Source organism: Pseudophryne corroboree, chromosome 4 (assembly GCF_028390025.1).
Source record: "Pseudophryne corroboree isolate aPseCor3 chromosome 4, aPseCor3.hap2, whole genome shotgun sequence".
NCBI classification, from domain to species: Eukaryota; Metazoa; Chordata; class Amphibia; order Anura; family Myobatrachidae; genus Pseudophryne; species Pseudophryne corroboree.
In genome coordinates, this window is record NC_086447.1 from 28066263 (window position 1) to 28210441 (window position 144179).

Sequence of the window (144179 nt, forward strand, 5' to 3'; positions counted from 1 at the left end):
TGAAACTCTACAATACCCTCGTCATCCAATTAGATTTTTTTCTCAACTCTCCAGTCATTAATCATTCTCCTTTCTCCTCCTAAACCTCACTCATCTACTTCCCTCACTCTACTCCACTCCCTACATGTAGAATGTAAACTCTTGCAAGAATGTCACCTATCCACTTTATATTCTCCAAGTAGTTTTAGAATCTCAACCCTGTATTTTTTCTACCTATGCATACTGTTGTTTTTTACTGTATATATATATGTATCCAAACAAACAGTCCCGGCACTCCCTGCTCGTGATAATAACAGGCTGCGGTGCCCTCCTGGGGAAGATGAAAAACTCTCCCAATGTAGACAGAAGGTAACAATAGGCGGCACTCAGCAGGCTTGTAATTGAAGAAAAGTGGTTAGTTTATTCCTAAAAAAACTAACCACTTTTCTTCAATTACAAGCCTGCTGAGTGCCGCCTATTGTTACCTTCTATATATATATATATATATATATATATATAGGATATGCAAAGGCTCGGCACTCACTTGTGGGTAACTCACTTGTGGGTAATAAATACTTGCTGCGGTGCCATCCAGATCAATGATGATGGCACGTATGCTGGCTACACGTCACTGCCTGATGGCTAAACATAGTGTAGCCAGCATACGTGCCATCATCATTGATCATGTACCCCCATTACATAGAGGGGGTGATCGTAATAAGATCCTTATGCAGAGGGAGAGTCGCTGGATTTATGAATTAAATACAATCTCCCCTGGTGGCCTAAATGAGACCTTAGGTCTCCAATGTTTTCTGTGAATACCCCCATAAACACCATATTAGTTTGTCATTATATTAAACAGGGTCTAATTACACTTTACCCTGCCAACAGTGGGCTAATGAGTTGATACATATATTTTTTGGATGCTTTCTTTGAGAGATTTATTGATATAATAGGTTATATAATGACCGCTACATAAATGTGTAGGATATACCTGTTTAAAAATATCTAGTGTTATTAACATGGTAATGATATTTAGAAATAACCTCCAGTGGAATTAATTCCTTTCCATCTTCATTTTAATTGTAGTATATTATGTTGTTAGTGTCGGTTAGGGTTTCGTTTTTATTCTGCACGTGTCTTTTTAAAAAAACTGCATCTCGTCTTGTTATTGTATACAGGAGATGCTTAGCAACACCCGCACTGATCGTTCTTAGTGGTTCTCGCTGTCCGGCGCTGACCGCTGACGTCATCCATAGGAGACCCGCACGAGCAGCGGCCAGACGCGGCGGGAATGGCAGCGCCGGACAGGTGAGAAGTGTTTTTTCATTATGAGCACTGTTTTAGCATTGTTTAGGTGGGTATATAAGTAGTCCTTGTTTGCACTTGTATATGTACTGTTTGTCCCTGAAGACGGGGTTTCCCTGCACTCCCATGAATGATATTCTTTGCTCTGGTACCCTCCATGATGTAATGGGCATGAAGAAGAAAGGAAACAGCGGCCACTCGGAGTCTTGATATAAATTACTTTTATTGAAAATACATCCAACAGCCACCAACGTTTCAGGATTCAACACGCCCTTTTGTCAAGGTAAATAGATGAAAATACAAAAAAGTCACTTACATATATAGTAAGAAAGCTCACCACCTGTGTGTGTAGCCAGCCAGAAAACACGAGGGGAGCAGCGCCAGACTGGTGCAGGGAGATGACGTCAGCGCGGCCGGGAAGATGGTTATCCATGGCAACGGCGGCGTGAGTGTCCAGTTGCCTTGGCAACTCCTCAAGCCCACCAAGCACTCCACTGAGCGTTTCTGCAAGAAAAAGAAACATAGATAATGATAGCAAATACTAGACTGTGGTGTTTAATAAACAATGCACCCATGAACAAATAAAAACAGTGATACCATCTGCAGTAGTATATAGTAATCAATGCATGGCCACTGTATCGCATTAGTAGGATGGCAATAGCAAAGGGATGTAAACAAAGTTTCCAAGGAAAAGGATAAGTCCTGCCGTACAGCTAGTGTTAATGAACAAATATTAGTGGGAATCAATATAATCGCATCGTGAACAATAATTAAACTAGATGAGTGGTGGAGGGGTTGTTTTGAAGATTCAAGATATGGGGGAGCAAGGAATGATAGTATGGCCCATGTAGTAGGTGGATACCCCAGCCTATCGGTCACTAGAAAAATAGCGACATGGATGGTAAACTATATGTTGACAAAGAAACTATGCACAATGCATTATAGAAATAGTGCGTGAGCCCAGTAAGAAATACTATGTATATACTTTTAACTGGAGATTAGTACAATGACCATACAAGATACGTTAAGCTAAGGATCCCATAACTAGACTCTAGAGGACCTTTCCTGTCTACACCATACAGAGTGAAGTCAGCCAAGCACACTCCAAGGCATGTTTTCATTCATTCCATGCGAGTAGACTGTGTTCAGGTTATATATCCACTTTGCTTCCAGACGGAGCAATTGGCCAGCCCTGTCTCCACCACGTAGCGACTTGGGAATGTGATCTATGATGATGTGTTTTAAATCTACAAGGAAATGCCCCATTGCAGCGAAGTATCGTGCCACTGGTTGATCTGACGAGGAGGAGGACAGTGCCACTTTGATTGCCGAACTGTGTAAAGCCATGCGCTCTCTTACACTCCTGGTGTTTTTGCCGACATAGTGTAGATCGTATGGGCACTTGATCAGGTAAATAACAAAGGTTAATGTAGAAATTATGACTTGGTTAATCTTTAGCATCTTATCTGAGTGCGGGTGTTTAAAGGAAGAGCCTATGAGCCTGTGATTGCACATTGTGCAACCTAGGCACCTGTAGCACCCTGCTTTCTTTGCTAAAAATGTTACTGGTTTAATGTCAGCCTTGGTCATGTCTGTAATGTCTGTTCGCACAAGATAGTCCTTCAGATTCCGTCCTCTTCTGTAACAAGGCGACCTGGTGGCTCTTGGAAGTACTGGGCTCGCAGTGGTGTATGTGCTGGTCCAGCGGAACACCTTGCTCACATTACTGAGCTTTGATTGTAATAAGGACATACGGTCCATCCCCATTACCTGTTCTTTTGGGGTTTTGAACAGCTTTAAGTCGTAGCCTCTGGCCTTAATCTTTGTCGACATATATTTTACCATCCACATCACTAATTTTCTAGTGACCGATAAGCTAGGGTATCCACCTACTACAAGGACCATACTCCTATCCCTTTCTGACCCATATCATGTAGCTTCAATACAATCCCTCCACCACTCAGCTAGTTTAATCATTGTTCACGATGCAATTTTTATTGTTTCCCACTAATATTTGTTCATTAACACTAGCTCTCTGACAGGACTTTGCTACTGCCATCCTACTAATGCGATACAGTAGCCATACAATGATTAATATACACTACAGTATATTTTTAATTGTTCATGGGTGCATTGTTTATTAAACACTGCAGTCTAGCGGTATTTGCTATCATTATCTAGGTTTCTTTTCCTTGCAGAGAAGTGCAGTGGAGCACTTGGCGGGCGTGTGGAGTTGCGTAGGCAACTGGACACTCGTGCTGCTATTGCCATGGCAAACTGTCTTCCCGGCAGCACTGACGTAATCTCCCTGCACCAGTTCCTTTTTGGCTATACACACAGGTGGCGGGCTTTCTTACTACTGTATATAGGTAAGTGACTTTTTGTATATTCATCTATTCACCTTGACAAATGGGTGTGTTGCTGATAATAATAATAATAATAATTAGAGATGAGCGGATTCGGTTTTACTCGGTTTTACTCGGTTCTCAAAACCGAATCTTATTGGCTATCCAAAACACGTGACATCCGTGAGCCAATAAGATTCGGTTTTGAGAACCGAGTAAAACCGAGTAAAACCGAATCCGCTCATCTCTAATAATAATACGTAATCATCATCATAATCATCAGTATCCAGATGGTATTTTGACAGTTAAAATGTTGACAGTCAGTAGGTCAACACGAAATGTTCAACATGCATATCGACTTTTGACAAGGTCAAAATGTCAAAATTACGAGGTCAACATGAGTTTTTTTAGTTTTTTTCATGTTTTCAACTCTTTTTATACATTACCATCAATGCGGTTTACGATAGGAAATAACAACCTAGCCCAAAGCATGGTGAGTGAAGCAAACCATGTGAGGAGACGCAGTACACTAATTGGGGTTTCACATGCTGAAAAGGAAAATTTGACACCCAAAAAATATAAAAAACATCATGTTGACACTTTGATGTGTCGTCCATTTCTGTGTTGACCTTTTGACCACATTGACCTTGGGAATGTCGACCACTTGGTATCGACCTAGATACTGTCAACCTTTTGACTGTTGACCTAATACACCAAAACCGTCATCATCATTATTTATTATTTGAGTTATTATTTATGATTGACACGATCATTTCCTTTCTCAAGTAGATGTTTTTTTGTGTTTAGTTCTGGTCTCCACAGGATAATGTAACATTTTGGGAAATATATACAACATAAAAGTCCAGCACATGAAGCTAGTATTGCAAAGATCTCCACAGCCACCATGTATTTCCCTTTGGCGCTGAGATAGGCCGGGATCATGGTGATCCAGACACTGCAGAACACCAGCATGCTGAAGGTGATGTATTTTGCCTCATTAAAACTGTCCGGTAATGTCCTGGCCAAGAAAGCTGTAATAAAGCTAATGGCTGCCAGGATTCCCATATATCCCAGGACAGAATAAAACCCAATAAGAGAACCTTCATTACACTGAACAATGATCTTTCCCTTATAAGAATGAGTGTCCAGCTCCTGGAAAGGTGGAGAGATAGTCACCCAACTCATACAGATTATCACTTGGATGGAAGAGCACGACAACACCAAACAATTAGACAGCTTCGTGTTGATCCAGCTTTTCCATGAACTTCCGGGTTTATTGGCTTTAAAAACAATATAGACCATGATAGTTTTACCTAGGACACAAGATATGGCTCCTGAAAAGAGAATTCCAAAAGAGATCTGACGCAACATGCAGGTGGCATCTACAGGACGTCCGAGGAATAGGAATACAGAGAGAATGCTCAGCATGATGGAGACCAGGAGCAGGAAGCTCAGATTCTTGTTGTTGGCTTTCACCAGAGGCGTGTCTTGGTACAAAATAAATATTTTAAGTATCAGAAAAGTTAAAGAAAAAAGCACAAATGTTGTTATTAAGATTAAAACAACTATTGTATCATTTGTGTAGGACAGAAACTCCAGCACTTTGGGAGCACACTGAGTCTTCATCTCATTGGGCCACTCATGGTCAGCACACTTCAGACAATTTTCACTGTCTGGAAGAATAAAACAACAAATAGAATATCTGTTTATTAGCAGGACAGAAAACATAGGTACCACAATAACAATAATTGATGCTCCTCATTTAGGTCCTAATTCGTGTTTGTAAACAATGCCGATGAGTGATTTTGAGCAGACTGAACATGTGCCAAGGTACCTTTGTGATCGCACTGGCACTGACAATTTATATGCAGAGTGATTGACAGGAAGGGACCTTTTGAGGATTTAACATGGGAGTTGTGGCAAAAACGCAGGAGTGTCATGGCTATTTTTGAGGTGTATATCTGCCTTCAGCAGCGATCATGTACATAGAGATACATGGTGCCAGCATTGCTACTACTACGGCCAGTCTGCCTAGCCATAGGTCAACCCTAGGAGTTGATGTTTCTCATTATTGTGTCGGTGCATCATATAGGATTCAACAGCTTAGGACTTTGTAATAGTTCCAGTGGGCAGCTGCGTACGCATCTGTGCGCAAACATGAATTAGTACCTTAGAATCTGCGAAGTACTCTCTATTTTGCATGTAGAACACAAATACTGGGCAGTTTTATTCATATACTGAGATTACTAAGATTTATGGGTACCTTTTCTAAGGATTCAGTTGTCAAAGCTGCAGTATATAGGGGGCTTTGGCAGATTTATAATGGCAATATACATAAATACTAAATATACCATTTGTAGCATTTAATCATGTTGCTGTTTAAAAACTATTTTTTAAAGCTGAAGACCATATCACTATGATGGAATAATACTAATAATACTAATAATAATAATAATCTGTTTAAAAAGAATGAATATAAATCAAAAAAACAAATACAAAATAAAGTTTGGGTTTACAAATATCACAAATGTCAAACTTAAATATTTACTATAAACAATTCATACACATATCTCAATTGATATATCAAAGAGCAAATAATGTAAACCTAAATCATAGTAACAAACCACATCTCCTAAACAAATGACACCAATATGTGTCTCTAACACTCCTTTTTTACGGTTGCTTGTTACAGCTTTCTGGGTTCACTATGCTAGACGAGGTCCCGGTCATTTCCAGGCATCCGGCATGCTGTGTCTTTTCTTGCTGCCTGGTCTGATGGCCTCTGCTCGGTGCCTAGCAACAACCAATGGCACCTGTTGGGAGCCACGGGGTGACCGGCAACTGGAATGCTGGCGCACATGGCGTTCCTGATTGCTAGGTAATGCCTACAGATATCCTCCAGCCAGGATAAGTGGACATGTAGCAGTGCAGCTGCATATCATTACTATTCACTGCTCCCTTCTCACTGCAAACTTGCAGATTGAAAAGAAAAAAAAATAAGAAATATTTTATGGCAGAGACCGGTTTGTTTGGGTGCACTCTAACCCCTTCATGAATCTAAATCTATAATGTTTTTTAAGTTTTATTAATTTCTTGTTAGATAAATCTTTTTGAAACATGAAATACCAATACCCACATGAAATATAATCCTACTTACATAATCTCCCATGCGGTATTATGATGGTCTAAATACTAGACCATACAAAGCGAAATATTAAAATAATTTTTGGATAAAAATAGAAAAACGTGAAAAGAAAAAACTTTTATTAGACAGATTTCTGTCTTGTGTATAAAAATAAAATTTGTTAAAACCAAATCGTGTGCCGCCTATTATTTCTTATATATCTATTGCACTTTTATGATGAGTGTGAGTGTTCTACGCTCCAAATATTTATATGTGTTTCTAATAAATGTTGATATATAATTCTAATAGCCAAGTATTTTTGTACATAGTGATTGTCATTTATTATACCTATTGAGATAAACCTTGGTGATTTTGACATATTGACAAGCCTTACATTTACCACAAATGTGGCATATTAAAATTCTTTTAATATTTCGCTTTGTATGGTCTAGTATTTTGGCCATAATAATATCGCATGGGAGATTATGTAAGTAGGATTATATTCCATGTGGGTATTGGTATTTCATGTTTCAAAAAGATTTATCTAACAAGAAATTAATAAAACGTAAAAAACATTATAGATTTAGATTCATGAAGGGGTTAGAGTGCAGCCAAACAAACTGATCTCTACCATAAAATTTTTCTTAATTTTTTTTCTTTTCTGTATGTAATTTAGATCAGTGGGTAGCACCTACGTTTGAATTTATCTGAATTTGTGTAAATTGAAATCTAACGTACAACCCTTTATATCAAAGTCCATCACTTCTAGTTCTGGTGTGGGATACTTTCTCTCAAACTTGCAGATTGGTCAGAATACCCTGTAAATATCCTCCTGGCCACTCCTTTCTGGTTATAGTTTTGCTCTTTGCTGTGTATACCGCTGGTCCCTATATTTATTTTGGTTATTGTTCTGTGGATAATTTGCCGGATTTCCTGTCTGTCAGTGCCCAGTATCCTGCTTTGCCTAGAAACATAGAAACATAGAAACATAGAATTTGTCGGCAGATAAGAACCACTTGGCCCATCTAGTCTGCCCCCTTTTTTTTTTTACATTATTTTTATCTCTAACCTTATTTGATCCTTATTTCTTTGTAAGGATATCCTTATGTCTATCCCATGCATGTTTAAATTGCTCTACTGTCTTATCCTCTACCACCTCTGATGGGAGGCTATTCCACTTGTCCACTACCCTTTCTGTGAAGTAATTTTTCCGCAAATTTCCCCTGAACCTCCCCCCCTCCAGTGTCAGTGCATGTCCTTGTGTCCTATTGCTTCTCTTCATTTGGAGAATGTTTCCCTCCTGGACTTTGTTAAAACCCTTGATATATGTGAAAGTTTCTATCATGTCCCCCCTTTCCCTTCTCTGCTCCAAACTATACATATTGAGATTTCTTAGTCTTTCTGGGTATGTTTTGTGATGTAGGCCATGCACCATTTTAGTTGCCCTCCTTTGTACAGTTTCTAATGTATTAATATCCTTTTGAAGATATGGCCTCCAGAACTGAATACAGTATTCTAGATGAGGCCATACCAATGACCTATACAGTGGCATTATTACTTCTTTCTTTCTGCTGCTGATTTCTCTCCCAATGCAGCCAAGCATCTGACTAGCTTTCCTCATTGCCTTGTTACATTGCTTACCTGCCTTTAAGTCATCTGAAATAGTGACTCCTAGATCCCTTTCCTCCTCAGTAGTTTCCAGTATAGTGCCATTAATACTATATTTAGCTTTAGGATTTTTGAGACCCAAGTGCATGATTTTGCATTTTTTGGCATTAAACTGTAATTGCCAGACTCTTGACCATTCCTCTAGTCTCCCTAGATCCTCAATCATTTGTTTTACCCCACCTGGTGTGTCTACCCTGTTGCATACCTTTGTGTCATCTGCAAAAAGGCATGCTTTCCCTTTAATGCCATCTGCAATGTCACCATTAAAGATATTAAAAAGCACTGGTCCAAGTACAGATCCGTGGGGTACTCCACTGGTAACATTTCCCTCCTGTGAATGCACTCCATTTACCACAACTCTCTGTTTTCTATCCTTCAACCAAGATCTTATCCATTCAATAATCCTAATATCCAATCCCAAACTTTCAAGTTTATTTAGCAGTCTGCGATGTGGAACAGTGTCAAAAGCCTTACTAAAGTCTAGATAAGCTATATCCACGGCTCCACCTTTATCCATCACTTTAGTCACACAATCAAAAAAGTCAATAAGATTTGTTTGACATGATCTCCCCCCAGTGAATCCATGCTGTTTGGGATCCTGTAAATTGCCGGATTTGAGATAATCTACAACTCTTTCTTTTAAGAGAGTTTCCATCAATTTCCCTACTACTGATGTAAGACTCACTGGTCTGTAGTTGTTTGCCTCTTCCTTGCTTCCACTTTTCTGCAGTGGGACTACGTTTGCTCTTTTCCAGTCCTCTGGAATTACTCCTGTAGCAAATGACTGGTTGAATAATTCTGTCAATGGTGCTACCAGCACCTCCTTAAGTTCTTTTAGTATCCTTGGATGTATCCCATCTGGCCCCATAGATTTGTCCACTTCCAGCTTTGAGAGTTCTGTTAGGACCTTCTCCTCTGTAAATGTACTAGTTTCATTTTCTGAATATCCCTGCAACTTAACTGTGTCCCCTTCCCCTCTCTTTCAGTAGTAAATACTGAGCAAAAATAATCATTAAGATGATCTGCTATTAAATTGTCTCCTTCAACAAAACTCCCAGTGTCCGTCTTTAGTTTTATAATTCCGCCTTTTGTTTTTCTCCTTTCGCTTATATACCTAAAAAAAGTTTTGCCTCCTTTACCCACTGACTGGGCCATTTTCTCCTCAGCTTGTGCCTTTGCACATCTGATTACCTTCTTAGTCTCCTGCTGTCTAACAAGATATATCTCTTTGTCTTCATTATTTTGTGTCTGCTTATATTTCCTAAAAGCCATCTTTTTTTGGTCTCACAATATTTGCTACTTCTTTTGCAAACCACACTGGCTTCCTTTTCCTTGTGTTTTTCCTAACAGTTTTGATACAAAGGTCTGTTGCCTTCAATATTGCACATTTTAATGTTTCCCACCTCTCCTGCACTGCTTCCAAGTTCCTCCACTCTGCCAAAGAATCGCTTACACATTTTCCCATCCCTTCAAAATCAGCCTTCCTAAAATCCAACACCTTTGTTTTTGTATGGGACGAGTCAGTCTCTGTCTTAATGCTGAACCATACTGCTTGATGATTACTGGATCCCAGGTTTTCACCCACTTTTACGTCCGATAATCTGTCTCCATTTGTAAGTATTAAGTCTAATATTGCGTCTTTCCGAGTGGGCTCCCTCACTAATTGGTGGAGGGATGCTCCCTGAAGGGAATTTAAAATGTTCCAACTACTAGTGGAACTAGCAACAGAGTCCTCCCAGTTTACATCAGGAAGATTAAAGTCTCCCATGATTATTACCTCTCCTTTTAATGCCATTTTAGTTATGTCCTGCAATAGGTTCTTGTCGAGTTCCTCTTCCTGACCTGGTGGCCTGTATATCACGCCAATACGAATAATCAACTTTTCCCCGGTTTCTATGGTCACCCAAAGGGCCTCAGTTTTTTCTTCAATACTTTGTATTAATGTAGTATTTATGGTATTTTTTACATACATTGCTACCCCTCCTCCGATTTTTCCAATTCTGTCCTTCCTAAATAAAGTATATCCCGGTATAGCTATGTCCCAGTCATGATTTTCATTGTACCATGACTCTGTAATTGCCACAATGTCTAGATCATCCCTTGTCATTATTGCAGTTAGTTCTGGGATTTTATTTCCTAAGCTCCTAGCATTTGCACACATAGCTTTTAGAGTTTTGTTTGTGCTTTTTCTGTTCCTAGCTATGTTCTTCTCTCTGCCTATTTTTATTTGGTTTTGATCTGAATTATCTTCTGTTGCTGTGGATATGCTTCCTATTCCCTTTGCCTGCAGAAACAATACCTCTGTGTTGGGGGAGCAGATTTCTTTATTCTTGTATGGTTCACTGCCCCCTTTTGTTAGTTTAAATAGTTCTTGATGAAGCATCCAAACTGTTCAGTTAGTATTCTTGTTCCCCTTGAAGATGGGTGCAGGCCGTCACTTTTGTATAAGCTACTATCTTGCCAGATGGTGTGACTGTGGCTTATAAATCCAAATCTCTCCTCATTGCACCATGTCCTTAGCCAAACATTGAAGTTTCTGATGCAATGAGTTCTGTCTTCCCCTCTGTGTACTGGCAATACTTCTGAAAAAGATACAGTGGTTGCCACCTGCTTCAGAGCAGTCCCTAACTTCCTAAATTCATCTTTTACGGCCATGAGTTCAGCATTTGCCAGGTCATTTGTCCCTAGGTGGACAATGACATCCACCTCCCCATCTTTTCTTGCAGCCTTTACAATTCTTAGCATGCGCTCTTTATCCCTTGGAGCTGTGGCTCCAGGTAAGCACCTTACTTCTTTCTTTACTTCATTTGCATTTCCCAGATGTATTCCTCTAATAATGGAATCTCCAAAGAGAAGTGCAGTCCTTTTTGGAGATGCAATTTTCCTGTTCCATTTCCTGTGCCTATAGTTGGTAGAAGTCCCCATATCCTCCTGTTCTGTAGTGCCTCTATTAGTTGTATCTTCCAGCTCTGCAAGAGTAGCATACGAGTTTTGCAGTTTCACCGCTTGCGGGAGGTGTCTGTGTCCCTCTGGAAATCTCTGCCCTTGAGAGCCCACAGTAGTCCAGGCAGAATGCCTGCTTAACCCAAGTCTGGGGAGGCATTACCATCTGCCGACCACAGCTCCCCGGCTGGGAGTTTACATACCATCTGCACCATTAAACACCTGCCTAGATGGAGGCTGATCTAGCTCATTCCTCATACCTCAGCAGTTGTGTGACTCATTCTTACCAGACATTCAGTACTACTCAGGTTTTTAGACTATTGGGTGAGCTCCTACTGCTGGGTGGTGTTAAGTCCAGACAGCCCCCTAAGTACCGGTGTACATGTCCAGTACTCAGGGAACAGCGGGGGGTAGTTATTGGTGGAAGACCCTCTTGAGGGCTCTAGAAGTTTCACCACAATAGTTTGGAGTTCCGTGCAACATCCTGCAAGTCCAAGCATCAGTATACTCATCAAGTCCAAGTGTTTCCTCACTCATCAAGTCCAAAACCAAAATTCTAAACAAGTCCAAGAGTCTCAACACCAAATGAGTCGATGGTTTTTAACAGTATAACCAGCCACAAAACTGGTGATGGGAGGTGATGGAGCTGATGCAGAAAAATGCCACTCAAATTTTTGCTAATTAGATCCAGGTTCTCATCCAACAGCTACAGGATCTTACCCACTGTGATAACTCTAAAGAGGAGGTTGGGAGATCCAATGTTTCCCCACAGGCAGTGGTGAAGGAATCTAAGCTCAACCTCCCTGACTAGTTCTCTAGAGACCAAAAGCAGTTTCTGAACTGCCTAGAGATTTGCAGAGTTTATTTTAATTCCATATCTCATTCTTCTGGATCTGAGACTACTAGTCTTCACACCATTCATGCTTTCTTTGCAGTCCTGGGAGTGCTTTATGATGACCCAGATAAGGCAGCATCCGCAGAGGTGTACCTGTGCTCATTAAAGAATTTTGCAGAGGTTTACTGCACTGAGTTTTGATACTGAGTTAATGACTGTGGCTGGAACGATCCAGCTCTCCGGAGTCAGTACCAGCTAGGCCTCACAGAACAAACAAAGGATCATTTGGTGCAGTATCCAACGCTCAGAACACTTGTCACCCTCATGCAGCTGGTGATCAGGATAGACAGAATTATACAGGAACACAGGATAGATAAGATAATGCCCTTGCCATCATCCCATTGGTCCTTGCTAGAGTCCTCTAAAAATGGTGTGGAGCTAATGCAAATTGTGGCTTTCTACTTGACGTCGCAGGAGAAGGCCAGGCGACGCAACCTTGGCCTATGCAAAGGACATTTGATGAGTACCTGTCCAAAGAAGCCGCAAAACAAAAAGGGAAAAGAAGGAAGAGTTTTCTCAGGTCTTTTTCTTCCATCACTCTGAATAACTGTATACTAAATTCCATTAAGATAAACCAAGAAGTGGTGATTGAAGTCCAGGCCTTTTTGGATTGTGATGCCCCAGGGATATTCATGGATCTTGAGTTTGCCTGTTCCGGGGGTATCTCCAAAGAAGCTCTGTGTATGGTCTGGATGGAAATCCATTACATAATGGTAGAGTGAGGTTTCGGACACCAGTCTGTTCCTGAGGGATGCCTGTCCAATATCATTCCTATGCAGATATCTTCTCCATACAGCAGGCTGACTCCGTGCCTCCAACCAGCCTTATGACTGTGCTGTCAACCTTATGCCCAGTGCTAAACTCCCAAAGTGTTGGCTCTATACTCTGTCTTTGCCCGATACCAAGGCTATGGAGGACTTTATTCAAGAGAATCTTAAGAAAGGATTAATTCATCCTTTTAAAATCACCTGTGGGGGTGGGGTTTCTCTTTGTTGAAAAAATGAGTTTCCTTGACCATTCATCGATTATAGAGGCCTGAATTAGGTTACAATCAATAATTTGTATCCACTACCTCTCTTCTTAGTACTGTTTGATCAGGTAACGGAGGCCATAATTTTTTCCAAAATTGATTTGTGTGGAGCATATACTCATCAAGATAAAGCAGGGGGATGAATGAAAGAATGCCTTCAACACCCATTCTGGCCATTATAATACCTGTTAATGTCACTCGGTCTTTCAAAGGCCCCAGCAGTATTCCAGAAACTCATTTATAATGCTCTTTAGGAATTCTTTGGTAGATTCATTGTGTTTACATGGATGATATTTTGATTTATTCTAAATTCCTTTAGGAACATCAAGCTCATGTCAAGGCAGCCCTCCAAAAGCTCAAAGAACATCATCTGAATGCAAAAGTGGAGAAATGCAAGTTTGAAGTGGAGATTTCCTACTCTAGGTATATTATCACTCCTCAATTGTTTTCTATGGACCCCAATAAGCTCCAAGTGGTTCTTGATTGGGTCCATCCTACTAATTTAAAGGCTGTGCAATGTTTTCTGAGCTTCACCAACTATTATAGGAGATTTATTTACTCTTTCTCCACCATCATGGCACCTATTGTGGAACTAAGAAAGGTGCAGACCCCACCTGTTTATCTCCGCAGGCATTACAGGCATTTTAAAATTTTAAGAAGGCTTTCTTCTCAGCTCCGTTCCTTTTCCATCATTATCCAGATCTGCTTTTTATAGTAGAATCGATGTTTCTGAGGTCGGAGTAGGAGCTATACTCTCTAAGAAAGATCTGGTTGATTCCAAACTCCATCCTTGTTCCTTTCTCTCACTGAAGTTTTCTCCAGCATCAGCCAATTATGATGTGGGGAATCATGAGCTCTTGGCGGTCAAGTGGGCCCTGGAGGAATGGAGACATTGGCTTCAGGGTGCCAGACTTGTGGTTACAGTATTCACCAATCACAAGTACTTGCTGTACATTGAGTCTGCAAAAAGATGGTCTCCAAATCATTGGTGCCAATCATTTCTCAAAAGTGTTTCCTATCCAGTCTTACTGTAGGATATGCTTCACGCATCCAGTCACTACAAACACAACTCCCGTCAAGGACACCATCTGGACTCCTTGAATTTCACCCTCTGTACATTTATTGCCTTTGTCAGTGCCCTCCAGACCATATACCCATCTGTCCATAGATTTCATTGTGGATCTTCCGAAATCTTCCAAGTGTTCTGTCATCTGGATCATACTTGATTGCTTCAGTAAAATGTCTCACTTCATTCCACTGATAAAGGTTCCTAGTGCCAAGGATCTTGCCACTCTGTTCATTTAGCATATTTTCAGAATTCATGGATTACCCCATGACATTGTCTCAGATGTGCTCAATTCATTGCATGCTTCTGGATATCTTTTTGTTTCAATTTGGGAATTAATCTTAGTCTTTCTTCTGGGTACCATCCATAATCCAATGGGCAAATGGAACACGTGAATCAATCCCTTGAACAGTATCTGCGGTGTTATATTTCCAAGTGTCAAAATTATTGGAATGACCATCTATCTTTTGCTGAATTTGCATATAATAATTCTGGACATTCCTCTACTTCCATGTCACTGTTCTTTTGTGCTTCTAGTTTTAATTCCAAGTCAAATGCCTTCACTCCTTTTCAAAAGCCTGACCCATCAGTTACTCCTGTTTCCCAACTCAGGAAAATTTGGAGGAAGGTACATCAAGCTTTGAAAGCTCTTCGGTTCATTCAAAGAAATTTGCTGACAAGTCACGACACCATGTACTTTCAAAGTGGTATGGTTGTCTGCTCAAAATATTAAGCTTCAACAACCATCTCAAAAATTGGGACACAATTACATTGGGCCTTTTAAATCCATCAGCGAGTCAATACTGTTGCCTTTCATCTTCAGTTTCCCATATCTTTGAAAATCAAAAGATTCAAGGTCGGTGGCTCTAGGAGATCTACCCTAGTTATGGTTCAAGTTCATGAGGAGTACTGAATGTAGTTGAGAAGACCTTGGACTTTCAAGTATGTATGTGGCTGAGTACATTTCTTTGTCCATTGGAAGGGTTATGGCCCCAAGAGGGCATGGATTCATGAAATATTTCTTCAAACTCCTGGACTCAAGAAGTCCTTTTAAAGAGAGTTCCCTCTTAAACCGGGGTCTAGGTGTTCTGTTACAGTTCGCCGGGTGGAATGTGCTGTATGCAGGTCTTGGTCATTGCCAGGTGACCAGGTTGCTGCGTATCTTACGGCTACCTAGCTTGACAGCCCCTGTCCAGCACCTAGCAATGTGGTAGCCTTAATGCCTGTTGGGAGCAGCCAGGTGCCCGGAAACTGGGACACCGGGCGCAGATGGAATTCCTGGTTGCTAGGTACCAGCTCTCAGCCGGGATAAGTGGATGTGCAGCAGTGCAGCTGCACAGTCATTACTAAATACTGCTCCCTCATCACTGCCTGCTTGCAGATTGCTCAGAATACCCTTTATATATCCTCCTGTTCACTACTTCCTTGCTTGTTATAGTTAACCCTTTGCTGTGTAAACCGCTGGTCCCTATATCTGTTTTATTCATTGTCCTGTGGATACTCTGTCAAAATGTCTGTCTGTCAGTATCCAGTATCCAGCTCTGCCTGCTGAACCCAGGTCTGGTGAGATGTTTCCAGCTGCTGACTGTAGCGCCCCGGCTGTGAGTTTACATACCATCTGTACTGTTAAAAAAGAGGCTAATCCAACTTGTACCTCATACCTTAGCAGTTGTGTGACTCATTCTTAGCAGTCAGTCAGTACTACTCTGGGTTTTCAGACTATTGGGTGAGCTTCTATTGCTGAGGTATGCGCCCAGTACTAAGGGAACAGCAGGGGGTTGTTATTAGCAGAAGACCCTCTTGAGGGCTCTAGAAGTTTCACCACAATAGTTACAGAGCTCCATGCAACATCCTATAAGTTTAAGCATCAGCACACTCATCAAGTCCAAGTGTTTCCTCACTCAAGTCCAAAACCACAATTCTAAGCAAGTCCAATAGTTTCAATGCCAAGTGAGTCCAAGGGTCCTAACATTCCTAAAAACCTGGGTTATTGCCATTATTACTCGGGAGCAGTGACCTGGGAATCCAGCCTGGCTAGCATGCAGGGTTGGTCATGAGAAGGACCCGGGTTGCGGTGCAGTGTAAATGGGTAAGCTGGGTTGATGCAAACCAGCTCCGTGGTACAGTATGGGAAGATCATGCACTGGTCACATGTCCAGTGATGTTGCCAACTCGGCAGTAAGACAAGTACAGCTGCCACACTGAAATGGGTCTCAGCAGGGTCGCACCAAGGTTGGACTCAGCATTTCAGTGTAAAAGCAGTATAAGATACATACTGTATAGCTAAAAGTGCTTAGTATGAGATATTTCATGAGATGCTCTAAATGCCCATGTGCCCTACACTAAATTACCCCTATTCTGATCCATCCCATTGTGAGACACTACATATTGATACTTATGTACTATACATAATAGCTGCTGTAATGTGGTGCTCAGCACATTGTCAGTAATTCTCTGCTACACTGGAGATTTCTCTACTTCTCAGATAATCTTTAGCTTTAGCACAAGTGGATGAGTAAAGATGGACTGGTGCACTAAAATAGCCCTGTAAGTCCAGTGGCTGTGTGTGCATGAGAAGAGGGCATGACCATGACTTACGGGGGTGTGTCTCTGTATGCCGAAAAGCTGATCAAAATGACGGGAGCTAGAGCTGCTTGGTAAACACCTATCTCTTTGTTTTCCATCCAGCCATGCAGGTTTTCAGGGTGGACCAGCCAGTAGGTGCAGGCAGGACCAGCCAGTAGTGCTGGATCGGTCCTGCCTGCACCTGCAACCTGATTGATATCATGGAACGGCTAGATATCTGTCCTATCTTACAGAAAAAGTCACTGAATAGTTTAGTAGGACTTCGGGGTAAATTCAGTAAATGGTGGTTTTGCAAAATGATGGGCATCACTGCAGATTGATGGGAACCTGCAATCGATCCCAACCAGTTTCTAAACCCCTGTAACAGCACTATCCTTCTCTGCTGTACATGCACTGTGTATGCTTCAGTAGAACACTGCTACTGCATCACTGTAACAGCACTATCCTTCTCTGCTGTACATGCACTGTGTATGCTTCAGTAGAACACTTCTACTGCAACACTGTAATAGAAAATGTGCAAAGCTAAAAATAAAGGCATCCCCCCAATCTATAACCACTGCTGGGCAGTTAAACCAAGACTGATAGTGAATAAATTTGGGTAACAAAAAGCCTAGAGTCGCACAACATTCCATTATTCAGCATTTGGCTTTATCAGCCTTGGTTTGTGAAGCTTTAGAGGGGGATCTGCAGTGCATTTTTTCCTCCACCATGAATACATCCAGACCCTGGCCATTTGACACCATGGATGGGTTCCCTAGAGGGATCAGGCCCACAAAAATTGTGTGAGGCCCCCTTATAGGTATTGCCAGCACCAAGGCTTAATCCTTAGCAGTGTCAAGGTTAGTTTGGGGTAATAGTGTAAAAAAATGGAATAAATGAAATTGGTGTACTGCTGGTGCCAGTGATCCCAGGTTCCATGGAATGTTTCTAAATGGACCAGAATGTTCTAGCAGCCATTTTTGGGCACTGGCCATTGCTGGTACTGTACCTGTAAGGATAAAATCCACTTACGTAATACCCACATTTGCATGGGTACTGGATGAACCCTAGTGCTATTAGTACTAGAGTTGGGTACACCTAGCATTGGGACCCACTCTTGGCATGCCAGGTCCTGCGAGACTCTGCTAGCATTGGGCGTCTTTTTTGCATTTTTTTTGCTGAAAATGAATCTTACTGTAGCCATACTGTAATGTGACAAGGACGCACCAAGAGTCTGCATTGACTTATTTGTTATGTGACTAAGGCTCTGAATCAGCATACAAACTGCTATGATGTAGTGGATGTGGCTTTTTCCATCCCAAGTTCTGTTGTGCTTCCTATACAGATGCATTTGCACGCAGATATACAAGTGTTTCATATCAAATTAATCATCACAGTCTCCTGGTGCATCCAAAGGCCCAGAGCTAGCAAAGTTGTAGAGGACCAGTCAGCTCACTCACGTCAGGCATCTCCCACTGCATGGTCTATCATACCTCCCAACATGACCCATTCCAAGAGGAACAAAATTATCTATTCCAGGACTTCCCTCTTAATCTATGACTGCAATCGCCCGTGGTGAAACACCTTTCTTATCCATTAACTATTTCAACATGGATGATAGTATGATAAATTAATAGGAATCCCAGGAACAGAGCATTTTGTCCCTCCTGAAAAGGATCATGTTGGGAGGTATGGAGTATTGAGGCGAAATGTATGAGGACACATATGTAGTTGAATGCATGGTGTAGAACACTCCAACACTGTGAATTTCTGCTCTATTATTCTCCAAGCCTTTGATACTTAATGGGAAATTGGGGAACTCTGTGCTCTTTGACTTTCAAATTTATCTACAGAACTAACATCTTAGGCATAAAGGCCAAAGGTTGATTTTCAATTTTAGAAGGTAGTACTGTTCTCTGTAGAGACTTCTGCCAACATGCCTGCTAAAAGCAGGTTACATTTTTTAGAGGGTTAGTTGGAAGGATTGCAGTGGTATTGCTGCAAGTTTTGAACCTACTGCTTAGTATATCCGTGGTTTGTTGGTTGGATTAATATGGTATTGAGCTTAGTATTTTGCTGCTTTTTCAAACCTTCTACTTATTCCTTTAATGAGGGTAACTTAGCACTAGGGCAGGAGTTCTCAATCCACTCCTCAAGTTCCACAAACAGGTCATGTTTGTTAATGTCTGTAATCGTATACATGTCTGGTAGTCTATTCTTACTTAATCAATAATTATCCCACCTGCTCCCACAAACAGAAATCCTTATAACATGACCTGTTGGGAAAACATGAAGGTTGAGGTTAAGACTTACTTGCCTACCTGACCTTCTCCATGAGGGAGAAAATGCTCTGTTCCTGGACTTTCCTGGTAATGTATGATTGTCATCACCTGTGGTGAGCTAGTTAGTTGATAAGAAAGGTGTTTCACCACAGGTGATGGCAATCATACATTACCAGGAAAGTCCAGGAACAGAGCATTTTCTCCTGCATGGAGAGGGTCAGGTAGGCAAGTATGGGTTAAGAACCACTATCCTAGAAGCCTCAGTGAATTGATCTAATAGAACATAACAATAAACATAAGGAACATACAGTATATTTTCAGTTAGTACTTACAATTCAGTAGATGCTTGAAGGATAATAATACAGGTCATTATACAAGATAATACATATATAATTCTAAGTCATACCTGTCACGTTGGATATTTCGCCCTCAGAGCACTGGACACAGTAATAGCAGCAGGAATATAGATCAGACATCAGCACTTTCATGGTCCCTGGCTTACAGTTCTCTGAGCACTGAGACTTCGGGATCTAGAAATAAGAAAATTATCCATGTAAATATGCACATTCCTAGGACAGGTGTAGTATGGTATGCCGGCGGCCGGGGTCCTGGCGACCAGCATACCGGCGCTGGGAGCCCGACCGCCGGCATACCAACAGCGTAGCGAGCACAAATGAGCCCCTTGCAGGCTCGCTGTGCTTGCAATGCTGCGGGCACGCCACGCTATTTATTCTCCCTCCAGGGGGGTCATGGATCCCCATGAGGGAGAATACCTGTCGGTATGCCGGGTGTCGGGATTCCGGCACCGGAATACTGTGCACCGGGATCCCGACATTCGGCATACTGAAGACCACCCCTTAGGACTGAGCATGTGCAAACTGCAGTTACCAGAAAGGAATCCTTAGGCAGGGGTGCCAAGAGGAAGGAGGGTACTCTTTACCCGGGACTGGTGATGGCCTGGATCAGTCGCTGAGGTAGTCATTGTTCACTATTGCAGCATTGCTGGGCTGGACAAATGTTACCTTTACAGTGTGCAGTAGGGTATGTTAAATTACATGGTTTTCCAAAATTGTGTGTCTGGCAAAATGTTCTACCCCTAGGTGTCATTCTAGCCCCAATGTCCTGTCTTACTAGCTCAATATCTTGGGGTCCCATTACTGGCTCAAAGTTTTGAAATTTTACTTACACAATCCTGCAGTGCACGCTATCACCGGGGCAAGGACTGATGATGCGAGGACCAGATGGACTAAGATTGCAACATAAACATGGCTGAAGACCAATACAAGCTAAAAATCGTATCTTTGGTGTGTGATAAACTTAGAAAATGTGATTAATTTTCCATTGATTTTGTGATTTTTTTTTTTTAAATATAACATGCAGTTTTGTTTTTTTCTCCATTGGACCAAAATCAGAGTCCCCTTTTGACACATTATGGCAGGCAGAACTACCTTTTTACACATTACAGCAGCAGAGTCCCCTTTTTACACATTATGGCAGGTAGAGCACATTATACACATCATGCCTAGTAGAGCACATTATACATATTACGCAAGGTAGATCCTCCTTAATATATATATATATATATATATATATAGAGAGAGAGAGAGAGAAAAGGTGGTGTGTTCGGCACTCAAAACCTAAACACTGTAGTGGCTGCGGGGCCCTCCTCGTGGGGTATGGTGACTCCACAATGCAGCAATAGAGGTGTATAGGCGGCACTCAGCAGACTTGAAGCAGAAGATTGTGCAAAGGTCCTTTTAATAACCACAAGCCGCCATGTTTTGGAGACTGCTCCCCATCCTCAGGGACCTGAGGATGGAGAGCACTGCATATACCCCTGAAAAAAGCATCCTGCGAGGCGCTGAAATGTCGGCAAGATATGCCTTTCATTATTGCTTTTTGATTTGAGAATACACTTTACCTGATTTCACAAGTCCCTGGAGTGCCGCCTGGTTTTTACTGATTGGGAGTGGGCCATTGCTAAGCCCTCTCTAGAAGACCACCGATTCCTATACAGCATAAGGAGGGCACCGGGGCAGTTGTTCTATTGAAAGGGAGTGCCAACCATTACAGTTTGCTATATATACATGTATATATATATATATATATATATATATATAGAAAAGTTTGTTGGCAGGTGAGCTTTAAACCAGGTAAGCACATTTTCTCCCATTGGATAGCAGTTGCCAGGCTTCCAATAATTCTATGTGAAAAATCTGCTGTATGTGACAGAGTAGGATTTGCAGTGAAGTGGGGTCCCGTGATGTGGGCTGCAAGCTTCAATGCATTGTACAATTCATGAACGTAAACCCTATTATTTATCTAGTTATGTATTAAAGTTTTTAAGTGAATGAGGTTACTGTGGAGAGTGGAAGGTTCTCTGTGTGTGTATATATATATATATATATATATATATGCACATATATATATACATATCATTAGTATCTGCACCACACATTGCATTCTTCACTAGCACACAGCTCCCTCCCTCCTCCTCCTCTTCCCCCCATGCACACGAGTAGTGGCTGGTGAATCTTGATGAGTGGCTGTTCCCTGCAGCGCCCTATCCCCCCACACCTCCCCCTCCCTTGTAACTTACTTTGTGATGTTGCATGTGTATACAGTCTGGAGTGGATGGTAATGCACTTCACGATCTCTACTGGGTTTCTCTCCTGCTCTCTGGATGGGATGTGAGGGGATGTAGTTATGTGACCGGTGGTCAGGAGACTGACGGTCACAATACTGGCACCTACATCCCGCCACCTCACAATCCCGACAGTTGGCATGCCGAATAACAGGGACTATTCTCACTCGTGGGTGTCCATGACACCCATAGAGGGGTGAGTAGAACATGTGGCAAGCACAGCACGCCACCGAGCCCTCAAGGGACTTTGTTGTGCTCACTCCTCCCCCTCTGTGCATCTCAATGCCGGGATCCCAGCAGCGGGATGCTGACCGGTGGTCAAGCGATACACACCCGGGAATTCTCACACGCAGCACAACTTCACAAGACAGTGCACTCAGACTGCAGAGCCATAGAGCAGAGCTGTGCATTCAAGAGTCGGAGCAGGCATCCAGCAGCAGTCACACTTAAACAATGTGCTGACAGTTTGCCGGGGCATGGAGTTAAAAATAGGTTCTGTTAAAGAGCTCTGCATGTGGGTGGTAAATCTACTACTGGCAGTGTGGAGTGTGTTGCTAGATGGTGCGCCCTCAGTGCATTTGTGCTGTGGGCAGGGCACCATTGGCACACACCTAGAAACACTAAGGCAGAGTTTCTCTTAGTGCAAATGAACGCTAATCTGCAATGAAACTGCAGTATAATTGCTTCTAGCGCTAGTTTGCATAGCTTTCAGGGTGACTGCTCTTTTGTGTATTTGGATTTTTCCTGTTAGTTTGCACTGTGGGCGTGTATTGTTTTTTGTGTGCAGATTTGCATCCACTTTGCAATTGATTGCAACTACAGTATGCTTTTGCTAGTACATTTGTATTCAACCTTGAATTAGGCCCATAGGCTACAATGGCTGCATTTTCTAGGATTACTGCAATTCCTATTTCACCAGCTCCTGTAGTAACCAGAGGGACCACAGAAGGCATCTCCCATATCTGCTGCTGTCACCCCTTCTTACATTTAGGGGATACTATATTTTTATGGGTGGCTTTAGAAAATGTCTGAGGCTATTTCAAAAATAGTGGTAATAAATACGCGCCTTAGTGTTTCATTCAGTATTAGGGGCAAAGCACACTAGGTGCAAACTAGAGAGTGCGGTGGGCACTTTTCGTGTTTTGTGTTTTGGTTTTTGTTCTGGTTCCATCCTCGTGTTTTGGATCTGGATTGGTTTTGCCAAAACCACCCTTTGGTGTTTTGGTTTTGGTTTTGAATGTGGATAATTTTTGAAAAAAATACATATAAACAGCTAAAATCACAGAATTTTGGGGTAATTTTGATCCAACGGTATTACTAACCTTAATAACATTAATTTCCGCTCATTTCCAGTCTATTCTGAACACCTCACACCTCACAATATTGTTTTTAGGCCAAAAGGTTGCACCGAAGTGGCTGTATGACTAAGCTAAGCAACACAAGTATGCGGCACAAACACCTGGTCCATCTAGGAGTGGCACTGCAGTACAACTGCACTAATGGTGGATAATGAGTGCATGTCTAACACGAACATAGTTGTCAAGGCCTCAGTTTGCCACTTTGCAACAGGATGACTGCTGTCATATTTCATCTTCCTCGCAAAGGACTGTTGGACAGTCTTTTGCTTAGTTGAAGTAGTACAAGTGGTCTTCCGACTTGCCATCTGGTATGACGATCGACTCCAAGCAACAACAACAGCAGCAGCAGCAGTTGGAGGAAGTGGTTCTTGATCTTTCCCTATTTTATCCTCCAAATTTTTGTTCTCCGTTATTTTTCTGGAGTTATATAACAAAATGCAGCACAGGAGAGCGTATCTCTACACCACACAGGGCAAACCCTGTAAAAAATATTTGGATTAAATATTAATAACCCCTTTATTTGGAGTAAATAATATACAGTACAGTACAGCACCACTGAACTTATATGGCAGCACCACTGGACTGTACTTATATGGCAGTACCACTGGACTGGATTTATATGCCTGTACCACTGGATTTATTTGGCAGTACCACTGGACATATACGGAAGTATTACTGAAATTATATGGCAGTACCACTAAACATATACGGCAGTATCACTGGATTTATAAGGCAGTACCACTGGACATATACAGCAGTATCACTGGACTTATACGCCAGTATAACTGGACTTATATGGCAGTACCACTGGATTTATACGGCAGTACCACTGGACTTATATGGCAGTACCACTGGACTTATACGGCAGTAATACTGGATTTTTTTGGCAGCACAGGGACACCACCACTGGACTGATGCAGCACAACACATCACCACTTGACTGGACTTATACAGCAGCACTTGAAATATGGCAGCAGAGGACACCACCACTGTGACTGGACTGATGGAGCATAAGACACTACACTGGACTGAGCAGCACAAGACAGCACTAGAATTGCCACCCCACTTTCCCTGCCGCACAGACACTGAGGACGGAGACACATCCTCTTGCTACACTCTCCAATTCCGCAGTGAAAATGGCGGCTACGTGCGGCTCCTTATACGGAATCCAAAAACCCACAAGATTCCGACAGCGGAATGATGAAGTTTTGCCTCGTTCTGGTTTCCTAGTCTGGCAGGAAAACCCGAGCCGGGCTCAGGACGTGAAGTCTGGTAGGGTTCAGTTCTCAGGGAATCGAACCCGCTCATTTCTACTGCAAACTAGTACAAACTCTGTTTCTGACTCTGAGTCACACGCATGTAATGAGAACATACCTCTAAAGAATACAGATTTCAACAGGACTATACAGCTTTATCCTGGGAAGGAGGGAGATTAAGGGGGGCACTCTGTTTCCTAAACCATCTGCATTTGGACCTTGATTTACCTCTGTTGCATTGATAGAGATGCAAATAAGTGTTTTATATTTTGTGCAGAGAACATGTTGACGTCCTTTGCATGTAGCACAATACAGGGCAGCATTATGTGTATACTGATTTTCAGTGGTGACACTTTTAATTCTATATCTGTTTGCATATATTATGTTCAATATGGCTTCTCCAAGGTGCAGCTTTCTTTTGCTTTGACCCTAACTGAAATGAGACCCTTAATGTATCATAATGCAGTTAATTGAAATTAGATTTTACTGTAGCTCTAATATGAGTTATTAGCATAAAAACAACCTAACCATGAACAGATAATGTCAGAGGCAGCGTATCACTTTGTTATTTAGGAATGTTGTATCTCTCACCTCATAACACTGCTCCAACAGTGAGAACTACAGTAGAGGAACACAAAGAATAAATTTTTGGGCACCTGAAAGAGTGGGTGAATCTAATGCATCCTGTCCATGGGCCTAATTCAGACCTGATCATAGATATGCTAAATTTAGCACATCTACGATCAGTCTCCAGACATGTGGGGGGGCGCCCAGCAGAGGGCTAGTCCGCCCCATATGTCAGGCCCGACCCCCCTGCATAAGTACAAAATCATCGCACAGAAGGTTCTTAAATATGCTAAGTGGCCACTATTTGTCTCAATTAATTGCAGAGCCTTCTAAAAACAGTCCAATACTGGACCTAGAATTAAATATAAATAATAATGTGGAGATAATATCAAATACTAAAGTAGGGGAGACATTGGGTAACTGCGATCACAATATGGTCACATTCAATATTGGTTTTAAAAAATACCACTATAAGGGTTCAACCAAAGACTTTTAACTTCAGAAAAGCAACTTTCGACAGTCTCAAACAAGCACTGAAGGACATTTGTTCAATGGTTAGAACACCGCTGAAATGTGGGATGCTTTTAAATGGTTGCTCGATTACTATACTCGTAAACTCATTCCCATGTGCAGCAAACAAAAAAGTTCAAAATGCAGACCTATGTGGCTTAATAATAAGGTTAAGGAAGAAATGGATAAAAAGAGATGCGCTTTCAAAGCTTTCAAATCAAATGGGAAGGTGGGGTCACTCCATTACTACAAGGAATGTAACAAGAAATTAAAAAAAGCAAATAGCTAAAGAGAGCAAAACTAACTCAAAAAAGTTTTTTAAGTATATAAACAGAAAAAGCTTAAAAAGGGAAAATATTGGAGCAATACATGGAGAATCAGGAGTATTGACAACAGATGACAAACTATAAGCAGAAATATTAAACAATATTTTTCATCAGTGTTTACAAGAGAGGAACAGATGTTAAAAGAAAGGACTAACATTAGTAATGATAACGTACTGTTGCTTAACACTTATTTGTAGTAGTACAGATGGAGCCCTTCTCATCTATCCCTTTAATAGGATTAACTGCTGTAATCCTATTATCCTGCTGTAATGACTTAATCCCCTGCTGTATTGTTCTCTCTGTATTGTATTGCAGCTGAGAACAATAGATGAAAGGCTTATGCTAATAAATCTTGGGGCAACTAGGCGCAGCAGAGAAGCCTAGATGAGCAAGGCTCCATCTGTACGTGAGTGACTAAAGAAAATTAAGATTAATAAATCACCGGTTCCAGATGGACTTCACCCAAGGGTTCTTATGGAACTTCACTCAGAATTAGCAAGGCCTCTGTATTTGATTTCTTATGACTCCTTTAAAACAGGCATGATACCAAAGGACAGGTTTATACAGTAGCAGAGGTAATGCCTATATTTAAAAAGGAAGGCAAATCTGATCTCGATAACTATAAACCGATTAGTTTAACATCAGTAGTGGGAAACATTTTGGTGGGAATATTAAAGGATAGCATAAAGGAGTATTTGGATATCTCCAATGTCATTACTAGGAACTAGCTTAGTTTTGTGAGGGACAGATCATGCCAAACTAACTTAATTACTGTAGCTTCTACAAAAAAGTGAGCGATAATATTGACCGGGGCAATGCAGTAGATGTGGTCTATTTAGATTTTGCGAAAGCCTTTGATACAGTGCCTCACAAGAGGTTGATTTTCAAACTAAAAGAGCTCAGCATAGGAAACACCATATGTACTTGCGTAAGTAATTGGCTGGATAACAGGGAAGATGAGTTATAGTTAATTTGGATGTTCTCCAACTGGGCCACTGTATTCAGTGGAATACTTCAAGGGTCAATACTCGGGCACATGTGCAACATTTGGAATTTGTTTCCTCATGTCTGGATAACCCAGCAGTGTTGTGATGGTCCCATCACTTTTTGTGAGAAATGGAAAAGTTGTAACATTGTAAAACCATACTCCTCCTCAACAACCTCCTTTTTTCCCACAAGGTTCTATTTAGCCAATTTAAAAGCTTTTGGACAGTAACAACAGTGAATTCTTTACCACAGAGATAAGGTTGTATTTTTTTTTAAGACCCAGACTATGGCTAGACAGTCCTTCTCGATAGTGGCATAGGCTATCTCTCGGTTAGCTATCTTATGAGATAGACACATGGGGGGTAATTCCGAGTTGATCGCAGCAGCAAAATTTTTAGCAGTTGGGCAAAACAATGTGCACTGCAGGGAGGTGGTGGGGGGCAGATATAACATTTGCAGAGACAGTTAGATTTGGGTGGGTTATTTTGTTTCTGTGCAGGGAAATACTGGCTGCTTTATTTTTATACTGCAATTTAGATTTCAGTTTGAACACACCCCACCCAAATCTAACTCTCTCTGCACATGTTATATCTGCCACACCTGCAGTTCAAATGGTTTTGTCCAGCTGCTAACAAATTTGCTGCTGCGATCAACTCGGAATTACCGCCCTGATTGGGTGTTTCCTACCATCTTCTCACACCTGGCAAAAGTCCACACCACAAAGCGTCTATCTGCACAATAAACCTTCTATTGTAGTCAGAGGCAGCCAACTCTGGGGCACAAGTCAGCGTGTCTTTTAAGATGGTGAAGGCATACTCACACTCAATGATCCATTCAATCTTCTGAGCATACTGAATCTCTTATTGTTCAAGTCCATTAGAGCCTTGGCCATGGTGCTGTAATGTGGTATGAATTTTCTGTAATAGCCTGCAACTCCAATGGAGGCCCGCACTTGCTTTTGGTTGATAGGTTGGGGCCACTTGATAATAAACTCCACCTTTTCTGGATCTGATCTAATGGAGCCTCCTCCAACCCAATGTCCTATGTGATGAACATCAGCCATCCCCATCTCACATTTATCTGTGCTTATGGTGAGCCCAGCCTGTTTGATCCTTTTGAGCACTTCTGACACATGAGTCAAATGGTCCTCCCAGGTATGGCTGAAGATGGAGATAGGATTGGGCAAAGTCTTGACACCCCTCCAGTATGTTATTTACCATTTGCTGGAATGTGGTAGGGGTGTTATTCATCATGAAAGGCATGGTAATAAACTCAAAGAGTCCTATGGGCATGATGAAGGCAGAACACCCCTGGGCTTCATTAGCAAGTGGTATATGCCAGTAACCCTTGCTTAAGTCCTGCATCGAGACAAACTTGGCCCCTCCACTCCGGTCCAGTAGCATGTCGACACAAGGCATAGAGTAAGCGTCAGGTGTGGTCAATTTGTGATAGTCCACGCAAAACCTGTAATCCAATCATTCTTAGGAAATAATATGACTACAGAGGCCTATGGGCTTTTAGATGGCACAATGAACCCCAGAGCAAGCATCTCCCTGATCTCAGTCTTTACCTGTCTCATAACATTTAGGGTCATTCAGTAAGCGACTTGTCGGATGGCTTACTGCTCCCAGTGTCCACATGGTGCGTGGTCAGGTGAATTCAACCAGGTTGACAAGAAAACTGGGCTTGTTCAGCCTCAAAGATCCTATGAATCTCTTGCTGCTTGGCCATATCCAATTGTTGTCCCACCTGGACTGATTCCACTCCTTGATTCTCTTTAGCAGCTCCCAAAAGGTCAGGTAACAAATCAGTTTGTGGTTCTCCATCAGAGTGCAACATACCATCATAGCTGCAACTTGGTGATCTTGATAAGCTTTGTGTTAGGATCTCCTGCTCTGTGCTGCCACGTCGCCATGGCAACCGGGAGGCAAGTGTTAGCGAAGTAACCTGAGCGCATCTGATACTCTGGTCCGGGTTTTTACTGTGTAGTGGTTACAGGCTCTGTGCACGGCAGGGAATCCGGCGCTGGTTTTGTGCTCACAGTCTGTGAGGTCTGAGTGGGGCGTGGACAGCACCTGCTATATAAACCATCCTCCCAGGCTAGGCAAATGCTGCTGAATCTTTGTTTTGTTAGTCAGTTCCAGAGAGTTAGCTAGTACTGTGTGACTTTGTATTTACTTGTTGCTTACTGCGAATAGGCCTTGGGATTCGGTACTTCATTCTGCCAATCCGGACCTAGCAGTAAGACTGGAGTCAGTTGTTTGACCTGCAGGTTTGCGGCTGTACTCTCAGACCTGCTTGCTTAATCCTCCCTCACTGTGCAGGGCGTCCAGGTGTCAGTTTAGTGGCAGTAAGCTGAACCTGTGCCCTGCAAGTGGGGGTTAGGATTGTGGATACTCTCCTTGTGTCTATATTTCTATCTCTGACCAAGGAGTTTATTCCCACACCCGTTGGTAACCCTTTGGGGTTTTTTCTGTTGCTCTTAGCAACATCATTTCAGGTGCTCCACATGTTAAATCACTACACATCGCTTAATTGTCCGCTCTATTAGATCTGAGCATTCCTGACACTAGGGAGACACCCAATTCCTGAGCCTTTGGGCTTCTCCGTTCACTTTGTGTTTATTAGTTATTCCATCACCTCCTGTGTATGTTATGTTATACTGTCTGTGAGTTCGTTTGCTTCGCTTCACTCTCTGTTCATACACCGGTATACTCCTGTTAGCACTGGTGTGCGTAACATATTCAGCAGCCCTACTCCTGTTGAAATTTTGTGGGAATATGGAGCATACCCCTCAAAATACGTTGCAACAGGTGGTCGATCAGGTGCAGGTCCTGACTCGACAATTTAATGATTTGTCCATTAAAATGCACACCTCCCAGGCTGCTGGCGGAGCTCCCGCAGCAGCAGCACCTGCAGGGGTTAAGGAGCCGAAAGTAAATCTCCCGGATCGTTTTTCTGGAGATCGCTCGCAGTTCTTTTGTTTCAAGGAGAGCTGCAAGCTATATTTCCGGCTTAGGCCTCAGTCTTCTGGGTCGGAGATTCAGCGGGTGGGCATAGTGATTTCCTTGCTACAAGGAGACCCACAGGTCTGGGCATATGGGTTGCAGCCTGACTGTCCGTCGCTTAAAAGTGTTGATGCTTTTTTTACGGCACTGGGCATGTTGTATGATGACCCTGACAAGACGGCCTCAGCCGAGGCTCAGATTTCGATCCTTAAGCAAGGGCGAAGGCCAGTTGAGGTTTACTGTACGGAGTTTCGGAGGTTGGCCCATGATACCCAGTGGAATGACCCAGCCCTGAGACACCAGTACCGAAGAGGTCTTTCTAACCAGATAAAGGACCAACTGGTACAATATCCCTTGCCTGATAGCTTGGATCAGCTCATGCAGTTATCCATCCGGGTGGATAGACGGCTGAGAGAGCGTAGGCTTGAAAGGGAGACTGAGATTTCCTTCCTTCCCAAGGGAACCTCAGACTCTGAGGAATTTTCCGAGGAGCCTATGCAGATTGGGGCTACTCGCCTCTCTTCGCGTGAGAAGACGCGGAGGAGACAGCAGGGGTTGTGTTTGTACTGTGGGAATAAAGGTCATGTGGTAGTATCATGCCCAGAAAAGCCGGAAAACTTCAGGGCCTGAGGGTGATGGGAAATATCCTGTCAGGCCAGAAGTCAGAATTTCCCAAGAAGACTTTTATCATTCCGGTGACCTTGAAGATCCTCGGTCAAACTGTCAAGACTGAGGCCTTTGTGGACAGTGGGGCCGACGGGGTTTTTATGGACCGCCAATTCGCCCTGAAACACTCTGTTCCCTTAGTACCCTTGGCATCGGAAATTGAGATTTGTGGGTTAAACGGGGAACCATTATCCCAAGGTAAAATTACCTCTTGCACTAGCCAGATTTCTTTGTTTATTGGAGCCACACACTCTGAAAAATTGTCCTTTTATGTGACTGTCTGTACTTTTGCCCCATTGGTGTTGGGGTTACCCTGGTTAAGGGCCCACAATCCTCAATTTGACTGGGTCTCTGGGGAGATTCTTAGTTGGGGTACTGATTGTTTCAGGAGTTGCTTGAGCCTTCCAGTCAGGCTCTCGCAGCTAAGTTTGCCAGGATTGCCAGGGTGTTATGCAGATTTTGCGGACGTGTTCTCCAAAAAAGTTGCAGAGGTACTACCTCCCCATCGCCCCTATGACTGTGCCATTGATTTGTTGCCAAATGCTAAGCTTCCCAAGAGCAGGTTGTACTCCCTGTCACGTCCTGAGACTCAGGCTATGGCAGAGTACATTCAGGAGAACTTGGCTAAGGGATTTATCAGACCTTCACAGTCTCCAGTTGGGTCGGGGTTCTTCTTCGTGGGTAAAAAGGACGGTTCGTTGCGACCCTGCATCGACTTCAGGGAATTGAACCATATCACGATTAAAAACTCATACCCACTGCCTCTCATTTCGGTCTTGTTTGACCAGCTTCGTACTGCCACCATTTTTTCTAAGATTGACCTACGCGGTGCGTACAATCTAATCCGAATAAGAGAGGGGGATGAATGGAAGACTGCCTTTAATACCCACTCAGGGCATTATGAATATTTGGTGATGCCTTTTGGGCTCTGTAATGCCCCGGCAGTCTTCCAGGATTTCATGAATGATGTGCTCAGGGAATATTTGGATAGATTCTTAGTTGTATACTTAGATGACATCCTAATCTTCTCCCATTCCCTGGAGGAACATCGGAAGTATGTACGCTTAGTCCTCCAGAAACTCAGAGACCACCGGCTTGGGGCGAAGCTGGAGAAGTGCGAATTTGAAGTTCAGCAAATCGCATTTCTAGGATATATTATCTCCCCAGAAGGTTTCCAAATGGAGGGTTCCAAGGTACAGGCAGTCCTGGATTGGGTGCAGCCCACTAGTTTGAAGGCGCTTTAGCGTTTCCTGGGCTTTGCGAATTTTTATAGACGATTTATCGCTGGATTTTCGTCTATAGTGGCGCCCTTGGTGGCACTCACTAAGAAAGGGGCGGATGTTGCTCACTGGTCTTGTGAGGCTAAAGCGGCTTTTGCCCGTCTCAAAAGGGCATTTGTTTCGGCCAAGGTGCTGCGACACCCAGATCCAGAGCGTCCTTTTGTGGTGGAGGTGGATGCCTCTGAGATGGGTATTGGGGCAGTGCTTTCTCAGATGGGAGTGTCTGATAATCGCCTTCATCCCTGTGCTTACTTTTCCCGTAAATTTTCGCCTGCCGAGATGAATTATGACGTGGGTAACCGGGAATTGTTGGCTATTAAGGATGCACTCGAGGAGTGGAGACACTGGCTTGAGGGGGCTAAGTTTGTGGTCTCAATTCTCACTGACCATAAGAATCTGGCATATTTAGAGTCAGCGAAGCGTCTCAATGCCAGGCAGGCACGATGGGCTTTGTTTTTTGCTCGCTTTAATTTTTTGATAACATATCGCCCTGGGTCAAAAAACATCAAGGCTGATGCGCTCTCGCGGAGTTTTGCTCCAATCCAGGAGACCACCGAGGAGCCGTTTCCCATTGTTTCCCCATCATGTATTAAAGTGGGCATTACCCAGGACCTCTTATCATTAGTCCTTAGAGCACAGGAGCAGGCTCCTCCAGACCTTCCGGTAGGTCTTTTGTTTGTGCCTCCTAGGTTAAGACAGCGAGTGTTCCTGGAATTCCATGCCAAGAAGTCTGCAGGTCACCCGGGTATTGCCAGAACTCGGGAGTTGCTATCTAGGGCGGTGTGGTGGCCCTCGGTGGCTAAGGATGTGGATCAGTGGGTTCGGGCATGTGACATCTGTGCCCGAAATAAGACTCCTAGAGGGGTTCCTGTTGGCCCATTACATCCACTCTCTATCCCATCTAAGCCATGGACCCACATTTCAATGGATTTTGTGGTGGACTTGCCCAAATCCTCGGGGATGACAGCCATCTGGGTTGTCGTTGACAGGTTTTCGAAGATGGCGCACTTCGTTCCAGTGGTTGGGCTGCCATCGGCCAGACGCCTGTCTGAATTATTTATGCTGCATGTTGTGCGTCTCCACGGGTTGCCACTTGATGTGGTCTCTGACCGCGGATCCCAGTTTGTGGCTAAATTCTGGAGGGCATTTTGTTCCGATCTCCAGATTTCTGTCAGCTTGTCGTCGGGCTACCATCCGCAGTCTAATGGGCAGACTGAAAGGGTGAACCAGTCCTTGGAGCAGTTCCTCAGGTGTTATGTCTCCAAGTGTCAGACTGACTGGGTTGCTCATCTGTCCATGGCGGAGTTTGCCTATAACAACGCGGCTCACTCTGCTACAGGGATCTCTCCCTTTCTTTGTGTGTATGGGCATCATCCTAAGGCCAATTCTTTTGACCCCCTGGACTCCACGCCTGGTGGTTCCTCTGTGGTTTCGGTCCTTAGAGGTATTTGGCAGAAAGTGAAGAAAGCCCTTGTGTCTGTGTCATTAGTGACCAAAACGGTTTTTGATAAGCGGAAAAGACCCTGCAGCTTCAAATTAGGAGACTTCGTCTGGTTGTCTACCAAGAATTTGAAGTTGAGACAGCCATCTCATAAGTTAGGCCCCCGGTTCATCGGCCCTTATAAGATCACCAGGGTTATCAATCCGGTGGCATTTCAGTTAGATCTGCCCCGTTCTTTGGGTATCAATAAAACATTTCATTGTTCCCTTTTAAAACGGGCGATTAGTAATCCTTCTTCCAGTGGAAGACCTTCCCCTCTTCTGATACGTGGCCAGAGGGAGTTTGTTGTTGAAAGGATTCTTGACTCCAAGGTGGTTCGGGGTCGGCTGTCATTTTTGGTGCACTGGAAGGGGTATGACCCGGAGGAGCGGTCGTGGGTGCGCAGTTGTGATCTTCATGCCCCCAGACTGATACGCTCTTTCTTCTCGCAGTTCCCCGATAAACCCGGTGGTAGGGGTTCTTTGACCCCTCGTCAGAGGGGGGGTACTGTTAGGGTCTCCTGCCCTGTGCTGCCACGTCGTCATGGCAACCGGGAGACAAGTGCTAGCGGAGTGACCTGAGCGCAGCTGATACTCCGGTTCGGGTCTTTTGCTGTGCAGTGGTTATAGGCTCTGTGCATGGCAGGGGATCCGGTGCTGGTTTTTGTGCTCACAGTCTGTGAGGTCTGAGTGGGGCGTGGACAGCACCTGCTTTATAAGGCCTCTTCTCAGGGTAAGCAGATGCTGCTGAATCTTTGTTGGTTAGTCAGTTTCTGAAAGTTAGCCAGTACTGTGTAGCTTTGTATTTGTTTGTTGCTTACTGCAATTAGGCCTGGGGATTTGGTATTACACTCTGCCAATCCAGACCTAGCAGTAAGACTGGAGTCAGTCGTTTAGCTTGCTGGGGTTCTGTTACTACTCTGTGAACTTAGCAAGTTTGCGGCTGTATTCTAAGACTTGCCTGTCTAATCCTGTCTCACTGTGCTAGGTGTCAGGGGTCAGTTTAGTGGCAGTAAGCTGAACCTGTGCACTGCAAGTGAGAATTAGGATTGTGGAGACTCTCCTTGTGTCTATCATTCCATCTCTGACCAAGGAGTTTACTGCCACACCCGTTGGTAACCCTTTAGGGTTTTGCTGTTGCCCTTAGCAACAGCATTTCGGGTTCTCTACGTATTAAAACACAACATCTTGCTTTTCCCATCTGAGCAGTTCTAATACAAGGGAGATACCCAGTTCCTTAGCCTCTGGGCTTCTCTGTTCACTTTGTGTGTATTTTGTTACCCTATCACCTTCTGTGTACGTTATGTCATATTCCCCAGTCTGTCTGTAAGTCCATTTGTTTTGCATAACAGTTCAAACACCAGTACATTCCTGCAGGCACTGGAGTGCATAACAGTCCTGACACCAGTACTTTCCTGCAGGCACTGGTGTGCATAACATATTCAGCAGCCTAATACTCCTGTTGAAATTTTGTGGGAATATGGAGCATACCCCTCAAAATACGTTGCAACAGGTGGTCGATCAGGTGCAGGTCCTGACTCGACAATTTAATGATTTGTCCATTAAAATGCACACCTCCCAGGCTGCTGGCGGAGCTCCCGCAGCAGCAGCACCTGCAGGGGTTAAGGAGCCGAAAGTAAATCTCCCGGATCGTTTTTCTGGAGATCGCTCGCAGTTCTTTTGTTTCAAGGAGAGCTGCAAGCTATATTTCCGGCTTAGGCCTCAGTCTTCTGGGTCGGAGATTCAGCGGGTGGGCATAGTGATTTCCTTGCTACAAGGAGACCCACAGGTCTGGGCATATGGGTTGCAGCCTGACTGTCCATCGCTTAAAAGTGTTGATGCTTTTTTTACGGCACTGGGCATGTTGTATGATGACCCTGACAAGACGGCCTCAGCCGAGGCTCAGATTTCGATCCTTAAGCAAGGGCGAAGGCCAGTTGAGGTTTACTGTACGGAGTTTCGGAGGTTGGCCCATGATACCCAGTGGAATGACCCAGCCCTGAGACACCAGTACCGAAGAGGTCTTTCTAACCAGATAAAGGACCAACTGGTACAATATCCCTTGCCTGATAGCTTGGATCAGCTCATGCAGTTATCCATCCGGGTGGATAGACGGCTGAGAGAGCGTAGGCTTGAAAGGGAGACTGAGATTTCCTTCCTTCCCAAGGGAACCTCAGACTCTGAGGAATTTTCCGAGGAGCCTATGCAGATTGGGGCTACTCGCCTCTCTTCGCGTGAGAAGACGCGGAGGAGACAGCAGGGGTTGTGTTTGTACTGTGGGAATAAAGGTCATGTGGTAGTATCATGCCCAGAAAAGCCGGAAAACTTCAGGGCCTGAGGGTGATGGGAAATATCCTGTCAGGCCAGAAGTCAGAATTTCCCAAGAAGACTTTTATCATTCCGGTGACCTTGAAGATCCTCGGTCAAACTGTCAAGACTGAGGCCTTTGTGGACAGTGGGGCCGACGGGGTTTTTATGGACCGCCAATTCGCCCTGAAACACTCTGTTCCCTTAGTACCCTTGGCATCGGAAATTGAGATTTGTGGGTTAAACGGGGAACCATTATCCCAAGGTAAAATTACCTCTTGCACTAGCCAGATTTCTTTGTTTATTGGAGCCACACACTCTGAAAAATTGTCCTTTTATGTGACTGTCTGTACTTTTGCCCCATTGGTGTTGGGGTTACCCTGGTTAAGGGCCCACAATCCTCAATTTGACTGGGTCTCTGGGGAGATTCTTAGTTGGGGTACTGATTGTTTCAGGAGTTGCTTGAGCCTTCCAGTCAGGCTCTCGCAGCTAAGTTTGCCAGGATTGCCAGGGTGTTATGCAGATTTTGCGGACGTGTTCTCCAAAAAAGTTGCAGAGGTACTACCTCCCCATCGCCCCTATGACTGTGCCATTGATTTGTTGCCAAATGCTAAGCTTCCCAAGAGCAGGTTGTACTCCCTGTCACGTCCTGAGACTCAGGCTATAGCAGAGTACATTCAGGAGAACTTGGCTAAGGGATTTATCAGACCTTCACAGTCTCCAGTTGGGTCGGGGTTCTTCTTCGTGGGTAAAAAGGACGGTTCGTTGCGACCCTGCATCGACTTCAGGGAATTGAACCATATCACGATTAAAAACTCATACCCACTGCCTCTCATTTCGATCTTGTTTGACCAGCTTCGTACTGCCACCATTTTTTCTAAGATTGACCTACGCGGTGCGTACAATCTAATCCGAATAAGAGAGGGGGATGAATGGAAGACTGCCTTTAATACCCACTCAGGGCATTATGAATATTTGGTGATGCCTTTTGGGCTCTGTAATGCCCCGGCAGTCTTCCAGGATTTCATGAATGATGTGCTCAGGGAATATTTGGATAGATTCTTAGTTGTATACTTAGATGACATCCTAATCTTCTCCCATTCCCTGGAGGAACATCGGAAGCATGTACGCTTAGTCCTCCAGAAACTCAGAGACCACCGGCTTGGGGCGAAGCTGGAGAAGTGCGAATTTGAAGTTCAGCAAATCGCATTTCTAGGATATATTATCTCCCCAGAAGGTTTCCAAATGGAGGGTTCCAAGGTACAGGCAGTCCTGGATTGGGTGCAGCCCACTAGTTTGAAGGCGCTTTAGCGTTTTCTGGGCTTTGCGAATTTTTATAGACGATTTATCGCTGGATTTTCGTCTATAGTGGCGCCCTTGGTGGCACTCACTAAGAAAGGGGCGGATGTTGCTCACTGGTCTTGTGAGGCTAAAGCGGCTTTTGCCCGTCTCAAAAGGGCATTTGTTTCGGCCAAGGTGCTGCGACACCCAGATCCAGAGCGTCCTTTTGTGGTGGAGGTGGATGCCTCTGAGATGGGTATTGGGGCAGTGCTTTCTCAGATGGGAGTGTCTGATAATCGCCTTCATCCCTGTGCTTACTTTTCCCGTAAATTTTCGCCTGCCGAGATGAATTATGACGTGGGTAACCGGGAATTGTTGGCTATTAAGGATGCACTCGAGGAGTGGAGACACTGGCTTGAGGGGGCTAAGTTTGTGGTCTCAATTCTCACTGACCATAAGAATCTGGCATATTTAGAGTCAGCGAAGCGTCTCAATGCCAGGCAGGCACGATGGGCTTTGTTTTTTGCTCGCTTTAATTTTTTGATAACATATCGCCCTGGGTCAAAAAACATCAAGGCTGATGCGCTCTCGCAGAGTTTTGCTCCAATCCAGGAGACCACCGAGGAGCCGTTGCCCATTGTTTCCCCATCATGTATTAAAGTGGGCATTACCCAGGACCTCTTATCATTAGTCCTTAGAGCACAGGAGCAGGCTCCTCCAGACCTTCCGGTAGGTCTTTTGTTTGTGCCTCCTAGGTTAAGACAGCGAGTGTTCCTGGAATTCCATGCCAAGAAGTCTGCAGGTCACCCGGGTATTGCCAGAACTCGGGAGTTGCTATCTAGGGCGGTGTGGTGGCCCTCGGTGGCTAAGGATGTGGATCAGTGGGTTCGGGCATGTGACATCTGTGCCCGAAATAAGACTCCTAGAGGGGTTCCTGTTGGCCCATTACATCCACTCTCTATCCCATCTAAGCCATGGACCCACATTTCAATGGATTTTGAGGTGGACTTGCCCAAATCCTCGGGGATGACAGCCATCTGGGTTTTCGTTGACAGGTTTTCGAAGATGGCGCACTTCGTTCCAGTGGTTGGGCTGCCATCGGCCAGACGCCTGTCTGAATTATTTATGCTGCATGTTGTGCGTCTCCACGGGTTGCCACTTGATGTGGTCTCTGACCGCGGATCCCAGTTTGTGGCCAAATTCTGGAGGGCATTTTGTTCCGATCTCCAGATTTCTGTCAGCTTGTCGTCGGGCTACCATCCGCAGTCTAATGGGCAGACTGAAAGGGTGAACCAGTCCTTGGAGCAGTTCCTCAGGTGTTATGTCTCCAAGTGTCAGACTGACTGGGTTGCTCATCTGTCCATGGCGGAGTTTGCCTATAACAACGCGGCTCACTCTGCTACAGGGATCTCTCCCTTTCTTTGTGTGTATGGGCATCATCCTAAGGCCAATTCTTTTGACCCCCTGGACTCCACGCCTGGTGGTTCCTCTGTGGTTTCGGTCCTTAGAGGTATTTGGCAGAAAGTGAAGAAAGCCCTTGTGTCTGTGTCATTAGTGACCAAAACGGTTTTTGATAAGCGGAAAAGACCCTGCAGCTTCAAATTAGGAGACTTCGTCTGGTTGTCTACCAAGAATTTGAAGTTGAGACAGCCATCTCATAAGTTAGGCCCCCGGTTCATCGGCCCTTATAAGATCACCAGGGTTATCAATCCGGTGGCATTTCAGTTAGATCTGCCCCGTTCTTTGGGTATCAATAAAACATTTCATTGTTCCCTTTTAAAACGGGCGATTAGTAATCCTTCTTCCAGTGGAAGACCTTCCCCTCTTCTGATACGTGGCCAGAGGGAGTTTGTTGTTGAAAGGATTCTTGACTCCAAGGTGATTCGGGGTCGGCTGTCATTTTTGGTGCACTGGAAGGGGTATGGCCCGGAGGAGCGGTCGTGGGTGCGCAGTTGTGATCTTCATGCCCCCAGACTGATACGCTCTTTCTTCTCGCAGTTCCCCGATAAACCCGGTGGTAGGGGTTCTTTGACCCCTCGTCAGAGGGGGGGTACTGTTAGGGTCTCCTGCCCTGTGCTGCCACGTCGTCATGGCAACCGGGAGACAAGTGCTAGCGGAGTGACCTGAGCGCAGCTGATACTCCGGTTCGGGTCTTTTGCTGTGCAGTGGTTATAGGCTCTGTGCATGGCAGGGGATCCGGTGCTGGTTTTTGTGCTCACAGTCTGTGAGGTCTGAGTGGGGCGTGGACAGCACCTGCTTTATAAGGCCTCTTCTCAGGGTAAGCAGATGCTGCTGAATCTTTGTTGGTTAGTCAGTTTCTGAAAGTTAGCCAGTACTGTGTAGCTTTGTATTTGTTTGTTGCTTACTGCAATTAGGCCTGGGGATTTGGTATTACACTCTGCCAATCCAGACCTAGCAGTAAGACTGGAGTCAGTCGTTTAGCTTGCTGGGGTTCTGTTACTACTCTGTGAACTTAGCAAGTTTGCGGCTGTATTCTAAGACTTGCCTGTCTAATCCTGTCTCACTGTGCTAGGTGTCAGGGGTCAGTTTAGTGGCAGTAAGCTGAACCTGTGCACTGCAAGTGAGAATTAGGATTGTGGAGACTCTCCTTGTGTCTATCATTCCATCTCTGACCAAGGAGTTTACTGCCACACCCGTTGGTAACCCTTTAGGGTTTTGCTGTTGCCCTTAGCAACAGCATTTCGGGTTCTCTACGTATTAAAACACAACATCTTGCTTTTCCCATCTGAGCAGTTCTAATACAAGGGAGATACCCAGTTCCTTAGCCTCTGGGCTTCTCTGTTCACTTTGTGTGTATTTTGTTACCCTATCACCTTCTGTGTACGTTATGTCATATTCCCCAGTCTGTCTGTAAGTCCATTTGTTTTGCATAACAGTTCAAACACCAGTACATTCCTGCAGGCACTGGAGTGCATAACAGTCCTGACACCAGTACTTTCCTGCAGGCACTGGTGTGCATAACATATTCAGCAGCCTAATACTCCTGTTGAAATTTTGTGGGAATATGGAGCATACCCCTCAAAATACGTTGCAACAGGTGGTCGATCAGGTGCAGGTCCTGACTCGACAATTTAATGAGATGTCCATTAAAATGAACACCCCGCAGGCCGCTAGCGAAGCTCCCGCAGCAGCAGCGGCAAGTTCAGGGGTTAAGGAGCCGAAAGTAAATCTCCCGGATCATTTTTCTGGAGATCGCTCGCAGTTCTTTTGTTTCAAGGAGAGCTGTAAGCTATATTTCAGGCTTAGGCCCCAGTCTTCTGGGTCGGAGATTCAGCGGGTGGGCATGGTGATTTCCTTGCTACAAGGAGACCCACAGGTCTGGGCATATGGGTTACAGCCTGACTGTCCATCGCTTAAAAGTGTTGATGCTTTTTTTACTGCACTGGGCATTTTGTATGATGGCCCTGACAAGATGGCTTCAGCCGAGGCTCAGATTACAGTTCTTAAGCAAGGGCGACGGCCAGCTGAGGTTTATAGTACGGAGTTTCAGAGGTTGGCTCATGATACCCAGTGGAAAGACCCAGCCTTGAGAAACCAGTACCGAAGGGGCCTTTCTGACCAGATAAAGGACCAACTGGTACAATATCCCTGGCCTGATAGCTTAGATCTGCTCATGCAGTTATCCATCCGGGTGGATAGACGGCTGAGAGAGCGTAGGCTTGAAAGGGAGACCGCAGTTTCCTTTTTTCCCAAGGGAACCTCAGACTCTGAGGAATATTCCAAGGAGCCTATGCAGATTGGGGCTACCCGCCTCTCCTCGCGTGAGAAGACGCGGAGGAGACAGCAGGGTTTGTGTTTGTACTGTGGGAATAAAGGTCATGTTGTAGTATCATGCCCAGAAAAACCAGAAAACTTCAGGGCCTGAGGGTGATGGGAAATATCCTGTCAGGCCAGAAGTCAGAATTTCCTAAAAAGATTTTTCTCATTCCGGTGACTTTGGAGATCCTCGGTCAAACTGTCAAGACTGAGGCCTTTGTTGACAGTGGGGCCGAAGGGGTTTTCATGGACCGTCAATTCGCCCTGGAACACTCTGTTCCCTCAGTACTTTTGGCATCAGAGATTGAGATCTGTGGGTTAAACGGGGAACCATTGTCCCAGGGTAAAATTACCTCCTGCACCAGCCAAATTCCTTTGTTTATTGGAGCCACACACTCTGAGAAATTGTCTTTTTATGTGACTGTCTGTTCTTTTGCCCCATTGGTTTTGGGGTTACCCTGGTTAAGGGCCCATAACCCTCAATTTGACTGGGTCTCTGGGGAGATTCTTAGTTGGGGTAGTGATTGTTTCAGGAGTTGCTTGAGCCTTCCAGTCAGGCTCTCGCAGCTAAGTTTGCCAGGATTGCCAGAATGTTATGCAGATTTTGCGGATGTGTTCTCCAAAAAAGTTGCGGAGGTACTACCTCCCCATCGCCCCTATGACTGTGCCATTGATTTGTTGCCGGATGCTAAGATTCCCAAGAGCAGGTTGTACTCCCTGTCACGTCCTGAGACTCAGGCTATGGCAGAGTACATTCAGGAGAACTTGGCTAAGGGATTTATCAGACCCTCACAGTCCCCAGTTGGGTCGGGGTTCTTTTTCGTGGGTAAAAAGGACTGTTCGTTGCGACCCTGCATCGACTTCAGGGAATTGAACCGTATCACGATTAAAAACTCGTACCCACTGCCTCTCATTTCGGTTTTGTTTGACCAGCTTCGTACTGCCACCATTTTTTCTAAGATTGACCTACGCGGTGCTTACAATCTAATCCGAATAAGAGAGGGGGATGAATGGAAGACTGCCTTTAATACCCACTCAGGGCATTATGAATATTTGGTGATGCCTTTTGGGCTCTCTAATGCCCCGGCAGTCTTCCAGGAATTCATGAACGATGTGCTCAGGGAATATTTGGATAGATTCTTAGTTGTTTATCTAGATGACATCCTAATCTTCTCTCATTCCCTGGAGGAACATCGGAAGCATGTACGCTTAGTCCTCCAGAAACTCAGAGACCACCAGCTTGGGGCGTAGCTGGAGAAGTGCGAGTTTGAAGTCCAGCAAATCGCATTTCTAGGGTATATTATCTCCTCAGAAGGTTTCCAAATGGAGGGTTCTAAGGTACAGGCTGTCCTGGATTGGGTGCTGCCCACTAGTTTGAAGGCGCTTCAGCGTTTTCTGGGCTTTGCGAATTTTTAGAGACGGTTTATTGCTGGATTTTCATCTAGAGTGGCCCCCTTGGTGGCACTCACTAAGAAAGGGGCGGATGTTGCTCACTGGTCTTGTGAGGCCAAAGCAGCCTTTGCCCGTCTCAAAAGGGCATTTGTCTCGGCCAAGGTGCTGCGACACCCAGATCCAGAGCGTCCTTTTGTGGTAGAAGTGGATGCCTCTGAGATAGGTATTGGGGCAGTGCTCTCTCAGATGGGGGTGTCTGATAATCGCCTTCATCGCTGTGCTTACTTTTCCCGTAAATTTTCGTCTGCCGAGATGAATTATGATGTGGGTAACCGAGAATTGTTGGCTATAAAGGATGCACTCGGGGAGTGGAGACACTGGCTTGAGGGGGCTAAGTTTGTGGTCTCAATTCTCACCGACCATAAGAATCTGGCATATTTAGAGTCAGCGAAGCGGCTCAATGCCAGGCAGGCACGATGGGCTTTGTTTTTTGTTCGCTTTAATTTTTTGATAACATATCGCCCTGGGTCAAAAGACATCAAGGCTGATGCGCTCTCGCAGAGTTTTGCTCCAGTTCAAGAGACCACCGAGGAGCCATTGCCCATTGTGTCCCCATCATGTATTAAAGTGGGCATTACCCAAGACCTCTTGTCATTAGTCCTTAGAGCACAGGAGCAGGCTCCTCCAGACCTTCCGGTAGGTCTCTTGTTTGTGCCTCCTAGGTTAAGACAGCGAGTGTTCCTGGAATTTCATGCCAAGAGGTCGGCAGGGCATCCGGGTATTGCCAGAACTCGGGAGTTGCTGTCTAGGGCGGTGTGGTGGCCCTCGGTGGCTAGGGATGTGGATCAGTGGGTTCGGGCATGTGACGTTTGTGCCCGAAATAAAACTCCTAGAGGGGTTCCTGTCGGCCCATTACATCCACTCTCTATTCCGTCTAAGCCATGGACCCACATTTCCATGGATTTTGTGGTGGACTTGCCCAAATCCTCGGGGATGACAGCCATCTGGGTTGTCGTTGACAGGTTTTCGAAGATGGCGCATTTCGTTCCACTGGTTGGGTTGCCATCGGCCAGACGCCTGTCTGAGTTATTTATGCAGCATGTTGTGCGCCTCCACGGGTTGCCACTTGATGTGGTCTCTGACCGTGGATCCCTGTTTGTGGCCAAATTCTGGAGGGCATTTTGTTCTGATCTCCAGATTTCTGTGAGCTTGTCGTCAGGCTACCATCCACAGTCTAATGGGCAGACTGAGAGGGTGAACCAGTCCTTGGAGCAGTTCCTCAGGTGTTATGTCTCCAAGTGTCATACTGACTGGGTTGCTCATCTGTCCATGGCGGAGTTTGCCTATAACAACGCGGCTCACTCTGCTACAGGGATCTCTCCCTTCCTTTGTGTGTATGGGCATCATCCTAAGGCCAATTCTTTTGACCCCCTGGATTCCACGTCTGGTGGTTCCTCTGTTGTTTCGGTCCTTAGGGCTATTTGGAGGAAAGTGAAGAAAGCCCTTGTGTCTGTGTCATTAGTGACCAAAAGGGTTTTTGATAAGCGGAGAAGACCCTGCAGCTTCAAATTAGGAGACTTCGTCTGGTTGTCCACCAAGAATTTGAAGTTGAGACAGCCATCTCATAAGTTTGGCCCCCGGTTCATCGGCCCTTATTAGATCACCAGGGTTATCAATCCGGTGGCATTTCAGTTAGATCTGCCCCGTTCATTGGGTATCAATAAAACATTTCATTGTTCCCTTTTAAAACTGGCGGTTAGTAATCCTTCTTCCAGTGGAAGACCTTCTCCTCTTCTGATACGGGGTCAGAGGGAGTTTGTGGTTGAAAGGGTTCTTGACTCCAAGATGGTTTGGGGTCGGCTGTCATTTTTGGTACACTGGAAGGGGTATGGCCCGGAGGAGCGGTCGTGGGTGCGCAGTTGTGATCTTCATGCCCCCAGACTGATACGCTCTTTCTTCTCGCAGTTCCCCGATAAACCTGGTGGTAGGGGTTCTTTGACCTCTCGTCAGAGGGGGGGTACTGTTAGGATCTCCTGCTCTGTGCTGCCACGTCGCCATGGCAAACGGGAGGCAAGTGTTAGCGAAGTAACCTGAGCGCAGCTGATACTCCGGTCCGGGTTTTTACTGTGTAGTGGTTACAGGCTCTGTGCACGGCAGGGAATCCGGCGCTGGTTTTGTGCTCACAGTCTGTGAGGTCTGAGTGGGGCGTGGACAGCACCTGCTATATAAACCATCCTCTCAGGCTAGACAAATGCTGCTGAATCTTTGTTTGTTAGTCAGTTCCAGAGAGTTAGCTAGTACTGTGTGACTTAGTATTTACTTGTTGCTTACTGCGAATAGGCCTTGGGATTCGGTACTTCATTCTGCCAATCCGGACCTAGCAGTAAGACTGGAGTCAGTTGTTTGACCTGCTGGGGTTCTTTTGCTTTTCTGTGAACCCAGCAGGTTTGCGGCTGTACTCTCAGACCTGCTTGCTTAATCCTCCCTCACTGTGCAGGGCGTCCAGGTGTCAGTTTAGAGGCAGTAAGCTGAACCTGTGCCCTGCAAGTGGGGGTTAGGATTGTGGATACTCTCCTTGTGTCTATATTTCTATCTCTGACCAAGGAGTTTATTCCCACACCCGTTGGTAACCCTTTGGGGTTTTTTCTGTTGCTCTTAGCAACATCATTTCAGGTGCTCCACATGTTAAATCACTACACATCGCTTCATTGTCCGCTCTATTCCATCTGAGCATTCCTGACACTAGGGAGACACCCAATTCCTGAGCCTTTGGGCTTCTCCGTTCACTTTGTGTTTATTAGTTATTCCATCACCTCCTGTGTATGTTATGTTATACTGTCTGTGAGTTCGTTTGCTTCGATTCCCTCTCTGTTCATACACCGTTATACTCCTGTTAGCACTGGTGTGCGTAACACTTTGATTTTCTTTATATGGAAGGTGTGTGGGCACTTCCCTCCCTTATCCAGGGTGATTACATAATTGAATGGTATGTTGCTCTTTACCACTGTATATGGTTCATCCCAGGTAGTTAGCAGTTTGTTTCTCTGTGCTGGGATAAACACCATGTCCTTTTGCACTGGATTCAACTTGTGGTCTTGAGCGTGGGCATCGTACCATTCCCTTTGTTTCTCTTGTGATGCTCTTTTTTTAACTGTAGCAATCTTCTCATCCGGTTCTGCATGTTCTCTACATATTGTAAATGGGCTGCTGGTGTTCTTGAAAAGTTCTCTCCCAACTCTCTTTTACCCACACTTTCCGGCCGTACAAAGGTTCAAATGGGGCAAATACAATAGATGCCTGCGGTACTTGCCGATAAGCAAATAGAAGCTGTTGCAAGGTTCTATTCCAGTTCCTCCCCTCGGACTGTACGTAAGATTGTAGGAGTCTTTTCAGAGTTCCAGTGAATCATTCACAGAGTTCATTAGTCTATGGATGATAAGGGGTGGTCCGAAGAAGCCGAACCCCCCACTTTTCCCACATGGTTTGCATTAGTTCACCTTGGAATTGGGGCACTTAATCTGTGATGACTTCCAGTGGATATCCGACCTGACTGAATATGTCCGTCAGTGCTTGCACAACATGTTCCATGTCAATGGATGACAGGGCCATTGCCTCAGGGTAACATGTAGTAAAGTTCACCAGTGTTAACATGTACTTCTTGCCTGAATGACTGGAAATAGTTAATGGTCCAACACGGGCAAAGGACTCCCCTATGATAAGTAATGGGTACAGAAAAGCTTTCCGTTGGGGCTTCCCCAGTCTCTGGCAGGTATCACAGGTGTCCTGATACTGCTTAACGTCTCTAGAAATCCATGACCAGAAGAATTTCTGCAACAGTTGGGCCAATGTTTTACAGGTGCCAAAATGGCTGGCTGCAGGGATGTCATGGGCAGGAGCAAGTAAGTGGCTCTATATTATGTAGGTACCACCAACTGTTTAGTAGGGGTGTGGCATGTGTGACCGGTGGTAAAAAGACTAGCGTGCCATACACCTACGCCAGTATCCCAACAGTGGTATGCCGGCAAGGTTGGGGTTAGTGCACCAAGTCTCTTGCGGATGTGCTTTGCTCGCCACGCTGCGCTCGCCGTGCTGTGGTCACTACTCATTCTATTCCCAGTCTATGGGTGTCATGGACACCCACGAGTGGGAATAGTCCCTATTGGTCAGCATGCAGAACATCTGGGTTGTGAGGGTGCAGGATGTAGGGGGAGGTATTGTGACCAGTCACATAACTACATCCCATTTAGTAGGTATGACTTCTTTCCGTCTGGGCTGAGGAATGACCACTCGGTGCAGTAATTCCTCTTCCCACACTATCTTGCTTCCATCGGCTGTTTCCAACCCCAAGTCAGCTACGCTCCACAATTTACTCAGGAAAGAGGCCAATCCGTTGGGCCTGTTGGAACTTACTCTGGTCCACCTACACCAAGTCTACCTCTAAAGTACTGGACAACAGACTGTAATCACTCACTGTTGTCTGGGTAGTCTGGTTCTTTTCCACATCTGTCGCCTGGGTCATCGCTCTTTAACTTTGGATTCTGGTCACCACCTGGACGAAGCATGTCATCAGTCCTTGTCCCAGATCATTTCTGAGGATGACCTTGGCTGGTAGCACCTTGAGTACTCTGACCTCCACGATTCCTTAATCAGTTCCCCAGTCCAGATGTGTCTTGGCAATGGGGATATTAGCATTTTGTCTCTTGGCAGTGGCAATTTGTACATACTGTCCAGGAATCACCTGGGAGGCAGGAATCATCTTTGTCTCAATTAATTTGAGTGAGGCCCCAGAATCTCGTAGGCCCTGTACCTGCTAACTATCCACCATCACAGTCTTTAAGTGCCCTCACATACTATATTCCAGGGAGTGGCCTTCTCCTCCCATATAACCAAGTCCACAATATACACCCCATCCATCATCCCATCCATAAATGACTGGACATCGTCCTCACCATATTCCTATGTTGGGTAACATACCTCAGAGACTGGAGTCAGTCTAGACCCAGGGTATGGACTTCTTGTCCGTTGACAGTACCTAAACAAGTGCCCTGGTTGATTGCAATGGTAACACGTTTGAGTTTCTAGGTTAGCCACTCTTAATCTGGTTGGCTGATAGGTGATGTTTTTGATAGGGTCTCCTTTATTACTATCTTTGACCTGCAGATCTTTGTCATGGAGCTTCTCCACTCGTGGGGTTCTTGTACCACCTGCTGCACTGAAGACTCTCCATTGTGGATGATTGGCTATATATTCATCAGTCCATTCCGCAGCTTGCTCAGGTGTACTGGGCTTCCCATCTGCACCCCACTCCCATACCTCTGTTGTCATCTTAATCATTAGCTGTTCTACCACAATTAGGTTGATGATCTGCTCCACAGTGGAGGCCTGTCTTCCTTTATATCATTTACCACAGGCTTGCCATAGCTGACTAGCAAACTCTTGGCAAGAAGCAGCCCCACCATTAGTCAGTGTCCTGAATTTGAGACTATAAGATTCTGCAGTGATCTGGAATTTATTTAGCAATGCCTTCTTTATACAGGAGTAGACTCCACATTCCTGGGGAGTTAGGACCCGGGAGGCTTCCAAAGTCCTGCCAGTGACACTTTGCCCAAAGTACTTTGGCCAGTTTGCTCTATTCTATGCAACCTCATGAGATTTTCAAAGATCTGGAGGTGAGTGTTGATTAGAGATGAGCGCCTGAAATTTTTCGGGTTTTGTGTTTTGGTTTTGGGTTCGGTTCCGCGGCCGTGTTTTGGGTTCGAACGCGTTTTGGCAAAACCTCACCGAATTATTTTTGTCGGATTCGGGTGTGTTTTGGATTCGGGTGTTTTTTTCCAAAAACACTAAAAAACAGCTTAAATCATAGAATTTGGGGGTCATTTTGATCCCAAAGTATTATTAACCTCAAAAACCATAATTTACACTCATTTTCAGTCTATTCTGAATACCTCACACCTCACAATATTATTTTTAGTCCTAAAATTTGCACCGAGGTCGCTGTGTGAGTAAGATAAGCGACCCTAGTGGCCGACACAAACACCGGGCCCATCTAGGAGTGGCACTGCAGTGTCACGCAGGATGTCCCTTCCAAAAAACCCTCCCCAAACAGCACATGACGCAAAGAAAAAAAGAGGCGCAATGAGGTAGCTGTGTGAGTAAGATTAGCGACCCTAGTGGCCGACACAAACACCGGGCCCATCTAGGAGTGGCACTGCAGTGTCACGCAGGATGGCCCTTCCAAAAAACCCTCCCCAAACAGCACATGACGCAAAGAAAAAAAGAGGCGCAATGAGGTAGCTGACTGTGTGAGTAAGATTAGCGACCCTAGTGGCCGACACAAACACCGGGCACATCTAGGAGTGGCACTGCAGTGTCACGCAGGATGTCCCTTCCAAAAAACCCTCCCCAAACAGCACATGACGCAAAGAAAAAAAGAGGCGCAATGAGGTAGCTGTGTGAGTAAGATTAGCGACCCTAGTGGCCGACACAAACACCGGGCACATCTAGGAGTGGCACTGCAGTGTCACGCAGGATGTCCCTTCCAAAAAACCCTCCCCAAACAGCACATGACGCAAAGAAAAAAAGAGGCGCAATGAGGTAGCTGTGTGAGTAAGATTAGCGACCCTAGTGGCCGACACAAACACCGGGCCCATCTAGGAGTGGCACTGCAGTGTCACGCAGGATGTCCCTTCCAAAAAACCCTCCCCAATCAGCACATGATGCAAAGAAAAAGAAAAGAAAAAAGAGGTGCAAGATGGAATTATCCTTGGGCCCTCCCACCCACCCTTATGTTGTATAAACAAAACAGGACATGCACACTTTAACCAACCCATCATTTCAGTGACAGGGTCTGCCACACGACTGTGACTGATATGACGGGTTGGTTTGGACCCCCCCAAAAAAAGAAGCAATTAATCTCTCCTTGCACAAACTGGCTCTACAGAGGCAAGATGTCCACCTCATCTTCACCCTCCGATATATCACCGTGTACATCCCCCTCCTCACAGATTATCAATTCGTCCCCACTGGAATCCACCATCTCAGCTCCCTGTGTACTTTGTGGAGGCAATTGCTGCTGGTCAATGTCTCCGCGGAGGAATTGATTATAATTCATTTTAATGAACATCATCTTCTCCACATTTTCTGGATGTAACCTCGTACGCCGATTGCTGACAAGGTGAGCGGCGGCACTAAACACTCTTTCGGAGTACACACTTGTGGGAGGGCAACTTAGGTAGAATAAAGCCAGTTTGTGCAAGGGCCTCCAAATTGCCTCTTTTTCCTGCCAGTATAAGTACGGACTGTGTGACGTGCCTACTTGGATGCGGTCACTCATATAATCCTCCACCATTCTATCAATGTTGAGAGAATCATATGCAGTGACAGTAGACGACATGTCCGTAATCGTTGTCAGGTCCTTCAGTCCGGACCAGATGTCAGCATCAGCAGTCGCTCCAGACTGCCCTGCATCACCGCCAGCGGGTGGGCTCGGAATTCTGAGCCTTTTCCTCGCACCCCCAGTTGCGGGAGAATGTGAAGGAGGAGATGTTGACAGGTCGCGTTCCGCTTGACTTGACAATTTTGTCACCAGCAGGTCTTTCAACCCCAGCAGACCTGTGTCTGCCGGAAAGAGAGATCCAAGGTAGGCTTTAAATCTAGGATCGAGCACGGTGGCCAAAATGTAGTGCTCTGATTTCAACAGATTGACCACCCGTGAATCCTTGTTAAGCGAATTAAGGGCTGCATCCACAAGTCCCACATGCCTAGCGGAATCGCTCCGTGTTAGCTCCTCCTTCAATGCCTCCAGCTTCTTCTGCAAAAGCCTGATGAGGGGAATGACCTGACTCAGGCTGGCAGTGTCTGAACTGACTTCACGTGTGGCAAGTTCAAAGGGCATCAGAACCTTGCACAACGTTGAAATCATTCTCCACTGCACTTGAGACAGGTGCATTCCACCTACTATATCGTGCTCAATTGTATAGGCTTGAATGGCCTTTTGCTGCTCCTCCAACCTCTGAAGCATATAGAGGGTTGAATTCCACCTCGTTACCACTTCTTGCTTCAGATGATGGCAGGGCAGGTTCAGTAGTTTTTGGTGGTGCTCCAGTTTTCTGTACGTGGTGCCTGTACGCCGAAAGTGTCCCGCAATTCTTCTGGCCACCGACAGCATCTCTTGCACGCCCCTGTCGTTTTTTAAAAAATTCTGCACCACCAAATTCAAGGTATGTGCAAAACATGGGACGTGCTGGAATTGGCCCAGATTTAATGCACACACAATATTGCTGGCGTTGTCCGATGCCACAAATCCACAGGAGAGTCCAATTGGGGTAAGCCATTCCGCGATGATCTTCCTCAGTTGCCGTAAGAGGTTTTCAGCTGTGTGCGTATTCTGGAAAGCGGTGATACAAAGCGTAGCCTGCCTAGGAAAGAGTTGGCGTTTGCGAGATGCTGCTACTGGTGCCGCCGCTGCTGTTCTTGCGGCGGGAGTCCATACATCTACCCAGTGGGCTGTCACAGTCATATAGTCCTGACCCTGCCCTGCTCCACTTGTCCACATGTCCGTGGTTAAGTGGACATTGGGTACAGCTGCATTTTTTAGGACACTGGTGACTCTTTTTCTGAGGTCTGTGTACATTTTCGGTATCGCCTGCCTAGAGAAATGGAACCTAGATGGTATTTGGTACCGGGGACACAGTACCTCCAACAAGTCTCTAGTTGGCTCTGCAGTAATGATGGATACCGGAACCACATTTCTCACCACCCAGGATGCCAAGGCCTCAGTTATCCGCTTTGCAGTAGGATGACTGCTGTGATATTTCATCTTCCTCGCAAAGGACTGTTGAACAGTCAATTGCTTACTGGAAGTAGTACAAGTGGGCTTACGACTTCCCCTCTGGGATGACCATCGACTCCCAGCGGCAACAACAGCAGCGCCAGCAGCAGTAGGCGTTACACGCAAGGATGCATCGGAGGAATCCCAGGCAGGAGAGGACTCGTCAGACTTGCCAGTGACATGGCCTGCAGGACTATTGGCATTCCTGGGGAAGGAGGAAATTGACACTGAGGGAGTTGGTGGGGTGGTTTGCGTGAGCTTGGTTACAAGAGGAAGGGATTTACTGGTCAGTGGACTGCTTCCGCTGTCACCCAAAGTTTTTGAACTTGTCACTGACTTATTATGAATGCGCTGCAGGTGACGTATAAGGGAGGATGTTCCGAGGTGGTTAACGTCCTTACCCCTACTTATTACAGCTTGACAAATTGAACACACGGCTTGACACCTGTTGTCCGCATTTCTGGTGAAATACCTCCACACCGAAGAGCTGATTTTTTTGGTATTTTCACCTGGCATGTCAACGGCCATATTCCTCCCACGGACAACAGGTGTCTCCCCGGGTGCCTGACTTAAACAAACCACCTCACCATCAGAATCCTCCTGGTCAATTTCCTCCCCAGCGCCAGCAACACCCATATCCTCCTCATCCTGGTGTACTTCAACACTGACATCTTCAATCTGACTATCAGGAACTGGACTGCGGGTGCTCCTTCCAGCACTTGCAGGGGGCGTGCAAATGGTGGAAGGCGCATGCTCTTCACGTCCAGTGTTGGGAAGGTCAGGCATCGCAACCGACACAATTGGACTCTCCTTGTGGATTTGGGATTTCAAAGAACGCACAGTTCTTTGCGGTGCTTTTGCCAGCTTGAGTCTTTTCAGTTTTCTAGCGAGAGGCTGAGTGCTTCCATCCTCATGTGAAGCTGAACCACTAGCCATGAACATAGGCCAGGGCCTCAGCCGTTCCTTGCCACTCCGTGTGGTAAATGGCATATTGGCAAGTTTACGCTTCTCCTCCGACAATTTTATTTTAGGTTTTGGAGTCCTTTTTTTTCTGATATTTGGTGTTTTGGATTTGACATGCTCTGTACTATGACATTGGGCATCGGCCTTGGCAGACGACGTTGCTGGCATTTCATCGTCTCGGCCATGACTAGTGGCAGCAGCTTCAGCACGAGGTGGAAGTGGATCTTGATCTTTCCCTAATTTTGGAACCTCAACTTTTTTGTTCTCCATATTTTATAGGCAGAACTAAAAGGCACCTCAGGTAAACAATGGAGATGGATGGATTGGATACTAGTATACAATTATGGACGGACTGCCACGGTTAGGTGGTATAAAAAAACCACGGTTAGGTGGTATATAATACAATTATGGATGGACGGACTGCCTGCCGAGTGCCGACACAGAGGTAGCCACAGCCGTGAACTACCGCACTGTACACTGGTTGATAAAGAGATAGTAGTATACTCGTAACAACTAGTATGACGACGGTATAAAGAATGAAAAAAAAACCACGGTTAGGTGGTATATATTATAATACAATTATGGTTGGACGGACTGCCTGCCGAGTGCCGACACAGAGGTAGCCACAGCCGTGAACTACCGCACTGTACACTGGTTGATAAAGAGATAGTAGTATACTCGTAACAACTAGTATGACGACGGTATAAAGAATGAAAAAAAAAACACGGTTCGGTGGTATATATTATAATACAATTATGGTTGGACGGACTGCCTGCCGAGTGCCGACACAGAGGTAGCCACAGCCGTGAACTACCGCACTGTACACTGGTTGATAAAGAGATAGTAGTATACTCGTAACAACTAGTATGACGACGGTATAAAGAATGAAAAAAAAACCACGGTTAGGTGGTATATAATACAATTATGGTTGGACGGACTGCCTGCCGAGTGCCGACACAGAGGTAGCCACAGCCGTGAACTACCGCACTGTACACTGGTTGATAAAGAGATAGTAGTATACTCGTAACAACTAGTATGACGACGGTATAAAGAATGAAAAAAAAACCACGGTTAGGTGGTATTTATTATAATACAATTATGGTTGGACGGACTGCCTGCCGAGTGCCGACACAGAGGTAGCCACAGCCGTGAACTACCGCACTGTACACTGGTTGATAAAGAGATAGTAGTATACTCGTAACAACTAGTATGACGACGGTATAAAGAATGAAAAAAAAACCACGGTTAGGTGGTATATATTATAATACAATTATGGATGGACGGACTGCCTGCCGAGTGCCGACACAGAGGTAGCCACAGCCGTGAACTACCGCACTGTACACTGGTTGATAAAGAGATAGTAGTATACTCGTAACAACTAGTATGACGACGGTATAAAGAATGAAAAAAAAACCACGGTTAGGTGGTATATAATACAATTATGGTTGGACGGACTGCCTGCCGAGTGCCGACACAGAGGTAGCCACAGCCGTGAACTACCGCACTGTACACTGGTTGATAAAGAGATAGTAGTATACTCGTAACAACTAGTATGACGACGGTATAAAGAATGAAAAAAAAACCACGGTTAGGTGGTATATATTATAATACAATTATGGATGGACGGACTGCCTGCCGAGTGGCGACACAGAGGTAGCCACAGCCGTGAACTACCGCACTGTACTGTGTCTGCTGCTAATATAGACTGGTTGATAAAGAGATAGTATACAATACTACTAATATACTGGTGGTCAGGCACTGGTCACCACTAGTCACACTGGCAGTGGCACTCCTGCAGCAAAAGTGTGCACTGTTTAATTTTAATATAATATTATTTATCATGTACTCCTGGCTCCTGCTATAACAACCTGCAGTGCTCCCCAGTCTCCCCCACAATTATAAGCTTTATATACAATACATTGATGTGCAGCACACTGGGCTGAGCAGTGCACACAGACTGAGTCACTGTGTGACTGTGTATCGTTTTTTTCAGGCAGAGAACGGATATATTAAATAAAACAAACAACTGCACTGTCTCTGGTGGTCACTGGTCACTGTGGTCGTCAGTCACTAAACTCTGTCTGCACTCTCTTCTAATCTACAGTATCACAGCAATCTCTCTCTCTCTCTCTCTTCTAAATCTAATCTAAATGGAGAGGACGCCAGCCACGTCCTCTCCCTATCAATCTCAATGCACGTGTGAAAATGGCGGCGACGCGCGGCTCCTTATATAGAATCCGAGTCTCGCGAGAATCCGACAGCGTCATGATGACGTTCGGGCGCGCTCGGGTTAACCGAGCAAGGCGGGAAGATCCGAGTCGCTCGGACCCGTGAAAAAAAAAGTGAAGTTCGTGCGGGTTCGGATTCAAAGAAACCGAACCCGCTCATCTCTAGTGTTGATGTCTGTTTCATTCTTCCGAAATGTTGGAACATCCTTAAATGTCAAGCATTGCTTCTCTTGTTCAAAACTTTTAGGTGACTCCTGAATTCCAGTGCCAGTAGGAATTTGTATTACTAGTATAGCTTGGATTACTCCAGCCCTCTCCTGTGGGATTGCACCTTTGCCTAGCACCTTCAGTCCGCTTTGCAGTAGTGCGGGAGTGGCAGTTGTTGACTCTCATAACTTACTGGATGAAGTGCCACCACTGCCTGTTGGTCCCTCTTCATCATCACTCAGGGGGTCGGGCTCCTCTGGGCAGGGTTGGACTGGCCCACAGGTCCACATAGTGAAATTCCCGGTGGGCCCAATGGTCTGGGCTCCCACCTGCACCTCTATGGATCAGGTTCCAGACTGTGCATTTGAATTATACATTATACATATATTACCTTATACTGCACAAGACTTTGGTGTATTTTCTACAGTGCATTGCTATTTTTAATCTGGTACATTATAATGCATATACAAACAGTATTTAGTATATTTATTTATCAATGGATCAAGACCATGCACTCTCTAATTGTTAGCCAAGCCTCTATAGTGACTGGCCACATCCCTATATATGGGCCCCTACCACTCCTTTTTGCCAGTGGGCCCTTCTTTCCCCAGTCCATCACTGCCTCTGGGTGCACCCGATCCCACTCCAACAACCGCAGTACCAGAGTTCTAGGGTCTCAGTCCGATTATTAAGTAATTCCCTTCATCCTCCAAAATCCTTGCAGGTGAGGTTTCTGAGATGTATGGTATAACTTCTACTGCTCTGTCATTGCATTTTCCCCTTAACCGCTGGCCACAACTCCTGGCTGACTCTCTATGCTGATATTCTCTGGTGTGTGCTTTGCTTATACTCGCTCACCTAGAATCGCTAAAGGAACTCTGTGATATCCCACCACTGCTGCCAAAATGTGAGGATAGTGGGTGACCTGGGTATCATGGGGTTCAGGGATCACACAGTGGAGCGTTTTACAATGAAAGCAAGGTGATCTTTATTTAGAGAGACCCAGAAATCCAGTGAACAGACAGCAGGATTATACTAATTAAGTCCACTCAGAGTTCAGCAAAGTCCTTACAAGCAATGACAGCTGTAGCAGGGCACACAGAGTGGCTGGTCACTGATGACACTGAGAGGGGATGACACCCCAACCTCCAGTGAGTCTAGCTGTGCACCATCACTTCCCCATAACAGTCTCTTTATCCCGGCAACTTCCTGACTCCCACAATTCCCCCTTGCAGGTTATTTCTATTTCCTCCTATCTGATTGGTGGATCGTATTGTTAGTCTTTTCAGAGGGGAAGGAGGAGGCTTGTCTAGAAGAAACACTCCCTTGCTCTCTGCTTCTGGCAGACTTCCTGTGTGTGATTACTGCAAACTGAGGGCTTCATTTTAAGAAACACATAACTCAAAAGGGTTAACTCTTTCCTTTCTACCATGAGGGCAAATCCTACATGTCCCTTGCCATTGCCTACTCACAAATACAGCTACTGCTCCTACTTCTATTACTTCTACTATTACTACCACTACTGCAACTACTAATATTGTTGCTGCTACTACTACTGATACTACAGATACTGCTACCACTATTACTACTGCTATTATTTCTACTATTATTACTGTTGCTGCTACCACTACTACTGATGCCGCTACCACTACTAATACTAATACTAGTACTACTTCTACTATTACTACTACTGCTGCTACTACTACTACTACTACTACTACTACTACTACTACTGCTAATACTGCTATTACTACTACTACTACTGCTACTACTACTGCTAATACTGCTATTACTACTACTACTACTACTACTACTACTACTACTACTACTACTACTACTATTACTACTGCTATTACTACTGCTATTACTACTACTACTACTGCTGCTACTACTGCTAATACTGCTATTACTACTACTGCTACTACTACTACTACTGCTAATACTGCTATTACTACTACTACTACTACTACTACTACTACTACTACTACTATTACTACTGCTATTACTACTGCTATTACTACTACTACTACTGCTGCTACTACTACTACTACTACTACTACTGCTACTACAGATACTGCTACCACTATTACTACTGCTATTATTTCTATTATTATTACTGTTGCTGCTACTACTACTACTGATGCCGCTACCACTACTAATACTAATACTAGTACTACTTCTACTATTACTACTACTGCTGCTACTACTACTACTACTACTACTACTACTACTACTACTACTACTGCTAATACTGCTATTACTACTACTGCTACTACTACTACTACTGCTAATACTGCTATTACTACTACTACTACTACTACTGCTAATACTGCTATTACTACTGCTGCTACTACTACTACTACTACTACTACTGCTAATACTGCTATTACTACTACTACTACTACTACTGCTAATACTGCTATTACTACTGCTGCTACTACTACTACTACTACTAATACAACTGCTACTACTACTACTACTACTACTACTACTATCACTACTAATGGTATTGAAACGTCTACTTTTTTGCTACTACTGTTATTACTACTAATACTATTACTACTGCTAATACTACTACTGCTGTTTCTACTACTGCTGCTACTGCTACTACTACTACTGCTACTACTACTACTACTACTGCTACTATGACTGTGACTACTACTATTACTTCTGCTAGTACTACTGCTTCTGCTACTACTCTGGCTAATATTACTACTACTTTTGCTACTACTATTACTACTGCTGCTGATACTACTACTAATGCTACTACTACTACTACTCCTAATGCTGCTGCTACTACTACTACTACTACTACTACAACTACTACTACCATTATTTTTATTATTACTACTACTTCTGCTACTACTACTACTACTACTACAACTATTACTACCATTATTTTTATTATTACTACTACTTCTGCTACTACTACTACTACTACTACTACTACTACACTACTACTGCTACTGCTATTTAATAAGCTAGAAAATGAATGATTATTATATTTAACACACCGGCTAAATCATTTCAAGTTTATTAGTACAGCCAATTTATTTTTATATTGTGGTTCTTTTTTTATCATGACATCTTTTTTACCTTCTGTATATCAGATCTGTTTATCTAAGATATTGATCAGGGACTGAGTAATATTTGTCTTTCTCCATTAGGAAGTGTAAACCTGTGTACTAGGCACTGGGACATTAATTATGGAGGAGAGAGTAAAACATATAATACACAGAGAGTGTCCTGTAAATCACAGAAAGGAAATACATTTCTCCATGACAGTTCTACAATGGACATGGCAGCAGTGCCGTTTCTAGGGGCGGGCGAGCCGTGCAACCGCACGGGGCGCCCGCCGCAGCACTATGTTACTCCTTCTCGCCTCTCCCGAGCGCTCCTGCTCGGGGGGCGGAGTTTCGCGGAATGACGCGTTGCGTCGTGACGTCACGACACAAACGCGTCATTCCGCAAAGCCCCGCCCCCCGAGCAGGAGCGCTCGGGAGAGGCGAGAAGGAGAAGCAAGAAGAAGGAGGAGGCGGCCGGCACGAGGGACGTGAGGCGGCGGGACCGAAGAGCGGGAAGACGTAAGTATTCTCTCTCTCTCCCCCCCTCTCCCCCTTCCTTCTCCTCAGCTTGAAACCTGCCTGCCGCTGCCGCACTGTGTAAAATGGGGGCACCTGCTTATGGGGATACCTGCCTGCCACACTGTGTAATATGGGGGCACCTGCTTATGGGGACACCTGCCTGCCACACTGTGTAATATGGGGGCACCTGCCTATGGGGATACCTGCCTGCCACACTGTGTAATATGGGGGCACCTGCCTATGGGGATACCTGCCTGCCACACTGTGTAATATGGGGGCACCTGCCTGCGTACTGTGTAATATGGGGGCACCTGCCTGCGTACTGTGTAATATGGGGGCATCTGCCTGCGTACTGTGTAATATGGGGGCACCTGCCTGCGTACTGTGTAATATGGGGGCACCTGCCTGCCACACTGTGTAATATGGGGGCACCTGCCTGCGTACTGTGTAATATGGGGGCACCTGCCTGCCACACTGTGTAATATGGGGGCACCTGCCTGCCACACTGTGTAATATGGGGGCACCTGCCTGCCACACTGTGTAATATGGGGGCACCTGCCTGCCACACTGTGTAATATGGGGGCACCTGCCTGCGTACTGTGTAATATGGGGGCACCTGCCTGCGTACTGTGTAAAATGGGGATATCTGCCTGCCGTGCTGTGTAAAATGGGGATATCTGCCTGCCGTGCTGTGTAAAATGGGGATACCTGCTTGCTGTACTTTGTAAAATGGGGATACCAGCCTGCGTACTGTGTAAAATGGGGGCACCTGCCTGCGTACTGTGTAAAATGGGGATACCTGCCTGCGTACTGTGTAAACTGGGGATACCAGCCTTCCGCGCTGTGTAAAATGGGGACACCTGCCTGCCGCGCTGTGTAAAATGGGGACACCTGCCTGCCGCGCTGTGTAATATGGGGACACTTGCCTGCTGTAATGTGTAAAAAGGGGACTTTTTTATTTTTATTTTTTCCCCACTGTGGTGGGTGTGATGATATCAGATGAGGCCATGCCCACTTTAATGAGACCACGCCCATTTTAATCAGGCCACACACCCTTGTCGGGAGCGCGCGCGCCTAAGGCGCGCGCATGCTTTTTCTTTTTATGGCTATATGGGGGGGGGAGGGGGCACATTTTTTTTTTTTTTTAGAGCAATAGGGGGGGGGGGGGCGCATTTTGAAATCTCGCACTGGGAGCCAAATTGTCTAGAAACGGCCCTGCATGGCAGATTATACATTGTTATATTAAATAATAAATAAAAGGTGACATATCCCACATTGACCTCATTGATGTTATTTTTCCACACAATTTTTTTCAGCTGAATAGAAAAGTTCTGATAATTTTCATCCTCTTTCATTGTATGGCCAACATGTACTACAAATCTGTCCTGTTTGGAAACTTGCCAATTTACAATTTTATACGGGGTAGCAAAATCTCCATTGTTATTAAATACTGGCTCCCCATCCACACGTCTCTCATTCTGCAAATAACGATGTAGCTGTAAAATAAAAGTAATATTGCAAAGAACTTTACTAACTTTGGACAATAACATGTAGTACAACACAGTACAAGCTGAGTAATAGAGACTACAAAGTTGTACTATGGATATATAGATAAATACTGGCAAATTATACAGATACTAGAGATGAAGGAATTCAATCTGGGTTCAACAGAAGCAGCCAAGTTATATATGTCTGAGTTGATCTTCACATAGATGATTAAGAGTTGGGAACATTTCAGGTCTCTGCTGCATCTACAGTCACAGTAGATCTGAGATGTATTTTGTAATAAGACCCACCTCTGGCTTCTCATAGCCACTTGCTTCCTGTGTTCAGTGATAGCTATTATTGGTGGGTAGTGTGGAGTTGTGGTTCATCCTTCACCAACAAATGAGAGGCTGCATCGGGCTAGTTCCACATGGTGCTGGGACATCTGGTTTGGCAGCATATACACGATTCGGGTGACAGATGGTCTTATCAAGATTCTGCTGCTGTTGGTGCTGTTCCCCATTGTATTGCTGCAGCCATTGTGGGATGAGTGTCTGCACTATCATGTAGCAGCTGCTTGCTGGAATTTGCTTTTTCATGGGCCTTCACAGACGTTGTGACTTAACTAAAGGTTTGGTTAGTAGGGCCGTTGAGGGATGGACAAAGCCATGTCCCAGGAGGATCGCAGGCATCCCCTTGTCTCTTTATTGCTGGTTTTAATTTCATTTGGCCCGACTGACCACATGTTTTCTCCTTATATGGACTGTTTGTTTAATTTTAACTTTGTGTTGATCTTTCATAGGGCTGTGTGCATCAGCTAGTTTGTTGTAATTTTTTAAGCATGCCGTCCCAGCTTTGCTGAGATCTCATGACCTTATGTCCAATGCAGTTTGTCAGGGTTGTGAGGCTCAAAGACAGAACTGCTGGACATGGTCACTGGGCTCCTCTGCATCCCTGTACTATGTGTAATAATAATAATAATAAATGTCTCAGATTTGTCCCTATTGAGTGCTGGATGTCCGATGAGCGTGCATGGTTGATGCATCCTGGTGGTTCCTTAGTCACTGGCTTTTAGTTCCATTGAATACTCCAGCATTGTTTTTTGTCTATTGAATTTCCTGTAGAGATAATGGTGCCCAATAATTTTTGGAAAACTGATTTCCACAATTGCTCCTCCCAACACAATTCAACAGGATTAGGTATCAGCACTGAGCCATAATATGCCGATGGTGTATTTCCAATATCCTCATCGTTGTCTGGGTATCTTTGTAGTTTTCCTCATTGCCATTTCCTATTTTCAAATTTTAACTGGTGAGTTTTATGTGGTTTGGCCCTTACGGACATTGGTTTTTCTCTTCTTTGGTACTGTTTGTTTTGGCTCGCCTTTACAATGATCTTTCACAGGGCATTTTGCATTGATGAGTTTGTTGCTGCGTCCAAGCATGCATCCCACCACTGCTGAAGTCTCCAATCCTGATTCAGTTTATGTGGGTTACAATGCTTGAATTCCTATCAACTGGGTTGTGGTCATGGGCTCCTTTGCATCCCTGTGCTGTCTCCCTGTTTTGCCCGGGGATCTTTTACAGGCTATTTGTTGTCTGGAATTTCAATTGAGGGTGCATGGTTTATGCATTTGATGGTTCAGCGGTCACTGTTTTTTTGTTCCATTGGGTCTTCCAACATGGCATGCTGTCACTAAGGGGTCCCCTAGAGATCACTGGGACCATGAGGGTTGTATTCTCTCAGGCTTATAGAGACCATTGCTTTGGGAGGCTGGATGTCTACTGTTTGTTTATACTATCCCAGTCACTGTCTGGCTTTTTAGTTGTTTTCTTCATTGGCAATAAGTTTATTTAACTTGGGTGTTTTCTGCCATTTGTCACCATTAGTGGCCAATTTGCAGAGTTTTCATCCTGAATCATGGAGACTAATTGGCAGTTGTACTCCTGGCTGATTATTTCAAGATTTTACCTGGGCGAAGTTGTCAACAATCACCTCCACATAATATCTCCTTCCTTTCCCTCCTTCTGTTAGCTGACTTTATTTATTCATTGCTTATAAAATTATAGGCAGACCTTTGGATATATGTCATATTTGATTACTAGAGTTTCTTTTGTGTCCTGCACTTACTGATCCCTGTTTCAGAGTCTCCCCCTCTTACTTGTTGCAAGTCACGGTAGTCAATTGTTTGGAGCAGGGGGTTTGTGGCACTCCATAAGATAACTGCCCTTAAACTTTGGCAATCAACAGCCACTCACTTGATGAGAACCTCATCTTTGTGGTTTATACTTGAGGGATTTTTGAGGTTTTGAGTGAGTTTGAGTTATGGTGGCTAGCTCAGCTCCTCATTAGTGCCTTACATGGTGGTCTCAGCTAGGGTCCAGAAAGACTGTTAATAGGATTATTACCCTGTAAAATACCTTTAGGCTTATTGGCCCAATAGGGTCAGAGGCCTTGGTTTTCTAACAGTGTCTTGGGTATTAGTTGAGGATTTTGTGAATGTAAAGACTTGATTGGCTTGTGTTCCTGGGCTGGCATTGGAGCCTGGAGTTGGAGATTCAGCAGTATATAAGAAGCTGGGTGGCTTGATGAAATTGGCAGCACAGCATCAGCTGATTCAGACAAGCATAGCGGTACTCATTCTCTGGAGGGGTAGGTCCCCCAGAGATATGCTGGGGTCACTCGTAATACTACTGTGCAGGTACTAGCAATAACAGGGAGCAGCTGCAGCAGAGGCGGCAGCAGACTGAGCTGGAGCAGGACATAGCATGGTATGGTAGCTTGGTGATCAGTGTTGGTGTCCCATCAACAGACGGAATGGTAAGTGATGGGGTCTGCATCTGAGATCCCTGGAATGTAGTGTGACATTGACCTATGTACTTGCCTATGGTTTAGACAGGAAGTTTTATACCCCCCCCCCCCTTGCTGGTATATAACTTTTCTCCTTCTATTCCCCTTTGTCTTTAAATTGTCTTCATTTATCAGTTTTAGAAACCACTATAATGGGAGGGATAACATAGGCTGCCATATGGTCACTATGAGGAAATGGAATTATCGATGAGTATATCAGCTAATTTTGTTGTCATCTGACTGTAGATATTGGCCCTGTTGGCTGCAGTTCCCTTTTATTGCAACTTTTATGTCTGTGTTTATATTTTAGATATGTTGACTAAGTTGCAGCTGCATTGGATATTTATATATATATATATATATATATATATATATATATATATAATGTCATTAGCCAATAGAGCGTTTATGTTCAATAAATAATTTTATTTTTGTTTCATTTAATATATTTTTAATCCTTTATTATTTCAGTAGCGCTGAGTGCCACAGAATCAATCATAGGGGGTAATTCAGACCTGATCACTGGGCTGCTAACTTTGATGTCCTGCGTTCAGATAGTTGCCACCAAAGGGGGAGTGTAAATTTGCCGTAGAAGTGTGCGATCGCATGTGTACGTGGAGCTGTAAAAATCCAGTGTGTGCAGTCTGTGCGCAGCCCAGGACTTACTCCTCCAATGCTATGAGAACAGGCTGATTGGTGCCGGAGCTGATGTCAGACACCCATCCTGAAAAGTCTTGGGAATGCCTGCATTTTTCCTGACACTCCCAGTAAACATTCAGTTACCACCCACAAATGTCCTCTTCTGTCAATCACCTTGCAAATGCTCGTGCAAATAAAATTTTTGCTCCATCCTGTCGCTGACCGGCAATGCCCGTTGTTTGCCGATGCGTGTGTGCATTGTGGTGCATACACATGCGCAGTCTATTGATGATCACCCGCTGTGCGATAATGCACTGCAGCAATCAGCTCTGAATCACCCCCATAAAATGAAAGAGCAGAAGGATTTAGGTAACTCACAGAATTAGGACTAGACTCAGCAGTTGCACCTACAGGTGCAGGTTTCACTGTCCTAACAATTATTTATATTTTTTCATTTTTGTACATATGAAGATTGGCAAATTATCATACGGAATATTGGAGGCAGCCTGAGCTACTTTGGCAGAACTGTGACTACATTTGACTGTAGCATGTGGTAAAAATTACTGTCATTGTAGTAATAAATTGCATATTTACCTGATGTCTATAACCATAAGAAGGAGGGATGTCTTTGGGAGACCTTTCACCTAGGGACATATGCATATTATGTAAAGCATGGGCCATGGAATAAACTGCTTTATATACTCGATCAGTCAGACCTAGGCTGTGGATACTACTAAACTCTGTTATACGTCTCTTCCCAGTACAGTTGTGCAGTGATTTCTTATATAGTTCACTATATAATTGATTAATTTTTCTATCACTTGACAAACAATTCTCCCATATTAACCATATATGTTCTAGTAACTTGTCCTCAGGGTGATTTATGGTCTGGAAACTGTCATAAAAACTTCTCATATCCAGCATTGGGAGAGATGAAGGTTCAATGGCCAAACTTCCATTAAATACATCAGTGTAATGTTCCAGTAGAAATGGGATTAAGGCAAATGTCGGACCAAACACTAGAGTCTTATCATTGATGACTTTTCTCATATCTGTTAAAAGATCAGCTAAAAATGAAGAATATGTCCCGCAGAGTATTATAATCTGGGCAGATGATTTTTTGATAATATCAGCTCTCTTCTTATTCATTTCATGGGAGACATCTGATTTATAATACTTTATTCTTATTGTGTAGGCAACACAGATCCTCTTGGAAGTCAGATGTTCTGTCAGAAGCTGAATTTCTTCATTACCACTGTCATCATCAGAAGCCAAAACTCCAACCCATGTCCAGCCAAAGAACTTGATCAGACCTGATAGCACAGAATAACTGGCCTGGTCCCCTTGTACAATGCGGTAGAACGTTGGATAGAGGTTGCGGTCACTGAGAAGATAACTGGTTGCTCCATAGCTGATCTGCTCAAAAACACAATATTTGAAAGAAAACAGTTTTAAAGATTGTCTAACATGATGAAATAGAGGGAGAACACTAAAAGCTGTTCTTTGGTCATCCTCATGACCTGAATTTGTCATTGTCTTAAAAAGCATTTTGAGTATGGAACGGGCTGCTCACATCTAACACACTGTACACTATGGGTCTGATTCATGTTGGGAAGTAAAGCACAAAAAGAAAGTAAAATTGTGTTTGGAACAAACCACATTGCAATGTCAGGGGAGCAAATACATTTATATTGTCTGTGCAGTGTAAATACTGGATGCTTCTGCATGTGTCCCACAGATGTTAGAGCACTTTATTTTTACACTGCAATTTAGATTTCAGTTTCAACAAACCCCACCAAAATCTGACACTCTCTGCACATGTTACATCTGTCCCACCTACCGTGCACCATAATTTTACCAAGGTACTTGATTTTTGGCTTTACTTACAGCCATGAATCAGGCTCTATAAGTGTGTAATCAAAGTACTTGGTGCATATGTCCTGTGTGCCCTGGTAATTCTAGAAGCTGCCTTATTCCCTGCTTCTTACCTTGTGCTGAGTGAAGGCTGACATCTTCTATACTTTAGAAAACCAAAAGGCTAAAAATGACCTTATCAAATAGTGCAGTATGTGTCCCAATTAATATCAGCATTAGTAAGTCACTTATTCACATGAAGCGCATAAGCTTAACAAAGCAAATAAAACATACATAAAAACTCCATGGGTTATATAAAGTATGAGCTCATATTTACAATGATCACTTCTCACAGGAAAATCAATATTTTTATAGAAGGGTCTAAATCCAATTTGGAAACACAGGAACAGACTCAATGTACTAGATCAGGAATCCCACAAGGGAGGAAGATATTGATAAAGCAGAGGAAGAAAGAAAAAACTCTGTTCAAAAATATAAAGAAAATAAGAATAAAGGTTTATTCAATCTACCTATATATCACCAGTCAGGCTCCCTATGGTAGTGATCCCAGCAGTTGAGAAAAAATGGTGTTGGACCAACACTACACCAGCATCCCAAATAGGCCAGTGCCAGAATGCAGACTGCTGGGATCCTGAACAAGTGTCTGCTGGGAACTCTGACATGTAAACTGCAATGGAGAGGTTAGGGTTAGGCTGCAGAATGGGGGTATTAGGGTTAGGCTGCGGGAAGAAGGGTTAGGTTTAGGCACCCCCAGGGAGCTTTAGGGTCAGGCTGTGGGGTGGAGGGGATGGTCAGGTTTGGGCTGTGGCAAGGGGGGTTTAGGCACCACCGGGGAGCATTATGGTTAGGCTGCAGGGGGGTTAAGTTTAGGCTGCTGACAGGGAGGGTTAGGGGCCGTTGGGGGAATGTGAGTTTACTTACCTTCCCCTGTTGGGATTCTGAATATCAGGATACTATGGTTGGTATGCTGACCACTGGCATCCCAACCACCAACCAAGTCAATTCCAACCAGTGGTCACAAAGAAAAAAAATCCCTTAATAGCGCGTGTATTGTAGATTATATACCATTGAATAATTAAATATTAATCCTATGACGACAAACTCCCAGAGACCTATCTGCACCAGTCTCACATACAGTAATCGAAAGTAATCGAAATAGAAAAAAATAAGGAGCCGCGCTGAAGGATCAATATGTATAAAGATATTAATTGCCGATGTTCTCATAAAAAGAGAAACGTTTTTCATTATAATGCTAGAAAAGCATGTAGAAATGGACAAACATAAAGCAAACTCCTAGAGATAGATGAACTTATAATAAAATAGCAATAGCTGATAATATTTGTAAAACAATACAATGTATCAATTGCTGGTAGTAATTATAAAATAATACAATGTCTCAATTGCAGTCCAGTGTAAATTTTGTAACAACCCTGTTCAGGCTGCTAGTATGCATATGATATTTATGTGTTAGATAATGGAGTTTCACTAGATTCTGAGGTAGAGGTAAGGCTGTAATTTTGACGAGAAATGAGTCCTCCAATGAAAACATAAAGGACATATAGTGGCCACATACAGTCCGATTATAATCCAGATGTTACTCACTCTAAACCCATTTGGCATTGGGATCCGTTTTGCAATATGAGGAGAGAGCAGAGCCGAGCGTCCTCGGATGGTGATCGGTAAATGCGGTCTCTACTATAACCATTGGCTCCGTGTGAGCAGCTTGTAGTTGGGTGGCCAGAACCATGGAATCCGGTCAGTCAGGTGTTCCCCAGATGTGGGTAACTCAGGCCGTACTGACATGTACTGATGATGTTAGAATGAAGCCAGCAATGCAGTGTAGCAGATCAGTTGGTGCCGCTAAGAGCGGTAATTCATAACAGCCGTCCGTAGCCTCAGTAGGTGAATCTGGACAAGGAGTCCTAAACGCGTTTCGTCACTTCTGGTGACTTGCTCAATAGGTAATGATAGGTAATGATCTCCTTGCACCGATGAAACTATTTACCTGTATTGAATCTTAAATTATAACTCACATTTGGTTTCTGTTAAACGAGCCAGTACATTAAAGGAACATTCATCTAAATTCAGCAAAGCCCATAAAAAGTATAGAACACCGGCAAAAAAATAATAAACAAAATCTTATTAGGACTTTATATACCCAAATCAATTGAATCAATATTACAATCATAAAAGAATAAAAGATGAAAAATAAATAGAATAAATGATAATAATATGGCTGACTTAGTTTGCTAAAAAAAAAGAGGAGTTTCCTCAATGGGTACATAGGTAAATGCAATTAGATGCATATTTTCTAGGGATTCAAAGATATCATACCCATACAAGGGAGAATACATAGTTCTAATTATATATTATATCCACCATACTTATGTATATATATATATATATATATATATATATATAAGTGGATTATATCCACATAAAATACCATAGGGACAAGTTCGCAAATTATCCATAGTTATAAGAAATATTCAGAGAAGCCACCCATTAAAGATTACCCCGGTAATCTAGATGGTCTACACTGTATATTTATATATCGACATACCACAAATCACATGACATATTTCAAAAGCCTGCAAAAATGATAATAAAAAATATATATGCGTATATTCATATGATCTTATGGACATCAGAAAAGAGCTCTTGTATCAAACATACACGGACCTGACTATAGAGATAATAAATTGATTAAACACTAACCAGAGAAATAGAATATTAATGAATAGTATAATGAGTATTGTAAGTGAAGGGGAATTAGGGGAACATGGAAAGGAAAAAATGGAAGGAGAGGGGAGGAATCTGATAAGGAAGGACAGCTAAGTGAGGGGACATAGGGTACTGGAGAGGGAGGGTATGGAGATTAAGGATCAATCTCGATAAATTCACTAAGCCCCTCGGGAACGAGGGTCTTTAACTTATGTATCCAGTAATTCTCACGTAGACAAGGTCTCCTATATCTATTGCCTCCTCTTGCAGTAGGTCTAATACATTCAATCCCTATTAAGACCAAACTCTTAGGATTCCCTGCATGTTGTTCGGTAAAGTGTTTAGAGATCCCATTGACACAGGATTTCTTTAATATATTTCTCCTGTGTTCCAGGAATCTAACCTTCAAACATCATCAGCTATTGCTATTTTATTATAAGTCCATCTATCTCTAGGAGTGTGCTTTATGTTTGTCCATTTCTACATGCTTTTCTAGCATTAAAATAAAAAATGTTTCTCTTTTTATGAGAACACTGGCAATTAATATCTTTATACATATTGATCCTTCAGCGCGGCTCCTTATTTTTTTCTGTTTCGATTACTGTATGTGAGACTGGTGCAGATAGGTCTCTGGGAGTTTGTCGCCATAGGATTAATATTTAATTATTCAATGCTATATAATCTACAATACACGCGTTATTAAGGGATTTTTTTTTCTTTGTGGTTGTTTAGAGGTGTCTTTCTGTGAATCCTGAGCTGCGTGTATTTTGTTGGATTATTTTAGGTTTTGTATTTGACTTTTTGAATTATTTTTGTGTATATGGCTGACTTGGTTTGTTTTACTGAGAGAGTGAGAAGGAGACAAAAATACGCAGCTGATTTGAAAGAAGAGATTAATTCATTCACTGCCCCTAAGGAAAAGAATTATTAAGAAATAGAATTTGATCATCTCTTCTACAAATTAGAAGACCTATTAAAGGCAGAAACCTGCCACTGGTGGGATATGGTAACTTTACAGAAATACATTAAAAATAAACGTATCCCCCATGGACTCAGAATTTTTAAAGCACTCTCTTTTGTAGAAGATGAGGTGCTTAAAGAAAATTGGGAAAAATTACTTGATAATCGCTCCTTCTCCCTCATGGAATTACTTATTTCATATACAAATGATAAGATTAAACAATTAGCAAAGGATATTGAGGCTACCCAGAAAGCACTTAGTGAGTTTAATAGTCACCCTTCATTCAAACATAGAGATACTTCCTTGAATCAGAAAATTGAGTTGTTTGAAAGAGAAATTATACAGGGGAAGAATAGAAAATTCAATAGGGACCGTGATGATTACTATCATGATAAAGTAAGAACCTATAAAAATAAAGGAGACATTAGAGGCAGATCTCGAAGCAGACAGAATAGGAATAAATATAAGTCTCTTCACCTCAATCAACTAATTGGAGTATCAATAGTAACCATACGCAAGTTCACACTAAGTCACCCTCCAGGTATCATAATTCACAATATAGGAATTTGAGCCCTTACTCAAGAGAAACAACAGTTAATGAGAACCTAACTGTAGAGAGATCCGTTAGACCTAAATTCGGATCACAACATCTAGACACTACCAGACAAAGTATTAGTTCTCTGCCTTTTTTACACACACTTATCAGAACAGGGCAAACAGATACGAGTCATTAAGGATAGAGACCCCAAAAAGAAGACGAGAAAGAAGTTTAGAGGCTCTAGAGGAGGAAAAAGAATACAAAAAAAAAGATTGTCAATAAGAAATTAAAGGGACAGAACATTTACAATCTCTCATCCAGAAGTCTCAGTCGAGATGAGATTAATCTCCTGGATTGAAATTTTCCCCTTCTCAACCCCCTGATTTGTTCAATCTTTTCATAGAGTTGAATAGGTTTACTAGAAGTCTGGCTAGGAAAAGGTATTTTGCTTCCAAATCTCTTAAAAAATTTCAAGAAATAGGTCAAGTATTTGTACTCGATGATTATGATAGACAAGGTGTCAATATCTTAGAATCCCTAGCCATGGAAAGTGACGTCACTTCTAGTACAGTCCACATTTTCAATCCTGAAAGGTCCAATGAAAATAGACGTCGATTTAAAAATAATTCTAACTTCTTTCCTACAAATTCCAGAAGTGCTCCTATGGATATCTTCTATAAGACTACATTAGAACAATTTAACACACTGGCCCTCATTCCAAGTTGTTTGCTCGCTAGCTGCTTTTAGCAGCATTGCACACGCTAGGCCGCCTCCCTATGGGAGTGTGTCTTAGCTTATCAGAATTGCGAAAGAAAGATTAGCAGAACTGCTAATAAATAATTCTTTGCAGTTTCTGAGTAGCTCCAGACCTACTCACAGATTGCGATCAGCTCAGTCCATTTAGTTCCTGGTTTGACGTCACAAACACGCCCTGCGTTCGGCCAGCCACTTTCCCGTTTCGCCAGACGCTCCCACATTTTTCCCTGGCATGCCTTCGTTTTTTAGCACACTCCCGGAAAATGCTCAGTTACCACCCAGAAATGCCCCTTTCCTGTCAATCAATCACCAATCAGCAAAGCAACTGAAAAGCGCCGCAGAATCCACAGCAAATCTACTAAGCTTTTAGTTTAATAACTAGCCCTGCGTGCTTTGCGCATGCGCATTTTGCAACAAATCACAGCATAGCAAAAATCGGCAATGAGCGAACAACTCGGAATGACCCCCACTGTGTACCAGAGAGAGAAAGAAATTTAAGTATAGGAATAATCTGTCTATACAGGAGAGAAAGGCACTTAAACAGCTAACTGGTGACCACACAGTGGTCATAAAGCTGGCTGATAAAGGGGGGGGGGGGGGGGCTAGTCCTGCAAAATACCCAAGACTACCTAACTGAAGCTTATCGTCAGTTACAAGATACTGCAACATATTGTAAGTTGGATACGAACCCTTTGGTGCAGTTTTCATGTGAGTTGAGATCACTCGTTGAGAAAGCTTGTAAGGAAGGGGTAATATCCAAGGAGGAATCAGCTTATTTAATACCTCTACATTCCATCACTCCTACGTGTTATCATTTACCAAAAATCCATAAATCCCTCACCTCACCTCCCGGGAGACCTATTATTTCTGGTGTCAGGTCTTTAACTGCTAATCTTTCACATTTTGTTAATTTTTTTTTACTACCTTATGCAGCTTTACAACATTCACATATTAAGGACACAACAACCTTTTTAAGTGAAATCTCAAAAATTAAATGGAAAGATTCATATTGGTTTGTTAAGTGCGACGTTTAGGCGCTCTATTACAACATTCCCCATAGTAGGGGACTTTGGGCAATAGAAGAATGCCTTAAAGTATCAGACAGCATGCCGGTGAACCTACGTAAATTTATTTTATATTTCATTTCTTTTATTTTGTCACATAATAATTTTTTATTTGATCACGTTTATTATTTGCAGACACTTGGAACGGCCATGTGGACCAGGTTCGCCCCGAGTTTCGCCAACATATGGGGGCGGGACTTGGGTGCAAGTCTGGTTTTCTATGGCCGTTATATTGATGACTTATTCTTTATTTTTGATGGTGATGGTGACTTGTCTTTTCTACCCCAATTTTCTGCACTTTTAAATACTAATGATTTCAACTTGTCCTTTACATGCACAATGGAAAAAGTTCCATTTCCTTCCTCGATATATCTCTTTCAATAGAGGACAATCAGGTTACCACTTGTACTTTTAGAAAGCAAGTAGATAACTATAGCTTTTTGCACTATAATAGTTCACACTATCGACCTTGGGTACAAAATATTCCAAGAGGACAACTGAGACGATTACGTAGAAATTGCTCTAATCCTGATACCTTCAATAAACAAGCAATGGAAATGTTGTCAGCATTTAGAGAAAAAGGTTATCCTAATGAATTGTTAATGTCGGCATTCACAGAAATTAAAGAAATAGAAAGAAGCGATCTCCTGGTATATAGGGAGAAAGAACATAAGGTAGATGTAGATATGCTCTCATTCATTTCCAAATTTAACACCTCTTCAAGACAAATTAAAAATATTATTAAGAAGAATTATCCTATTTTGCAGACTGACCCTCTTCTTAAAGCTAATATACCCGATAATCCAGTAGTAATTTTTAATAAAAAGTCAGAGAATCTTAAACACTGGTTAGCTCAAAGGTTTTTTTTTGAATAGAAGTAAGAGAAATATTGTCCCTCAGACTCCCCCTTCCATTGGAATATCCTCGAACTGGCTATCAAATAGTATTAAAGGCTGTTTTAAGTGTGGATCTAATCCTTGTATCACTTGTTCTTTCATCAGTAATGATGTACATTACTTTGGTTCTTCTAACATCAATGAACAGTTTGAGATCAGGTCATATATCAATTGTAAAACCTCCTTTGTGGTTTATGCTCTTCAGTATAGCTGCAATCTAATATATGTGGGCAGAACAACTAGATGTTTGAAGGTTAGATTCCTGGAACACAGGAGAAATATATTAAAGAAATCCTGTGTCAATGGGATCTCTAAACACTTTACAGAACAACATGCAGGGAATCCTAAGAGTTTGGTCTTAATAGGGATTGAATGGATTAGATTTACTGCAAGAGGGGGCAATAGATATAGGAGACTTTGTCTACGTGAGAATTATTGGATCCATAAGTTAAAGACCCTTGTTCCTGAGGGGCTTAATGAATTTATTAAGATTGATCCGTAATCTCCATACCCTCCCTCTCCAGTACCCTATGTCGCCTCACTTAGCCGTCCTTCCTTATCAGATTCCTCCCCTCTCCTTCCATTTTTTCCTTTCCATGTTTCCCTAATTCCCCTTCACTTACAATACTCATTATAATATTCATTAATATTCTATTTCTCTTGTTAGTGTTTTATCAATTTATTATCTCTATAGTCAGGTCCGTGTTTGTTTGATACATGAGCTCTTTTCTGGTGTCCATAAGATCTTATGGATATACGCATATATATTTTTTATTATAATTTTTGCAGGCTTTTGAAATATTTCATTTGATTTGTGGTATGTCGATATATAAATATATATTGTAGACCATCTAGATTACCGGGGTAATCTTTAATGGGTGGCTTCTCTATATATTTCGTATAACTATGGATAATTTGTGAACTTGTCCCTATGGTATTTTATGTGCAGGGCCGAAACTAGGGGGGGGCTAGGGGGGCAGGCGACCTGGGCGCCTGATTGGAGGGGGCGCCGAGACCCCCTAACACCCGCCGCGGCACTTACTTATAAACCCCCTTCTCCCGAGTGCCCAGCTCGGGGGGCGGGGTTTCGCGGAATGATGCGATTGCGTCGTGACGTCACGGCGCAAACGCGTCATTCCACGAAACCCCGCCGGAGGAGGGAGAAGGGGGAGCCCGGAGCCGCGCAGACGAGGAGGGAGAGGCGGCTGAAGAGCGGCGAGAACCGCTTCAAATGTAAGTCAGCCCCTCTCCCTTCCTCTCTCTCTCTCTCCCTCCACCACCTGCCGCAATGTGTAAAATGGGGACCTGTGCCTGCCGCTATGTGTAAAATGGGGACCTGTGCCTGCCGCTGTGTGTAAAATGGGGACCTGTGCCTGCCGCTATGTGTAAAATGGGGACACTTGCCAGCGTACTGTGTAAAATGGGGACCTGTGCCTGCCGCTATGTGTAAAATGGGGACACTTGCCAGCGTACTGTGTAAAATGGGGACCTGTGCCTGCCGCAATGTGTAAAATGGGGACACTTGCCAGCGTACTGTGTAAAATGGGGACCTGTGCCTGCCGCTATGTGTAAAATGGGGACACTTGCCAGCGTACTGTGTAAAATGGGGACCTGTGCCTGCCGCAATGTGTAAAATGGGGACACTTGCCAGCGTACTGTGTAAAATGGGGACCTGTGCCTGCCGCTATGTGTAAAATGGGGACACTTGCCAGCGTACTGTGTAAAATGGGGACCTGTGCCTGCCGCAATGTGTAAAATGGGGACCTGTGCCTGCCGCAATGTGTAAAATGGGGACACTTGCCAGCGTACTGTGTAAAATGGGGACCTGTGCCTGCCGCTATGTGTAAAATGGGGACACTTGCCAGCGTACTGTGTAAAATGGGGACCTGTGCCTGCCGCAATGTGTAAAATGGGGACACTTGCCAGCGTACTGTGTAAAATGGGGACCTGTGCCTGCCGCTATGTGTAAAATGGGGACACTTGCCAGCGTACTGTGTAAAATGGGGACCTGTGCCTGCCGCAATGTGTAAAATGGGGACCTGTGCCTGCCGCAATGTGTAAAATGGGGACACTTGCCAGCGTACTGTGTAAAATGGGGACCTGTGCCTGCCGCTATGTGTAAAATGGGGACACTTGCCAGTGTACTGTGTAAAATGGGGACCTGTGCCTGCCGCTATGTGTAAAATGGGGACACTTGCCAGTGTACTGTGTAAAATGGGGACCTGTGCCTGCCGCTATGTGTAAAATGGGGACACTTTTTCCTGCCGCAATGTGTAAAATGGGGACACTTTTTCCTGCCGCAATGTGTAAAATGGGGACACCTGTCTGCCGCAATGTGTAAAATGGGGAATGGGGACACTTGCCTGTCGTACTGTGTAAAATGGGGACACTTTTTCCTGGATATGAAATTTATGTTAGAAAAGGCAGTTTTTCAGGTAAAAAAGTTCTGAAAGAGATATATATATATATATATATATATATATATATATATATAATATTTTTATTCATTTATTTTTTATTTTTTTTATTTTATTTTATTATTTTTATTTATTTATTGTAAAATATATTTTTTTTTTGCGGGGGGGGGGTGTCAAATGACTACCTTGCCCCGGGTGACAAAAATCTTAGTTTCGGCCCTGTTATGTGGCTATAATCCACTTATATATATACATAAGTATGGTGGATATGATATATAATTAGAACTATGTATTCTCCCTTGTATGGGTATGATATCTTTGAATCCCTAGAAAATGTGCATCTAATTGCATTTAACTATGTACCCATTGAGGAAACTCTTCTTTTTTTTATTTTTTTTGCAAACTAAGTCAGACATATTATTATCGTTTAGTCTATTTATTTTTCTTCTTTTATTCTTTTATGAGTGTAATATTGATTCAATTGATTTGGGTATATAAAGTCCTAATAAGATTTTGTTTATTATTTTTTGCTGGTCTATATTTTTTATGGGCATTGCTGAATTTTGATGAATGTTCCTTTAATGTACTGGCTCGTTTAACAGAAACCGAATGTGAGCTATAATTTAAGTATCAATACAGGTGGAGCATCTTCATCTTATAAATAGATTCATCGGTGCAATGAGATCTTTACCTATTGAGAAAGTCACCAAAAGTGACGAAACGCGTTTAGGACTCCTTGTCCAGATTCACCTTCTGAGGCTATGGATGGCTGTTACGAATTACCGCTCTTAGCGGCATCAACTGATCTGCTACACTGCATTGCTGGCTTCATTCTAACATCATCAGTACATGTCAGTACGGCCTGAGTTACCCACGTCTGGGGAACACCTGACTGACCGGATTCCATGGTTCTTGCCTCCCAACTACAAGCCGCTCACACGGAGCCAACAGTTATAGTAGAGACCGCATTTACCGATCACCATCCGAGGAGGCTCTGCTCTGCTCTCTTCTCATATTGCAAAACAGATCCCACTGCCAAAAGGGTTTAGAGTGAGTAACATCTGGATTATAATTGGACTGTATGCGGCCACTATATGTCCTTTATGTTTTCATTGGAGGACTAATTTCTCCTCAAAATTACAGCCTTACCTCCAACCTGTGGTGGCTCTAGTGGTGGGGCTGCAGTGCAGTCCAAAGTTTAAGTAGGGGAACCACAGCAACTGCCTCTGAGTCAGTTTGGAATGACAGTTGGTGGCAGTTGGAATGACTCCCCTATTTGAGCTTTGGACTGTGCTGCAGCCCTACTACTGGAGCAACCACTGATCCCAACCCATCAAGGGTACTAACTGAAAATGAAAAGGCCCTGATATCTAAAGTTTTAAAATGTTCACCAGTTAAAGAACCTGACTTTTTTAATTTGTTTACTGAGTTAAACAGATATGTGAGGGATCTGTGTGAGAAGATATATTTTAGCAATGAATCACTCAAACAAAAGGGTGAGGTTGCTATTACCAATTATATTGGATGTATCAGACAATGAGGCTATTAATACTCTATGTGAACTAAATGCTGCAAGTGCCATCTCTCAGGTTATAAAAAATAACCAATCTTTGATATCATCACAACAATACTTTAAATTTACCAAGAAATCAGAATTCTACACTACTCAATATGAAAGTGCTGCTGTAGAAGCCTTCTATGTTTCATTTTACTTTCTTGGATATTGCCATACAAATAAGAAAAGATAAAATCATAACCACAACCCATAAAACATATATTGCTTGTAATGGATTACTTAACTACTCAGGGTGACATTATCATAAATATATAAAATAGAGAGCTTGAGAATAAACATGTGTAAACATGCCAGTTCTGGTCTATGGCATGAGGTGGCTGTTTTCTGAGCTGAGATGCACCTTTTAACAGTTTTCCCAGCCTCCATTAGCCACTGCTATCTCTCCCACAGTTTTGGTGGGAACATGGACCGCTTTGTCACCACAGCCAAAGCAGGAGATACACTCTACTGTGGGAAAAATGACGCCGGAATCAGGCCCTGACTCTGTCTCACCTGCATCAAAGAAAGAAGGAGGACACCCTCGCTACTACCCCCGGCCACGCTGCAGACTCCCTGGTCACTTATGGTGACATGTGGTTGCCATTAAGTCAACCATGGCTCCTTTCCCAGATGGTTATATCAAAATGGTTAATCTGGGGGTTATTTGAGTTATAGTAGTTAACTAGTCATAAAACATTACTCAACGGGTATGAAGATTCATCACAACTTAATACAGGTTGAACACGATGGGCAAATTGCCTCTTTTCAACCTTAATTACTATGTTACTATGTATGTCACTGACATAACTCAACAGTTGCAGAAACTCACACAATGAGTGACATGCACTGAATCACAACTTCCTGCCGCAGTGCATAACATGGATGATATAAAGCAGGGGTGGGGAACCTTTTTTCTACCAAGGGCCATTTGGATATTTATAAAATCCTTCGGGGGCCATACAAAAATTATCAACTTAAAAATGAGCCTGCCCCCTGTAGATATGCACCCAGTAGTTATGCCCCAGTAGATATGCCCCCAGTCTGTCGTTATGCCCCCAGTCAGTAGTTATGCCCCCAGTAGATATACCTGCAGACAGTTGTTATGCCCCAGTAGATATGCCCCCCAATAAGTATGCCCCAGTCACTTGTTATGCCCCATTAGATATGCCCCGTCACTTGTTATGCCCCATTAGATATGCCCTTTAGTAGCAACGCTAACACACACACATTAAAAAAAAACACAATACTCACCAGCCCCGCTCCTGTTTCCGGACCGTTGCCCTCCGCCTGTCCGCTCACTCCTCAGAACTATGGGAGAGAAGTCATGACATCTCTCCCATAGCACCGCACAGCCACACACGCACACTGCCAGAGCCGGAGCTCAGGAGTGAGCTCCTGCCTCCGGCTGCTACTGAGGGTAAGAAGCCAGGTACCCACTAGTAACAAAATTTCAGCGTGCGCCCGCTAGGTGAGCCTGGCCGGGCCGGATCAAGTGGCTCTGCGGGCCTTATACGGTCCTCGGGCCTGAGGTTCCCCACCCCTGATATAAAGCATTCCATGAATGAGCTTACTTCAGATAACTACCAGATATGGAACAAACTTGACGATTTGGAGAATCGCTATCACAGACACAATATCAGGCTGGTGGGATGGCCAGAATCAGTAAAGAGGACTTCTCTTTCACATTTTGTGCGAATCACTTTACCATCCTTGCTGTGCATTGAACAGGAATGTTGTGATCTGGTTATTGAATGGGTTCACAGAGTGGGTCTAACACCGACCCCGAATAAACCCCGTCCATGCGTTACGTTAAAGTGTCTTAATTACCTGCACAAAGCTGCCTTCTCGTTGGCGTCTCGCCGTGTAAAAGATTTACAGTGGGAAGGCCACAAACTCTTTATTTTTCAGAACCACTCAGTGGAAATGACTAGGGCCCAGAAGGCTTTTCCACCGGTTTGCTCACAGCTAGTTACAGAGGGCCATAAGTTTGGCTTGCTATAGCCAGCTGGTCGTCCCATTTATGATGGATCTTCTCAAAAGGATTTCACCTCTTCATCTAATGCTGTAGCTTATCTACGTGACCAATCTCGTGCCTCACAGGCGGACATCTCTGATCCCCGGCTGGCTGAGTCCCCTCTTTTTATATGCCTCCTTTTATTTGTACATGCTGATTATCTTCTCTACATATTTACCTACTAGTCTCAATGGATCCATATGACTTACTATGTTCTCAACTTTTATTGGTTAACCTCTACATGTCTGGTGATCTCCTGAAAACCCTGAGATGCTGCATTCTTATAATATACACATGCTTTCTCTGATGTTTTCTCTCTCTTCAAGTTTTTTTTATTACAATGTTTTCCCTCTCATTGAGCTCCCATGTTGTGAATTGTCTTTACATGGTTTTCACTTGCCTCCATATATATGTCTTAGAGGAATTGGTAGGAGCTCCCCCCTCATCTAGGCCTTTGTAATTGTCTGATGTTTTTCTTTTTACATCATTTAATGTACGGAAGCTTATGGTCACTACCTGCTTCTCTATTATTGATTGTGTATTTTCTGTGATGACCAATTCCTCAATGCTCCTCTGTCTTGTCTCTTCCCTCACCCCTTTTTCTCCCTTTTCAATGTGTTCATATTATTATGCAAGGGTTCACGAATGTCACTGTGTTTAGTGATATCTTATAATGTACCATGCTGGACTTAAATATTGAATCTTTAAATGTTAGGGATGTTAATTCTCCGGCCAAACGGAGGAAAATCCTGCTTTATTTAAACAAACAGGGCATTGACCTGGCCTTCCTCCTGGAGTCACACTTACTCCTGCCTGAAGTACAGAAACTTAACTTGTTCAACTGGGTTGTTTTGGGATCTAGCTCATTTAACTAAAAAACATGGGGTAATCATTTTACTAAAGCATCATATTCTGTTTGAGATTGTTGCTACTAAGGGGGACTCTGAGGGTTGCTATGTGGTGATCTCTCTTAAGATTAGAGGTCATCTCTATCATATTTGTAATGTTTATTCCCTAAACTCATATTCCAAACATTTTTCCAGAAATTATTAGGTATTCTCACCCCATTTATGTCTTAATCTCTTATAATAGGAAAGATGCTAGGCTGAACAACAGCTGGCTGAACAGGGTTTTATTATAAGGGTTGTTTAATAGGGTTAAGAAAATATTACAATATAGACTTACCCAGGACTTCTACATAGTGGCTGTATGTTTGACATATACTGAAGGGCTGTTCCGGACCAATATGACAATTGCTCTCCTTTCTCTGCAGGTAATCTACACTCATGTGCAGTTTGGGTCTGCTCAGAATATATATGCATCAGTGATAGTGTTATTATACTAGGTAATCTACACTCATTTGCAGTTTGGATCTGCTCAGAATATACATGCAGCAGTGATATTGTTATTATACTAGGTAATCTACACTGTCAATTTGTATATTATAAGCTATATTGAATTCTAGGATGAAACTTTATTGCAGATTTGAAATAGTTGGTAACTGCTATCTTAGTGTATGTTTTAGTTGAGTTTTATGGCATGCTCTGTAAACGGGGGTGGGATGTTAGGCCCTAATTGCAATTACTAGACACACATGGATACTTAACATTCATAAGGAAAGATGCTTGGCTGAATAACAGCCGGCTGAACAGGATTTTATTATAAGGGTTGTTTAAAAGGGTTAAGAAAATATTACAATATAGACTTACCCAGGACTTCTACATAGTGGCTGTATGTTTGCCATATACTGAAGGGCTATTCCGGACCAATATGACAATTGCAATCCTTTCTCTGCAGGTAATCTACACCTATTTGCAGTTTGTATCTGCTCAGAATATACATGCAGCAGTGATATTGTTATTATACTAGGTAATCTAAACTCATTTGCAGTTTGTATCTGCTCAGAATATACATGCAGCAGTGATATTGTTATTATACTAGGTAATCTACACTCATTTGCAGTTTGGATTTGCTCAGAATATACATGCAGCAGTGATATTGTTATTATACTAGGTAACCTACACTGTCAATTTGTATATTATAGGCTATATTGTATTCTAGGATGAAACTTTATTGCAGCTTTGACATAGTTGGTAACTGCTATCTAATTGTTTGTTTTAGTTGAGTTTTATGGCATGCTCTGTAAACGGGGGTGGGATGTTAGGCACTGATTGCAATAACTAGACACACATGGATACTTAACATTCATAAGGAAAGATGCTTGGCTGAATAGGATTTTATTATAAGGGTTGTTTAAAAGGGTTAAGAAAATATTACAATATAGATTTACCCAGGACTTCTACATAGTGGCTGTATGTTTGCCATATACTGAAGGGCTGTGCCGGGCCAATATGACAATTGCTCTCCTTTCTCTGCAGGTAATCTACACTCATTTGCAGTTTGGGTCTGCTCAGAATATACATGCAGCAGTGATATTATTGTTATACTAGGTAATCTACACTGTTAATTTGTATATTATAAGATATATTGTATTCTAGGATGAAACTTTATTGCAGCTTTGAAATAGTTGGTAACTGCTATCTTAGTGTTTGTTTTTGTTGAGTTTTATGGCATGCTCTGTAAACGGGGGTGGGATGTTAGGCCCTGATTGCAATTACTAGACACACATGGATACTTAACATTCATAAGGAAAGATGCTTGGCTGAACAACAGCCGGCTGAACAGGGTTTTATTATAAGGGTTGTTCAAAAGGGTTTGAAAATATTACAATATAGTCTTACCCAGGACTTCTACATAGTGGCTGTATGTTTGCCATATACTGAAGGGCTGTGCCGGACCAATATGACAATTGCTCTCCTATCTCTGCAGGTAATCTACACTCATTTGCAGTTTGGATCTGCTCAGAATATACATGCAGCAGTGATATTGTTATTATACTAGGTAATCTACACTGTCAATTTGTATAGTATAAGCTATATTGTATTCTAGGATGAAACTTTATTGCAGCTTTGAAATAGTTGGTAACTGCTATCTAAGTGTTTGTTTTAGTTGAGTTTTATGGCATGCTCTGTAAACGGGGGTGGGATGTTAGGCCCTGATTGCAATTACTAGACACACATGGATACTTAACATTCATAAGGAAAGATGCTTGGCTAAACAACAGCCGACTGAACAGGGTTTTATTATAAGGGTTTTTTAAAAGGGTTAAGAAAATATTACAATATAGACTTACCCAGGACTTACCAGGACGAAAACAGACGGAAACATCTCACCGACGTTACAGAAAAACATCCTCCCTTCCTTTCATTCCCAATCATCTGTGCATTTCAGCGTATGTGTGTATATATATATATATATATATATATATATAGCATGCAGAGTTGGGCGGCACTCACGGCGCAGGAAGAAAAACAGACAAGCAAGTCTGGAAGTCTCAATCAACGTTTCAATGTGTATTATAACATTTTCGTCAGGATATACACATTGAAACGTTGATTGAGACTTCCAGACTTGCTTGTCATTTTTTCTTCCTGCGCCGTGAGTGCCGCCCAACTCTGCATGCTACATTGGACACAGCGCTGCTGTAACCAGGGAGGGCACCGGCCATATTTCTTACATTCAGAGACTTTTTGGGAATTGGGAGTGCCGTGGACCTGGCAATATATATATATATATATATATATATTTTACCAACTACAATCCTCATGACCTCTAAGAACAAAATGCAACCAATTTTGTATATAACCATTTACATTGTGATTTACATGTGATTGTAAATACTTGTTTGTCACTTTGCTCTATCATGCACAGCTAACATACAGCAGAACAACACCAATAAATAGGCACCTGAACTTTTAACTTGAACAAGTGAAACCTTACACTGTCAGCCTAGATAACACTAGTTTAATCTCAAACTATGTTCCACAAATTGATTTTCTTCATTGCTTTTCATAAAGACCATTGCATCATTCAGTCTCCCAGCAACTCAGCCCTCTGTACATGTTGCCCCCTCAATTCTACACTCGCCTTTTATTAGCACTCATGAGCTTTTCACTTCCCTATACTCATTGACAGTAACATCTATAACCTCTCACCATAAAAAAAAAAAACTTTCACAAATATCTGATACTCACATTTATCTCTCACTTCTGCTTCTGATAGCTGGGGACATTTCACCAAATCCAGGACCCAGCCACTTGCATCGCTTGCATTCACCTGATTCACAGCAACATAGAAATCCAGCTAACCTCATAAACATCACATGTCTTCCATCACCCTCCAGATCACTAAAATGTGCCTTATGGAATGCACACTCTGTTTGTAACAAATTAACATCCATCCATGACCTCTTCATATCCAACAACATCAATCTGCTGGCTATAACAGAAACCTGGCTAACACAATCTGACACAGCCTCCCCTGCAGCACTGGCACATGGTGGTCTCCACTTTACACACACCTCCAGACCCGGTAACCATAAAGGAGTAGGAGTTGGACTTTTAATTTCCCAATCTTTTGCATACACTGTTCTACCACAGGTTCCATCACTCACATTTACATCATTTGAAGTACATTCCATTAGGGTTTACTCTCCTTTCTCTCTGCGTATTGCAGCTATCTACCGCCCACCTGGGCATCCCATTTAATTTTTGGACTAATTCTCTGCCTGGCTCCCTCACTTCCTATCCTCTGACATCTCCACCATTATCATGGGTGATTTCAATATTGCTATTGATTGTCCAAAATCTGCTGCTCACGCCTCCAAACTACTCTCTCTAACCTCCTCTCTTGGCCTCTCCCAATGGACTGACTCCTCTACTCATCAGGAGGGCAACTGCCTTGATCTAGTATTCACCAGACTATGCTCCATCTCTGAACTCACTAACACTCCTTTCCCCCTCTCAGATCACAACCTTATTACCTGCATGCTCTCCTCCGTTAATTCAAACCCTGTATTGCTGAAGTCCTTCAATCTTCCTCAAACCCGCAGAAATTTTAATCTTCAAGAACTTTCCACATCACTCCAACAACTGCTTTCACCTATTTCTGCATTCATCTCTCCTGAGATGGCTGTATCACACCTTAATGAAACTCTAGAACTAGCCCATGATGAAGTGGCTCCAGCTTCCCATCACACTCCACGTAGGCCTAGATGTCAACCATGGCACTCTAAATTAACAAGACAACTACAAAAACTCACATGATAACTTGAACGTCAGTGGCATAAATCTCGTATGTCAAGTGACTTCCTCACATATAAGACTGTCTACCATTCTTATAAAAATGCCCTGGACACTGCCAAACAAACATATTTCCAAACTCTTCCAATCTCTGCTCAAGCCTCTAACCCCAAACGACTCTTTAATACATTTAAATCACTTCTGAATCCTCCAGCACCTACCCCACCAGCCACTATCAAGGCACAGGATTTTGCTTCCTACTTCAAGGAGAAGATTGATAAGATCCGAGATGAAATGATATGCTCTTCGGCAGCCAGTGACCTGCTCCGTTCTTTACCTGAACCCTCTGGCACTCTTTCTTCATTTGATCCCACAAATGAAGATGAAGTATCATCCCTCTGCTCATCCTACTTCTCTACTACCTCTCCTCTTGATCCTTTACCCTCACAAATAAGTAAAGCTCTGTCTCTGGTGCTCATCCCTGCCTTAACTAACATCTGTAATCTCTCTCTCTACTGGTATTTTTCCTTCACTCTTCAAGCATGCAGTGATTACTTCCATTTTAAATAAACAAAACACTGACCCTAATGCTCTCTCAAACTAACACCCTATCTCTCAGCTCCCTTGTCTCTCTCTAAGCTACTTGAGAGACTTGCCTACACTCCACTCACACACTTTCTTAACTCATACACTTTGTTGGACCCACTTCAGTCAGGCTTCTGTTCCCAACATTCCACAGAGACAGCACTGACTAAAGTGGTTAATGATTTGGTCACTACGAAGTCTAAAGGACACTACCCATTACTTATTCTTCTAGATCTATCTGCTGCATTTGACACTGTAGACCACTCTCTTCTCATACAGACACTACAATCGCTAGGTCTTAAAGACACAGCCCTTTCTTGGTTCCTATCCTACCTATCTAATCGCTCCTTCAGTGTTCGCTTCTCTGAATCTACCTCCTCTTCGCTACCTCTTTCAGTTGGAGTACCGCAAGGCTCAGTCTTGGGTCCTCTGCTTTTCTCTATCTGTACCTCATCTCTTGGTAAGCTATTCAGCTCTTTTGGTTTTCAGTATTATCTGTACGCAGATGATACTCAAATCTACCTATCCACACCTGACTTGTCCCTATCTGTACTGGACCGTGTCACTGAATGCCTTTCTACCATTTCATTCTGGATGACATCTCGCCACCTCATACTGAATATTTCAAGACAGAGTTAATTATATTTCCACCGGCCAATAGTAGGTACCAACCTGATATCTCTATCAGTGTTGAAAACTCGACTATCAACCCTACCCCACAAGCTCGCTGCCTAGGTGTCATCCTTGACTCTGATTTGTCATTTGTTCCCCACATTCAATCTTTCTCAAGATCATGTTACATGCATCTAAAAAACATATCCAAAATACGGCCATACCTTACACAAGACACTGCAAAAACTCTAATCCACGCTCTCATTATCTCTCGCATTGATTATTGCAATAGTCTCCTAACTGGTCTTCCCAAAATGAGACTCTCACAACTACAATCCATTCTGAATGCAGTAGCGAGGCTAATCTTCCTCGCTAGACGTTCATCATCTGCAGATCCACTCTGTCAGTCCCTCCATTGGTTACCTGTACTCTACCGCATTAAATATAAAATACTTTTACTCACACACAAGGCCATTAACCAAACTATACCAACGTACATCACTTCGCTTATCTCAAAATATCTCCCAACCCGACCTATTCGCTCTTACATAGAAACATAGAATTTGACGGCAGATAAGAACCACTTGGCCCATCTAGTCTGCCCCTTTTTTTATCCTTTATGTAATCTCAATCCTTTTTGTACCGTAATTCTTTGTAAGGATATTCATATGCCTATCCCAAGCATGTTTAAATTGCTCTATAGTCTTAGCCTCTACCACCTCTGATGGGAGACTATTCCACTTATCCACTACCCTTTCTGTGAAGTAATTTTTCCTTAAATTTCCCCTGAACCTCCCCCCCTCCAGTCTCAGTGTATGTCCTCGAGTTCTAATATTTCTCTTCCTTTGAAGAATGTTTCCCTCCTGAACTTTGTTAAGACCCTTGATATATTTGAAAGTTTCTATCATGTCCCCCCTTTCTCTTCTCTCCTCCAAACTATACATGTTAAGATCTTTTAGCCTTTCCGGGTACGTTTTGTGATGTAGGCCATGCACCATTTTAGTTGCCCTTCTTTGTACACTCTCTAATGTATTTATATCCTTCTGGAGATATGGTCTCCAGAACTGGACACAGTATTCCAGATGGGGCCGCACCAATGACCTATACAGTGGCATTATCACTTCTTTTTTCCTACTACTGATTCCTCTCCCTATGCAACCAAGCATCTGACTTGCCTTTCTCATTGCTTTGTTGCATTGCTTTCCTGCCTTCAAGTCACTTGAAATAGTGATTCCTAAATCCCTTTCCTCCTCAGTAGTTTCCATTATAGTACCCTTGATACTATATTTAGCCTTTGGGTTTTTTTAGACCTAAGTGCATGATTGTGCATTTTTTAGCATTAAACTGTAGTTGCCACGTTCTTGACCATTTCTCAAGCCTACCTAGGTCATCAATCATTTGTTTTACCCCTCCCGGTGTGTCTACCGTGTTGCATATCTTTGTATCATCTGCAAAAAGGCAAACCTTCCCTTCAATACCATCTGCAATGTAACCAACAAAGATATTAAAGAGAACTGGACCAAGTACAGATCCCTGGGGTACTCCACTGGTAACATTTCCCTCCATAGATTGCACTCCATTAACTACAACTGTCTGTTTCCTATCCTGCAACCAGGCTCTTATCCATTTAACTGTTTTATAATCCACCCCCACGCTTTCAAGTTTATTTAGCAGACTGCGATGTGGGACAGTGTCAAATGCCTTACTAAAGTCTAGATATGCTACATCTACAGCTCCCCCTTGATCTATTATTTTCATCACAGAGTCAAAAAAGTCAATAAGATTTGTTTGGCATGATCTACCACCAGTAAATCCATGCTGTTTTGGATCCTGTAAGTGGTTTGATTTAAGATATTCCACAACTCTTTCTTTTAATAGTTTTTCCATTACTTTCCCCACTACTGATGTAAAGCTTACTGGTCTGTAGTTACTTGCTTCTTCCTTGCTTCCACTTTTGTGCAGTGGAACTACATTTGCTATTTTCCAGTCTTTTGGAATAGCACCTGTATTTAGTGACTGGTTAAATAGTTCTGTTAATGGTGTAACCAGCCAATCTTTTAGCTCTTTGAGTATCCTTGGGTGTATCCCATCTGGTCCCATTGATTTATCCACTTTTAGTTGTGAAAGTTCTGTTAGGACCTTCTCCTCTGTAAATGTACTTTCATCTACCTTATTTTTATGAATGTCCTTGCAACTTAACTGTGGCCCCATCCCTTCTTCTGTAGTAAATACTGAGCAAAAATAATTATTTAGGTGATCTGCTATTGCCTTGTCACCCTTCACCAAATGCTCACTCTCTGTCTTAAGTCTTATTATTCCTCCATTTGATTTTCTCCTTTCACTTATATACTTAAAAAATGTTTTGCCCTCTTTATCTACTGACTGTGCCATTTTTTCCTCAGCTTCTGCCTTTGCACGTCTAATCACTTTCTTAGCATCCTTCCGTCTGTCAAGATACACCTCTTTGTCGTTATTATTTTGAGTCTGTTTGTATTTCCTAAAAGCCATCTTTTTTGCTTTCACACTAGTTGATACTTCTTTTGTGAACCAAACTGGCTTCCTTTTCCTGGTGCTTTTCCTAACCCTTTTGATACAAAGATCAGTTGCACTTAGTATTGCACTTTTCAGTTTTTCCACCTCTCCTGCACTCCTTCCAAGTTCCACGAGTCTGCCAATGAATCACTTAAGCATCTCCCCATTTTTGCAAAATCAGCATTTCTAAAATCCAACACCATTGTTTTTGTGTAACAGGAGTTGGATCCTTTCTTTATACTAAACCATACTGCTTGATGATCACTGGATCCCAGATGCTCACCCACATATATGTCGGATATCCTATCACCATTTGTAAGAATTAAATCTAATATTGAGTCTTTGAAAGTGGACTCCCTCACCAATTGCTTGAGAGATGCTCCCTGTAAGGAATGTAGAAATTTGCAACTTGTAGCTGAACTTGCAAAAGACCCCTCCCAATTTACATAAGGTAAATTAAAGTCTCCCATGATTATGACTTCTCCTTTTAAAGCCATTTTAGTGATGTCCAACAATAGGTTCCTGTCCAAATCCTGCCCCTGGCCTGGTGGTCTATAGATCACCCCAATGCGAATAACATCCTTCTCCCCGGTTTCTATGGTGACCCAAAGGGCCTCAGTTTTGTCTTCAATATTTTGTATTAAAGTAGAATTTATGCTTTTTTTCACATACATTGCTATCCCTCCTCCTTTTCTTCCTATTCTATCCTTCCTAAATAAATTGTATCCTGGTATAGCTATGTCCCAGTCATGATTTTCATTGCACTATGACTCTTTAATTGCCACAAAATCCAGGTTATTCCTTGTCATTATCGCAATAAGCTCTGGAATTTTGTCTCCTAAGCTCCTAGCATTTGCACACATAGTCTGCGTCTCTCATCCACACTCATTACTCGCTTCCACTCACGATTGCAGGACTTTCATTTGGCTGCATCCACTCTGTGGAATGCCCTACCACGCACAATAAGACTCTCCTCTAGTCTCCAAACCTTCAAGCGTTCCCTGAAAACTCATCTCTTTAGGCAAGCATATCAAATTCCAGAACCACCACATAACTTTCATAAACCTTCCTATCAAATTGCATCCACTCTGTACAGTCCACACATATCTTCACATGTCTTCTTATTCTATGCAATAGATAGCACCTTTCCTTGTGTACACATGCCTATTTCCCTATAGATTGTAAGCTTGCGAGCAGGGCCTTCCTAGCTCTATGACTGTTTGTTATCACCCAGTTTGTTATTCTTATTTCAAATTGTAAAGCGCAACGGAATTTGCTGCGCTATATAAGAAACTGTTAATAAATAAATAATAATAAATACTATGCAGTGATTTTAACTTAATCTCCTCTGAGATCCTGGATAAATTTAAACTCCCTCCTCATCCTCCCCCTCCCTAAATTGGGTATCCCCTTGTTTGCCAAATGCCTTCAGACTGTGGATGTTTAGAAGGCTCTCCATCCCACTGAAAGATAATTCACCTGCCTGTCTGCTGTGCACCATACACTCTCTAGAATTGATTATATACTTATGTCTCATATTGTGTTCCGCACAGTTGTGGAAGCCCATATTGAATCTATAGCCCTCTATGACTGTTCTCTAGTTACTGTCTTACTGCATAATCCCGATGAACCGGGTGCCACTAAGTTGTGGAGGTTCCTGTCCTATCTCTCGCCATCCTCTAAATTAAGGAATAGACTGGAAACTGCCTGGGAGGAATATACAACTGATCACGAGGCCCATCTCCACACTAACCCCTTATTGTTTTGGATGGCAGCTAAATCGATATATAGAGATCAGATCCTCTCATATGTCTGAGCCACTAAAAAGAAATACTGTAAGCCACACAATATTTGGAGATCCAAGTCGCTCTCTCTGACGATTTCCAGCATTACAAACTCAATCCTACTCCTTAGAACAAGAAATAGAGTCCTGCGCACTTCTCTAAAGGTATTGTATGTCTAGAACATATATGTCCAAACAACTCAGGTCAAATGGTGAACAATAAGAGAAATAGTTCCTTTAAAAAACCTGTTCAATATTCTTGAACCAAGCAGTCAATGGTTTTTAGCCTTGTTCATTCCAATCATAACATTCTCCGAATTCCTTCAGATCGAAAACAATGTACTCACGGTTCTCAATCCACCTCCATTTTTCTCAATCTCTTGCAGGAATATTTCTGTGAAAAAAAAGAGGGGAAAAAAACATAGTGTATACCAGTATTTTATTAATTAAAAAAAGCTGTAACAAAGTGCCAAATGGCATGCGAACCAGACAGGACCCTCTATGGAAGGCACATCATAAAGAGTATAAGGTTTTTTTTTGTTAAAGCTCCCCCACTAGGCTGTACCTCCTTCTGGTCACAAACAGCAGAAGCAAAACAACACCAACGCGTTTCAACCTCTCATCAGGTCTTTTTCAAGGTGTAACACTAGATCTGAAGGACCGGATATTTATAGTAAACCTATAAGAACACACCCACTTCCTAGTAGTTGAGGGGTGTGTCTCCACTTCATTCAATTAAAACATTAATCAAACTAATCTCTTACTTAAATCAATTCCTGTTGATACATAATACACAATACAATAAAATGCATTATTATATTCATTTTAAAACAAATAATTTGTGCTTGAAACATCCATAATTTATCATTAAATAGTGTATACACCATGTGTTCCATTGGTGGAACGCATAGCGTAATTTCCGGTTCCCCCGGACGTAGCCTATACTCATAGGAACACAATGGATATTGGCACAGTGCTTCTCGGGCACATCACTTCCGTGTCTACCGGAAGTGATGTTCCGCCCTTTCTCTCCATTAACTCAAATAGCCGTGTCACTGTCCGGGCCCGTGACTTCCGGATCCTCCGGAAGTGGAGTCCCGCCACATGGTGTCCCAGGAACCACATGGTTGAAACCAGGAACCACATCCCCCTTTGATGTAGGAGGGGACGCCATGCAGCGGGACTCCACTTCCGGCGGATCCGGAAGTCACGGGCCCGGACAGCGACATGGCTATTTGAGTTAATGGAGAGAAAGGGTGGAACATCACTTCCGGTAGACACGGAAGTGATGTTCCCGAGAAGCACTGTGCCCATATCCATTGTGTTTCTATGAGTATAGGCTACGTCCGGCGGAACCGGAAATTACGCTATGCGTTCCACCAATGGAACGCATGGTGTATACACTATTTAATGATAAAATATGGATGTTTCAAGCACAAATTATTTGTTTTAAAATGAATACAATAATGCATTTTATTGTATTGTGTGTTATGTATCAACAGGAATTGATATAAGTAAGAGATTAGTTTAATTAATGTTTTAATTGAATGAAGTGAAGACACCCCCCTCAACTACTAGGAAGTGGGTGTGTTCTTATGGGTTTACTATAAATATCCGGTGCTTCAGATCTAGTGTTACACCTTGAAAAAGACCTGATGAGAGGTTGAAATGTGTTTGTGTTGTTTTGCTGCTGCTGTTTGTGACCAGAAGGAGGTACAGCCTAGTAAGGGGAGCTTTAACCAAAAAACCCTTATACACTTTGTGATGTGCCTTCCATAGAAGGTCCTATCTGGTACGTATGCCATTTGGCACTTAGTTACAACTTTTTTTTATTAAAAATACTGGTATACACTATGTTTTCCCCCCCCTCTTTTTTTCACATAAATATTTCTGCAAGAGATTGAGAAAAATGGAGGTGGATTGAGAACCGTGTGTACATTGTTTTCGATCTGAAGGAATTCGGAGAATGTTATGATTGGAATGAACAAGGCTAAAAACCATTGACTGCTTGGTTCAAGAATATTGAACAGGTTTTTTAAAGGAACTATTTCTCTTATTGTTCACCATTTGACCTGAGTTGTTTGGACATATATAATCTAGACATACAATACCTTTAGAGAAGTGCGCAGGACTCTATTTCTTGTTCTATGTTCAATTATTTGTGGTCGGGTGAGATCCACGTTTGATTCCTGTAGCCTTTTCGCTAACAAGGTGAGCAAATTTGTCACATTTTTTCAATCCTACTCCTTGCACGAAATTTCACTATCTTGCATAAAATCTACAATTCGATAAATTTATACAAACTATGGGTGACAGATATCATTTTTCCATTAACGATAGGTTCCATAAATTTGGCAACAAAACCAGTGAACTACTCAACAACCTACTCCAGGGCTCATGATCTCCTATGGTAACACAACCCCTAGTATCTCCCCAGGGAACTCTAACTGGTTATAATGCTGAAACTGCTATAGTCATAAGGTCCTTTTATGCAGATCTGTACTCTCCCCCCCGCCTCTCCCTGTCCTGATAGTTCTTCTGGGTCCTTCTCTAATACTTCCTCATGGGATTCCCTGTCAGGTCCTGCTCTCATTCCTGCAAATGGCTCAGTCTTTCACTTCCCCAATTTCTCTGGAGAGCGTGCAACATGCGATCCTCCAGGTCAAATCTGACAAAGCCCAGGCCTGGATGGCTTTAATGGTGATTTTTATAAGATACTTTTACCTAGACTTAGAGATTCTCTGGTCTTGGTATTCAATGCCTTGTTGAATTCCAATTCTCTCACCCCTCATTTTACCTCTGCGCTCTTGAAAGTACTTCCAAAACTGCCAGGCTCATATCATCTTATTTCTTTTTTAAATATTGATTATAAGGTATTTACCAAAATCCTGGTGTACTGCATGAAGGTACTACTTCCTAGCATTATATACCCAGACCAAACAGGGTTTACATGGGGTCGCCACTCTATAGTTAATGTCAGATGAGTCATTACAGCTATTCACTTTTCTAACTCTTTCTCCTCTCCTTCTCCTGCCCTGACTTTATCGCTTGGTGCTGAAAAGGGTTTTGACTTAGTGGAATGGAAACATCTATACAGCTCCCTTGCTAGGTTTGGCTTCCTATCTTCTTTTATTTCCACCCTTAAACTCTTGTATAGCTTCCCTCTGATGCAGGTTTACTGTAATGTTTTATTTTGTCTTCCCCTATAGCCAGGGGCATTTTAACAGAGGAAGGGGCCTGTGTAAACCTCCGGGTGGGCCCCCTCCACTGTATGGCACTGTAGACTCAGGCATTGTGCTAGAGTCTACTGCACAAGGGCAGGTCTCCGGAAACATGGCGCACGCCATGATCTGGAGACCAATTTGGCAAATAAGCGTGCTCGGCGGCCATTTTGGTGGCGATATCTGGCGCGATCACAGCGACCGACACTGGACTATGGAAAGGTAAGTATTAAAATAGGTGCAGTGTGTGCGGTGTGTGGGCCCCCCCTGGACCCAGGGTCCCATGTGCACTGCACACATTGCATCCATTATAGAAACGCCAATGCCTATAGCTATTCAAAAAGGAATTTACACAGCTGCCTGCTCTCTCCACTACTGTTGGTGGTCACTCTTGAACCTCCAGCCTTTGCTCTCAGGGCTTCTGCATCTTATCATAATGTCCGGATTGGTGGTATTGACCTCAAAGTATAATTATTTGGAGATGATATGCTGCTGTTTGTGACTGATCCTAATCACTCTGTCCCTGCAATCCTTCAATTGATTCATGACTTTGGGTCGACAGCAGGATACAAGGTCAACATAGCCAAGTCCGAACACCTTGCTATATGTAACCCTTCTGGCTCTTTTTCCCTAGCTTCCCCTGAATTTCTTTTTCATTCATCCCCAGACACAATCACATACTTAGGAGTTCAGATTCCCTCCGACCTTTCTAAGCTCTATGTGAATAACTATTCCCCAATGATTTCTAAGACTAGAAACTTCTTCCATTGTCTTTACTGGGACATGTCACAGTTTTGAAAAGCATCATATTTCCTAAACTGTTTTATTCAATGCAGATGTTACCAGTGAGTCTCTCCAACTATCTAGGGGTTTTTGTGTACCAGATTACTCCTCCTATTTTCTAGCAGTGTTTCGTTATGCAGTAGATTGGCTACCAGACAGGAGCATGTTCACAGACTCTACTCTTGATAAGGCCTTACTCCATTCTTCTCCCCTGGGGCCCTGTTTCTCTCCAATCCCTCTGACATACCCCCTTCCCCCATATTCTGCAGAAACCACTATTTCATGATGTATTTTATGATTGGATCTCCCTAAATAGGAAATTTACTCGTAACCTTTCCTCCTCAATGAAAATTCTACTTTGGGGTAAACCTTCTTTCCCTCCTTCTCTTTTGATTTCCATTTTCCTTCAGTGGTGAGACAAGGGTTTATCTGACACCTCAAAGGTATTTGACCCAGTGTGCCATTTACTTCAGTTCCAGGATCTGAGACAAGTACCCCCTACCTCACATGCAACTCTATAAGTACAGTTATGGGGCAGTTGTCTGCAGGGGCAGTTGTCAGAGTTTAGAAATATACAAAGTTTGGAAATTACAAAGTTAGGAAATTTTAAAAAGAACAGTTAAACCAATAGTTAGTCTACATATATCTCACTGAATATGGACTGATCAGCTTTCTATACAATCAAATTTTGCTGTGGTGCGCTCCCTGGGTTACTAGGGCAATGTTCACTCTTCAGAAGGACGGTGTTAAACTCTGATGGGGATGTTCTTTATTCTGCAATGATTCCCCACTCCAATTCGCGTGATTTTACCCAAAAGATGAAAGAGAAAGTGATATATAGTGAAGTACGGTCGGAATGAGTTCTGCTCACATTAATTTAATAAACTCAAATATATCTCAAAAATTTAATCTCAAAAAATGTATTAAAAAAGTATCCAACAAATTGGAATCCCCCTAAATTAGTAGGCCCACGTACCAGATTGTATGGGGTGTCAGTCGTGCCCACCCAAATGCGCCTGTGGTACTGCTTCCACTGCTTCCTAGCAGATCTCCTTCAGGATATTCCACCAATTCACCACTCCATTTAGAGTTGTGTCCCCTTTGCTTCCAAGATTTTTATAAGGTGATCCAGAGCTTGGTTGTCTTTTAGAGCTAACCTGCACTCTGCCTCGCAGCTGATACTGCACATGGCTTTCAGAGACAGCAGCTGAATGAGAGGATAATCTGACGTCAGCAGCTCCAACAGAGCAGGGACAGCATTGTGCTCACAGATTGCACAGCGACTTTGGAAGTCCAGAAATGGGTTACACTTGAAGTTAAATTAGATTTCAAATGATTGAGCACATCTAAAAAATTTCTATATATCTTTTCATCTCACAGGTATGTGATTTCTGCTTGATGATTCCTGCACCTCTGCATTATCCCACAAACATCTTCAGCTGTATTTTAAATGTATGTGATTTCTGCTTGATGATTCCTGCAAACTATAACTCTTGATCTGTATTCACACCAATGTATAATTTAGCAGTGTATGTAATTGTATTTGTATAGTATTAGTACTTGCTTATAGCTGATATTATCTCTTATATAGATGTTGGTCAGTGGAGTGGAGTTTATTATCATACATGGACTGGTGTTTACTTAACACAGGGTAATTTAAGCCCTTTGATTAGATGTCCAATTGGCTATAGCTGAAGCCTTTGTAATTAGAACTAGTATATGTTAGCATTCAGTTATGGGGCAGTTGTCAGAGATAAGAAATATACGAAGTGTGGAAATTACAAAGTTAGGAAATTTTAAAAAGAACAGTAAAACCAACAGTTGAACAAACATTAAAAAACATTGGAAAGCAGGTAAATCTACCATTTAACTAACATTTTCCATAAGCACTTTCCTATCTATACTTTTCTCTTTAAAAACACTATGTTCCACAAACTGTTTTTCCTCATAGCACTTCATGGTATCCTCTATAAAATGACATCGTCCTTCACTATTCCTGTTATGTATCACTCTGTACACATTGCAGCATCATTAATCCACTCCCCTCTTATTAACACTCATGAGCTTTTAACCTATCTATGTACACTAACTGTCACATCCTCAACCTGTCACCATATGAAACTATCACACACCTCCCCCAACTATACCTATCTCTCTCTTCTTCTGCTTCTACTAGCTGGTGACATATCCCCAAATCCAGGTCCCATCCACATACCACGCTCACATTCAGCTGATTCACAACGGAATATAAAACCAACAAACCTTATCAACATCACATGTCTCCCATCTACCTCCAAGTCACTAAAATGTGCTTTATGGAATGCACGCTCTGTTTGCAACAAATTAACAGCTATTCATGACCTTTTCATAGCAAAAAAATTCAATATGCTAGCCATAAACAGAAACATGGCTCACACAATCAGACACTGCAGCACTGTCACATTGTGGCCTCCACTTTACACACACCCCCAGGCCTGGTAACATTAAAGGAGGTGGTGTTGGAATATTACTGTCCAAATCTTACACGCACATCGTTTTACCACCTGTTCCCTCACTCACATTTACATCATTTGAAGTTCACTCTATTAGGATTTTCACCCCTTTCTCTCTGCGTGTTGCAGCTATCTATCGCCCACCTGGGCAACCCAAAAAGTTTCTGGAAGATTTTTCTGCTTGGCTCCCTCACTTTCTATCCTCTGACATCTCCACCATCATTATGGGTGATTTCAATCTCTCTATTGACAGTCCACAATCTCCCCATGCCTCTAAACTACTCTCTCTAACCTCCTCTCTTGGCCTCTCCCAATGGACTGACACCCCTACTCATCAGGAGGGCCACTGCCTTGATCTTGTATTCACCAGACTATGCTCTGTTTCTGAACTCACTAACACTCCTTTCCCTCTCTCAGATCACAACCTTATCACTTGCATGCTCTCCTATGACTAAGCAAATGCGAAACGATTGTTAGGGGATCGGATGCACTTACTATGTGTCCTTTTAATACTTAGCCTAGCCACTGCTCAATTTATGTTGCCTGCCTAGCAAGGGTGCTCTTTTAATTAATTATTTGTGCCTATAATTGTAGTTGCTGCCGCCGCAGGTCCTACTGTATGCACACCGTACGGGAGACGGCTGCCATACAGTATACCTAGCCACGCGGGTGGTCTCACACGGGAGAGCCGCGGTCAGCAGCTTCCCGCTGATACACACTGCGTGAGGGAGCTGAGGGTATTGCCACACTGGGGTTTCTTAGTACAAGATCCCAGTGTGCCGGCCCCGTAAAACTAACACCTAATGCATGAGCGGCAAAACATTGAGGGGATATATTGTGGTCCCAGCTACATTGTGGATGCACCTGTATGTAGTACATTATGCGTCATCAGAAATAAGGAAAATATATGTGCTATACACAACACTGAATAAACAACTGTCCTATTATGAACAAATACTGTATGATAAATGTGACATAAGGAAACAAAACACTACATATGTGTATACGATTGATATGTGAATAATATATATGGGTGATTGTCAAATGAGCACCTTTATTATGATATCAAATAAATAATTGTTCTACTATCAATGATAAATATTAGCTGTATGGTGAATGCTAGATAAAAACTCTACAATATACGACATGCGTGTACAATTGATGTCAAGTAGAACTGAGTATCTTTATTACAATATCAAAGAAATAACTATTATTGATAATAAACATTGGCTGTATGGTGAATGCACGATAAAAATTTCACAATATACTATGTGCAATTGATGTAGATATTTGAATTATAAATACGACCCACAGCCATACAGAAAAAGAGCACTATCAATGATACACAGGCATAATATGTGAAGAGAATGAGAATAAGCCCCAACTGTTTGTGAATTTTTCTGTTAGACAGTCATAAGGGCAGCTTACGGAGAGAATCAATATACACAAGTCACCATATAGCTAATCATCTAGGACAGTAACACAGGGACATCAATCCCCCAAGCAGCAAATATATATATTCATAGTAGGCACTTTATATCATGGCCCACCATTAATAATAAAATAATAGTGTATTTTATTCATTGATGCGCACACTGGAAACACGGAGTTAAAATGACAATAGTGGTGGTACTATTAAATTACATGTAGGAGCTGTTCACTCCCAGATACAAATGTATCATTGCAAGACACCTGGCAACTAATATTGTTTAAAATACTGAAACACTGTTTAAAACATTGGAGAAAGTGAAGAATTACATAATTACAGTGGCTAAGCTTTTTAAATCACTTTATTTAATTTTTTCACAATTATTCACAATTTAATTCACATGCACTATATTTTGCTCATGTTTTAGAGATTATATTAAAAGTTATATTTTATAATCAGTGGTCATCTATCATAATAGATATTTGACTTTAAGAAAGTATACTAGTCCGAGTGTGCCCACTACAGGGAATCTTCTTTCTTCCTTTGAGTTTCTACACCTGCATGCTCTCCTCCATTACTTCAAACGCAATGTCCCTTAAGTCTACAAGTACAGCTCTTACTCGCAGAAATATTAACGTTATTAATTTTCAACAACTGTCTACCTCTCTGCAACCACTGCTCTCACCAATTTCTACATTCACCTCTCCAGAGACTGCTGTGTCACACCTTAACCAAACTCTAGAAAAAGCACTTGATGAAGTGGCTCCAGCTACCCATCACACTCCACGTAGACTTAGATGTCAACCGTGGCACTCTAAATACACTAGACACTTACAAAAACTCTCACGTAAAGTTGAACGCCAGTGGCGTAAATCTCGTAGTTCAAGTGACTTTCTCACATATAAGACCACCTACCACTCTTATCGTAATGCTCTGGACACTGCCAAACAAACATATTTTCAATCTCTCATCTCTGCTCAAGTCTCTAACCCCAAGCAACTTTTTAATACATTTAAATCACTTCTTGTCCCTCCCTCACCTAACCCACCAGCCACTGTCAGTGCGCAAGATCTTGCTTCCTATTTCAAGGACAAGATTGACAAGATCCGAAATGAAATGGTATGCTCTTCCACAGCAAGTGACCTGCTCAATTCCCTGCCTGAACCCTCTAATACCTTTTCTTCCTTTGATTCTACAAATGAAGAGGAAGTATCTGCACTCTTTTCATCTGCCTACTCTAATACCTCTCCCCTTGACTCTATACCCTCACAAATTAGTAAATCTCTGTCTACTGTGCTCATCCCAACCTTAACAAAAATCTATAATCTCTCCTTGTCTACTGGTATCTTTCCTTCTCTATACAAGCATGCAGTGATTACTCCCATTCTGAAAAAACAAAACTCTGACCCGAACTCTCTCTAACTACCGTCCCATCTCTCAGCTCCCATGCCCCTCCAAGCTACTTGAGAGACTTGCCTACACTCGCCTCACACACTTTCTTAACTCACACAGCCTACTGGTCCCACTTCAGTCAGGATTTCGTGCCCAACACTCCACAGAGACAGCACTGACTAAGGTAGTGAATGATTTGGTCACTGCTAAATCTAAAGGACATTACTCTCTACTTATTCTCCTTGATCTCTCTGCTGCTTTTGACACTGTTGACCACTCTCTTCTCATACAAACACTACAATCCCTTGGTATTCAGGACACATCCCTTTCTTGGTTCTCATCCTACCTATCTAATCGCTCCTTCAGTGTTTGTTTCTCTGATTCCACCTCTCCTTTGCTACCTCTCTGTTGGAGTACCGCAAGGCTCAGTCCTAGGTCCTCTGCTTTTCTCTATCTATACCACATCTCTTGGCAAACTAATCAACTCTTTTGGATTTCAGTACCATCTGTATGCGGATGATACTCAAATCTACCTATCCTCCCCTGATTTGTCACCATCTGTATTGGGCCGTGTCACTGAATGCCTTTCTGCCATTTCATCTTGGATGACATCTCGCCACCTCAAACTTAATATTTCCAAGACAGAATTAGTTATATTTCCACCGGCCAATAGTAGTTTCCAACCTGATATCTCTATCACTGTTGAGAACTCGGCAATCATCCCTACCTCACAAGCTTGCTGCCTAGTTTTTGACTCTGAACTGTCCTTTGTTACCCACACTTAATCTGTCTCAAGATCATGTTACATACATCTAAGAAACATATCAAAATACGACCATATCTTACACAAGACACAGCAAAAACTCTAATCCATGCTCTCATTATCTCCCGCATTGATTATTGTAATAGTCTCCTGACCGGTCTTCCCAAACATAGGCTCTCACCACTACAATCCATTTTGAATGCAGCTGCGAGGCTAATCTTCCTCGCCAGACGTCTGCAGATCCACTCTGTCAGTCCCTCCATTGGTTACCGGTATTCTACCGTATTAAATATAAAATACTTTTACTTACATACAAGGCTATTAACCAAACTGCACCAACATACATCTCTTCACTCATCTCAAAATATCTCCCTACCCGACCTCTCCGCTCTGCACAAGATCTACGTCTCTCATTCACACGCATTACTTGTTCACACTCAAAATTACAGGACTTTATCCGGGCTTCATTCACTCTGTGGAATGCCCTCCCACTAACAGTAAGACTCGCCTCTAGTCTCCAAACCTTTTAATGTTCCCTGAAAACTCATCTCTTCAGACAAGCCTACCAAATTCCAGACCCACCCACATAACCTTCAGTGCTTCCCTATCTAATTACATCCTCTGTACAGTATTCATAACATCACATATCTTGTCTTTCTTTAGTCTCACACCCTCCTGACACTTGGCCAACTTTGTGGGGTATCATCATACAACCCATTAAGAACCTAGCAATCTGGTGGACCATTATGCAATAGGTAGCATCTATCCTTGTGTATCTATGCCTTTTTCCCTATAGATTGTAATCTTGCGAGCAGGGCCTTCCTACCTCTATATCTGTTTGTTTTTACCCAGTTTTGTTCTATTACTGTTGTTCTAATTGTAAAGCACAACGGAATATGCTGCGCTATATAAGAAACTGTTAATAAATAAATAATATAAATACCTACAGGTTAGACATTACATAGCTTTCCTCTCCCTGCCTCAGACTAGTTTGACCTCCTTAAATCCTGATTAGATACCATCTGTTTTGCTTCTTTGTGAGTGCACCCCTTATCACACTAGATACATTTATACTGCCCTTACTGATTTCCTGTCCCATATTAATTGCAAGAAGGTTCTATCACAATGGCAGAAGGACATTACTGTGCTCTCCACTTTTGACCATTGGAATCAAAACTATGACTCCATCATGAGAACTTTGATTTCTGCCTACCTTCAGGAAGTCCATCGCCGTACGATCCAGAGCCTATATCTCACTGGCTCAATATGCTACATTTTGCACCTCATAATCAGGTGCATGTTTCAAATGATTTTCTTCCCCAGCCTCCTGTTATCACTGTATCTAGGATTGTGGGTATGTTAAATGCTTCTGGCACAAATTATTGGTTTTTACTCATTCACTTTTTGACACTGATTTTCAGATTGACCCCATGGCATATTTGTGTCCTGACTTCACAGTGTGGAATGTTGGCTCAATTGCCTCCTCAGCCCTACCACTCCTCATCTTATTGGTAACTGTTGAGAAAAAGGTTATTTTTGTTCATTGGCTGTCCAAATCTAGCCCTATGATGTCAGAGGTCAAACAAAAGATGCTCCAACTATTATACTTTGACAGAAAATCCACCCTGCCATCTATAAAGGTGGGGTCTTTACATAGAGATTAACTAGATTTGCACACTCAATCCATTATTTTTTTACTTTTTGAAAAAAAAATTGGTTTCTCCATATGCAACTTTAGATGTATCCCTGACACATCCCTAACACAGACCTATAAACATTGTTGTCCTCTCTCATAGTCATTGCTTGGTTTTGGTTATATGGCTCAGCGACTCATCCTGGTTCTACTGGGCTTCCAATTTTTTTCCCTCATGTGTGTCCCCAACCCCTCTTACCTACTCTCGTTCATACCTTTTGCCTTAATTTGTAATATTTCACCTAACAATCAACATTTTTATAGTATACACTGTTTTGTTTGACTATGTCTCTCTCTGATTGGTTACTATATATGTTTTTTGTACCAACTAACCCATATTTCCAACTTCTGTACACTGTCATATTATTGACTCCTTTTGTCTACTTATGCATTCAATGGTAAATAATTTAAAAAACAGGAAGTATATACATTCCTTCACTCCTTATGTCAGGGCAATGAAAATTCACAAAGTTCTTTTCTCCCTTCTTGTATAAATCATCAAGGGTCATTTGGGTGGGATTTCCTCCACATTTAACATTTAACATATAATCAATATAATGCCCATACAGCTCTAGGTTTGCCCCATATGGGCCGTCTCTGATTTCCGGTTCTTCTAATTGTCCTATATAAAGATTGGCAAAACTTGGGGTGAACCGGGTTCCCATGGCTGTGCCTTGCAAGTGTAAATAAAATGTATCACTAAACGTGAAGTAATTATGCGAAAGAATAAATCTTACCACAAACAAAATAAATTTGCCTTTTATCTTAGCTAAGGTCAACATCAGAGACTAGATATTGTCTCAAAGCAGCTATACTCTTCTTAGGAGGAATATTTGTATAGAGCGACTCTATGTGATAAGTTAACAGAAGAAAATTTTCCTTACATTTTACAACTTTAATAAGATTAAGAAAATGGGTTGAGTCTCTTATTTATGACTTTAATGTGATAATGTGTAGTTGTAAAAAGAAATCTGCCTGTATGCTTCTGTAGTATAATCTGATTCATCTTAAATTATGGTTCCTCTACCTTTATCAGTGGATTTTGTAATAATAGAGGTATCAGTCTTTACATTTTTAAGAGCGCTTCTTTCATTTGGATACAAATTGTCTTATTTGATATTTTTCTGATACTCTGTTGGTATATATTGTTATTATCTCTTTTACCTTTATCAGATTGATTTTTATTGGATTCACATGATATTCTAAAATCATAAAGGGTCAATGTGTAGAAAGAGTCTATAAACCCACTTTTACATTGTGTAAAGTAGAATTCTGACTTGTTCTTATATTTGCCTGGGTTAAACCAAATATTTTAATGTGTGATGTTGCTTCTGATTCTAATTCTTGTAGCATATTGATGGCTTGATAATCTGCTCTATCTAGGGTTATTGGTAGGGCTTCTTCATTCCCCCCCCCCCAGATGTTATAACCCAGCTGGATGCTGTCAGTAGCAACGTGGGTGAGGATGAGAAGACGCTAGTCTATACATTAATCTGGAAAATTGCATAAGACCTTCCTTTCTGAACGTTCTATATTTGACACATCCCTCTTCCACCTCTCTGGTCATGAGGGTTAGTACTTGCAGATAGAATTTTACTTTGCATTTGCACATATGTATAAATTCACATTCTGAGTATGCACAGTGCATATAAACATAATACACAAACACGTAAGCATACTTTATGATCCCTGCTAACTACAGCAGTTTGTAAAAATGCAGAAATGAAATGCTTTGGTTCATATGTGCAGATTTTATATGTCTCACCACACTTTGCTTCATTTTACAATGTCATTTCATTTATCTAAAGGATCATCCATCCCATGAATACTAACTTAAACTTGTGAAATGACTGTTGATGAATTATATATATGACTTACCTGTGTGTATCCATATACTGCCAATATCTGTGCCATGGGCAATGTCGATAGGGAACCTTGTCCTCCAATAAAACCAGATAACATTCTATGTCCCATACAGGAATAGTTTGGAATTGTCTTCCTTGATCCTGATAAAATCTGGAGGACACTTTTTACAGCTTTCTTGGATTGTGTACAAGAATCATATATGTGATATCCCAGAGTAACATTGGGTAATATTGTCTGATCTTTGTTAATTTCCTCAATGACGAAAATGAAAGTTAGAAGATATTTGTAATACAGAGGAACAGGCCTATAGAAATAATATCAAGAAATGTGTTAGGGATTAGTGACATCTTCAATTGTGTTTTACTGTTAGAAAGTGGAAGGTATTGTACTCAAAATCAGATGACTAACCATTGAAGTGATCATGAAAGAATTTGGGCTTAGTTATGGAAGTGTGTAGAAAATTCTGCATTAGCAACTTCATATGTCTAAAGTGTCACCCTGATGGGTTCCCCGCTTGCTGATTCCATTTCACAAGCAATCTCAATGTGAACTTTTGCAGCAGATGTTGACTATTTGGAGTGGGATGAAGATAATCTTTTTGCATGTCTCATGACTATGGATGAATGCTGGGTCTACCTGTATGATCTGGAGACCAAAGAAATGAACAAGAAGTGGAAACTCCTCCCCTCTCCCAAAAAGGTTAAGGTGCAGAAATTTTTGGACTGTCATGGCGTAATCCTAACTAATTACCTTCTGAAGGGTCAGACCATCACCAGCTCTTACTACTGCAACCTTCTGCAGAAATTGTTAGATGTGATGTAAGAAAAATACTGTGGTATGATCAGCAAAGCATCGGCCTCCTAGCCAACAATGCTGCCAAAACATATGCTGTGCTGTGGTGTGGCTATTAAATTTTGCCCCATTACCCCTTTTTGCCTGAATTCACACCCAGCAACTTCTTTGTCTTCCTTCAGATGAGGAAGCCAGTTTGGGGTAGGCGATTAATCACATAATGACAAATTATGTAATTCTGGATATGGAACAGAGGTTCTCGTGGCAATCTCAGGACTTCTATAATGATGGGATGCAAAGATCAAGAAATGCTGGCAGAAATATGTGGCTTCGCAGGGTGACTATGTGGAGACGACTTAAGTTCAACATACCACATTTAACTTTCTATTTCATTCTGTTCATGGTGATAATTGAAACTTTATGATACCTCCTCAGAAACTCATGGTGTCCAGGGAGAATGTTTAAATAAGGATGGTATCAGGATCCATGAGCTTGAGATGTAGGCAGTCCAATACCAATGGCAGTATCCCAATGTTCATGATACCGACACCTATTAGGTAAATATTCTAGCCCTAATCCCTAACCTCCCTAACCCTAACCTTCTTTACCAACAGTCTAAACCTAACCAGCCCACCAACAGCCTAACCATAACCCTCCCAGGTAGAGCCTAACCCTCACCACTTCCTTCCCACAGCCTAAAACTTACCCGCCTCCCTGCAGCCTTACCCTAACCCTCCAACTGCAGCCTAAACCTATCCTTCCCCCTGCAGCTTACCTCTCCACAGCCTGCCATACCTTTGTTCAGGTTCCCAGCATTCAGAATCACAGACCCGGGACTGAGAACCATGTCAGGATCCCGGTGCCAGGATTTTGAGCTGTGTTGGGATACTGGCATCGGTATTTCAACTACTGGGATACCAAATGCCGGGATCCTGACCGGGTGGCAGCTTCACTTATAGTCTGTAACACATCTGTAGCCTGGAAAATTGCAGCGGCACAGTAATGTGTGTACAGATATGAATAATTCCCTCTGTGCTCAGGTTGTGCCCATTTTTATACTTGAGTTCTGAATCAGGACCAGTGTTTTTTAAGGCAACAGTGTCTGCATCTTTATACAAATGCTGTGATGGATTTGCAGCCTACTCAGATGCCTAGTGGCAGCAGTGCTATTTGATGCACCTTTACTAATATGCACCATTGTTGCACAATTGGTCGCAACATTGAAGACTGTACACCCCAGTTGCAATTCCACCATCTGAACACAGTGCCGCTGTATATTTAGATGCAATCACTGACTGCTATGGTATATGCCCGCAGTACACCTGCTTCTGGCTATCCACCCCCTTGTTACATCTCTGAAATTCCATCAAAATTTTATTTCTCTGGGTATTATTGTGCTCTACATCTTATATCCGTTACCATCGGGATGCTTGTGCAGTACGACTCGGACGCATATGAAGACTGAAAATATTAGCTTCTTGCAACCACTATCACCACTGTGTCCCCCTCAGAACCAGGCCCTGTGTTAGTGTATAACATTGGGGGTCTATTTACCACAGATTGATTTTGTTTTTTGTTTTACAGTAACTGAGTTTGATACACTATGGCTGGAGGAATTATAGGCCTCAATTAGATGGATGCAGTGCACAATGCTACTGCATCTTAGGACGCACTCACAGCAAATGGGAATGACACGCGCACATGTCCAGCTCCGCCCACTTCGCGCAACCAAACTTTTGCAGCCTGTCAATTATGATAACTGGAAATCAAAGTAGTTGTAATCTCCATCGCACTCAAGGGGAAGGCTGACATTGGTACTTGTATATTATTGCTCTTGCTTTTGCAGATACAGCAGCATCCAGACTCTGAGACAGACCCAAAGTACAAAATGTTAGACAGTCTTTTTCTATGAACTCTGGAGCTTTACTGTGTATTTAAAAAAGGGGGCCCCAAAGAGGGCCTAGCTACTAGCTACTAAGATCAGAGTTTAAATAAATCCTTGCATATTACTCAGATATTCATTTACTGATTTATTAAGATTTACTTATATAGTGTTAGTACACAAGTTCTCAAACTCGGTCCTCAGGACCCCACACGGTGCATGTTTTGCAGGTCTCCTCACAGAATCACAAGTGAAATAATTAGCTCCACCTGTGGACCTTTTACAATGTGTCAGTGAGTAATTAATACACCTGTTCACCTGCTGGGTTACCTGCAAAACGTGCACAGTGTGGGGTCCTGAGGACCAAGTTTGAGAACCTTTGTGCTAGTATATTCCATTGCACTTTACAATTTGTGAAAAACAATAATAAAATAATATCTCTGATATCTCTATTACTGTTGAGATCTCAACAATCATCCCTACCCCACAAGCTCGCTGACTCTGAACTGTCCTTTGTTCCCCACATTCAATCTGTCTCAAGATCATGTTACATACATCTAAGAAACATATCCAAAATACAACATATCTTACACAAGACACTGCTAACACTCTAATCCACTCTCTCATTATCTCCAACATTGATTATTGTAATAGTCTCCTTACTGGTCTTCCCAAACATAGGCTCTCACCACTACAATCCATTTTGAATGCAGCTGCAAGGCTAATCTTCCTCGCCAGACGTTCATCGTCTGCAGATCCACTCTGTCAGTCCCTCCATTGGTTACCAGTATTCTACCATATTAAATATAAAATACTTTTACTCACATACAAGGCTATTAACCAAACTGCACCAACATACATCTCTTCACTCATCTCAAAATATCTCCCTACCTGACCTCTTCGCTCTGCACAAGATCTACGTCTCTCATCCACATGTACTGTATTACTTGTTCACACTCAAAATTACAGGACTTTATCCGGGCTTCACCCTCTCTGTGGAATGCCCTCCCAAGCACAGTAAGACTCGCCTCTAGTCTCCAAACCTTTAAACGTTTCCTGAAAACTCACCTCTTCAGACAAGCCTACCAAATTCCTGACGCACCCACATAACCTTCAGTGCTTCCCTATCGAATTACATCCTCTGTACAGTATTCATAACATCACATATCTTGTCTTTCTTTAGTCTCACACCCTCCTAACACTTGGCCAACTTTGTGGGGTATCATCATACAACCCATTAAGAACCTAGGAATCTGGTGGACCATTATGCAATAGGTAGAATCTATCCTTGTGAATCTATGCCTTTTTCCCTATAGATTGTAATCTTGCAAGCAGGGCCTTCCTACATCTGTCTGTCTGTTTTTACCCAGCTTTGTTCTATTACTGTCGTTCTAATTGTAAAGCGCAATGGAATATGCTGCACTATATAAGAAACTGTTAATAAATAAATAAATAATAAAATAATACTTTTAAAAATAATAAAACAGGACAGTGTGATAACAGACAGACAGACATACATAGAGGTAATTGGGCCCTGCTCACAGGCTTACACTCTATAGGGAAATAGGCATTAATACACAAGGATAGGTGCCTTCTATTTCATATTGTTCCATCCAGATTGCCGAGGATATTGGTGGGCTGTATGATCCAACAACACATACATGTTGGGCTGGGGTCAGGAGGATGTGATGGGAAGAAAGAGAAAATATGTAGTTATCAGTGAGCTTTATAGAGGAGAAATACTTTGGTAGAATTGCTTATGGGGGTTATGTGGGTGGTTCTGCAATTAACTAAGCTTGCATGAATAGGTGAGATTTTGGTAAAAACTTAAATGTTTGTCAATTAGAGGAATGTCTTACTGTGCATAGGAGGACATTCCATAGAGTGGGTGCTACTCGAAAAAACTCCTGTAACCATTAATGCGAGAAGGTAATAATTGTGGATGAGAGATGCAGATCTTTTGCAGAGCAGAGAGGTTGAGTTGGGAGATAATTTGAGATGTGCAAATAGATGGTGTTGGTGTTTTCTGGATAATAGCTTTATGTATATGTGAAAGTATTTTATGTTGAATTCAATAGTATACTGGTAATCAATGGAGGGAATTACAGATTGGAGAAGCAGATGATGAACATTAATCAGGGAAGATCAGCCTTTCAGCTGCATTCAAAATAGATTGTAGTGCTGTTAGTCTGTTTTTGGGAGAACCAGTAAGGAGACTATTGCAATAATCAATTTTTGCAAGGTCTGGTGTGAGGTATGGGCATTCTGGATATGTTTTTTTTAGATGTATGTGACATGAATTGGAAACAGATTAATGTGGGGATCAAAGGACAGTTCAGAGTCAAAGATGACACCTTACGGTGAGCTTGTGTGGTAGGGTTTATTTTTTCAAATTTGAGATTTGATTCTATTGCAAATCACAGGCCCAAGGCCAGTACAATGAAATGGAGACAGATTATTTATATGGTGGTACCTAGGTAAATCATTGCTTGATTGCTTGATTCATTCATTAATTGATTATACTAAAATTCAGTACTATAAAGAAAAAAACAGGCACATAGAACAAACTACTAAAAAATAAGCATCCAGAAGTAATAGCACACTTTTCTGTCAAACAAAAAGTGACAGGTGCCATGCCCAGTCTCCACCCACACCCCACCCCTCCAACACGCCCACAACACCACCCATAACAGCCCCTGACACACCCTGATTTACACCCATTTTTTATATTAATTTAATATAAATTTTCATTATTTGATATCAGTTTTTTTCATTAGTCAAAGGGTGATCACAAAAGTCTCCTATAATACATGTGTTTTGTCAGATAAGACTCATAGGTTTGAAAAAAAGCCACAGTATGTTACGCAGCCCAGCTATTTTAAAAAAATGGATGAAAAAAAGGATTACACAGTGTTAAAACCTGGTAGTTATTGCGGCAGTGATAAATATTATAAGGCTAATAAAAGAAAGTTTAAAAGATCGGAAATTAAAAAATGGCTTCAAGATCAAGATGCCTATACATTGCATAAACTGGCAAGAAAAACTTATAAAAAGAAAATTATTTTTGTATCAGATATAAATCAGCAATGGCAATGCGATCTAGTCTCACTCATAGACCTTGCGAAATACAATGATGGTTTTAAATACATATTAAACATTTTTGATATTTTCAGTAAGAGAGCATGGGCCGTCAGTCTAACAACCAAGAATGCTACAACAGTTGCTAACGCTTTTGAAAAAATATTCCAACAGGACTGCGTGCCAAAGAAGCTGCCAACTGATCGCGGTAAAGAATTTATAATCAAGGTCCTAAAAAAAGTGTTAGAAAGATACGGTATACAGCATTTTGTGACCAATAATGATGTGAAAGTAGCTGTTACAGAACAATTCAATGGGAATTTAAAAACACGTATGTGGCACTATTTCACAGCTCAGAATACTTACAGATGTATAGATGTTTTACAAAATTTCATATACAGTTATAATAACACATACCATGGAACAATTAAGTGTACGCAGTGTAACGCCATCTAACTCTTAGAGAATTTTCAAGACAACATACGGTGATTACTTTAGAACTAAGAATACTCCAATATGATTAGCCGTTGGTGATCATGTATGTATTTCCAAATATAAAGATATATTTCAGAAAGGATATGAATATAATTTGTCTGAGGAAATATTTGTAATACTTGGTGTGAATACCAAAGGTCTTAAGGTGCTTTACCCAGAAGAACTTAAAATCGTACTAAAAAGCTATAATAGATTTTATAAAGTGGAAAAGATTTTAAAAAATAAGATGTTCAGTGGCCGGAAATACGCGTTATTCAAGTGGTGTGGGTATCCAGCTAAATTTAACATTTGCGTCGATGCATCAGAGATAAAAGATATTTAAAAAGCGGCGCTCTCTAAACAAGGTGAGTGATGGATGACAAGTTGTTCTACATAAGCTTGCCGAGTAATGCCTCAGCAGAAATATTTCTGCTAAATAGAGTTTCTAACTACACAACAAAACTGTCAAAGGTGATCACAACGAAACGCGTTGGTGTGAGCTGCCCTCCTGCTAAACTCCCTGGACCTATGGAAATCTGGAGATACAGGACCTGAACCAAGTCCCCCACGGAACCTCTTGGACCTCTGCTTGGAGGTAAAATCTCTTCAATTGAGGAATTTCACAGTTTATCCACTGCACCAAGGAACTGCAATACTGCGGAGTGCCGTACCGCTTAATTATCCTTGATCACCTGTGGTAACTATTAACAACGGACTATCCTATTACTATTACTGGATACAGAAGGGGACTATCTACATAGGAACAGGTCCTATCTTATATTTACAAGTACAGCTGAATGAGTCTGGGAGTTGTGCAATATACCCCTTATAGGGAACAACATCATCGTACGATTTATATGTACACAGTTACTGCTTAGTTTATTATATTTTACCTTTTTTCTTGTGTAAATTCCATGGATGTTTTTAGAGTTTATGTGCATTAAATATGATTGCTTATTGATCATCTCATCTCATCTATGACCATTTTGCGCTAAATATTCTTTTTATTGTTACTGCATATTTGCGAGGTCTGACCAACCTCACTCTTTTAGCTGCAGTGTTGAACCTCCCCTAATCTAGCGCCTTGAGAAAATCACCCTAGGGTGGTTTTTCCTCTTTTTGCAAAGGTGATAGACTTAACTGGTGAGTGGGAAGTCACTGTTACAGAAATACAATACTTTCACACTTGGAATACATTGGATTTACAAGATTGTAGGCTATTCTAGAAAGAGAAAAGAAGACTCTATCTTGGGGGCACTCTTTGAAATATAAATAGGGCCAGATATACCCTTAGGTATCATTAAAATATAACCTTTAATTGTATCTTTAAAATTAATAGGAATTTGAAAAGGAAAAATATATAAACACACACACAGGTTTATTCATATACACCTTTGAATCACTTTTCTATCACAAGGAGTTCAAAGAACACTGATTGCTCACTATGGAGCTTATTGGTTCAGAGAACACTGATTGCTCACCGAGGAGCTTGTTTTAATTATTTTTATTCAGATTTTTTTATAACCAATTATGATCTCTCACTGTTTAAACAACCATATCATGAATAGGTATTGATTTACCGAACGTCAGCTCCTATATTCTCAAACACATGTATAATTATAAAAATTCAAAATTTGCCCAAATGGTATATACACAGTGTTGAGAGATGCAGAATGCCCATCATATTTATATGGTATCTTATGCGCTCATTAGTAGCCCGACATAAATAGTTGGTATAGAGAGATAGTGCAGTGAAGTGAGCAAGCCTACGGGTGAAAACGCGTTTTGGCACGGCTGGAATCAGCATGGCAATGTCGCCTTGTGAAAGTTAGAATCACTGGTCCTACAACCAACATACGCTGCTCCGTCCAGAAGTCCTGCTGCCTTTAGAACGGTAATCTTCCTATTTTCAGCTAGCTCTCATCCACGGATTGTGGTGCAGCGTCCTTGCTCTGTCCTATGATATCAAGGCGCTGCAACCGCTCTAACGTGGAAAGCAGCACAGCTACTAATCTTTTTTCCGGCCAGTAATACCCGAAGCGCTGCTGTTTTCATATTTGCCGTCCGCTGCACCGGTCCTAGTGACCAGAGTACATGACGAAAAGAGATCTCAGCGGCTGGACTGGGTTTGCGGTCATAAAAACTTTTCATTCTAGCTGGGTTTGCTGCTACTTTTTAGCCCAACACATATTGTTCAGTGACCTATGGTCAAATGTTAGAGAAAATAATGAATTATGTTAAGTGAGCCTAACAATATCAGTATACCGATAAAGTATACCTGAAAATAAATTTGGGAAAGTACTTTGCTAATAGCCTGTGTGGAGAACGGCTTTTTTGATAAATGCATTTCTATGTGAGAATGTGCACGGCACTGGTTTAACATTGAACCACTCCCTATCATCTCCCTGCAATTACCTGAAAATTAAACAGGCAGGAATTGTACTCAATTTCGGTTAACACTCATCCCTGGATTGCGGTGCAGTGTCCTGCAATGTCCTAGGATATCGAGACATTCCATCCGCTCTAACAGGGAAAGCAGTACGGCCACTTATCCTCTTTCTGGTCAGAAATTTCAAGGTCGCTGCCCTCTCATCCACCGGCCGCTGAGCTAACAAAAACCTTGAGCTCATGACGGTGAGACAGTAGAAGCAATGTACCATGGCATACTGATCATCTTTTTTACTCTTTCCTTTTTTCTCTCTATACCAACTATTTATGTCGGGCTACTAATGAGCGCATAAGATACCATATAAATATGATGGGCATTCTGCATCTCTCAACACTGTGTATATACCATTTGGGCAAATTTTGAATTTTTATAATTATACATGTGTTTGAGAATATAGGAGCTGACGTTCGGTAAATCAATACCTATTCATGATATGGTTGTTTAAACAGTGAGAGATCATAATTGGTTATAAAAAAATCTGAATAAAAATAATTAAAACAAGCTCCTCGGTGAGCAATCAGTGTTCTCTGAACCAATAAGCTCCATAGTGAGCAATCAGTGTTCTTTGAACTCCTTGTGATAGAAAAGTGATCCCAAGGTGTATATGAATAAACCTGTGTGTGTGTTTATATATTTTTCCTTTTCAAATTCCTATTAATTTTAAAGATACAATTAAAGGTTATATTTTAATGATACCTAAGGGTATATCTGGCCCTATTTATATTTCAAAGAGTGCCCCCAAGATAGAGTCTTCTTTTCTCTTTCTAGAATATTTGGTTTTCTGACTCTGGGGAGCAACACCAACCCTGTATTATGGTGAATCTACCCGAGTAATCATAGGTATTTGGTTTTCTTTAAAGAATTAACCCCCCTCGTGTGTTCATTTTGTGTGTAACTGTGTCATCCAGGCACAAACAAGGGGGTATCTTGTTGCGGATCATCACAAATGTTTCTTCCTAAGATTGTAGGCTACAAATATCATGGGGAGGCACATTGGATCAGCCAGTGTTGAGAGACATGAGTGTGTGCATTAAACCCAGTTTTTATGAAACAATCAATGCGCTACTGAATGTAATCAACACGGAAATTGAGCAACAGAAACTGGAGGTTGGATTAAGGCTAATGTATGATCCATTTGAACGCGTTGTAACACGTGACAGTAAGCAGTTGCATCAAACCAATGCCGGTTCTAAACTGACATGGATACTGGGTTTACAGCCTGAAACTAAGATTTCTAAACAATGTGCTGACATCAAAAGGGTCAATATATGTTGTATGTGTACACAGCCTTTATCGGACATCAGAGAGTCGGGATAGTTATGTACCACTGCTGCGCACTGTTGAAATTAAGGGCCGTAACAATGAGATGGTCACAATTCAATATGAGAAGCCCGATTACATGTCTTTATCCAAAGCGCATTTTGACATGTTAACCATAGAGATAAAAATTGATCAGAACAACAACATTTCATTTTAGTTTGGAAAAGCGATCATGAAACTACACTTTAGACGATGCAAAACCGATTTTTATTAAATTAACAAAATGGTTGTCGTTAAAAACTATGGTGATCCGTCATTGAACGCGAAATATTATAAAGCTCAAGCCGGTAATGGTTTACCTGTGTTTCACAGCAACATATACATGTACGGTTACGGTTAAGGTGGTATTTTTTGAAGCCTGTTCAGAAAAGCAGTGCCTCTTTTATGAAGAGCCCTAGAATTGGCGAAAAGATAGGTATTCCTCTGGCGCTACCCTTACATAAATGTATAAAATCTGCAATTGCTGCAAATAATACTTACAGGGTGTTTCTATAGCATTAATATATTTATTAAAAGTGTTCACATATACAGTTCAAATTGATTTATTAAAACCGGCACATACATAAATTACAAAGACACAACATTTAGTCACAAACTGTTATGCACACCAGTGCCTGCAGGAAAGTACTGGTGTCAGAACTGTTATGCAAAACAAATGGACTCACAGACAGACTGGGGAATATGACATAACGTACACAGAAGGTGATAGGGTAACAAAATACACACAAGGTGAACAGAGAAGCCCAGAGGCTAAGGAACTGGGTATCTCCCTTGTATTAGAACTGCTCAGATGGGAAAAGCAAGATGTTGTGTTTTAATACGTAGAGAACCCGAAATGCTGTTGCTAAGGGCAACAGCAAAACCCTAAAGGGTTACCAACGGGTGTGGCAGTAAACTCCTTGGTCAGAGATGGAATGATAGACACAAGGAGAGTCTCCACAATCCTAATTCTCACTTGCAGTGCACAGGTTCAGCTTACTGCCACTAAACTGACCCCTGACACCTAGCACAGTGAGACAGGATTAGACAGGCAAGTCTTAGAATACAGCCGCAAACTTGCTAAGTTCACAGAGTAGTAACAGAACCCCAGCAAGCTAAACGACTGACTCCAGTCTTACTGCTAGGTCTGGATTGGCAGAGTGTAATACCAAATCCCCAGGCCTATTTGCAGTAAGCAACAAACAAATACAAAGCTACACAGTACTGGTTAACTTTCAGGAACTGACTAACCAACAAAGATTCAGCAGCATCTGCTTACCCTGAGAAGAGGCCTTATAAAGCAGGTGCTGTCCACGCCCCACTCAGACCTCACAGACTGTGAGCACAAAAACCAGCACCGGATCCCCTGCCGTGCACAGAGCCTATAACCACTGCACAGCAAAAGACCCGAACCGGAGTATCAGCTGCGCTCAGGTTACTCCGCTAGCACTTGTCTCCCGGTTGCCATGACGACGTGGCAGCACAGGGCAGGAGACCCTAACAGTACCCCCCCTCTGACGAGGGGTCAAAGAACCCCTACCACCGGGTTTATCGGGGAACTGCGAGAAGAAAGAGCGTATCAGTCTGGGGGCATGAAGATCACAACTGCGCACCCACGACCGCTCCTCCGGGCCATACCCCTTCCAGTGCACCAAAAATGACAGCCGACCCCGAACCACCTTGGAGTCAAGAATCCTTTCAACAACAAACTCCCTCTGGCCACGTATCAGAAGAGGGGAAGGTCTTCCACTGGAAGAAGGATTACTAATCGCCTGTTTTAAAAGGGAACAATGAAATGTTTTATTGATACCCAAAGAACGGGGCAGACCTAACTGAAATGCCACCGGATTGATAACCCTGGTGATCTTATAAGGGCCGATGAACCGGGGGCCTGACTTATGAGATGGCTGTCTCAACTTCAAATTCTTGGTAGACAACCAGACGAAGTCTCCTAATTTGAAGCTGCAGGGTCTTTTCCGCTTATCAAAAACCCTTTTGGTCACTAATGACACAGACACAAGGGCTTTCTTCACTTTCCGCCAAATACCTCTAAGGACCGAAACCACAGAGGAACCACCAGGCGTGGAGTCCAGGGGGTCAAAAGAATTGGCCTTAGGATGATGCCCATACACACAAAGGAAGGGAGAGGTCCCTGTAGCAGAGTGAGCCGCGTTGTTATAGGCAAACTCCGCCATGGACAGATGAGCAACCCAGTCAGTCTGACACTTGGAGACATAACACCTGAGGAACTGCTCCAAGGACTGGTTCACCCTTTCAGTCTGCCCATTAGACTGCGGATGGTAGCCTGACGACAAGCTGACAGAAATCTGGAGATCGGAACAAAATGCCCTCCAGAATTTGGCCACAAACTGGGATCCGCGGTCAGAGACCACATCAAGTGGCAACCCGTGGAGACGCACAACATGCAGCATAAATAATTCAGACAGGCGTCTGGCCGATGGCAGCCCAACCAGTGGAACGAAGTGCGCCATCTTCGAAAACCTGTCAACGACAACCCAGATGGCTGTCATCCCCGAGGATTTGGGCAAGTCCACCACAAAATCCATTGAAATGTGGGTCCATGGCTTAGATGGGATAGAGAGTGGATGTAATGGGCCAACAGGAACCCCTCTAGGAGTCTTATTTCGGGCACAGATGTCACATGCCCGAACCCACTGATCCACATCCTTAGCCACCGAGGGCCACCACACCGCCCTAGATAGCAACTCCCGAGTTCTGGCAATACCCGGGTGACCTGCAGACTTCTTGGCATGGAATTCCAGGAACACTCGCTGTCTTAACCTAGGAGGCACAAACAAAAGACCTACCGGAAGGTCTGGAGGAGCCTGCTCCTGTGCTCTAAGGACTAATGATAAGAGGTCCTGGGTAATGCCCACTTTAATACATGATGGGGAAACAATGGGCAACGGCTCCTCGGTGGTCTCCTGGATTGGAGCAAAACTCTGCGAGAGCGCATCAGCCTTGATGTTTTTTGACCCAGGGCGATATGTTATCAAAAAATTAAAGCGAGCAAAAAACAAAGCCCATCGTGCCTGCCTGGCATTGAGACGCTTTGCTGACTCTAAATATGCCAGATTCTTATGGTCAGTGAGAATTGAGACCACAAACTTAGCCCCCTCAAGCCAGTGTCTCCACTCCTCGAGTGCATCCTTAATAGCCAACAATTCCCGGTTACCCACGTCATAATTCATCTCGGCAGGCGAAAATTTACGGGAAAAGTAAGCACAGGGATGAAGGCGATTATCAGACACTCCCATCTGAGAAAGCACTGCCCCAATACCCATCTCAGAGGCATCCACCTCCACCACAAAAGGACGCTCTGGATCTGGGTGTCGCAGCACCTTGGCCGAAACAAATGCCCTTTTGAGACGGGCAAAAGCCGCTTTAGCCTCACAAGACCAGTGAGCAACATCCGCCCCTTTCTTAGTGAGTGCCACCAAGGGCGCCACTATAGACGAAAATCCAGCGATAAATCGTCTATAAAAATTCGCAAAGCCCAGGAAACGCTGAAGCGCCTTCAAACTAGTGGGCTGCACCCAATCCAGGACTGCCTGTACCTTGGAACCCTCCATTTGGAAACCTTCTGGGGAGATAATATATCCTAGAAATGCGATTTGCTGAACTTCAAATTCGCACTTCTCCAGCTTCGCCCCAAGCCGGTGGTCTCTGAGTTTCTGGAGGACTAAGCGTACATGCTTCCGATGTTCCTCCAGGGAATGGGAGAAGATTAGGATGTCATCTAAGTATACAACTAAGAATCTATCCAAATATTCCCTGAGCACATCATTCATGAAATCCTGGAAGACTGCCGGGGCATTACAGAGCCCAAAAGGCATCACCAAATATTCATAATGCCCTGAGTGGGTATTAAAGGCAGTCTTCCATTCATCCCCCTCTCTTATTCGGATTAGATTGTACGCACCGCGTAGGTCAATCTTAGAAAAAATGGTGGCAGTACGAAGCTGGTCAAACAAGACCGAAATGAGAGGCAGTGGGTATGAGTTTTTAATCGTGATATGGTTCAATTCCCTGAAGTCGATGCAGGGTCGCAACGAACCGTCCTTTTTACCCACGAAGAAGAACCCCGACCCAACTGGAGACTGTGAAATGTCTGATAAATCCCTTAGCCAAGTTCTCCTGAATGTACTCTGCCATAGCCTGAGTCTCAGGACGTGACAGGGAGTACAACCTGCTCTTGGGAAGCTTAGCATTTGGCAACAAATCAATGGCACAGTCATAGGGACGATGGGGAGGTAGTACCTCTGCAACTTTTTTGGAGAACACGTCCGCAAAATCTGCATAACACCCTGGCAATCCTGGCAAACTTAGCTGCGAGAGCCTGACTGGAAGGCTCAAGCAACTCCTGAAACAATCAGTACACCAACTAAGAATCTCCCCAGAGACCCAGTCAAATTGAGGATTGTGGGCCCTTAACCAGGGTAACCCCAACACCAATGGGGCAAAAGTACAGACAGTCACATAAAAGGACAATTTTTCAGAGTGTGTGGCTCCAATAAACAAAGAAATCTGGCTAGTGCAAGAGGTAATTTTACCTTGGGATAATGGTTCTCCGTTTAACCCACAAATCTCAATTTCCGATGCCAAGGGTACTAAGGGAACAGAGTGTTTCAGGGCGAATTGGCGGTCCATAAAAACCCAGTCGGCCCCACTGTCCACAAAGGCCTCAGTCTTGACAGTTTGACCGAGGATCTTCAAGGTCACCGGAATGATAAAAGTCTTCTTGGGAAATTCTGACTTCTGGCCTGACAGGATATTTCCCATCACCCTCAGGCCCTGAAGTTTTCCGGCTTTTCTGGGCATGATACTACCACATGACCTTTATTCCCACAGTACAAACACAACCCCTGCTGTCTCCTTCGCGTCTTCTCACGCGAGGAGAGGCGGGTAGCCCCAATCTGCATAGGCTCCTCAGAAAATTCCTCAGAGTCTGAGGTTCCCTTGGGAAGGAAGGAAATCTCAGTTTCCCTTTCAAGCCTACACTCTCTCAGCCGTCTATCCACCCGGATGGATAACTGCATGAGCTGATCCAAGCTATCAGGCAAGGGATATTGTACCAGTTGGTCCTTTATCTGGTTAGAAAGACCTCTTCGGTACTGGTGTCTCAGGGCTGGGTCATTCCACTGGGTATCATGGGCCAACCTCCGAAACTCCGTACAGTAAACCTCAACTGGCCTTCGCCCTTGCTTAAGGATCGAAATCTGAGCCTCGGCTGAGGCCGTCTTGTCAGGGTCATCATACAACATGCCCAGTGCCGTAAAAAAAGCATCAACACTTTTAAGCGACGGACAGTCAGGCTGCAACCCATATGCCCAGACCTGTGGGTTTCCTTGTAGCAAGGAAATCACTATGCCCACCCGCTGAATCTCCGACCCAGAAGACTGAGGCCTAAGCCGGAAGTATAGCTTGCAGCTCTCCTTGAAACAAAAGAACTGCGAGCGATCTCCAGAAAAACGATCCGGGAGATTTACTTTCGGCTCCTTAACCCCTGCAGGTGCTGCTGCTGCGGGAGCTCCGCCAGCAGCCTGGGAGGTGTGCATTTTAATGGACAAATCATTAAATTGTCGAGTCAGGACCTGCACCTGATCGACCACCTGTTGCAACGTATTTTGAGGGGTATGCTCCATATTCCCACAAAATTTCAACAGGAGTATTGGGCTGCTGAATATGTTATGCACACCAGTGCCTGCAGGAAAGTACTGGTGTCAGAACTGTTATGCAAAACAAATGGACTCACAGACAGACTGGGGAATATGACATAACGTACACAGAAGGTGATAGGGTAACAAAATACACACAAGGTGAACAGAGAAGCCCAGAGGCTAAGGAACTGGGTATCTCCCTTGTATTAGAACTGCTCAGATGGGAAAAGCAAGATGTTGTGTTTTAATACGTAGAGAACCCGAAATGCTGTTGCTAAGGGCAACAGCAAAACCCTAAAGGGTTACCAACGGGTGTGGCAGTAAACTCCTTGGTCAGAGATGGAATGATAGACACAAGGAGAGTCTCCACAATCCTAATTCTCACTTGCAGTGCACAGGTTCAGCTTACTGCCACTAAACTGACCCCTGACACCTAGCACAGTGAGACAGGATTAGACAGGCAAGTCTTAGAATACAGCCGCAAACTTGCTAAGTTCACAGAGTAGTAACAGAACCCCAGCAAGCTAAACGACTGACTCCAGTCTTACTGCTAGGTCTGGATTGGCAGAGTGTAATACCAAATCCCCAGGCCTATTTGCAGTAAGCAACAAACAAATACAAAGCTACACAGTACTGGTTAACTTTCAGGAACTGACTAACCAACAAAGATTCAGCAGCATCTGCTTACCCTGAGAAGAGGCCTTATAAAGCAGGTGCTGTCCACGCCCCACTCAGACCTCACAGACTGTGAGCACAAAAACCAGCACCGGATCCCCTGCCGTGCACAGAGCCTATAACCACTGCACAGCAAAAGACCCGAACCGGAGTATCAGCTGTGCTCAGGTTACTCCGCTAGCACTTGTCTCCCGGTTGCCATGACGACGTGGCAGCACAGGGCAGGAGACCCTAACACAAACAAGACACTTAACAAATGTGCATACCCTAAATGGGATCCAAATTCATGTGGGAGTGACGCACTCTGTAGCGGTCTTTCTCACACCCACTGGATCTTAAAAAGGTATAAATGTGTTTCCACTAGGATAAAAGTCAATGTACATTTTCTACTGTTATAATGATTCCAACCTTTACTGTCCTTCTTGTTGTGTATTCAGCGATGATTGGAGTTAGGCAGAAGTAGTTTGCCGGCAATGCATTTCCCCTGTCCACACAGGCTTCGTCAGGATCCTGACAAAGCCTACGTGGACAGGGGAAACGCGTTGATATTCTAGAGGAGAAGGGGACAGTGACCGCCATATCAACTGCAATATCCTTCTAGTTTGCCGGCAAACTACTTCTGCCTCTCTCCAATCGGCGCTGAATACGCAGCAAGAAGGACAGTAAAGGTTGGAATCATTATAACCCAAAGAATATAATACATTTTTTACATTTTAATTCAAAAATAATTTGCCACCATAAACGTCATTTGCAAACCTTTTCAAGCAATGTGTGTGGTCAATATTGTATCTACTTTATATTCTTTATGTGTAAAAACTACAAATATGAGGATTTCTTGACCAGGTTTAGTAATGATACAAAACATAATGATCTTTTAGTTTCAAACTTTGTAAGGCGCATGCCAAGAAGTGATTGTTTGTGTCATTATACAGATAAATGTATACAGAACTGTGTAACTTGTTGTAATAACTGCTGTGTTTGAAGCATTTTATGTACAATACTGTATAACTATGTTGATTTTAAAATAAATAAAGAACAATGTTTTAAACTTTATGCTCTGAGTGAAAGTTTTTTTCATATTCCCTGATTAGAATCAAAGTACAAAACAGGATTTTCTAAATCATAAACATATTTTTATTGGATCATAAAAAGTTTATTTACAGATACAGAGCTGTGGCATTATTATTACACAGCATTTCTTTATATGTTGAAATATGAGTTAACACAATTTAGTATTATTACAAAACAAATATTGCGGTACAAAATAATCACACAAATTCTAATGTACAAAAAACAAAAACAATATAAAATAGTTTGACGCTATAGAGTCAACCACTGTGATGCCTAAAACAGATCTACAGCTCTTTTCCTAGTAAGTAGCCATGCGGTGTTGTTAGGCCAGGGGAATTTAGAATATTTATACATCTTTTTTTAAAGAGTTGTAGTGGTGCTGGTTCAGTGACAGTGCCATCACATCCTGCGTGTGTCTCTGCTTTTAAAAAGTCTAGTTGTAGTGTATTTATGACATTAACAACTACAGTGGATGGCATACTTAATTCAGACATAGCACGCATAAATTAATGCCAACCATTTGGCGTATTATGACTCAACACACTATGGTTTTGTGTAATGCTTCTTATTAAATCCAGCATGTTGGATCCTTGTACAGCACGAACATTATGCTGAAACTCGCCTTTCGTATTCCAGCTTATGATGTGTTTAGAATGCGTCATTTTACTCAATAGTATTTCACAATACTGTAGCATTAACACTACTCAAAATGTCATTATAAACATCATCAGCATCATCTGCTTAATTGACTCATCAGCAGTATTTGTACCAGGCGATAAAAGAGTTAAAGTTGACATTTCTGTATCAGACTGTTTACTCAACACTAGATACCTCTGCAACGCAGCTGTATATCATTTTACCTTTTCATATTCTGATAAATTGTTATTCTGTAGTATGTTGACGATCTCTGCATCCAGACCTTGTGTGGCTGTTTTACGTATGTCATCACTGCTCAGTTTGTTGTGTAAACGATCTATCTGCTGTTGAGGCACCAGATACATTTTCTCAGCATATTCCATCAGCAATTAGTCAGAAGGCTGGTTATTAATGCAATAGCAAAATCAAGCAGCAAATCAATAAATCCGCCCTATTGCTATATCAAATGCTTCTTATTACCAATGGTGTATTTCTTTTTACAAAGCGATTTTATAAGGTCACGCTTCTTTTTAAGGTTCTTCAACTGTCGTTGTGACAATGGTATTTTACCTTTAAGCGTGTTGAGGGCTAACTCACAAATGGCTGTCACCAAATTGTTTGAAGCATTGGATAAAATAGTATTTCTTTGGGTTGGTTTTGCCTATATTGGCGCCTTTAAAAGCGCTCAATTATGGCGTAACCAGGCTGACATGTTCACACTTGATTGACCTATGATGAATCAGTAAAAGTTGTTCGATTATAGCTTTTTAGAACAGCGCTCTTTAATGACATAAGCAACAGCTCATCGGGTGGGAATAAACTGACTCGTAAACAATACTCATCTAGCGTATTGGTTCTTAAATCAACCAGTAAATAGCCATAAGGTATAGCCATTGCATATTCAAAAGCATCTAGAATAGAAATGACTATTGTTTGGATACATTTGTCTAGCCATTGTCGAAACTTGCACTTTATCACTTGAGTTTTTGAACAGCACCATATATTTTGTATTTAAATGTATTGTCCTGCTCTTTTTACCTTGGCAGAATACATTTTGTACAAGGTACATGATACTAAGATTTCTATGGTGTACTTAATTTGTGAACGCTTCCTCATTCTCAGAATTATTACTAGCCGATTACATCAGTACATTAACAACAGTTAAATGAATTCTATCGGGAGTAAAAGTTGGTCATTGTTAAAAGTCTCAGGTATCCCCTCTATAAAATGCATACCTGGGAAATCGCATAGCAGGTGATCGTACATAGACTGCTAACAGCCATAAAACAAAACAACATTATCAGGCATGTGCGACAGGTGTGTTGCGGCATTTTGCAGCAGCATTTTCCCAAAATAACTTTTCCCTGAATTGGAGGGGCCTGCTACAATACATGACAGGGGTTGTTGCAACCGGATGTTCATCTTAATACCCAAACGAAAGTGTTGTGAAATTATCTGTAAGTTTCCGCTTAGTGGAAATGCACTTTTAAATTTTATGCAGCGTGCGCCTCTCAATCTGCCAGTACTTTTTAAACCAGACTATACCAGGTTGGCGGATCATAGTTTTTTTCTGATCTTCACCTTCGGGCTTTAAAGGATAATCTAAGACAAGGTCTTCCAGACTGTCAAAGTTAACGTGTTGAGCATTATCATCATTGAGCGTTATACCTTTAACTTTTTAACTGGTCTTTCCATTGTTTAGGCGATAGCCGTATGGTTGGGGTCCTGATGAGACAAACTCAGTTATATGTGTCCCTGGCAGCAGTTCTCTAGTCAGCACACCTAGATAATCACCCAATGGTGGATTCCAATCTCCAGGAGTGCTGACAAAGATAACAGAGTCTGTATCATGGTAAAGACAATGACTTTAATCTATCCAATAGATTTTACAATTCAATACGGGCATATGCTGTAGTCATTGAAGCAATGAAGATATTATTATTATTTAAAAAATTGGATTAATGGTCTTTGGCATATTTCCAATTCACCATAACTGTATCATCATCTATGAAGACAAAAGCAGACACATTATAGTACGTTAAAAATGTGTATTCAAAAAGCTTGTCGGGATTAGACACTAGACATGTGTTGGACATGTTACTATGTTAACCAAACTTTCCCCATAAGGAGTTTAAAAACAATTTTGATATTTGTCTTTTTGCAGGATTGATTTCTATGTGATCTTAAAGTCACGCCTTCATTTTTTTGATAGGCATCTATATACACTTGCCATTTCTCAGAGTCTGTGCACCATTCCGGATTACCAGAAGACTCTTGTTTATCCCTGAGATGCACTTTAATATAACCTGAAAACAAATCGTCAGATCGTTCATCAAAATGCCACATCTTATAGATTTTACACACTTTATACCCCTTGTCTACAGCCAGTTTTAACTCAGGAGTACATGACGCTCAGTACCTGTGATTTCCCTTCTTTCCTTATTATGGACAGATATAAACTTTTTATGATCCAATAAAAATATGTTTATGATTTAGAAAAACCTGTTTTGTTCTTTGATTCTAATCAGGGAATTTGAAAGAAACTTTCAATCACACAGCATAAAGTTTAAAACATTGTTCTTTATTTTTTTTAAATCAACGTACAGTAGTTATACAGCATTGTACATATAATGCATCAAACACAGCAGTCATTACAACAAGTTCTATATATATTTATGCATATAATGACTCAAACAATGACTTCTTGGCATGCGCCTTACAAAGTTTGAAACTAAATGATCATTACGTTTTGTATCTTTACTAAACCTGGTAAAAAAATCCTCATATTTTTAGATTTTACACATAACAAATATAAAGTAGACACAATATTAACCATGCACATTCTTTGGGAAAATGGAACTGGCCATAAGAATAAAAAAAATAACATAAGCCATATTCATTAAAATAAGCAGACAACCAGTGTTCACCAGGTTGTTCACTAGTATGAGTGTTGATTACAAATGCGCAAGGGTATTGTGTCAGTTTACTTGCTGCTAACATATCACATGGATAGGTTCCTTTAAAAACTTGTTGCGTGCTTGGCATCGCGTACAGAATGCAATTTATCTGTAATGTGTTCATTTTTCAACAGTGTAATGGCAGTTGTTAAAATATGCGAAAAATATAAAAATAAATGAATTCATTTATAAATAATCATACAACACATCTCACATTTGATTAATATCAATGATATTAGTGATAGGTGTTCCACACACTCCTGTTCAGGCGCAGATCGAAAGTGAAAATCATGTAACCATCGAGGTAATATTCGCGGTCAATCAGTATAAAAGAATATGATTTCTGCTTATTTGTAATCTGTATGAGCGAAATGTACTCACGCACCACATTACCATGTACAAAGTCTGGTTGAAATGGCTTTGCAGGAAGCGGGGTTCCATCCAGGTAAAGAGAGATGAAAAGTTCACGTTTTTATATTCAAAACATAATGGGTTCCGATCATAGGTTCCTGAAAATGCTTTGTTGTCTACAAACACTGATATGACTGTTTTTGGCACCTGGCCTAAAAACAGATTTTCTAAATTAAACACCCTTGGAGGTAACGTGACACAGCACCAGGACTTCAATCGGCTCAACCTACTTCCTGAATCCCGCCGGCGGCTAGCCGTGACATCACTCGCTGAGACCTGCCGAGACCCGCAGCGATTATCAGTGCCCTGAAACAAACGACTGGAGATCCAGCATGGTTGGGATATGAAGGTGAAAACATCCAAAGCCGCAAGGTAGGGAGAGCCAGGGACAGGTTTCACCAACATCAACTGACCAATAAGGACTGTGGACACTCTAAGTACCCCAGAAGGGGCTGTAAACATATCTTTTAACCATTTTTTTTCTTACAGGTGCCATATTCAGTACACTTATAGTGCTCATTCTTTTTCCAATGCATCAATTTTTAAACTAAACACCCTACTGCCTGTAGGAACACAGTAGATTGTCATCCCTACATAATCAATCGCGTATTTTGCATTGCCATTAAGGAAAGCCTGCGCATGTCCTATCTGGCCGACTGGCGAGTCCTGAACTCTTCACAAACAGCGGTGCTGCAACGATCTGTATTTTAAAGGTGTCTGCCTCTGCTGACATTAAGAAGATTGAGTCTTTGTTTCTGGTAAGTTTTCTCTTAAACTTAACAGCGTTTAAGATTAGTTTTTGTTGATGAAAAAGGTTGCAGTGCAGAGGTCCCAGTAATTAAGCTGTATAAAGCCTGTATTTGCCACATTCAAAGCCCTGGAGTTATGTTCTCCAGCCATATCTCTGTAAAATATTCATTTTGTGTGCTTTGTGGATAAAGTATCAGAGCTGTAATTCAATATGGTCTCAATGTAGGCTTGATAGGCGTAAAGATTGTTGTATTGCGATATGAGCTTGTCGCCCAAAGAAACATCCACCTGACTGAATAAAGTAGCTATGGGATAATTAATAAGGGCTACCCGTGCCCCTTGGGGTATTGGATTGTTGTCGGTTTGTACGATCTTACACGTCACGTACAGCAGATTGTTGTTCAAATCATAGTAGAGTTCGCCATTGGCCATTATATAAAATTCAACAGTGCTGTCTCAGATAACGCTGCTAAAGGTTGAACTTCGATGTATAGACTTTTTTCCACGCTAGTTTTCATTGGTGGTACGTCAAAAAGATCCATCTATGATTTTGCACATTCACCAGACTCATTGTGTATGAAAGAAATGGTTAAAAAATATCACCAACCCTTCGCGTCAATTTTCTTTTCTTTTTTAAGTTTTGATGTCTCCAGTTTTTGTTTAAAAGAGGCATACACCAAGGCAGAAGTGCTGTCGACCGCTTCCGTTTTCTTTTAGCCATACCTTTTCTTGTATATATTAAACCAGAAACATCTTGTTTCACTTGATTCGCTGTGTGCAATTTATTCATTGCGGCCGCTGCGACTTGTTCAATGACGTCTTTTGTGATATTACGTGCAGCACTTTTCACATGTGGTTTAGCCAATTCTTGGCCTCTTCGGAAAAGAAGCACTGCTTTTCTGAACAGGCTTCGAAAAATACCCAATAAACTGCAACCATACATGTATGCACTGCCATGAAACCCAGATAAACCATTACTGCCTTGCGCTTTATAATATTGCGTGTACAATGCCAGATCACCATAGTTTTTAATGATAACCATTTTGTCAATTTAATAAAAATCAGTTTCGTGTCATTTAAAGTGTAGTTTCACGATCGCTTTCGCAAACTTAAATGAAATGTTCTTGTTCTGATCATTCTTTATCTCTATGGTTATCGTGTCAAAATGTGTTTTGCAGAAAGGCACGTAAATGGGCTTCTTGTATCGACTTGTGACCATCTCATTGTTACGGCCCTTAATTTCAACAGTGCGCAGCAGTGGTACATAACTATCCCCGACTCTCTGGTGTTCGATAATGTCTGTGTACACATACAACGTATATTGACCTCCTTTGATGTTGGCGCATTGTTTAGAAATCTTAGTTTTAGGCTGTTAACCCAGTATCCATGTCAGTTTAGAACCGGCATTGGTTTGATGCAACTGCTTACTGTCACGTGTTACAACGCGTTCAAATGGATCATACATTAGCCTTAATCCAACCTCCAGTTTCTGTTGCTCAATTTCCGTGTTGATTACATTCAGTAGCACATCGATTGTTTCATAAAAAAACGGGTTTAAAGCACACACTCATGTCTCTCAACACTGGCTGATCCAATGTGCCTCCCCATGATATTTGTAGCCTACAATCTTGTAAATCCAATGTATTCCAAGTTTGCGGGTATTGTTTTTCAGTAAGAGCGACTTCCCACTCACCAGTTAAGTCTATCACCTTTGACAGTTTTGTTGTGTAGTTATAAACCCTATTTAGTGGAAATGTTTCTGCTGAGGCATTACTTGGCAAGGATATGTAGAACGATTTGTCATCCATCACTCACCTTCATGGCCATTTCTTGGGGCGGGCGAGCAGTGCAACCGCACTGGGCGCCTGCTGCGGCACTAACTGTGGCTCCCTGCTTCCCCCTCCTATTTCTCCCCTAGTAACCCGCTCGGGGGCGGAGTTTCACGGAATGACGCGGTAGCGTCATTACGTCACGACGCAACCCTGTCACTCCGCGAAACTCCCCCCCCCCCCCCCGAGCGGAGTACAGAGGGGGATCCAAGTTATGAAGAGGGAAAGGCCGGCGTGAGGAGCGACTGGTGAGGCTGGCCGAAGAGCGGTAATCACCCCTGTAAGTATTCTCTCTCTCTCTCTCAATGTGTAAAATGGGGACACCTGCCATAATGTGTGAAATGGGGACTCTTGCCTGCCTTAGTGTGGGGATTTAATGTATCAAGGGCATTGCGGTGTGTGGCATAATATGGTGCAGGGGGCATTACTGTGTGGGGCTTAATATGGTAGATTTTTTTTTCCTGTGGTGGTTGTGATCTGTTGGAGCAGGGTCAAAAACTGGATTGTGAGGTAGTCTTTTTAGACGAGGCCACACCCATTTAGATGAGGCCACGCCCCCGTGCCAGGTGCACACGCAAGTTGTTGTTTTTTATCTAGGTGTGTGTGTGTGGGGGGGGGCACATTTTTTATGTCAATGGGGGGCGCATTTTTTAATCTCGCACTGGGAGCAAAATTGACTAGAAACAGCCATGCTCACCTTGTTTAGAGAGCACCGCTTTTTAAATATCTTTTATCTCTGATGGATCGACCCAACTGTTAAATTAAGATGGATACTTGCACCACTTGACTAATGCATATTTCTGGCCACTGTCTGTCTTATTTTTTAAAAACTTTTCCACTTTATAAATTTTATTATAGTTTTTTTGGTAAATTTGAATGTCTTCCGGGTAAAACATACCAGTAATGTCTTCACCGTTGCCAAATACTGTGACAGAGGCAACATTCTAAAGGCCTAGCAGCCATATATAGGTACTACGGGATAGTACGTATATTATGCATACACATATTATTCACAATATCAAAGGTAATCTACTGTATATTCACCATTATAGTATAAAAGCATAAGAGAATCCATTTTGTTTCTATATAGATGAGACAGCATTCATTTGAACTTTATACACAGTAAGAAAGATGAAAACAACTTTGTTGGCTAATATTAAATCCACGTACGCACATCCAAAGTCCAGTTTAATTCCTAATAAGGAGACATGGTTAGATCACGAGTCAGCCTCATCACGAGGATGCATTGGCTACATATTCTTTGGGTTTTCTTTGCCAATTGTCCTAATATTGCATAACACTGTACTCAAGATGTATGAAATCATATGGGAGGGTTAAAAGAATGGGGCGTAACTGTATGTTATAAAAATCATTGTTTTGACATGTATCTGGATTGAAGCATTTTGACCCAGGCATGAGAGGATGTTCCCTCTCAACCTGTATATGGGCGTGGTCTTGTTAATAAATAATCAATTGCTTTTCTAAATCTGATTTCAATTCAGTATTTTACTTAACAACTCAAACAGCAACAAGATGGTTAATTTAATTAAAGTAGTATTTAACACCGTAGATGTCCACCAGCATGTAAAGTGGCTTATTGACTCGTATTACAAATATTTCCTCAGAAAAATTCTGTTCATATCCTTTCTGAAATATATCCTTGGATATATTGGAAATATATTTGGAAATACATACATGATCACCAACGACTAATCATTTCAGAGTTTTCTTAGTTTTAAAGTAATCACCGTATGTCGTCTTGAAAACTCTTAAAGAGTTAGATGGCATTACACGCCATACACTTAATCGTTCTATGGCATGTGTTATTATAACGGTATATGAAATTTTGTAAAACATCTATATATCTGTAAGTATTCTGAGCTGTGAAATAGCACCACATATGTGTTTTTAAAGTTCTATTGAAGCGTTATATAACAGTTGCTGCTTTTACATCATTATTGGTCACAAAATGCTGTATACCGTATCTTTCAAACACTTTTTTAGGACCTTGTTTAGAAACTCTTTACCGTGGTCAGTTTGCAATTTCTGCGGCATGCAGTTCTGTTGGAAAAAAATTTCAGAAGCGTTAGCGACTTTTGTAACGTTCTTGGTTGTTAGACTGACGGCACATGCTATCTTACTGAAAATATCGATAATGGTTAATATGTATTTAAAACCATCATTGTACTTTGCAAGGTCTATAAGCGAGACCAGATCACATTGCCATTGCTGATTTATATCTGATATGCGAATCATGTTCCTTTTATAGGTTTTTTTGTGCTGGTTTATGCAATGTATAGGCATCGTGATCTTGAAGCCATATTTTTTATTTCCAATCTTTTAAACTCTCCATTATTAGCCTTAATATTTATCAATGCTGAAATAACTACCAGGATTTAATACTGTGTAATACCTTTTTTTCATCCATTTTTTCGAATAGCTGTGCTGCGTGACATACTGTGGCTTTTTTCAAACCTATGACTCTTATCTTACAAAACACATCTTGTAAGAGACTTTTGTGATCACTCTATGACTAAAGAAAAATACTGATTTCAAATGATTAAATTTATATTCAATTTATATAAAAAAATGGGCATAAATCAGGGAGTGTTGGGGTATAAAGGGTGGCGCTGTGGGTGTGTTGGAGGAGAGGTGTGGGTGGAGACTGGGTGGAAACTGGGCATGGCACCTGTCACTCTCTGTTTGACAGAAAAGTGTGCTATTACTGCAGCCATATAAAAAGATTAAGGACAGTGTTATACAAGGTTCCGGTATGAATGGTCGACCATGTTGTGGTCGACAGTCATTAGGTCGACCACTATTGGTCGACATTGACATGGTCGACATGGACACATGGTTGACACATGAAAATGGTCAACACATAAAAGGTCGGCACATGAAAAGGTCGATATTAGTTTTTTAAACTTTTTTTGGTGTCATTTTTTGCGTAGAGTGACTGGGAACCCCAATTAGTGCACCGCGTCCCCTCGCATGGCTCGCTTCGCTTGCCATGCTTCGGGCATGGTGCCTTCGCTCCGCTACAGCTTCGCTTGGCACAGATTACAGTTCTAATCGTAGTTCACATGGATCGTAAAGTATGGAAAAGTTCCCCAAAAGAAAAAAGTTAAAAAACTCATGTTGACTTTTTCATGTGTCGACCTTGCATGTGTCAACCATTTTCTTGTGTCGACCAAGTGTCCATGTCGACCATGTCAATGTCGACCAATAGTGGTCGACCTAATGACTGTCGACCATAACATGGTCGACCATGTGAATGGATACCGTTATACAATTCTAACAAATTGGATATTTTATTTAAAAACCACAAAAAATGGCTTTGCAAACATTATTTCGGATTAAAGATGTCAGAGGTAGAACCACAACTAGTAAGAACAGTAACATACACTGTATCACAAACACACTATGCAAATTTTTACATTCAATTATGAAAGACTGACATTTTTATTTTTACACACCGGGAATAGACCATAGCGTAACTTCTTTGGAATAATTTCTTTGGAGTAGAGGTGATGGGATAACAGTGCACCCAGTAAGAACAGTCATTTATGATTAGGATAAACTGTATTTTACACAACATGGAAAAACATGACTTCTTTACAATAATTATTTAAAGTAAGTGGTATTGATTTCACTGCACCCAATGTGAATGGTAATATATACGCTGTGTCTCAAAAAGACACTACACAAATTTTGTATTTTATTCTAAAAAAAATTGCCGATTTTTTGCAAATACTTATTTACAATATTTATTTTGGAGTAAGGATGGCGGGAATACCACCATGCCTAGTACCGGGGGATGCAAGAGGGAAGTCATGTTGACCCGTGCCTCCTCTGTCATTTCTGGCTTCTATTTTTTTTATGAAGAGCAGTGGTGGAGCAGTGCAATGAAGCTGCTGACAGCGGCATTGCTACCAGTACTAATAATTTGTCACACTGACTCATTACAGTATGTGCTGTAAGTGAGAGGTGCTATAGATGGTCTAGCCCTTTCCTCTACTCATGTTGCATCCTTCTCCTCTCTGATACTGACAAAGCAAACTGCAGTGATTTCCTAGTGTTGAAAAAAAAAAATACTTTTTTTACAATCAAGAGCATATTTGCTGCACCACACATAGTAAACTTTTTGCAGTTTGTGTTACAAGCACAAATACTGTACACAGTGACTATGATGCATTAAACAGGAGCAATGATGCCTGCAGCCCCCTTTCTCATGCACACCATTTAACTACCACACCTCTCTCTCTGCCCATCCTAATGGCATCCTAATATCATTTTTTTAACACGGCCAACCCACAGACATCCTCCCCCTTCTGTTTTCAAGTGTAATATGGTACATGATCATGAGGGTGGGGACTTTTATATGACATACAGAATAAGAATCATCTGAGAGTCTGAAATTGACTGGAATATATGATGTGGGACGTAGGGGCTGATTCAGATCTGATTGCTAGGCTGTGTTTTCTCACAGCCTGCGATCAAATCAGAATTGCACATGCATATGCACCGCAATGCGCCGGCACATTGGATAACTGCACCAGGCATCGGTGCATAGCAACAAGATGGTGCAAAAAAAGCAAACGCATGGGCGATCGCAAGGTGATTGACAGGAAGAGGCCGTTATTGGGTGGCAACTGACCGTTTTGTAGGAGTGTCTGGGAAAACGCAGGTGGAACCCGGTGTTTTGAGGGAAGGTGTCTGACATCAGCTCTGGCTCTGATCAATGCAGCAACTGATTAAGTCCTGTGTGTGCAGGTCTCCAACAAAAACGAACACACACCTGCACAAAGGTAATACCCTCCACCTGTAGGTGGCGACTACCTGATCGCAGGGATGCAAAAAATGCAGCCTAGCGATCACGTCTGAATTACCCCCTTAGTGTAAACCATGAAAACCCCAAGCTTGGGTATGTTTAATTTAAGATTAACCATGCGCATATATCTCTAGTTTGTATATGAACTCCCCATGTGACACCACTACTGAGAGTATAAGGCTGGTAGTGCTTCCATAGAAGTGCTGACATAAAAGTGTTATTATAAAATTAGCATTATACCTGTGTTAAGTTATATAAGCAGCTGTTATTGATTGTGAACTTTGTGAACTGACTCTTCATCACTCCTTCTCAACAACAGGTAAAGAATCGTAGAACTACACTTACCAGCAAGTTGTATTGCATCTGCTGATTTGCTCAAATAAATACCATGTTTGCATAGTTCTAGGTAATGAATCATGGAACTACACTTACCAGCAAGTTTTATTGCGTCTGCTGATTATCTCAAATACCATGATTGCATCGTTCTAGATAATGAATCATAGAACTATACTTACCAGCAAGTTGTATTGCATCTGCTGATTTTCTCAAATAAAATCCATGATTGCATAGTTCTAGGTAATGAATCATGAAACTACACTTACCAGCAAGTTGTATTGCATCTGCTGATTATCTAAAATGAATACCATGGTTGCATAGTTCTAGGTAATGAATCGTAGAACTAGACTTACCAGCAAGTTGTATTGCATCTGCTGATTATCTAAAATGAATACCATGGTTGCATAGTTCTAGGTAATGAATCGTAGAACTACACTTTACCAGCAAGTTGTATTGCATCTGCTGATCATCTCAAATGAATACCATGATTGCATAGTTCTAGGTAGAGAATCGTGGAACTACACTTACCAACAAGTTATATTGCATCTGCTGATTATCTCAAATGAATACCATGATTGCATAGTTCTAAGTACATTGAAAAAGAGTTTTGTTTTTGTTTATTTTTCCTTTTTAAAGATTCAGTTGTCTGCCTTGTTGGTATGTAATGCTTGTTTGTCTAAGCTAATTTATTGTCTTAGCTTTAAAGTGGTATTGTATTGGGAGGCATTTGCAATCATTGCATTCACATGGCAAATATTACTATTTAAAGTCTAGTATAAGGATGGTAGCCATCAGCTGGTAGTGCTTCCATAGAAGTGATGACATAAAAGTGTTATTATAAAATTAGCATTATACCTGCATTAAAACGAAGGAAAACAGAAGGGAAACATCAACACACCAACACTACCACAAATGGACTGCCTTAATGCCTCAAAAGTTTGTAATTCATATTATGCATATTATCTGTCTTTTTAAACTATTTAAAGACATCCCAATCTGCTCACTACAGTTCTCTCTTATGCAAACTCATGTATGTTTTTTGATGTAATGATTTGCTTGTAATTGGCATTGCATGTGTGGGGAAGTTGCTCAGTGAAACATAGTTTATTTATTATTGCATGCTGTCTGGTGTTTACCTGCTTTGATCATTTGGCCATTTGTGGTCAGGTGTACTATATCTTTACATTTAGTGAGGTGCAGTTCTGGTGTAAAGGACAGACTGTGATTCCTGATTAGTTAAAAAAAAAACAATTACCAAACACTGAGCAACATCACCAAACAGGTAATATCAACTTTAAACCTGTCATTTATTCTGTACTGTCTGGACATGGCTACTAATAACAGATGCACAGGCAAAAATCTTTAAGCTATGTGTGCAAATGCAAGGAAATTAGGAGACAATATTCCAGAGCTAATTGCGATAATGACAAGGGATAACCTGGATATTGTGGCAATTACAGAGTCATGGTGCAATGAGAATCAGGACTGGGACATAGCTATACCAGGATACAATTCATTAAGGAAGGATAGGAGGAGGGGTAGCAATGTATGTGAGAAAAGCATAAATGATGCTTTATTCCAAAATATTGAAGACAAAACTGAGGCCCTTTGGGTCACCACAGAAACCGGGGAGAAGGACATTATTTGCATTGGGGTGATCTACAATCCACCAGGCCATGGGAAGGATTTGGACAGGAACCTATTGTTGGACGTCACTAAAATGGCTTTAAAGGGATGTCATAATCATGGGAGACTTTAATTTACCTGATATAAATTGGAAGGGGTCTTTGCAAGTTCAGATACAAGTGGCAAATTTCTAAATTCATGACAGGGAGCATCTCTCAAGCAATTGGTGAGGGAGTCCACTCGCAAAGACTCAATATTAGATTTAATTCTTACAAATGGTGACAGGATATCAGACATATATGTGGGTGAGCACCTGGGATCCAGAGATCATCAAGCAGTATGGTTTAATATAAAGACAGGATCCAACTCCTGTCACACAAAAACAAAGGTATTGGATTTTAGTAAGGCTGACTTTGCAAAAATGGGGAGATGTTTCAGTGATTAATTGGCGGACTGGAGGAACTTGGAAGGGGTGCAGGAGAGGTGGGAAAAAACTGAAAAGTGCAATACTAAGGGCAACAGACCTTTGTATCAAAAGGGTTAGGAAAAGCACCAGGAAAAGGAAGCCAGTGTGGTTCACAAAATAAGTATTAATTAGTGTGAAAGAAAAAAGAGGGCTTTTAGGAAATACAAACAGACTCAAAATAATAATGACAAAGAGGCGTATCTTGACAGACGGAAGGATGCTAAGAAAGTGATCAGTCGTGCAAAGGCAGAAGCTGAGTAGAAAATGGCCCAGTCAGTAGATAAAGGGGGCAAAACTTTTGAAAGTATTTAAATGAAAGGAGAAAATCAAATGGAGGAATAATAAGACTTAAGACAAAGTGTGAGAATTTGGTGGAGGGAGACAAGGCAATTGCAGATCACCTAAATAATTATTTTTGCTCATTATTTACTACAGAAGTAGAAGAGAATGGGCCACAGTTAAGTTGCAAGGACATTCATAAAAATAAGGTAGATGAAAGTGCATTTACAGAGGAAATGGTCCAAACAGAACTTTCAAAACTAAAAGTGGATAAATCAATGTGGGCAGATGGGATACACCCAAGGATACTAAAAGAGCTAAAAGAAGTGCCGGTGGCATCATTAACAGAATTATTTAACCAGTCACTAAATACATGTGCCATTCCAGAGGACTGGAAAAGAGCGAATGTAGTTCCATTGTACAAAAGTGAAAGCAAGGAAGAAGCAAGTAACTACAGACCAGTAAGCCTTACATCAGTAGTAGGGAAAGTAATGGAAAAACAATTAAAAGAAAGAGTTGTGGAATATCTTAAATCAAACAGCTTACAGGATCCAAAACAGCATGGATTTACTGGTGGGAGATCATGCCAAACAAATCTGATTGACTTTTTTGACAAAAAATAATAGATCATGGGGGAGCTGTAGATGTAAAAAGATGTAGATGTAGAAAGAATGGCGGTGAATTATAAAACTAGGTGGACAGATCGTCTAGTCACGCCGGGAGTGCACTCCTGTGACCAGGGGGGGGGGGGGTGGTAAGATAAGGGAGGCTCCATCTGTATTTAGATGCAGCAGCTATGTATTAAGAGTGTTAAATATGTGCAAGGTAATGATTAGAATGTTAAACATTGTTACATTGGTAAAAAAAAAAGTAGGTGCTAAAAAATTATAGATTGTTACATTATGATGTCCCAAAGCTGCCAAATAATACCAACCCAAGTAAACCCCATGCTCAAACTCATCCCAAAAACTTAAAAATAGTGTACATTTATTCAGGACTTACAAATCATAGTGTCCTTTCCAATATGCAGTCTATAAATGCCACAAATTCAAGTTCATTAAAAACACCCTTGGGCTGGTGGGAAGGGTGGTACTATAAGCTTGGCCTTTAGGTGTACACATTAACACAATGTATAATATATGGACTGCACACCCTAATTCTAAATACTGTATAATAAAAGGTTCTACCATGACACAGGGACAGATGTGCATGAGCGACATATTTTCTGTAGCACTAGCGTTTGAGTTTGAGTTAGTAGAAAATATAAACAAGTAACTGCCCCTTGTCAAAACCATGCTGCAATGTAGGTGGGGCATATTCAACATGTGCAGAAATATTTAGACTTGGAAGGGAATTGTCCAAACTCAGATTTTAATTGCATTTTTAACTGATAATACATATTAAACAGAATTATGTTTTTGTCATACAATCTTCATTTAAAAAGACCCTCACCTCAAACAAATGTCTACAATGATGCCTCCATCCATCCGCAAGTAAGTCATAAAATTATTGACACTGAAAACTCCTCCAACAATAATGTCACCATCTCGAAAATATTCATAATCTTCAAATGACTCTGATAGTGTCAGAGTACAGGCTGGTGACTGAGTCTGGGTCACCGGTATAACACACATGGCTACCACAAGTAACAGCATTGTAATTATGTGGGATGATGCCAAACATCTGAGTAGTGCTGCCCCAGATAACAAAAAATATGTCAACATAATGATGAGCCTGGTGTCTGTAGGTGTCAGAGTCATGATGCATCATGTAGGAGCCTGGCAGCTGTAGTATCTATACGGCAGTGTAATAGGAGTGATCAATTCCCCTCTTTTTATACCATATACTGTGATACAGATCAGTGTGTGCTGGATTTAGCTGCAGGTGTTTGTGCCGGGAACTCTTTTTTTCCTGCTCCTAAAATATAAATGACAGAAGATAAATCACTATCGTCAAAGAAACAAAAGCAGAATGAATAGAATAATAATATGTCACTATTCAGGTACTGTCACATCCTATAGAGAATACCACAAATATGATTAAAACTTGAAATCAAATAACCTGAATATAAAGTGTTGTTCTTGTCTATGAGTTGTCCCGAAGGTCACACAGTGACAAATGCATTGCTTGCTGATTCACGTCTCTGGATGACTCACAATAACTATTAACAGTGATTTCCATACATTTTCAAAACTTTTTTTACTGTAATGACCTTCAGTTCACATTGAATGCTGAGAGAGCATAGATAGGATGGCTCAGTGTGGGTGATGAGTGACTTGATATCTGGGGTTATGGTAGGAGAATTAACTCACGGCTACTTTCCCTATTAGTATCTGGCAGTTAATATTCCATGAGTTTCAATAACATTGCAAGATTGTACCAAGGAAGGGTTTGATTCTGTACAGTGCCTGTCTGGATGGGATCACATTAATATGTTATAAGAGATATCCTAATAAACAGTATATATTGATTAAGCCTTGTATTCAAGGACAATAAACTAGGCTGGTGGTGCGCTCAAGAGTCAAAAAAGGCAATACTGAAATTGTGATCAGAAAGAAGGACTCTGGTGTTGGGGCACACTTACAAAAATTAGACTATTCTAAAATATTATTTTTTATTAGAATGCATTAAAATCAATACACAATACATATATACACACACAAACTATATGAAAACGTGTGCATGTTACAGCCAGGATATGAATGATTGCAATGTCTCTGTATAAACAAATGTCCTGCAAATCACATTAGTAGTTGGCTGTAATATTGTCCTGCAAAACACATTTGTAGTTGGCTGTAATAATGTCCTGCAAATCACATTTAGCAGTTGTGTGTAATAATCATGTGAACATTTTTGAAAAATAAACTAAATACATATAATTATAATCACAATGGAATATGATAACAATCTGGTGAATTGTAGACCTGTTATATCTGTATTGAGGTTGAGAAGCCAATAAAGTGGGTCCCCCAAAAGACAACAGTCCTGCTGATACCTGTGAAATTTCCTACTGTAAGTTAGCACATGGTCATACCATCCTACTTGGTGGTAAAAAGTAACAAGGTGAATGTGATTGGAAAACTGCCGTATTCCATTTGGTACAGTATCTGCTGCCCAATCATGTACCCAATTTAGTGATTGAGTGGATGTGAGTAACAAGGATGGAATGGAGTTTGCTGATGAAGGAAGGATAAAGCTATACAGATGGGTCCATTTTTATCTTGTCCTTTAATAGGATTAACTGAGACTGGGCAGTCAGACTTAATCCCCTGCTGTAATGACTTAATCCCCTGCTGTATTGTTCTTTGTATTGTATTGCAGCTGAGAACAATAGATGAAGGGATTATGTTAATAAACAATGTTGTGCCTAGGTGCAGCAAACTAGCCAAGATAACCGTGGACCCATCTGTATAATATTTTTTCACTGAGGTGTTCCACAGTGATGCCTGTTGGAGAAGACTAGCGCAGAGGAGAGGAGACTGAGTATTCCTTTGTGATGAGAGTACAAGTAAGAATCATAAGATACAGATAATTCCACGCTCATCGTTGCTGCTGCTGTGCCATAGGCATCCTACTCATGCATTACAAATAAAGCAGGTAGGCAAAGTAAGGCATGATAAGGCACAAGAGGATCCACAGCATGCAATACACAGTTTCACCACTGGGTGGTGATTGTTCTACTAATGAATATGACAGTAAAGGGCTAAATAGCAGCAGACGGATATGGCACTACAGAACACCAAACAATATAGCAAGCCCTGACAAGCAAGCCAGGACACATTAAGTAGAGCAGTTATTTTTTTAATAGCGTAATACTGCAGGGTGAAGTGCAAAATCACTGGAATGGCAGGCACCCAGTGACAATATGGCTTACAACTAAAACCACCCCTGGTGTGCTGTATAAAATTATCCCTATATTGAGTAGAAATTTGAACACAGGAAAAGATTGGCTCAGCATCTCCAATACACACAAATAAAAGCACAGTTCAGAGTTCTACATAGCTCTCTAAAAGAAAAAAAAATCATTACAATCAGTGATAGAGTTGGGACACACAGCACTATAAAAAAAATTACAATGAGCAACATCATTGTTTCACTACAGGTGTCAGTTACCTGTCTCCAATGCTCACTTGGCATAGTGGTATCACTGGTGGTTACCATGCCCATGAGCTTGGGTTTGAATCCTGCAAAGGACACACTTGTATTGTATATCTGTTTAAAAATAAGCATTTCATCGTTTTTTTCCTTAATTTTGCCAAAAAAGGTCTTTGCGTGTGTTTGAGACGATGAGCAAATCTTTTTCTGTGTTCACATTTCTATTTACTACAGAGATAATCTAAAAATGTAGTAATTAAACTACAAACATTATTTGACTTTACAAAGGAGACTTCACACATGCGCAAAGGTGGTTTTCAAAAGTGACACCTGGTGGACGACCAGTATTGCACCCGTCGTAAACTTAATTCATTATACTGTGACTGAAGACACCACGCTGCGATGAGCAGTCAAATGTATTGTGACTAGTTTTTCACACTACACACCACACAGAGGATAGATGAGCATGGCTACATCTGTAGTAGGCTTATCACTCAAATGTGTAGTAAGCTATAGTGTGCAAAAAGCAGTGCAGTGGTAAATACATTAAAAATTGTATGGACTACAAAGACACTTATAATTGTAGCCATTAACCAATACTATTTACAACCAGGCTGGCGGAGAAAGCGTGTGTCAGTTTTTCACAATTTGTAATTAGCATCACATTCACATTCATTAAAAGGGGTGAGGTAAGGTCTCACCTGCTACCTAGCTGTCTGCCACCTGCAGGGCCAGGAAAAGTCCAGGATTCCCGAGGAACCTGGAAAGAATAGATGGACTGAGAAAACTCAGGTCAGGTCAGGATCCGATTCAGGTCTTCAGGAGGACTTAGGATTCAGGAGCCTCAGCCACTGCCACCACCCACCATTGTACAGTACAGCCAGCCAGTACATACCAACCAACGACCAATGGGCTAATGGCACAGGTAGTTATTGTTGCAGGATGGGGCTGACAGACAGGCCTCAGGCTTTCGCTCTTAGGCTTACCCAGTTCATGGGGGCTGTCTGATGAAATAAAATGAAAGACCACCACTGCAGCCCTCAGCCAAATTCATGTCTGGCTGGGAGAATTGAGGATAAGTCAATAGAAGCACCTGCATTATACTCAGCAACAGGCAGCATCTGCCTGTGAGCTACTGGGTCAGGTGGCTTGGTGGCATATGCACGCAACATTAATACTGCACGGGCCAGTGCACACTGCCATAGGCTGATGTGTCTGTCAATCTTTGCAACTGGCTCTGAAGTGCTCTGCCACCATCTCACACCAAAAATATAGGACAAACTGTGTCTATACTGAATCAATATGGGATGCCTCATGTTTCTATCAATTACAAGATGAGTGTGTATAAAACAGGATGGGTGGCAACCCTAGACGGTATGCCTGTCACGATCTGGGTAATTCGACACACTTATTTACCTTCTAAGTGCCTCCTGTGACTGTCTCTGTGCTCCAAGACGGGCTTCCACCTGCGCTGTCTGCGTTCGGGTGCTGCGCGGTATCTCCTCAGCCTCCCCTCAGCGATCCCAGCAGTGCTGTTATGGCCACTAATCAGCATGGCGTTTCTTGTCCTCCACAGCTTCCGCCGCCATTACTACAGGTTTCCACATGCTGATACAAACAGACTTTCCCTCCAGAACCAAACATGGGCGCAGCCATGTTTGGCCTCATCACATGACTCTGCATAGCCTATCCACTGCACTCTGTACTCTCCCTGATTGCTCAGCCAATACCTGCTTCCCAGCTGGTATAAATATCCTGAATCAAGACTGTCTAATCGTCAGTGCTTTGTTTGTCTAACCCAGAGTTGGATGTGTCTCCTGTCTGTGGATGTTCCTGCTTTTTGTCTTCAGGTATTCCAGCTCCTGTTACTTTGCTCCACTTAAAGAGTCCCACACCAGCTTCCACCTTGCGGTGCTGCCTGACTCCAGCAGTGTTTCTACATTGCTCTCTGTGACCTGCAGTGATTCTTCACTGGCTTCCGGCTTCCAGCTCTCAGCGGTGTTCCAGTATCAATTCCAGCTTCCAGCGGTGTTCCAGTATCACTACCATCTCTCATTGGTGTTCCTACATCGCTCTCCGTGATCTGCAGTGATTCTTCACTGGCTTCCAGCTCTCAGCGGTGTTCCAGTATCGTTTCCAGCTTCCAGCGGTGTTGCAGTGTTGCTTCCAGCGCTCCGCGGTGCTCCAGTATCACTTACACTCGCCATCTGTGTTCCAACATTGAACCACAGTTCACCATCAGTGCTCCTATCATTCAATCCTGTCATCATTGGTGAGTTCTGTAGCACCCTCACCTCCTGGGCCAGTTCTATTAGGTATCCCCGGCAGTTCTTCAGAGCTTCCAGGGTGCCAACTGCTGGTCTGTACCAGTACGTTCACCTATACTGTGGTTAGCTGTTAGCCTATCGGACTCATCATCTCCAGGTCTTGCAAAGACTATTCCTCATCTTGTTCACAGCATCGCCACAGTAACCGATTACCACTGTGCCTAAGGAACTGTTCTGCCTTCTGTAATCTGCACATCTTTACTGTTGAGCATATCATATCTCTGAACTGCCGAAGTGTGTATGAATCGTGTACCTAATAAACAAGCTTTACTTTTATACAGTTGTCTTGGTCACACCTTTGGGCATCGGTGCTAAGGTTCCTTGCATGTCCAAGAACCCTATATTACCTCCCAGCTTCAAGTACATGTCAGCCCCTATGCCTGATACTTCCCCAGGTCAGCCTCAGCCCTCAGGTGTGACAATGCCTGCAGGGCCATATTAACAATGGGGCAAATAGAGCTCTAGCTCCAGACCTCCACATAAAAGTTGGCCAATCATAATGACAGCACGATGTGTCATAAATTTTAAGTTTTACATTGTATTTCTGTTTTACACACAAAATTCTAACATTTTGTACTTTTATATATTTAGGGAGACATTGTGGCTGGTATTGTTTGGGGTCTACCTGCCTACATTATATTGGCCTCACCTTTTCCACTTCTCATAATAGGCCCTTGAACATTTTCAGCCCCAAGCCCATAAGACCCTTAATCCGCTCCTGCATGCCTGTTTCCTTTTTCTAATGATATAATGTTTAATTTTCCCAAGCAATCTTACACTGCTCACCCTCCTGATGTGTATGACTGACCCCTGTCCTCACTGATGCTGAGGTAGGGACAATCTTTTGTTTCACTTAAAACATTTTACTGCTTAACACTTTGGGGGGTATTAAATTAGCTGCAGTTAATTACCATAGTAAATTGTCCAACCGGGGGCTATCCTATTAGCCTTGATAAGTCTCTGCGAACCGTAGCCTACTGAGAATTATGTTTCACCTGCCTCGGGCAGGTGAAACCAAACCCCTGGAAACAGCCCCGTTTTCATCTGAAAATGGGTCTGTTTCTACCGAAAACACTCAGGTTTTACTAAACATGTGTGTTTTCTGGAGAGAGTGTATTTTCTTTACAGGCAACCATACTAGATAGCCTGTAAAAAAATATGGGTGAAACATCGGGAAATATTGGGAAAATGTCAGTTTTTCATGTCCAACATTTACTCATCTCTAAGTGGATACCCCCAAGGTCTGTGTCAGGGTAGAGAGTTTGGCCTTAGAGCATATCTGTGTTTGTGCAGAGTTTGGAGGGAGGGGTGTTATTGCCAGATCACCTATCCGCATCTCATCCACAGATTTCTTTATCACATTACAAGATGCAAAACGGTCACAGAATATTTCAGGTTTTAATTCACATAATGGGAAGAGTGATGCAACCTTTACTTACAATTATTTGCAATGTACATAAAAATAATTTCCTACCTAATACATAAATCCTCTATCTAACCTTGTCCAAGAATACCACATTTGTAATAATCAGTTGACGGCAGAGTATCATGAGACCGGTAATCACTGCCCATATACTGTATACATAAGGACAGTTTGGAGCCATATGACCAGTGGTGCTGTATCACTGGCTTGGTCACATGACTGGAGACCCTTGTTGCCGGGACTTTGAATAAACTTTATCTAAACAGACATTGTGCTTTCCATTATGGGGTGAAATTTAGAAACACTCCAAGGGTTATGGTTTTGGTGCCAATTGTTTAAAAATAGTTTTTACATGTTTATTACATTGTTTTATTAATACTGGAGAAGATTAGGTAGAGGATTTATGCATTAAATAGGATATAAATATGGTTCCTGATTTTTATGTACATTGCACATAATTGTAAGTGAATGTGGTTCATCCCAGCAAATTAGGAGCTTTAATCTATTTCAGTTAGGGTCTCTCTCGCTGCCTTGAAAAAGGTCAACTGTGGATCAAGATGTGTTGGCTACAGAGGGAAGAAGATTTTGACCTGGAGTATGTATACATACTGCATGTGCAAAGATGTGCCACATGCAGAGCAATAGGTAATTCATCTTCAGTAGATAAAGAGCATCTTTCTGTCAAACTGACAGGTACCACACACCCTTTCTCCTGGGGCACGCCTCTTTTAATATTAAATTATGGTGTTTGATATCGCTTTAGATAAAATTTAATATAAAATTTATAGAGCTCAATATTAAACTGTATTAAAAGATAATGGCTTTGAAAAGAATGTCACGTAACACCAGTCGCAGAATGTCACGCAACGCAGCGCATCAAAACAAGCGGATGAAAGTTGCATATTACACAGTGTTAAAACCAGGTAGTTTTAGCAGCATTGATAAATATTACGGGTCGGTTAAAAATAAATTTAAAAGATCTGACGTAAGAAAGTGGTTACAAGAACAAGATGCATACATGTTGCACAAACCGGCAAGAAAAAACTATAAAAGAAACATGATTTGTGTATCGGGTGTAAATCAACAGTGGCAATGCAATTTGGTTTCGCTGATAGATCTGTCAAATACAACGATGGTATTAAATACATATTAACAGTCATCGATATAGTCAGTAAGAGGGCCTGGGCTGAAAGTCTGACCGCTAAGAACGCCGCAACAGTCGCTAATGCTTTTGAAAAAATATTCCAGCGGGGTGCTGTGCCAATGAAGCTACAAACCGATAACAGTAAAGAGTTTCTAAACAGAAACCTAAAAAAGGTGTTAGAAAAATACGTTATAAATCATTTCACGACCAATAACGATGTGAAAGCGGCTGTTATAGAGCGCTTCAATAGGACTTTAAAAACACGAATGTGGCGCTATTTCACGGCAAAGAATACCTACAGGTATATAGACGTTTTACAAGACTTCATACGCAGCTATAATAACACATACCAAAGAACGATTAAGTGCGCTCCAAACGATGTGAATAACTCTAATGCATTGAGTGTCTTCAAAACGACCTACGGTGATTACTTTAGAAGTAAGAAAGCCCCTGTTTGTTTAGGAATCAGTGACCACGTCCGTATTTCTAAATATAAGGGCATATTTCAGAAAGGCTACGAACAGAGTTTTTATGAGGAGATATTTGTTGTACATAGTGTGAACACTAAAGGGCTTAAGCCGCTTTATAAGTTGACAGATCTGTACGGTGAAGTTATAACAGGTAGTTTTTACCCCAAAGAGCTTCAAAGCATACCAAAAAACTATAACAGGGTTTACAAAGTGGAAAAGATTTGAAAAAATAAGACGGTCAGAGGCCGAAAATACGCGTTAGTCAAGTGGCGCGGGTACCCCGCAAAATTTAACAGTTGGGTGGTGGCATCGGTGATAAAAGACATATAAAGCTCATCACTATCTAAACAAGATGAGCGATGGATGACAAGTCATTCTACATAACCTTACCCAGCAACGCCTCAGCGGTTGCTTTCCCGCAAAATAAGATTTCTAACTATATGACAAAGTTGGCTAAACCGATAGACTTAAATGGCAAATGGGAAGTCGCTCTTACTGAGATACAATATCCGCACACGTGGAATACATTGGATTTACAAGATTGTAGACTGTAATTATCATGGGATGGAACGGCGGATCAGCCGGTGGGGAGAGTCGTGAGTTTGTGCATTGAACCGGGTTTTTATGAAACAATCGAAGCACTACTGAACGTAATCAACGCTGAAATTGTACAACTGAAACTGGACATTGGATTAAGACTAACGTACGATCCGTTTGCACGCGTTGTAACATGCGACAGTAAGCGGTTTTATCAAATTCACGCCGGTTCTAAGCTGACATGGATACTGGGTTTACAACCTAATACTAAGATTTCTAAACCATGCGCCGACATCAAAGGCGGCCAATATACGATGTACGTGTACACAGACATTATCGAACACCAGCGGGTCGGGGATAGTTATGTACCACTACTTCGTACTGTTGAAATGAAGGGTTATAAAAATGAGGTGATCACAATACGATATGAGAAGCCTGATTACGTACCATTGTGCAAAACGCATTTTGACACGATAGCCATAGAGATAAAGAACGACCAGAACGAAAACATGGCATTTAAGTTTGGGAAAGCGATCGTGAAGCTACACTTCAGATGCTGCAAAACTGAGTTTTATTAACTGAGCAGAATAGTTGCTGTTAAAAATTATGGCGATCCGGGTCTCTACGCGCAATATTATAAATCTCAAGCCGGTAATGGATTACCTGGTTTTCACGGTAGCGCGTACATGTACGGATGCGGTTTAGGCGGTATTTTTCGAAGTCTTTTCAGAAAAGCTGTT

At 42.2% G+C, this 144179-nt stretch overlaps 1 protein-coding gene across 1 annotated transcript; it reads right to left on the reverse strand.

The window, feature by feature from the left end:
• Positions 1 to 4382: 4382 nt before the first annotated feature.
• Positions 4383 to 102525, reverse strand: LOC134910767 (uncharacterized). Its single transcript, XM_063919150.1, has 9 exons — positions 102419 to 102525; positions 101934 to 102225; positions 63424 to 64245; positions 59130 to 59351; positions 47018 to 47407; positions 45590 to 45871; positions 27674 to 27955; positions 19612 to 19735; positions 4383 to 5305 (listed from the first exon to the last, which is right to left on the reverse strand). Exons 1-9 carry the CDS (start codon positions 102523 to 102525, stop codon positions 4383 to 4385), a joined length of 3444 nt encoding a protein of 1147 aa, XP_063775220.1.
• Between the last annotated feature and the right edge of the window lie 41654 nt (positions 102526 to 144179).

Excerpts from the sequence above, each read along its gene's own strand:
- LOC134910767 (XM_063919150.1), bottom strand. The coding sequence starts at position 102,525 with ATGCAAAAAGATTATCTTCATCCCACTCCAAATAGTCAACATCTGCTG. Across the intron at positions 102,226-102,418 it reads CAAGCGGGGAACCCATCAGG|GCCTGTTCCTCTGTATTACA; the intron begins GTGACACTTTAG and ends TTATTTCTATAG. Across the intron at positions 5,306-19,611 it reads CGAAATATCCAACGTGACAG|ACAGTGAAAATTGTCTGAAG; the intron begins GTATGACTTAGA and ends TTATTCTTCCAG.